Below are 144179 nucleotides of genomic sequence, written 5' to 3'. Positions count from 1 at the left end.
CTGCTAATTTTGCAATTTGAATTCTTTATTAAAGTGAGTAGAAAACCCTTGCCTACCATCCAGCACTAGCTGATGATGCTTCTCACATGTCAGAGATTGCTACTGACATTTCCATTTTGCTTTGTTTTTCCCCTTTCTTTGATAGTATTGTGGAGAACGTTTATATTTGAATAAAAAGCAAATAATGCATGTCGGAGCATGCATCAGGGACTGTCAAATTGTTGGGTTTTTTCCAATTACAACTCTATTTCAAATAGAGTGATGCAATTAAAGGATAACTACTAGAAGTGCAAAGCCAAGGTTACGATCAGAAATCATTACCCTTTCACTTCTAGGTCCTGTCTTACTAAATAAAACTTTTCTGTGAGGCAAATTACTCTGCGTATCTGCAGGTATCCAGAAGAAACCAAATGTCAGGCACTACTAGTAGAGTGGCTCTTTGCGTATAAACTCAATATTATGAAAAGACAAGTATAGGTGTGTTTCTCACTGAGTAATAATGGCACAAATTCACTGCAGGATAGGGTATTAACAATATATTAGCAGTGTTTTACAGGCAGTATCGTAACATGGTTTTATAGTTTGGGATCCCTTTTTCAGAGCTGCTTTCACCTTTATGGGGAGAAATACAGCGTTGCTGCATCCCGGCTCCTCAGGGTCTGTTTGATGCGAGACTGGCCATAGAAGTCAAGCTGTGCAAACTACGGGGACCTAAAAATGACTTTCTCATGACACGACCATACATCATTAACTAGCATGAAGCATCAATTAGCACTGCCCTTTGTCAGCCCCTGTGTCACTGCCTTGGGGAACGGGGCTTGTTTCTCTGTTGGGCTCAGAGGAGGCTGAAGGGAAATCTAAAATAACCGCTAAGGGAGGGGTGGTTCTAAAGGTGATGGTGCTTCATACTGTATTCACCTGAAATCACGGACTTGCACCCTTTACAAAGCTGAAGCTGGTGGAAAAACCTGCCCTTTTGTAGGAACCTGTCTCCAGGTATAAGGCTCGAGTGTCACAAAGCATTAATAAGGTTTTTTCCAATCTATTTTATTTAAATGCATGAAATAAACCAGCAATCTTTCATTATTAGCTGTTTTATTTGACTGGTAATAGTGCCTAAAAGGGTCCAGGACTCCAGTTTGCTCCACTTTCAACCACTATTTGCTGTGAGAGCACATATTCTAATTTTCCACAAGAGATTCAAGGGGACAGTCACTTGAGTTTTCATCTTATTTTCTCTGTCTTCAACTTTTTATGGAAGTGGCTGACAGGAGTGCAAAATAAATGTAAACTGCATAATAGGAGCAAAATGTATTTTGTTAAATGTTTAAAATTAGTGGCAACTCTTGGGTGAAAAACGTGGTGTTTGTAACTGAGCACACCAGCTTTCCTTTGCTGTACCCCACAAACTCATGGGGACTTCTGAGCAACCAGCTCCGGAGCCCTGGGGGCTGCACACCTGAGATTACCTTGAGGTGGTTTTTAACAACCACCAGCCTTTTTCTCACAGAGAATTACTTCAGAGGCTGCTTGTTCTCTGGGCAAGAAGAGAGAAACCCAGCAAGGTGGAAGCTGGAACTTCTCAAGTAGTTGAAGCGAGGGCTGGCGAAGGGCTGGGGAGGGCACAGCTGCTAATCCCCTTCTGCTCCTCTAGTGAGAAACCAGGTGAAGCTGAACGCATGGAGAATTTGTTTCATGATGTCGACATTTAAAACAAGCCTATAATCAGAACAATAATAATATTTATCACTATTTACATTTATTAAATGATAAATCAGTTTATTTCTAATGTCAACCGTACTTCCAGGATATTTATTCTGCCTGCATCCCACAGTACCTGAGGCAGACAAAAAGGTCCAACATGTACAAACTCGGTGAATGAGGTAGAATAGCACACAGGGAAACAACAATCTCCATGGAGCAAACAAACAGTGGAAGAGCAGCTGAGTTCAAGCGTTTCCCTTGTTCCCTGGAGATATATCCTTATCTCAATAACGGGAGGAATAATAAATAAATAAATAAAATGTCTTATTTAGCCATGGTGTTGTTGTTGGAGCCCTTTATCTGTAGCGTGGTCAGGAAAAACTTCTGGATTGATCCGGAGTGCACAGGCCTATTTTCTATTAAAGTGTATTAATGCCAGGTTCTGTGCAATTAGTGAAAAGTCAATTCCCATTACTAGTTAACACTATTGAGTATCTGCTTTCCTTAATAAAAAGCTATGTCCAGCGTAAAGGCTATAAATCAATAAGCAGCCGCTTTCTAAATCCATTCTGCCTCCTCCAAAACGGCGGCAGGAGGGCTGCGCTTCCATGGGCGGAACAGATTGAGCAGGGGAGATCCCTGCCCTCCCAGAGCCACACACCAGCTGCAGACCTTGCCATCGCACATCCTGGTTCCCGCTGCCGCTCCGCTTTGGAAAAACGCTTATTTCTAAGGGCTCTACATGCGCAAACTGGTGTTAAAACCGTTACATTCATTTAGCGGCATCAAAGACCCAGTTAGCTGAAATCCTCCATGGAATGACGTCTTCTCGCACGGTTGAATCGCATCTGTGCTTTGTGATCCAGCAGCTGCTGTTAAGTGCCCAGCTGAATGTGGGACAGACCTTGGAGGTATCTAACAGCTCTTGCTGGGGCAGCTGGTGGCCGCTGTGGACAAACCCTATTGATGGGGCAGCCAAGTACAGCTGCAGAATCCCATCTCGCTCTCACAAAGAGCAGCCCTTCACGCTTTAGCAACAGAAGATCCGCAGTTTGCATACAGCTGTCACCTGGCGTCGCATCTTTACTTCGTTAATTCCATAAGTGATGATTATTTTTTGGTAGAACTCCATCTCCCACTGCAGGTCTCTCAGTGCTTGTGCTGGGTATGTTTAATGTCACGGTGTCTAACAGAGCAGTCGGCAGGTTCCATATGCAACGTGACCACGTTCCGTGATCGCTGTGGCAGACAGCTGAAAATTATGCTATCATCAAAGAGAGGCAGCAGAGAGAAACCTCTCCTAAGTACGCTTTAGTAACGCTGCCTCCCAGGACAGATTTTCTTTGTCTTTGTATATTTATTTCTATTATTTCTATTCTCATTTGAAGGTAGAGATATTCAGGAGCCAGCGGGGTGGCTCATGTCACAGGAACCACGCAGCCAACAGGGCTTGATGAAAAACCTTGTGCTGTTCACACAAGAGGATTGTGTCTCGTCAAATTTGGTCTTCTGCTTGGATTTGCATGATGTGGTAAGGACCTGGGGCTGGTGAGATGCTGTCTTTCCAGCTGTAATGGAAATAAATCCTATCACAATACTGTGGATTTCTGAGAATGAGAGAACACCTGAATGCTTACCTGAAACTCAAACTGGGGGAAGTGGCAAAGGTCTGCCTGGTAACTTTTAAGCTTCTATGTTCAGGCTTCATGTCTCCTTAACCCCCAATAAACGAGGATAAGATTAGAAATTAACAATAAAAAATAACAAGAAAGGGATGGAAAACCTTGTCCTGGGTGAGAAAAATGAAAGCAAAATGTGAAGTGGGAAGGACAGTAAAAGACTTACTGTTCAGCTCCTGGTACACCAGGCTTAGTATTGGTCTCCACTTGTGGCCCATGGATCTGCAGAAACCCAAGGACCACTTCTAGGAAGTTAATAAAAATCAGCTAGAAACCAGTTAGTGTCAGTAGCCTTTTATTTGTAATGGGAAGGGGAAGAAATGAGTAGCAGGAATTAAAAATTGCTGAAGGAAAGAAAAGGCATTTTCCTTCTTTACAGAGAAGGAAATCAAGCTGCTTTGCCTGTTTTAATGATCATTCGCTAAACATCTGAGCAGCTGAGTTGTGAGAATGAATGTAGATAAAATTCAGGCACCATAGATAAGACCGTTGAAATTTGTTTTATATAGACACATGGACAGTACTTTTTCCCAGAAGTTTTACATTTTTATTTAGCTGAGGAACAAAAATTATGTGATGTAGTTACACGATTGTGACTAACACTTTGTCACTAATACTGAGTGGTGAGAATGGAAGAAAAATGCAAGCTATCTGCTAGGTAAACATCTTCTTTTAAATTGTTGACTGAATTGGAATAATGAATAAATAGGAGGAAATTGCAATCTGCTTGTGGAAGTTCCAGGAAAAAGAAGACAAGAAGAAAGAAAAGAAAAGAAAAAAAGAAAAGAAAGGAAAAAGAGAAGAGAAAGAAGAGAAAGAAGAGAAAGAAGAGAAAGAAGAGAAAGAAGAGAGGAGAAGAGAGGAGAAGAGAGGAGAAGAGAGGAGAAGAGAGGAGAAGAGAGGAGAGGAGAGGAGAGGAGAGGAGAGGAGAGGAGAGGAGAGGAGAGGAGAGGAGAGGAGAGGAGAGGAGAGGAGAGGAGAGGAGAGGAGAGGAGAGGAGAAGAGAAGAGAAGAGAAGAGAAGAGAAGAGAAGAGAAGAGAAGAGAAGAGAAGAGAAGAGAAGAGAAGAGAAGAGAAGAGAAGAGAAGAGAAGAGAAGAGAAGAGAAGAGAAGAGAAGAGAAGAGAAGAGAAGAAGGAAAGGAAAGGAAAGGAAAGGAAAGGAAAGGAAGGAAAGGAAAGGAAAGGAAAGGAAAGGAAAGGAAAGGAAAGGAAAGGAAAGGAAAGGAAAGGAAAGGAAAGGAAAGGAAAGGAAAGGAAAGGAAAGGAAAGGAAAGGAAAGGAAAGGAAAGGAAAGGAAAGGAAAGGAAAGGAAAGGAAAGGAAAGGAAAGGAAAGGAAAGGAAAGGAAAGGAAAGGAAAGGAAAGGGAAGGAAGGAAGGAAGGAAGGAAGGAAGGAAGGAAGGAAGGAAGGAAGGAAGGAAGGAAAAGAAAGAGCGAGCTAAGCTCATAAGGTAAATTATTAATGTTGGTATATTCGCTTTGCTCCAGTTATTTGTAACACAGGAAATGTGATTTGTGTGTATGTCATTTCAATACTAACTGAGTTGCCAGCTCAAATCTAAAATAATGAGACAGATCCAAGCCTCTCGTTTCCAGAGAGGAATTTTTAACACAAGTGAAATCAATATGGCAAAACATTCTGCCCAAAGAAAGGCTAAAAATTGAATTTTAACTGTAATGCCGCTCCATTTTCTTCACCCGAGGTGTGACAGATGCCCACACACGCACTCATGGAAGTTGCTCAGTAAAAAGATGAAGACGTGCTTTCATCTTCAAGTTCAAATGCATGCTGTGATATTATCTGCAGTGAGTTTGATGAGGAGCAACTACAACAGTATAAACAAGAGTGGAAAAGGAAACCTGTACTTAGACACAGCTGCGTACAGCTGACAGCCTGAGCCAGTCTACAGTTAGTAGGTAAGAGTTAAAATTCTTGATGGGACGTTGTAGGGGAAGCCTGTATTTCAGCAAGACTGTTGCACAACCTCTTTTCTTTCCATTTACAGCTCTTCATTTTTATTCAGAAACACAAATTTCCAGTCCATTTTTATACACTGTCTATAAATATCTCCGATTACAACAAGCGCGGGAATACAATTCTGTTAAAGAGAATTGTAAATTACAGCTATATTTTTAGATTTGAGCTTTCTGTTCATTTGGTTAAAGTGTTTCCCAGAAACACTGTGATTTTAGCATTTGCAGCTGGTGAGTGTGGAACAACTCTGGGCTTTGAGGCTCTCAGTTTGAGTTAATAACCCAGCATATACACAGACCCACTACCACTTTTCAGGCTTCGCCAATGGGCCTCAGCCCAAGAAGGATCATCTCTGGGGCCAAGAAGGTTGTCTGGAGCTTCACAGACCCATCCAAATCCAGGCAAAGGCAAAGCTGCTTTGCGTGTTGTTGAAGAATCACTGGCCAAGAAAAAGGGACAATTTAGCTCATTCACCGTCTGTGTTTTAATATCAGTGTGTGTAAGCAGATGTATGAGCAGTGCCCATAAAAGCAACCACCACAAGAGAGCAGGTGACCTCCCCCAACACCTTTGCCCACCGATTTAAAAGTGCTCAGAGCAAGGTCCTTCACCACAACCTCCACCAAGGTCCTATTCACATTACCAGTTGTTCAAGGGATGTGATTGTGACCCCGTGTGCTGACTCTTGGGATGCCACCAAAACACCATCCGAATTCTCTATAATGTTATTGAATGTGTTGAGGCCTCGGTTGGGCTTGAGGTTGTGCTGGTTCCATCACACAACCCGCGTGAAACCCCCAAGGGTCCTGACACCGACATGCAAGCCATTTAAGCCATTTAAATTTCCTAACAACGAGCTGTGAAATGCCAATGCTCTTGAAAAGTCCTAAAGGCCAGAGCAGTAAAGACAGGAAGAGGACACAGATTTTGTTTCAATAACTAAATTATGTTGTGTTTATAATTCCATGTAAACTATCATTGAAACTCTTGGTATCGAAGGGGAATGGCAGACAGGGGCTCATCTAGCTTTGAAGATGCTTAAAAGAAGGAAGCAGCTGTCTTACTTTAAAGGAAGGGCAAAACTTCATTTACAAGATGTTCACGGGAAACATGGGAAGATCTCCAAGAGATCAGAGATCATCTCAGGGCTCCCCATGATTTCTGGGACTGCTGCAACTCTCTCTCCCCCATCTTTGCATCTGTATCAGCAGGGGAAGCCTGGACCTGGGAGCATCTTAACCCCCTGAGCTCCCTGTACCCACATCAAACAGCATCTGTGTGAACAGGAAGGGTTGTTGTCCTTTCAGGCCTCTGTGCACAGCTTTTTGAAGGGGAACTTGAGCCTCAGAGAGGTCAAGCTCAGTTATGGCCTTTCCAGAGACCTCTGCAGCGCAGCCTTGCTCCAGGTGTGGAGGAATATAATGCACAAGGGAGGAAAATTTGGTCATAAGAAAAGTCTGGACCTATCCATATTCACTGCAGATACAACTGGGGCTTTTGATACATAGGAAATAAAAAGCATTGAGTAGAACCACGCACCTTGCTGCAGCTGATTATTTTAGATTTTGAACTGGTGGTCTGCAGCTCTTTCTAACATCATTTTAACATTAAATGCAAATGAACTGTAGTACTATGTGGTCTCTTTGTAACAAAGTCTGCAAAACCACATCTACCAAGTCTGCTGCTTCCGATAGGCAAGACAGAAAACAGTACAGCCTGCAGAACTGAGGTGTGAAGCTTCCTGCATTAGGTATTCCTACCAGCTGCAATGCAGTTGCTCCTCAACACCAGCCCCATGGCCGGTGGTCAGCATTTGCAGGGCTGAGCCACACAGTATTATCTGTACAATCTCGGGATGACTAATACCAGCATGAGAATGAAATATTACTCATCTGGTCCAAAATCTGCTTTCCCTGGGACATGTATGGCAGAAATTATAGTGGGGGTTGGCTCTTCTTTTTTGTGACTTGTTCGAAGCTCGTGCCAAGTCCCTTGGAAGGATCATCTACGGGCTTCAGTGTGCAAAAACAATAGCGTCAGACAAAACTCAAGACTTATTTTCATACTGCAAGATTATAGTGACTCTGGTGGGGATATATCCAGATAAAAATGCCTCTATATCCAATTCAAAGGGTGCGGAACCAGAGGTGAAATCACTGCAGAGTTTGGTCCAGCATCTTTTTCATTTATAAGACTGGCAGGGATATACAGTTCTAATTTTCTTGGGATGGATCCAGCTTTCAAACTGAGCTGATGTTGCTGAGTTGCCCAGCGCAGAGGCCAGGAGTATGCTGGTTTCTCAAAGGCTTAGAACTTTCCCCTCTTCTTATTTTCCACTGACGGATTCTGTATTCCCCAGAGGCTCCTTGTTAACAACACAAAAATTAAAAATAAGAAAAGGAGGGGGGGAAGGAGAGGAGGGATGGGAATAACAAGACATACCTGCAGCAGTCCTTGCCGTATATATTCCCTCTGTGTCCCACCGACGGTGTCACGCAGAAGGGAAATTGTTCTATCAGTGACTATGTGAGATTCATGACCCCACCACAACCTTGAATTGGCCTTTAGTTGTCGCTGATGGGAACTGAAGAACAGCTCCTGTCGACATGATTGCTGCTCTCCAATGAATCAGAACACGCAGGGCACAGAGCAGCACATTAAACTAGCAACAGAAATATATCACTGTACTTTTATATAGATGTATTGCTTTTGCCCAGGCATATAAATGATTGGGCTATCCACTTATTTTTTTTCCAAGGGCTATAAATTAAAAATAAGCTAAGGGTTTTGAAATTATGTTCTCTCTCTTTTCCCCCCTCCTCTTCACTCTTTTTTTCTTCTTTTTTTTTTTTTAAGAAAAAAAAAAAAGCTGGGTAGCTATTTTAGGTCTACAGTAAAACATTTTAAGGGTAATCTTACCATCCATGTCTACTTGACCATCTTTTCTTTTTTCTAAAAGGAATATACTCCTGCAGTTGTGGCTCAGGTAATTCAGCATTTCAGTGTGATCACGCTGTCTGTGTGTATCCCTGGGCTTCTTTTGCTGCTAATGAACATTTACAAGGCTGTATTTATTAGTTTAGTAAGATGAGTATCTGTAATGGCAAAACTCATGTATGTCACATGTTGGGTTTTTTTTCCCCTAACAGATATTTCATAAACTAAGATTATTTCAATGTACTTTAACCAAAGGTCACTTTGACTTGAAAGTTAGTTTGATGTACGGCTGCATAATTTAACGCAGTGCCTCAAAAATGGAAATTTTTAACCATTAAACTGCATTTAATTTTCGCAGCTTTCTCTGATCGCTGATTGAATCATCTTTTTAAATAATCCATTTAATTCAGAGGTGATATCACCACACCTGAAGAGATCGGGATATGTTTTGTCCATCGTACATCTCTAGCTCTTTGCAAACAATTTATCACTTCCCAGCCTTGCAGCCGGATGAAGAAAGAAGCAGCAAGCTGCTTCGCTTGCATTCTTCCCACATCTTGTTTTTCTGGGATGAAATGCAGAATAAGAACGCATGCAGGGATCCGTTTATTTACGGTATCACAGAGCTCGTTCCGGGGCAGCAGCCCTGCAGCTGAGCTCTGGAATCCCGCGCACACACGAGCAGCCCCCGGTTGTGTAAATGGAACAACTGACTTTCATGAGGCAAATTTTTCCTACAAGAATCTGTGGGACTGAGCCTGCCAGATCGCCTTCTGCTAGTTTTTTCAATGTGTTATAACAAGACCTTTACTTATCTCACTTTACTTTTCTTGGACTGAAGAAGTTTGTCATTAACCATGTGTCCGTGTGTTGGACAAAATTAATTTGCCATCCACCAACGTGTGACCAGGTTACAGAAAATAAATAAGCTGGTTACAGCTATTTCCCCTCAACAGAGTCACAAACACTGTAATAGCAGTTCCTGTATACCTTTTCACCAGGCTTTGGATGATTGAATCTTTACTGTATACCACTTACTATCAAAAACCTGGCTGCATTTTTATCTTTTTAAAAGATCAGTAATTTCCAGATCTAATGATAATATGGTCATTTGGCATTTTGAAGCTTTTAGCCAAGCACTATCCAGGAAACAATGCTTCACCGTGCCATGGTCTTGACCATATTTAAAAATTAAGTCCTTTTTGGTCTTCTGAGCAGCAAGAGTAATATCAAGAAACACAGTCTTAAAAGCTTCTTAGTGTGGAGAGGCTTGGAAAGTGCAAAAACCCCTACCCATCTAACTGCCATGGATGTAACGAGACCTCCATCCTCCTGCTCTCTTACAGAATCACAGAATGTCAGGGATTGGAAGGGACCTCAAAAGCTCATCCAGTCCAATCCCCCTGCCAGAGCAGGAACACCCAGATGAGGTTACACAGGAAGGTGTCCAGGCAGGTTTTGAATGTCTGCAGAGAAGGAGACTCCACAACCCCCCTGGGCAGCCTGTTCCAGTGTCTGTCACCCTCACTGAGAAGAAGTTTCTTCTCATATTTAAGTGGAACCTCTTGTGTTCCAGTTTGTACCCATTACCCCTTGTCCTACCATTGGTTGTCAGCGAGAAGAGCCTGGCTCCATCCTCCTGACACTCACTCTTTATATATCTGTAAACATTAATGAGGTCACCCCTCAGTCTCCTCTTCTCCAAGCTAAAGAGCCCCAGCTCCCTCAGCCTTACCACCGAGCCACTGTGCTTTAACCCCTTAGGTGTTTAGGTGTCTCCCAATAAACCTTTCTAAATGCTCTTGGCATAGCCAGAGTTTGCTGAAATCTTCACCACCCGGCTCATGCTGGAATCCATCAAGGCCCACAATTAACCCAGGGATTACTGGCTAATGGGTGGAAGGGAACAGCTCCCCTTCCTTATGTTTTCTCAAGGAAGGGAACCAGAGTTGTAAGAGAAAGGACTTCTAGTGACCCTCTACATGGAGACAAATGCTTCACTTGCTTTGAAGGAAAGTGTTGGGCTGGAGACTCAGACATCCTTTGCTGGCCAGTTCATGCAGCTCTGGGCAGCTCTCCGTTGAGCTGAGCTCTGTTGAGCTGAGCTCTGTTGAGCATGCTGTCTTCCAAAATACAGGACCAGAGAAGTTCTGAGCAGTTCCTGGAGAGGCCTCCTGTCAGGCTTGGACTCTGCTCTCATGGTGCCACCAGCCACACACACCAGTCTCCATGTGGATTTAGTCCCCTTCAGAGCTCAGCTGAAAGTCCATCCATGTCTGCGTTCCTATGGTAAGGGATGCCGATAACCCGCTCTCCAGATGATTATTATTATTTAAAAAGAAATAAAATCATTCTATTCAATGAAAAAAATATACATGCTTTGTGGCTGAAGGACTGTCCCAAAGCACCTGGTTCTCTCCCTGCTACACCTGCAATTTGCCACGTGGCCTTTGGAAAGCCAAGTAGCTGTTTGTTTGTTGAGATGGGGAATTAGGAAGTTTCAGGCTCTTTTTTTTTTTCTTCTTCCTTTTTTATTCCATTTTACAGAGCTGCTGTAAGTCTTGACTCTCTAATAGCTTCAACATATGCTAACTGTTTACCAATTAACTTTTGAGCGTGACTGCTGCTAAATTCTAGACCTAATGATGTCACATGTCCGAGGGTTCGCTTCAAAGCTGCTTTAGGCTGCGAGAATAAGTTTATTTTCATTGCTGTCCCATCAGGCTCAGAGAGGGACTGCAACTGCAAGAGCATCAGTGCCCATCGGTGGGATGCGGAGGACGCAAAGCCAAGGCTTGGTTTTTGCTTTTCCTCGAGAAAGGAATGATCCCTCATTGAACTGGGGACCAAAGTGTTTCCCTCTGGAGGAGGGAGCATGTAGTTTTCTTTGTTAAAATTCTGAGTAATTCTCTAATCTGGTCTTAAAAGGCAAGGGAAAAGCTCTCATGAGCAGCCATTGGAAAAGAAAGAAAGTGAGAAGCTATGAGGAGTGGTGTCAAAATGGGGCGGCAGTAGGCAGTGAGCAGCACGGCTCTCCAGCAAGGTGCTCCGTGCCCAGAGCTATTTACATCCAACTGTAACTCAAATCTTGCCCCTGATCTTGAGCGAAGTGAAGTTTAAGTCATCAGCTGTCTCGTAACCGCCAATGCCCAAACTCAGATAAACTTAAAATACTTCCACCCAATAACTGGCGCTTGAAGGACGCGTAGAAAGTCATTACTGAAAGGTGCTAACTTTTCTGATAAGAAATTAGTTTTCTGACTCCTCGAATGCTTTGTCAGCTCAGACAGGAGATTGTTTTATAGTGCAGGTCTGGCATGTGGTTTGCTTACTGATGTTATGAATGTCTGTGATTTTATTTAGGGTTTAGGCTGTCACTAGCTGTTGAGATTGTACAAGGGGAAATAAAAAAGTCTTGCAATGTCCTCACCTGATCTACTCAACTGTTCCTCAGCAGCTCATGTAAAGGGGAAGGTTGACAAATTTCTGATATCAAACCCAGCTGACAGAACAACACAGGGTAATAGCTGTCCTTGTCAAATGCACCAATTAATTCACCAGCGTGTCAATGTGGGTATAATTGATAGACTCCACAATCTGGCTGAGTAATGAAAGTCAAAAGCATTACTAAGACCATTTCACCTCCAAAGAGATCCTGTAATCTAACCTGAGCTGTCAGTGCCGCAGTGAGGGGCACTGAAACAAAAATAACCCAAACAACACTTTTCTGCAATAGTAAATAGAGGTTTCATATGAATCTTTGTTTTAAGAGTAGGAAAGGATGTGAAAAGAGACAATATGAAACAAAGGCATAATATTGTGGAGTGACAGTTTTATCCAAATACTCTTTAAAGTAGAATAGAAAATATAATTAGAGGAATTGTTTCTCTGAAAATCGGCATGTTCTGGAGGTCTTTCTTTTAATGATTGAGTTGCTTTCAGAAGAAAACGTGGCTGTTGTCTTAAAAGCTGCTGCTGTGGGCAGGCAGTGTCAACTCAGCAGGACCATTATTATAATCCTTTGTCTGATTCAGAAATGTTTCTTAAGAACTTCTAAAACAACATCCAAAAAATTGCTTTTGGAGTTCCCTGACTGCCGTGCTAACTCGTCCACTTCCACCGTAGACTTGGTTTTAATAAATGGTTTGAGGTCTTCTGACTTTAAAGGGTGGTTTTTATGTTAGCCACCCATTTTTATTAAAAGCCAACCAACCAACAAAAAAAAAACAGGAAAAAAAGGCTTTGTTTTTTATCACCACGGCACAGGAATAAGGTCGTGGAACCTACAACCAGACCTACTACGGCAGCATGTTCAAGCCAGAACACCTCTGTTAAATCAGCTCTGCCAGCAGATAAGTACTTGTAGCCATGGACTCAGCATCATAATAAAATACAGAATAAACTCTTTAGGGGTAAATCTAAAAGCTGTACACACTAGCACGATAACGGCATGAAACAAAAGGGACTGTCCTTCACCAAAAACCTGAGAGTAGAGCAGGTTTCTGGGATTTCAATGCATGCTGTGAGTCTGAAATAAGAGAATGGAGCTTCTGAGAGAATTTAAGATGGCATTTTATCGGGAGGGGCTGTAGTATTGGTTCTTTATGTAGTTCAGGAGACAATTGGAAGATGTTACAACCACAGGCAATGATGAGAAAATCAAGTGAAAAAGGACCGTCGATGCTGGGTAGCTTTGCTTTCCTGCTTCCTAGGATTTATGCGCTTATGGATGAATTTAATACTGGGTGATCAAAAGAGTTCAAATAGTGGTTGTATTAATGACTTCAGCATAACCTCTAAATCCCAGGATGGCAGTAGAAATCTTCAGCTTGGTCTTAATCTTCTGACACTTTTTATTAAGAGCTAAATTAAGTGCTGTTGCCTTATGATAAAGCCGCTTACAGGAGTGTGAACTGTGGTGTTGTCACTATAGTGTATCGACACTCTGTGCTCTGATCCCAGTTTCTAGTCAGAACAGCTAGATATTTTCCCCAAAGCGAATTATTGAAGTGAAAATCTCCTGTTTGATATTCTTTTGGCTTTTTTGTTGATATTTGGTTAATTGTCACCCAGTCTTTTTATCCATGGCTCTGAGTTTGCAGAGCAAGGCACATTATTGCCTGCATTTCTGTATTAACGTTGCAAATGTTTCAGAACAGAAGAAGAGCCTGAGTCCTCCCACCCATGCGGACTGTTTGGGCTCCCAGTTGCCACTCTTTTCCCCTTTTTTCCCAATAAAAGTTTGGTACCTGTTCAAGATCCCGGCAGGTCTCTCAGCTCACACAAGCATTACGCATCTTGCAACAAAGACCTACTTTATTTTGAAGTTTAAACCACCTATGATCTATGTTTTGTGGCCAAGGAAATATTAATATGCCTCTGAGAAATATGAGAATCATCTCACCATTACTCTTCTTCTCTTCCTCCCAGCTGTTCCCTAAAGTATATTGATCTTCGATGTGCTTGTTTTCTTGAGCCAATATGAAGATAGCGTGTCTGAATCAGGCATGGAAATAAGTGATATTTGAAGCTGTTCTCAAACCTCAAGACAGTTTCTTCTGGCTTTGCTATGTCAATCCCAAAGACAACTCGGTTTCTAAGTTAAGGGTAGTCTTATCTGCTAATTCAGGGTAATGTCATCCCCAAAGACCATAACTGTCAGCTGTAGTCTTCATTTTGGAGATATAAGGTATTATAAGATTGATATTGAGTGCCCTGAATGAAGGACGGGGACTTTGGGGTTGACACACTATTGTACTCCCCCCATTGCATTATCGGGGGGGCTGTTAAGGGTGCTCCTGTTGCAGAATTGGATGGTAATAGAGAAGCCACATCAAATCATTTTTGTAGTTCACAGTTTCTTCATCTTCCGTACATTGAGGCCCCAGAACCAGATGCAATATTACAGGTGGGGGTCTAAGAAGTGCCCAGGACAGGGGTCTCATCCCTTCAGCGGCTGGTTGTGCATTAACACAGCCCCGATGTTGCTGGTTCATCGCCAGCTCACTGCCCCCATGACCCAGCGCTTTCTTTTCAGCGTGGCTGCTCCCCAGCACTGTATCACAGGGTTAGTTCCTCCAAGTGCAGCACTTCCCATGTGTCCTTGCTGAATACTGTAGGGTTCCCATTCCTCCAGCCCGCTTCTGTCCCTCCAAAACACTCCAGGATCTTTGGATCAGAAGTGAAATGTTAACATTATTTTAGCATTCCCACATGCTGTGAGTAAGGCAGGATGTTATCCTGGTAAGACGCTATTTCTTAAAATGCATCTTGAATATGAGGGGGAGAGACAGTGACACACAATATCTCTCCTTGCCCCTCCACCCCAAAACCCAAGGTTAGTTGAGTCCATTTGTTATAAGATATGCGGCAATAATATCTCAATGTTGTGGCCTTCAGTGAATGCAAGGTTTAAAACTTGAGGGAAAGACATCCATAAATTCTCAGAGTGATGAATGGTTGGCAGTTTCACTTGAGTACTTTCTGCTACAGATGTTTAACATTCTTTTTCCAAGGGCATACGCCAGAGAACAGAATGAGGAGATATTCTCATCGGAACACTGGCATCTCCAGCACACAGCAGGCATGGCCATGGGGGGCCAGTTGCATGTGCAGCACCCAAGTCATGAAGAAGAAGAGCATGAACGCAACCAGGTTATGGTCTTGGCACAGGCCTGACAACAATGCGATGCGCTTTGCTGATCAAGGTGGAAGATGTGATGTTCCCAGCTGGCAACTGCTGGTAACTTAATACTCCCAGATGGAGTCTGAGGGTGATACAATATTCCCAGCTGGTAGCCAAGGTCTGCCTCAGCGCGTTCCCATTCACACATGTGGCTTCTCTATACAATGAGAAGGGGTGGGTGAAGTGCAATAAAGCAGCTGGTCTATTAGAAGATAAGCTTTGTGGAGAATAACACAAACATGCAGAATCCCCTTAATCTTAAACTTTATTACCCTAGATAATAGGCTTTGGTAGTGACAACATTCAGTTGAAATGCAGAATTGTCTTGGCTCCCGCGGCACCTGCCATGTCAGTCAGTCAAAAGCCATTTTCTGCCATGCAAAAAGGTGGCTGCTTGGGACGAGCAAGCTAAAAGTTTTTCTCATTCATTTTGAAAAGACAAGGAACACTGGGCACCATCCCTTCGCAGATTTAAGCGTGCACTCTGAACCTGCTGGAGGGGAAAGGCTGCAGTGATATGAAAGCCTGTTTTCTTTCTTTACCTCCCACGAGTAGGAAAAAGGCACCTTTGGTCCACTGAAGCCCACTTGAACGAGCAGGCCTTGTTATTCCTGCTCTGAATTAGGCCGAGTTTACCCAGATTCAACCAGCAATGAGGAAGGGAAATACCGTGAAATCTTTCTGTAGAATATTTCTCTATATCATTTGCAATATCTCTGACGCAAAATGAATTTAGTTATTGGAGGCGCAATTCAGAAGAAACTTCTCTCATTCTCTTTTTGGTAGAACACTCGGGTGTCTGAAGCACACGTGTGATCCCCACTCCTGTGAATGGGCAGGTACTGAGAGCTTTCCAATGAAAAGGCATTTTACTTTATAAATGGCCTTGGCTTAATTAATTTTTCTGGGGTTTTTTTTAGTTAATTTTTTCCCACAGTTCTGTGGTCAAAATACGAAGCAAAAAAACCCCTCTGCTTACCACAAGCTGTTCTTTTGTTTAGAAATGCTCCAATACAAACTTTGGTTAAAAGAATAACTACAAGGTAACAGAGGGTCATTTTTAATTCATGAGAGATAAAAGCCGTTCTAATGGAAAAATCTGTGCCAATTATTGCAAATCTTTAGTGCCCTCTAATAACAGTCATAACAGGGAATGTTACAGAGGCACACAGCGCAGGATATATATAGGGTAGGAAAAGGGGCTCGTGGCGAAGGGGTATTTGTACAGGTCCCAGCCATATAGTTAAATATGTCTAAATGTGATGAAAATTAAAGCTCAACCCTAGTGGGTTATATTTCAATTTTAGTTTTGCCCACAAATCCAGGATATTTCCCTTTTAATGTCTAGTATTTCACTATCTCCTCTGAAGAAAGTGATGAGTAGAGATTAAAAAACATAATAAATAAATAAACGGAACTGGACTTCGGAGCATCACATTGAGCAAGCTTTACCTCCATTGTGTCTCAGCAGATCCGAGACAAACTCTATCTTTCGATGGTTCCACTTCCTCTGGTAGACACGGCCAAGACACCTCGGCTTCCTTTGCCACGCTGTATTGATTTTTTTCAGCCTCTCTTTCCCTAAGGAATTGACTGCACTAGATCAAATTAAGGACAATCTATGCATTTAATGGGGCGCCTTCAATGCGATGAAGTTTGACTGCTTGAAGTTGAAGTTCATGATAATTATTTATGCTGACAGCGCCCTCACAGGCAGTAAAGACTGACCCTTTCCTGAAGGCCTCGGTCTCTCATCAGGAAATTATTTTGATCCTGCTGCGCTCACCTAGTACACACACTTCTCATTATTAAATATGAGAATCATGATCAGAGAACAAAATGTATTAATTTCCATCAAAAGCTGGGATCAGAATTCTGATGTTGTTTCTGTTACTCAATAAAACCCTTGTGCCTGGCTAGTATTAGCAGCACCAGAGCCTGCCTGCAGTTTTGAGACCTGCAGCAACACCTGTGACTCCACTGGGTGCAGGATCACCTGTACCTGCTCTTCTGCAGCACCATAGTACCTCACCAAATCCCTTTGTGATGAAAATTGTGGCATCTCTATATTATCTAAGAGGTTTGTCTTGAGGATCGCCTATAATCACAACTCTTTAAGCTCACAATGAGCAGGCATTTTGCATGAATGACAGAGAAGTTGAAAATAAATCTCTTTTACAACTTCTTGAGCCCTGGTATTAAAAATCCTCCTGGTTGAGTATAATGAAAACAGCCCTCAAATTGTGTGTGTGTATGTATCCCATAAAACCAGCTGCCTTAACACCTGTGGGTGCTTGTCACAGAATCACAGAATCAACTGGGTTGGAAAAGACCTCAGAGATCATCAAGTCCAACCCTTGGTCCAACTCCAGTCCATTGACTAGATCATGGCACTAAGTGCCATGTCCAATCTCAGTTTAAAAACCTCCTGGGCCGGCGAGTCCACCACCTCCCTGGGCAGCCATTCCAATGCCTGACCACTCTCTCTGCAAAGAATTTCTTTCTAATCTCCAGCCTAAATTTCCCCTGGCAGAGTTTAAGCCCATGCCCCCTTGTCCTACTGCTGACTGCCTGGGAGAAGAGACCAATCCCCACCTGGCTAGAACTGCCCTTCAGGTAGTTATAGAGAGTGATGAGGTCACCTCTAAGCCTCCTCTTCTCCAGACTAAACAAGCCCAGCTCCCTCAGCCTCTCCCCATAGGTCTTTGCGTTCAACGTACAATGCTTTGTCAATGTACAAAGCATCAATGTGCTTTCATTTTTGGTGTATATATATACACACAGACACATAAAAAGGTGAAAAAATACGATGTTGTATGTATACACTCATATAAAAATACATGCATATAAAAAACCACACATAGGTAAAGCAGCTCTCCACCTGCAGCTGCTATAAATGAAGCAGTTTAGCTCCCCAGCCCTGCGTTCAAATTCACAGCAGCTGATAATCTGCTTTTAAAAAGTGCATTAGTCAAAGAAACCAGTTTGATGATTTTGTTTTTGTTTATTTATGTATTTTTTTAATCTTTCCTCTCTCTCTAAAACAACAACTACATAACTACATCCATCCTACTTTTTTCTAGAGCATAACTGTCAAAATACAACACATTTTGGGACAGCTCTGGCCCCACGTGCATTCTGCTCTTTTATAGCAGGGAGAAAAGCAATGAATGTGGCTTTCACACAAGAAATGTAGTACTAACCTGGGTTGCTGAGTTCTCCTTCCGTGGTGGAGAGGATGTCCTGAGTGCTCTGACACAGCTTCATAAAATCCTTGTCCTTCCTTTGAGCAACCAGCCCAGGATCCCTGCAGTTCTCATCACACGCCTCCCCAGCACAGGCTCCATTCCCCATGCAAGTTCTTAGTCCTGGGGCTTTCAAATGCAGGAACAGCTGCCTCGCATTACTCTGTAATTCCCACCCAAGGGACTGAGCAGGAAAATTAGTCTCTTAACTTGTCTAAATGCAAAAATGATGTTATTTAAGAGAAGTGTTTGTGTTTCAGTTAGAAAATGTGAAAAATTGAAATGAAGCTGCAGACTTTCACTGGGACGGCACCCACTGCTTGTTTCATCCATTTTAGAGCTATTTCAAAACAGTGGGGTGCTCTGAAACCTGATGGTGGCTCGTCCAACAGCCCTGGGGGGCCAGGCAAAAGGAGGATGGAGCTGCCACCCTGGTACAGGTCAGGGTTTGCACCTGGGGAGGGACCTGGCTTCTTGGAGCAGGGAACCACGACCAGTTTTTCGGCTTGATGCAATTAAAGAAAAGGGTTCAAACCTGCTTCTTACTAAAAAAGAAGAAAAAAAAGGCAGAGGCGGGAAGGAAGCTGCTCTGTTTCTTTAAGCCACGGAGTCTGTGCAGGCTGCTCTGCCTAAGTTTTAATACTGAACTCCAGGTGACCCTCACAGGCAATAATTGCTTTAGCATAGGCTTGACAACAACAGCAAGAAACTCTCTAAAAATAAGCCCAAGCTTAAAATATATTTCAACCCTGGGGACCCGCTTATGTAAAGAATCCAGTACATCTCCCGTGCTCTCCCTGATTAGCATCACAGTTCTTGGCAGGTCGAAAAATGACAGTTTTCAAGGGATTTCCAATGCCTCCTGCTCCAGTTTGGAGCGTGGCAGGGAGCCAGCCAGGAAAGACAGCGGGTGGCCTTTAAAGGGACCTCACGACGCAGCTCTGGGCCAGCATCCCCACTCATTTACCCCAATATCTACCTTATTTTAAAGTGGGATATATAGTAAACCCAGTCTATTGCAGTGCCTGGGATAAACGTCTTTCCTTGTGTTGTGGCTGTAACATAGTTCATTTGAAGTGGGTACATCATAGCTTGTAATGCAGAGTATTCAAAGGCTGCCCACCAAACACACAATAAATTGCTCACTCTTGTGTTGGCAGAATGAAACAACTTTCTGCCCATCAGCAGGGAAAGGGGAAATCTGGGCTGCAAGTGCTGAAGGAATTACTTGTTCTTGAGGAGATGCCCACAGGACATACCCAGAGCACTTATAGAAAATCTCCTGTTACAACGAACCACCTGGAAATTAGCCCTTATCTGCCAGGTGTTAAGGCAGGACATTTACCTTGCTGCTACACTGAATCTGAGGGGCAGAAACCCCAAATGGTCACTAAATTTGATGGAAAATAACTCTTCTTTCAGCAGGGAAGAAAAAAGCATCTTGCTTGTTTGCTTTTCCTGGCCCATTTGCTGGTGGGGTCACAGGGGACTCCTACCAAAGGTTGAGGACCTGGAGCCAATGAAGGCAAAAGCTGTCAGCTGTGGGTTGTGGACAACAGGATGAATTCTGATTCAGTGGGTAATGGAGAACGGAACCAAATTATTATTCTCTGGCTCTTTTTAAGGACATTTTTCTCAGTTTGCCAGGCTGACTTCTTGCAGGCAGCTGTCTCACAATACAGAATCATAGAATCATTTTGGTTGGAACAGACCCTCAAGATCATCAAGTCCAACCATAACCTAACTCTGGCACTAAACCATGGCCCTAAGAACCTCATCTAAACATCTTTTAAAAACCTCCAGGCCTGGTGACTCCACCACTGCCCTGGGCAGCCTGTTCCAGTGCTATTGAACTATTGAAAGCTAGAACATACTTGTCCACCCTGCACACCCCCCTGTCATTGAGGATTTAGAGGATGAGAGGTTAAGAAAAGTGTTTCAGGACATTGGAGAAGAATAATACACACACACGCACAGAATTGCACATGGCAATGTGTGTTGTATCCTTCTACTCAGTCCTCTATGGTAAACCTATAGAAAATAAAATGTTCCAAGCTTTAAATAGCAGTGGGTTCCAGGATGAGATGTGTGAGGCAAGAGAAGATTCCTTTCCTTTCCTTTCCTTTCCTTTCCTTTCCTTTCCTTTCCTTTCCTTTCCTTTCCTTTCCTTTCCTTTCCTTTCCTTTCCTTTCCTTTCCTTTCCTTTCCTTTCCTTTCCTTTCCTTTCCTTTCCTTTCCTTTCCTTTCCTTTCCTTTCCTTTCCTTCCCTTCCCTTCCCTTCCCTTCCCTTCCCTTCCCTTCCCTTCCCTTCCCTTCCCTTCCCTTCCCTTCCCTTCCCTTCCCTTCCCTTCCCTTCCCTTCCCTTCCCTCTCCCCTTTCCCCTTTCCCCTTTCCTTCTTTCCTTTCCTTCTTTCCTTTCCTTCTTTCCTTTCCTTCTTCCCCTTCCCTCCTCTCACATAAGGCTTGAGTTAGATCCCAACTGTAAATGGAAATATTCACCTGACAGCAGATATTCAGATATTACAGGCAATCTGAATTCTGGGAAAAATACATACAAAGCAGCCTACATCCTTCTCTCATTTTCTGATTAAATACACTTTTGCTCTGCCATCACTGATGGGGTCAGTTTGGTCCAGCAACTTTTGATGAGACAAAGTGGTGGACTTTTTTCTTTGTTTATTTGGGTTTCTTTAAGTGCCTACATCTTAGAAAAAAATTGCTGTATCAGCTCGCTAAACAACAAAACGCATGAAACTCCTTATTTTAGTAATCAGTTGAACTAGTAGTAATTATGCCTGTAACAGTGAAATGAGGTTTTAATGCTGATTAATAAAACCGCTAAACTGTCAAGACTGCTAGTCACACTTATGGGTCTCTGGAGACTGTCCCCTAAAATAGTTGCCATCGTATGTGTAATATGGCTTTTTTTGTAGGACCAGATGTGAAGCATATGGTGACCTATTACAGTAGGGATGAGCCGTAAGTCCTGGCTGAATTACATTGGACAAACCACCCAAATGGAAAGATAACGTCCAGTGATTATTATAGGATCATAGCAGCTTTCTAGAGTGTAAGGGATTATGAGAAATTGCCTAGCTCAGTTAATCATTCCTGCTTGATAGAGTAATACTGACTTTTTTAATGCTTATTTAGAAGAATACCACACTGCCGTGCCATAGGATTGAAAGGTGACTGTACCACCCAAACCAAAGAAGCAGGCAGGAAGATAAGAACTAATTATGTGATGAAACTCACTCTGCTTTTATGCAGAGACACAATCACAGTGTAATCGGGCACATTTTGCTCCCTTATGGCCCTTTAGCTGTTGGGGCAGGGTCCTCGCTCGCAGGAAAACGCTCCGTTTCTGTGCTGAGCTCTGGAGGGCTGTGGTAAGAGCACAGGAGGAATGAGGGCAAGACTGCTCCGAATAACCATATTTCCCCACAGCCATTAACTCGATCGTTATCCAATACTGAGCTCAGTCTGGGGGTTGCTGGCAGGTACTTTGCAGAGCAGAAAATAACGGACTGCTCTTCAGTTTTGCTACTGCCACTTCGCATTACTCGTCGGTAGGATTCTGTCATTGTACGAACAGTTTAACCTATTTACTCATGTGTAAATGGACAATGGTTGGAGATTAGAGAGGCTTCATTTGCTGTGAAGAGCTACTATCCTGTCTCGAAGGAAAAAGAACCAGTTGACCTAGATGGCGTGTCACCTGCTTCTTGCCGCGGATGGATCGGGTCATCACCGCAGCGCCGGCCTGGGCGTACGGCAACAAATACACAATAGCACGGCTACACGCTGAGTTTTAGAGGCTACAAAAGTATAGACAGCCATTTCAGTACATAAATATATAAATATATCCATAGGATGATTCATAGGCACGTGTAACATGTTTCACGTTCATTTCTAAAATCAGTGCTGTGATTGCTGGTGGTCAAACTTACTTTGGACAAGATGTTCTTGTTCGAATGTATATTTGGAGGAGGGAGTAAATTTTGTGTTATCTCCTTCTAAACGCATTTCCAGTGTTTTTTTCCATTGTCATATTCTTGGTCTCTAAGGTTATTCCATCAGATAGAAGTGCTCTTCTTATAACCCGTCAGGCCTTGCTGTTTCGTCAGTGATTTCACAGCACCTCGTCCTTCATCCCTCACCTGCATAAGCAGCATCACCAGCCTCATTAAATCAGATCCACAGAAGTTCTGAAACTACTTAACGCAGTTTCTGTAATCATGCAAGGCTGATTTATTGCAGTAAAAGTCATCTTCAAATTGTCTGGCAACAGAAACTGAGGTATTTTCGCTATACAGCCAAGCTTTCTGTGACAAATAATGCTACCACAGCTTAATTGGCATTCATACAAATATTCGGGCCTGTAAACGATACTAATGAAAGCCACAGCTGGGCTTGCCTGCGTTTGGTTACTATGCTCCAGACAGATAATTCGCTCCTTGGAAAAGTCTGTTTTCCTCATAAGGTGGCTACAAAGCAGCCCCTCAAGCGCCACCGTGCCGGGGAAGCACATCCCAAACCAAAGGTAATGAGTGCTGACCCAGAGCAGCTTTCCTCTTGCTCCGTATCGAAACCGGCAAACTCTAAATCATCAGAGCAACCGTGGCGCTCACCTGCCCCCGCTGCTCAAGCGTGTCCTTGCAGCTGGGAGCTACATCTATCAAAACACAGTTTAAGGGAAAGATTTACTGCCCAGCATACGGAAGTCCAACAGGCTGGTCTGGAAACAAATTAAACTGGGCTTAAGATTTCAACTAAGGCCTACCCAAGGAGTAGTGCTTTGAGAATGGCTTGGCAAGAAAGGAAACAAACAAACAAACAACAAAAACCAACCAACAACAAAACCCAAACTAAACAAACGAACCAACAAACCAAAAACCAACCAACCAAAAAAAAACCCAAACCAAAAACCAAACCAAGCATTCCTCCCTGTCAAAAATCTGAGGTGAGATGGTCTTGAAATCCTCCCTGTCCTGGATACACCCCAGTGTTTATCAGAAGAAGAAAGATTTCAGTAAGTAACTAACAAAATAACATTCGTCTAACATTTCCAGTAGTTATAGCCAGTAGTTATAGTATATATACTATATATAGTAGTTATAGTTGTAACACATACAGTTATATATGTGTTTAAGCCTGAAAATCCAGTATATCTTTAGAATGCACTTTCTGGTATCCATCGGTTATCATTAGTTCGAATTATAGCTTTAATGTGAATGGTTTTGTGTGTTTTTGAATGATTTTGTTTCTCCGAGTTAAGCCTAGGAAGCTGGCTCATAATTGTGAGATCTTTCCAAATAAGAAGCTGTGGGAAGCAGAGCAGCAGCAAAAGCTGTTGGATCAGTAAATACGGGTTCAATCCCCAGTTTGGCCACAGGTCACTGGTGTGACTTCAGCTGGTTGCCTTTATTTTTGTCGTGTGGCTCCTCCAAAAGTAAGAATAACATAGTTGGTGGCTTTTTTGCTTTCCTTGATTCTTGCTTGACTTGGACTTCACTCTTACCATGGACTTGGACTCTCTTACAATGTGGGACATGTCAAGAAGTTCTCAGCTTTGACCGAAGTGCCGCTGTCACGCAAACCAGAGCTGCAGCATTTCCGAGCCCGTATTTGCATCACTGATTGTTTTTTATAGGGCATTATACCAAGAATAGTGAACTTTATTTGCAGCTACCCACTGTGCTTAAGTCTAATGGGTGACTGTAGTAGCTCCAAAGAAATCTTGGAGCAACAGGTTGAGATTTTTGCATAGGAAATGTCACAAAACTGGTATTTTTTTTTTTACATACTTCTAGACACTATAAGATGAAAGACTTATATGCCACCAAAGTGATGGGGTGCCCTATAGGATTTTTCAAATGTTCCTGGCAACATAAAGATATCTGAAAATCTGGCCTCAGTTTGATAATAGAAACCCAAATCAAAGACAAAAATAAACCACTTGAGTTTCATTTTAAGCTGATATAGCTATTGAATTTCAAAGTTTTATATCTAGTATAATTGATTATGAATAATAAGCCTTGGTATTTTGTGGTTTTAAGTCTACAGTAAATTCAATAGTACTTTGTACTAGAAGTTGTTCTGTTGATTAGGGGACTTTAATCAATACAATTTAGTTCCTCTTAGGAACTGCCACTCTCCCAGCCTGAGCTGGGCTTTAGCCAGATGCCTTGTAATGTCAATACAATGCTCAAATACGTTGTCTCCAAAATTCTCTAGATACCTCATAACACAAAACCAATAACAATGTGCTGTTACTGACAGAGCTGCAGTCTGTATCCTACAGCAATGTAAAGATTGTGTACCTGCTTCAGACCTTTTAAAGAATCTATGTCAGTGATCATCTTCAGAGAGTTTGAACTAAGCTAATTCATCACTTATTTGCCCACTGAAGAAAAAACATAAGATATACTTTAACACTTTGAGATGACTGATAGAAGTTTTGCTGTGTGTCTAATAGAGATTGCGTGTTCTGTCACCAAGAGCTTGGTTTTACCTTTTTTATCCTCCCTCTATTTGAGTTTGATTAAAAATGCAGGAATCTGCATTGATTTTTGTTTTCTGTCTAGCTGGAAGTGTCCCCTATCACAAGTCAGTCTGTGGTCCAGGTTTTTGGGATGATTTTCGTAAGAACAGCATTGTTCTTGGAGTAACAAAGGAACTGGTTTCTCCATCTATTTGCAAAGAAAAGTGTACAAAATCTAAAACTGTGATTAAAGACCTATAACACTGCTCAGGAGATGTGGATTCAGTTCTTAGGGCTGTGAGATCTGTGTGATCCTGAGCAAGCTGATCACTTTTCAATCTGTTAACCCAAGAGACTCCTTTTCTTCTGCCCTTTCAGCATCCTGCCCCTTCAGACTCAGCCGTACCCAGGAGATCCCTTGTTATGTGCATAACGAGCTCCCAAACCAACCAGATCCACGCTGACTTTGGGCAATACTAGATATACAGATAATTAACAAAAAGTTACACTCTCTCTCCAATTGCAGTGAACCTCTACAGCCACAGAACCACAGAATGTCAGGGATTGGAAGGGACCTCAAAAGCTCATCCAGTCCAATCCCCCTGCCGGAGCAGGAACACCCAGATGAGGTTACACAGGAAGGTGTCCAGGTGGGTTTGAATGTCTGCAGTGAAGGAGACTCCACAACCCCCCTGGGCAGCCTGTTCCAGTGTCTGTCACCCTCACTGAGAAGAAGTTTCTTCTCAAATTTAAGTGGAACCTTTTGTGTTCCACTTTGTACCCACTGCCTTTTGTCCATCACTGGTTGTCACCGAGAAGAGCCTGGCTCCATCCTCCTGACACTCACCCTTTATATATTTATAAACATTAATAAGGTCACCCCTCAGTCTCCTCTTCTCCAAGCTCAAGAGCCCCAGCTCCCTCAGCCTTTCCTCATAAGGGAGATGCTCCACTCCCTTCAGCATCTTTGTTGCCCTAAAATATAAATAAAATAAAAATATTTTGCTGAATTATTCACATGACAGTGAATGTTGAGAATGCTTGTGCACAGTACACAAAAAAGCATATTTGTTGTGTTGTTCCTTTTCTAACAGTCAATCACTGAAAGCCCTGGGCAACAGACTGACACGCTTGAGCCGCATTAATAGAAACAGTAGTACAAAAATACATTTTAATGGGGTTTGAGGAAGACTTTTAAGTGTCTTGCTTTATAAGTCTATATTTTCAAGTCAACTTTTGAACATTTTGTAGTTTAGAAGTCTGATCTAAACTAGGACTCTTGCGGTCCTTCCTCTTCAGTTCATGAAGATGACAGGTCCTGTTGTACCACTGAACATTCTACCTAGACAAATATTACCCACTGTTTGGGGAAGAAATTAATATATGTCATTCATTCATTTATCCTAAACTGAGACACGTGTTTTTGTCAGCCCCTCTCCCACGAATGTAAACCTTAGGCACAAAATAAGTGACTAAACTCTGTAATAAGAACTGTAGGGAAAAGGTGTCTAGAAGAAATGAAGGACTTCTCTTGATTCTATTCTACGACCAACAAAAAGCAAACGGAGCTTGATGAAAGCTTCCTCAGAAAAACTTAGTGGTAAAACAAAGCAAAATGTATCCTCACAGCCACATCTTAATTGAATCATTACAAAACTGGCTGGCTGAAGCCAGAGGTAGAGGTATGGAAAGCAATAACTAGATGGGGAAAAAATAAATCAATACAGGTGACTGAAAACTGATTTAGTGCACTAAAACTAAGACTTCTCCTTGCATTTTCTCTCGATTAGGCCGACAGGAACTGAAGTTGAAAATGTTAGAACCCAACTTCAGCCTTCCTTGGTGCTCTTAGGCTGCACTCATTTATTAGAGTCGTTTTCTTCGTCCTTCTGTAGGTCAGTCGGTGCTTTGATGGCCATGACCTTCTGCACAAGTGCACAGGGTGTCCTGCAAGGGCTGACAGTGACACAGCCATCAAGCCTGATCATAACAACATTTCATCTGAGTAGCGGGTGAATGTAAATTAGACACAATGATGGTGCATAAAAGACCGGTTACTGCAAAAGAGGACTGACTCTGTAAGGAAGTTGGGATCTATATGTCAAAATAGAGGAATGACAAAATACTCTGCTGTGATGCAGGCTTTGTTCCATGCAGTCTTATAATGCATTTCACTTTCCAGTAAGAAATTATCATGCTGGGCAGGGAACATCAGGATCCCCGATAGTCTATAACTGCTGGAAATGATAAAGTTAAGGAAAAAAATAAAAGGGGGTGGGTAAGGTGGGAGATGGGGGTGGTAAAAATTCCAGAAACGTAATTCAATCAGGTATGGTCAAAACTAAGGTCTCAAAGCAAACCCTTGGGTCAATTTAACACAAAAGGGAAGGGCTACAGGGTTTGGAAGTCTCCCTGCGACTTAAATTATAGATGGTTTCCAGGAGTTTCCTTAATAAAATTTATCCAGGGAGAAAATATTGGTGTCAGTGAGGGGAAAAAATCTGATTCACGGAAAATGGAAAAGAGAAAGGCAGCTTCAACCAGGAGTTACTCATCAATCTATTACTTAGACAGAGTCTTGGCAAAACCCATTCTCCTGGTAGAACTTGCCTGCAGTAGACCAGATTGATTTGACAGTCTCTTAGCCTAATAAATGCTTGACCCCAAGGTCTGCTGAATTCACTAAATTCACTATGCAGAGAGAATTGGGAACCAATCGCCTCTGGGGAACACCCTGTTCTGCAGCCCTCCCCTGATAAAGGCCTTGACTGCTTTCAGCCTCAGCGAGATGACGAGATGAAAGCTGCTCTCAGAAGAAGAAAGGTTAATCGACTACGCTGCTGTTAATCAATCACTTGGAAAGATTCAGCACTTAGACTAGGTGGGTGCCTCTTCCTGCCAAGAGGTTCTTGCATGTTAACCAGGGAGCATCTCCTCCAGTTGGAGGGATGAGTAATAGACAGAAACCCCATCCAGAGAGATGCCAGGTGTCTGATCCAAAGCCAGCTGAAGTCAATAGAAAGACTTCCAGTGAGTTCAATGGGCTTGGATCAGACCCCGGAGAAAGACTTATTATCCAAGGTTTATTCTGCATATAGATACTGAGCTACTTTTAGGAGTGAAGGATCCTTGAAAAGCAGCAGATTCATCACACTTTCGCCTCCCTGTGAAATCAAACGTCTTCAAACCAAACTGTGTCCCATTTACCCCGATTGTCAGATATGGCTGACATCCAGCAAGGGAAAAATTACCTGCCTGTGACAGCAAAGGCAGACACGTATACATTTCAAAGTCTCTAAAGACTACACAAAGAAAAAATGCCAAACTGCTTATGTTTTCCTGGGTTTTTTCTAACTGCCGCTAGCCGAAATGATAGCTTTCTCAGAAGAGAAAAAGCTACATCAGTTTCTGAAAGGACGAAGGAAAATTTAGGGAATGAAATTAAAAAGAGGGAATATAATCAAAAAGATCCTGCCACAGAGAAGAATAAGCTCAGTGCTGAACATGAAGGGGCATGGAAGTATGGACGGGGCAGCTGACAGAGGCAGAGAGAAAAAACACCCAAGTGAAAATGCACGTTTAGAAAGCGCCCCTGAAGATCAGGTATTTCTCTAAATTAACAGCTGTATTCAGCACCAACATCAGCTGGTGCTGAAGCAGTGACCATGCCTGATCCTGGCCTAAACGGAAGCTCAGAGTCCCAGCCTGTTGTTACAAATCCAGGCTCCTATGTCCCCGTGCAGAACCACCCCTGCTGCACCACACAGCCCAAAAGTCACACGGCAAACAGCTGAAAACAAAAGATACAGACCTTTAGGACATCTACAGCTACACGCACCAGTTTATAGTTTGTTGCGGAGTCTGGTACAGGTTTTCCTTCTCCAAGGTGTTGTTTCTGGTCTTGTCTCACTACCAGCTTTACCCAGGGCAGACTCCTGGCTGGACTCAGGCAAATCCTGGGCCAAAGCTGCTGGCTTAAAAGTTTTGCTTTAGGAATAACACATTTTTCACTAGAGGCAGATACCTAAAGTGGAGTCAGGTCCTTCAGAAGGCTGGAGAGCGATCCAGACAGAGCGGCTCTTCTCTGCTCGCCTGGAAGTTCATGGCACTACAAAGCATCCCAGATGATAGATATTTCCTCCTTATGCAGCGACAACAAGCAACATGTCAGTGAAAGAGGATGATCTAAGGTGCACTATATATACAATTTCCATGTGCTCCAAGAAAACACCATGTAGGGAAGTACAGGCATCTCAAACATAGCAAACATCTGTGGTTGCCAAAAACATGTCCCTAATCTTCCCATCACTGCTTGAAAACAACCCCACAAGACAGATCCTGCATCTACATCCAAAAGGAAGGACTAATGTTTGGTGACTTTTTCCCTTTGGCCCAATTGATAAAATAACCAGCACTGCAAGCAAAGCAGGACAGACACCATTGAAGAGTGGAGGTGTCTGTCTGTTCCATAAGGACACCTGACAAGAAATTCCACGTACAACACTGTTTATAGTTACAGAAACTTCTTTCCCAGAAAATAATTCGGTACTGAATTTGGATCTGAAAATGTCACGTTTCTGCAGGTGCAGATTCCTGAAAACAATGCCTTATCTTCTCACACTTGAAACGGGATTTTTTGCAGCCATAACTTCTATTTTTGAACAGATTCTGTCACTATACACTTAACTGTATTGCAGCGATACCAGCAGGTCCTGCCGTGTTTGCCATTCCACCGGCATACACCAAATCACAGCCCCTGCAGTTCTCCTGCCAGTGATGGATCCTGCTGGAGCCACAAAACAGAGAAGAGATCCAAATAAGAAGTGATTTATTTCACCTATGACTATTCATTTCTTAACCCACAGTGGATGAGCAGAAGGCACCTGAATAACGGCACTAATGACCAGTGAGAAGTACAAAGGTTACTGCCTCATCGATTTTTCCTCATGTTGTTGAGAATAGTCCCCTACAAGGCTTAACTGCACAAACTTGGTTGCACTGAATTATAACGTCCAAAGACAAAATCTCTTCTATCTAAAAGGAATGGAAAGATGGATGGCAGAGAAACGGAAGGAGAAGTCTGAGTGCTTTATTGACCCAACTGACATCCTATGAATGGTAAGCGATAAAAATTTATTCAGAATTATAGAAGTTCTTACCTACCCTTCTCACTGCGTCCCAAATGGTTAATGCCACAGAAAAATGCAAAATTCCCTTAAAAAGCGTATTTAAAAATCTTGCAATTTTATTTGCATATAAAGGCCGCTAGATGTAATATCACAATAAATTTAAAGAAACAACTGCTTTTCTAAATTCCATTAATAAGGTAACATAAAACAGAACAAAGCTCAATAGCATTTACAGTGGCAGAACAGAAATAACTATCTGCAACGATATTTTGTGCTAGCGAGATTGCATTTACACACAGTGCAAAATAAGAAAAAGGAAATAAAAAAGACAAGAACATTTAAATATAAAGGACAACTAAGCCTTATTTTAGTTAGGCTTGATTGTATCCATTTGAGTCTATACATGCCTGAACTACGACAAAGATTTAACTCGGGCTCTTGAAGGCCTTGAGCACTTGGAAAATGTGTCACATCCTTCATAATTTAGATGTGCTGTACAGCATAATTTTGCAGATGCTATACTGGCAATATTAAATCCTAGCTTAGTTATAATGCACAAAAAATACATATATATATAAATTCATATTTAAAAGGAGTCCGCATTTACATTTTTTTTTTTTTACTGCATGAAATACCTGCTTCTTTGCAGCTTTCACCCCCAGTCTTTTAAAGCTAAAATAATTTAAAAACAAACAATAAAAGGTAGATAACACATACAGGCCGTGGCCATATCAGTCTTTAACGTATAAAGGAGGGAGGGACAAACAACTGAGAAGTCTATTCCCCCCTTGCTGCATTCTACTGTAAATAGAAACAAGTTTCAGCACATGCGCATGTATCAAGAGGTAAATGGACCCCAAAATATTGTTTGTGCGACTAAAAACAATGGATATAAATGGAGATGAAAAGCTAACTTTTAGACTTAGGGAGAAAAAATAAAAGACACTTAAAAAAACCCCGACAATAACATAAGTTGTGCAAATTTGGGTGTTTTTAAATGCTGCCTACTTTTAGCTTATAATATAATATTAAAATAAGGTCTCTCACTTATTAAAAGAAAGCTTGGCTGTCCTTTTGAGAACACTATAACAATTTACAATGGCAAATTTATTGGAAAACGAAATTCATTTTACAATTTCACGATGGTTTATCAATTTCATATGAATGCTGCATTTCCAAAAAGCACAACCTCTAACTTTTCTTCTTGTTTGTTTTGTACCAGCAATTGAAACCAAAACAAACAAAAAACCCCCCAAACCCACCGTAAAACAAAAACTCCGTGGTTCCCCCAAATTCTCCCCAAACCCCACCCCCCCCAATTGAGAAACAAACATGTAACAGAATGTAAGATTTATAATTAGAAAATGGCAGTTTATAGACCTTCCCCAGTTCCAAATGTGCAGTAGTGCTTCATGATCCTTGAGGGGTTGGAAGGTCAAATATAATGGGAGGGTTGGTTGGTTGAAAGCTGACTGTACACGTCGAGGCGTTGATGTACGTGGTGTAACCGTCTGTCATGATGCCGTAACCTGCAGGGAGAACGTGTCACACTTACTGTAATGTAAAGAAACGATCCTGCCCGTGGGCAGCTGCACCGAAAGCTTGTTGTGGGATCAACGCTTTGGGAGTAAAATTAAATTAATCCCTTCAAAATGATACGAGCTTTTGAAAGCTGCCACAAAGGCTTGATTGAAAAAATACAATGTAGTGTATCGGAAATAAGAACTCACGCTTTTGTTTTATGTACAAACTTCTTCCCCCCCGGGGAAAATCCTCTGTTGCAATTGGATACAGCAGAAACCCACAAAGACCAACCAAACATTTTCCCCGGGGAAAATCCTCTGTTGCAATTGGATACAGCAGAAACCCACAAAACCAAACACGTACTTTTTCTAATTACTTAATTAGTGAGCTGCAATTTACATGCCTGTAAATTCTGTCATAAGAAAAAGACCAGATTTGACACGAGGAAGAAATGTGTTATGCTGAGGGTGGTGGGAGCCTGGCCCAGGTTGGCCAGAGAGGTGGTGGATGCCCCATCCCTGGAGACATCCCAGGCCAGGCTGGACGGGGCTCTGAGCAACCTGAGCTGGTGAAGATGTCCCTGCTCATGGCAGGGGTGGCACTGGGTGAGCTTTGAAGGTCCCTTCAACCCAAACCATTCAATCATTTAGAAGTAACTTTGGTCGCACCTACAAAAACCCCTCTCTGGGCAATGAACCCAGTGAGCTTCACTCATGCTGGCCCTTTTTGTCCAGTTCCTCATCGCTGGGCTGCCAAACTGGTGTTCACATGGGCTTGCGAAACCTCATTGGCATGCTAAAAATACACACACACACATATTTACTTTATATCTATATATATATACATGTGTTATCTACCAGTGAAAATCATGACTGAGGAAAGGAATCTCCTGCTATAAACACAACCAAGCACTGGAGGTCAATGGATGATCCTCAGCTTAACCAGAAAATGGAGGTGAAGGTGAAACATGTGACTGCTTTTCATTACGAAGGGATCTTAATAACTCGTTCCCAAATAAAAAGGCAAGAAACAGTGAATATTAATCACAGGGTTTTCAGCATGCCAAGGACTTGACTCCTCAACACTATGGCACCAGTTTCAGGATGCTGAAGACTGTCCTCTACCTTCTAAACATCTGGCCAGCAACGCAAATGAATAGGACATAACAGAGGGTTGTGCACTCCAGTGATTTTAGGGCAAGTGGAACAAACTATAGCAACCCATTAATAGAGTCACATCTGAGCCTTCATGCAGCAAACATGATGTGAGAAAAGGGATGACAAAAAAATTACAGAGATACCGAGAAGGCAGAAGTTCTGCTCTTGCAGAAATTCTCTCAATGATCAGGAGACAGGGGCTCCAGTTCCACCAGTGCAAAAGGTGAGAGAAAGCTTTGCCGTTGTTTCCAGCTGACATCCACAGAATGCTAACAAAGCAGCTAGAAAAAAATCTCGGAAGGACTTGGCACCAAATGTATTTAAAAAAAAAAATCAGAGCTTCATGGAGGAAGAGAACTTCCCATCGCTAACCCGCAGGGGAATGATGTTTTCCTTTTAAACCATTATGATATAGTACAGATCACTGCTGTCTGAAAGCTAAGATAAATACAGCTACCCACGGTGTCTATCAGAAAGAGTAATCACTTCAGAATTGCTGCACTGTCCGCCTGTATTACTTTATTTATTTAGACTGGCAATTTTGATTTAGATCATCTCATGGTGGGAAAAACCTTGTTGGCAGTTGTTCTTGCTTATCAACCAGGAAAAAAAACTGCATCACCAAAATGTGTGTAGAGCCGCCGTTTAATGGAATGCGGTGCGTGTTCACCTCAGCTGGAGCTGGATGAGAAATAATTGCAGAGTTGATCACGCTCCTAACGCTTGGTTATTTCTTTCTGTACTGAAACAAGCTGTTCTCATGTCTCCTGATTAAGTACTAAACAGGATTTAAACTTTTTTTGTTGGCATTCTTGTAAGAATATATTTGAACACTCACTTTGAATATGTGCAACCACCTTTCCTGTGAGATTTAGATGAGAGGTGCTGCATGTGGTTCCTCAGTGCTTTTCTCATCATAATGATCCTGTATAGTAAAATACCTTCCTCTCCCACTACTTAACACTATTACAACTAAAAGTTTCATCATCCAATGTGCCTACAAATGCTGTAGACTATTTACATGTTTTGCCATATTTGCTTAATATGCAAGGATTAATATTTATACAAAATATCCAATCTTTTCCTGTGTGCATAAAAAGACTGCTATTCATGCCACTATACTTAAGGTCATGTCAATATTTCCATTGTAAACTCTTCATTTACAGGGACCAGGCAAAAACCTCATTGCATGAAGTCACAAGGGCTTCAAAAAACCAACACCACTAGTTGAGAAAGCTGTCCTTTTATTATTTTTCTTTTATGAAGTCCTCCAAATCTTTAAGCCTATGGAGAACCTAATTAGAGTCAATGGAGAAACCTCCAGGGGAGACAATATAAAGCATTTAATGTGGAATTTTGAGTTCTAGGGTCACAAAGTCTTACACTCTCTCTCAGGCAGAACTCCCAGTGTTTGTCTCTTAGCCACATGAAAGCTACAAAATTGTATTAAATATTTAAGTATCTCCAAAACGGATTTAATCTCTCTGTCTCTTCTACCGCCACGAACTGAGCTTATTGTTTCCAAAGCTTCACACTCTGCCTGCTCTGGTACTGACAGTGGGGAAATATCTCTTCTAAAAGATGAGACCGCTGGAAGGTTACATACACAGTGTGCACTGTATATTACAGGATGCTTTTAGAAATGTATGCAAAATGAGTTCTGGCAGTCTCTCCACCTGATGTCTGACTCAAGATGCCCTCCTTTCTCATTTTATGGGAGGTAAGCTGAGACAGTAAGTTGTCTTAGATTTTTTTCTTTTCTAGCACTTTTCTTGGCTCCTGTGCTTGGAATAATGGGGATGATTTTCATTTTTGGCATGCAAGTGTGGGGAATCTCATCTGTTTCTCTACCCAAGTTTGTCAAAATTTGAATTGCTTTCAAATAACCTGTATAGAACGACCTTTGCACAGTGAAAGATGTAGGTGGATAATGTAGCACATGCTCCTGAAACAGTCTTTTTTAATTCTGGCATAAATTTACAAAGTGCTGTTGCGTGCAATTGCTCCCCTCAAATCTCTACCTACTTTAGTCCGACATGCTCTTATCCATCCTTTGCAACACACCATCGAAAGGCGCTTCTCTGAAACCAGCCTGAGCTGGAAGAGGGGAGCAGCTGCTCCTTACCTTCATGAATCCCACCAAACACATGGAGTTTGGGCCGTACTCGCCTCTGCACCGTGTTCAACAGTTCCACACAACCCACTCTCTGCAGCTCCTTTGGAACCCAGTCTCGAAAACCTGAAGGCAAAACGCAATCAATACGGTTAATTTTCGCTATTCAGGTAAGGTTTCACGTAGTCTTTCAGGAAGTCATAAATCACGGAAGGTTTATTACATTATCTCTAGTCGTAACCTCCCCATTAAAGCACACAACGGCTTTTAAGAAATGTTTCACTGTCACTTTGTCTTCCTTAAAATTTCCTTCCTCATCCGCATTAATATTTTTCTGGATGTGATTTGGTTTTTTAAACTATGGGTTTAAACTCATCTTCCACCTTGAAACCCTGGGACATTTATTCCCGGCACTGCTGCCGATTTTTCTTCCCTTTCCCCTTGCCCTTAAAGCAGCCGGCTTCCCACAATCACTCCAGAAACAAAACATCTCAGGAACACCAGCTTATATATGATTTGATACCTCTGTCAGCCCAAAGATTTAAAATACAGTCTCCCACAAACTGCCACGGTCTGCAAATGTCAGCTTACTTCTGAGTCTCTGGTCACCAACAAGCAATGTAGATAAATAGCTTTCAACAAGCTGGTGCTAATTGACTATGTTGCCAGTCAGTCCTACAGAAAATATGGGAAAATGCACAAAACTTGACATCAGTTATTAGAGGAGTCGGCTGCCTGGACTAGCACTGATAAGGATCAGCAGGCAAGATGAATGAGGAGGAGTAAATGGGAAATCAGGAGCCACATCCAACTGCAGCACCGTCCTACCGACTTTAAAGTAATTACACCCTGTGCCAAGTTTATCCCAGGTGGTAAAAACATATTGTGACATGAACTTGACCGAATTTTGGAGAAAACAAGAGAGTCCAGTTACGGTTCTACATCCGCTAATATTTACCTAATCTTAAAAGCAGTATTTTGTCAATATTACCATGCAGGCTGAGAGCTAGACCCCCTCCTTTTAGGCATAGTAGTATCACCTAATATGTGTCTGCAGTTAAAATACAGCGACAACCTTTTGAAACTGAACTTCATTCTCCCCATCAAAACCAAAATTTAAGTACGTTTATTCAATTAAAGCACTCATTAGTGTCTGCAGCGTCACAGTATTACTATATGAACCCAATTCAGAGCAGATGGATTAGCAGCCCATTTAGAACTGCACCCATGAAACATTATAACCACGCTCGTGGGGTTTTTTGCTTCTTTGGGAAAAAGAAGCAGATTAAAAGAATGCTGTTCAAAAGTGTTGTTTTTCAATATCTGGTGCACTTCGCTGTCAGGGGATGGTGCATCTCTGCTTTTTTAACACAGCATGCTGGTCGCTCTAGTAAGATTAAAGAGAATCTGCAGATCCTCATATAACATTCTCCAAGTAGTACGAAAAGAGTAACTAGGATATAAAAGGAGTGGTAAGTACATTGCTGGTCAAAAACTTTCTGTATTTCCCCTGCCCCGCTTAGATTGCTGGCTCTTAATTGTGATACGAAACATAAACATGCACGAATTCCTGGCTCCGCGGTCACAGAGAAGCTCTACGAGAGCACTGAGCCAGCCCGGCAGCACCTAAATGCTGGGTTATCATGGCACCTTGCAATTCTGAGACGTTTTTATTGATTTTATATTCACTAGTACCCCAAAAGTCGGTGATTTCATGTGATCATGTGTTGATGCGACCCTTTGGATTTCAAGAGCTTACCAAAATCCTGAAAATTCCCAGTCTACTAACAGTAATGAGGAGAAGATTGACACTTTCTTATCCCCATAAACCATATTTATAAAAGGTTGATGTTTAGTTGTTGCAAAACCAACTGAAATATTTAAAATATGGCCCTAGACTGTTTGCCACACTGTGCCTTAGTATCACATACAGTTTACTGCTTTTCTCTATCTTGTGGGGAACAGGGCAGGGAAAACATAGTAGGAATTTTCAAATGGTTTTAGTGTGGGCTTCAGTAACTTTAGATATGCCAAAACTGAGCGCTCCTGCCTCTGCTGAATGATCCTGGTAGTGTCTTTTTGAGACCATCAGAACTTAGTTTAGAACTTAAAGTTGAGAATTGAAATGGTAGCCAGTGAATTGCTCACATTTACGAAGCAAGCAAAATTTAACTAAATGAAAAACTGCAACTAATTAATGAACAAACAAGTTATGTGTTCATATACTTGTGCTCATCTGACATTAGTTCGAGTAAGGAATAACTAACTGAGAACAATTTTGACCCTTCACAAATTTGTTACAAGCCAATTAATATCCTTAAAAATACTGTTACATATGCTGTTTCCAAGAAAATTATCAAGGCGAATATGTGACCACACACCCCTGAGTGCACACTCTAAAACCTTAAGAAAACATGTCACTATAGCGGGAAAATGTTTTAAAAAGTTTTAGTCAATGTCTGAAAAAATCATATGAGATTGGAAACTGTTTGTCAGTTGAATACTGTGCTTAAATAAAATGCAGAACTCTAATGCCTATGGAATGAGATATTTGATCTTCCTTTGCTTGAGCTAAAGAAAAAAAATGTAACTTTTATTTAAAAATACCAGGAAGCTCAACATATCTGCTAATCCCAATCATCACTTTACGATTCTTCCGTAAGTTTGAGTTAGGCTGCAATTACAGTATAGATTATAGCATTATTAATTTTGCTTAGTTTAAAAGTAAAATTCTCATGCAAAAAATCACACGCAGCTTTTGTTTCACTTACCAAGGGGAGGTCCATGTGTCATTAGTATATCAATTCCCTCAGGAATAAGGTTCCACTTGTCTAGCAAAGACTGACCTCTGGGTAGGTTAAAGCCCCATCCATTAAACCACGGTGTCCTTTGGGGGAAAATAAGATTAACTGCATCAGTGTAAAAGAAAAATCCCTTCCCTTCTCCAATTTTTCTGAATTAAAATACTTTCCGTGCTTCAGAGATTACTTGCAGACAGCCTTGTTGAAGAGGATGCCTCTAAACCAAACTGGTTTGGATATACACATATATGTTTGAGTTTAGGTTAATAGTCTCTGCTCTTTCAAGAGTATTCAGCCCTGGGGTGTTTATCCAACAGAGAGAAAGGAAAAAGTCTAAGACTAAAACTTTTTTCCAAAGTTTGGGGATGTTCAGACATAAGAATTCCTGCCTCATGTTACCTACCAAAACAGACAAAATTCTCTTAAGTTTTTTGGAGGCAAGAGACAATTTCTGGCAGCACAAGGCAGCCGGTGGGCTACAGGCCAGCAGTAAAGCTGTACCATGCTGTTATACACAACTCAAACTTGCTCCTTCTTAGCACTTGTAATATCAGAACACTGTCACGTAACTTGGCTTTGAATCCCCAAGCCTCCTAGAGGTCACGATCAAACAATATTTAGTGTCGCAATGACTTTTTAAAGCGACCTTATACTTTAAAACCCATTTAGTATTTCTTAAGGAAAACTGAGATCCTCGGTCTCCTTCACCGTTGCATCTTGTTCTGAAACACCAGCTTATCCACCAACCCAAGCACATGGTGATGGACAGTGGACCTCCTAGGGGTAGTTTTTCAATGTATAACACCCAAACTGAATCATTATGATGCAGGTATATTATAATAAACCTTTCCTTAACAGGTAGGTCCACTGACCAATTGTTCTGAAGAGATAATATAATATTCACACCTTTTACTAACAACTTTTTATACAGCTGTTAGGACTGTACTGATTTTAAGAGTTTTAATCCGTGTGTGTGTTTCCCAGAGCTCAAGCAACAGATTTAAACTGGGTTGTTCCATTTTCCAGATAGGATAGTCCTATCCTAGCCCTCATCATTTTGTGCCACCTTCCTGAGAGTTCTGAAGATAAAAGATTAAAATTGGAGGAAGAAAAAACCAAAAACCACCAACAAACCAACCTTAAGGAAAAGCATACTTGTTAAAAGAGAGACATTAAGAGCCCTACATCATTTCACTATGCAATCTGCCTCCTGCACCCTCTAAATTATGCATTCTTTTAGCCTGAAACACACATTTAAGTGGAAATGTCCTGCTGAGATTGCATCTCTGAGTTTGATTTTTTTGTAATTAAATTATTTTGTTTTCTGGAGATAATACTTTGAAGAGTATACACCCAATTATAAGTATGGTCTGAATTCCTGACCATCGGCAGCATGAGAAAACAGCAGGCGCTGATAATACAAGAGCAGGAAGGTCACTGGTGCTTAGTAACAAATAATAGACATATCCCATGTAGTCCTACTGAGCTAGTACTTACACTACACATACACAAGAAATTGTTCAACCTAGCAGACTTGTCAGATGAACGCTAACAAAAGGCAGGAAAATTAAATGTTAGACGTTTTATGTGAGCTCTGGATTCTTCATATGTGTAGCAATGAAATTCCACCTCTCACTGCTGGCTTATTCTGCACCCACTGAAACACTTAAAGAAGTTAATACGTGGTAAAGTAAGGTCAGCGTACCTCACAGGTTTGTAGGCAACTGAATTAAAACTGAACCATGTGTCTCAGCTTTAGCTAAATCACATGTGTTTCTGCTTTTCTGTGATTGACCTTTCTGAAACACAGATCTAAATTTCCTTCCCTATAATGTTCCTAAGTTTTAACATATCAAGATAATCGTAACCTTCAGGGCTGCAGTTAAAAGTTAAAATAATGGTTCGGCTAAACATTTGGCTGCTTAAAAAACCAAACACACAGCACATTGGTTGAACTTTTCTCTGTCAATTAATGATTCTTTCCCCACTTGCATTTCTCCTGCAGATAATACTGTAGTTATTACACCATAGTTAAACCTGAAATGTGAAACCACATCTCTGATGTGTCTGGAGCTCTTCAGAGACTACAGCCACAGAAAAACTTGGATTTGTCTGCAGGTTTTTCTATTTTATTTTCTTCTGAAGCACTGGGGGAGGAGGAGAGGAACCTGATCTCCTATATATTCTTCATTCACCAGCCTCTGTAATTAGCTGTGACTAACAGGCACCACATGGGAATCCACTTGTAAGAAAACTTTGCAGAAACCTTCCATGTGACGCATGTGCACAGAAAATACGGTCAAGTACTTCTTTAATACACCAAATATTTTCATTCGAAATGAATAAACTGGGGAGAAGAGATGGCACAACTGGAAGAACGCCTGGATTACGGATTTAGGGTGCAGGCATTTAAAACATGAACCTGTTCTACATGTTTAATGAGAGCGCTGCGCCCCAAAAATGCAAACCGAGAGTCACCGGCCCCCTGAGGCAGCTCAGGCCTTGCCTGAACGCCAAGAGGAAAGAGATGTTCAGGACACCACTGAGAAGAGAAAAGCAGCTTTATGGCACAGATTCAGGTTTAGATGAGATCGCAGGGAAGGTCACCCCGTGTTTGCACTAAGCCGCGTTGCAGCGCAGATAAAACAGAGTTGATGTGCTGTGAATCCCATGAGGGGACAGGTGAGGAGCTGCTCACCCCCAGCAAACTTTAGATGCGTGTGGGAGAGACAAAGCCTGGGCAGGCAGCGTCCTGCCATGGGGATATCAGATAGGGACTTTTTACTCCTATTAGTGCCCTTTTTAAGAGTTAAATAGAGTCGTTCTCAACTTCTAAATAATTTAGAGGCAAAAAACTGTGCACGTAGTTACGTGCCTTCTGCAATACATTCTCGAGCTGGTTACTTACTGGGAGAAACCACAGTATAGGAAGAAACATAGGAAGAAACATCCATTAAGAACTTGGGCTGTATCCACCTGTGTAAGTTCCAATCAGGTGCAAATAATTAGTAAAGGCTACTTAGTCTTCAGTCCCCACATTTAAGATCTGACCTAGTTCTCCTTCCTATGAAGTTCTGAGCTTAAGATTTCCATTAACTCCTAAGCACATTAATAGTGTACTTCATTTTTAAGTAGCTGGCAAGAAAATAATGTTGAATAATGCCACATGGGAGGCATGCACATAAAACCCACAGGGATTAGTAATGAGGGATTACAAATGATTTTGTCATTTTACATTTGACGGACCAGAACGCTCCCTTGTATGCAGGTCCCGCTTGCCCGGCGTGTCAGCCTGTGTCCAGGAGAACCTAATTGAGCCTCCGCTCATCAGAACCGCACGACGCAGCATCCCTCACCTGCCACCAAACCATCACGCTGATTCCTGATCCCCGGCTCTCCTGACAGCAAAGCTAACTTATCATTTAGGGCTGGCAGCTACGCTGGCACCAGATGTGACACAGGGAATATCCTCCGGAAAGGCAGACACCTGGCCCATCGTTACCCCCGTCAGTTCTTCATTTCTCCGCAGGAATCCCCACAGATCCCCCTGCACCTGGCGTCTTGGAAGTTACATTTTCTGCGACTAAAAGAATGCTTGGGCAGTAGGCTGTGTTATTATCTTCACACACTGTGCTGCGAGAGACACAGACATCACTTGACATAATACCAAGGAGGAGGGGATCTTGAGCTTCCAACAACCCTCACTCCCCCCCTTTGCAGGGGCATTGGGAGAACCCCCTGACAAGATGCACAAATCCATCTGTGTGCAAAGGCAGAGCTGCCTCTTCAGCACATGATCTGATCTCTCTTCTCCAAAGCAACTTTGTATGGTTTTACCATTTTACTATTCATTAAAAAAAAAGTGCAGTGACGGAGCATTGTTTTGTGACACAAAACCACAACCGCACCTCAGAAGCAACACAGTCACATGTGGAAATAGGAGACAAAGTCATGGCCAAGTTCATCCAGGTGATACAGGCATTTAAACTCCTTCTGGAACTTTAACATTTTTTAAGGATGGTATCTCCTACTACTTCGTTCTCTTCTCTGGCTCATGGATTTAATTACCTGATCCTCAGAGTTCAACAATTCAAAAGGAAAATGTACAATGAGACCTTTTAGATTCAGGTTTTTCTTTTACTCTCACCAGTAAATCCATTTATTTCAATCGTTACTTCTAAACAGGATTAGAAAAAATAAATTACCTCACGGGTTTTTAATCTCATGTATTCATTCATTTTTAAGGCTACCAAGTCTTTATGGAAAGCTTCAATTTTATCTTTAATCCAATGAGTAAAGTGCACAGGAGGCAAAAATCTCTTTCCTTGCACAAGACAACAGCCGAGGGGGTGTCTAAAAGGCATCACAGCAGGGAGCGCTTCTACACAACTAGTAACAATAATGAAATGCTCTTTATTTTTGTCAGCATTCAAACTGAACACCCAGAGCTGGTTCACGCAGGAGACAGTTCCATTAACAGAACAAAAACAGTGGGACAGGACATGGATACATGCTCCTCAACTCGTTCAGTTACAGGACGTATCCCCAAAGTATCTATTACAGCCGCAGATGAAAGCTACAGCAAAGAACAAACCGCAAAGGGGGGAAAACAAAACGAAACAGCAAAACAGTGACCTTTGTGGACAGAAAATAAAGCCTTTCAGTCCTCCTCCCTCTGCCCCAAACAAACGTTTGCCGGGCAGAGCAGCCCACACGTGCCCGTCTCCATTCAGCCCCTGGGCAGAACGTGCCTTGTGGGGACACAAAGACAGTGGGGACACACAGACAGGGATCATGGGGACACAGAGACAGTGGCCATACACAGACAGGGACTGTGGGGACACACAGACAAGGACCGTGGGGATACGCAGACGGTGAGGATACAGAAACAGGGACCATGAGGATACATAGACAGTGGGGATACACAGACAGGGACCGTGGGGATACACAGACAGTGAGGATACACAGACAGGGACCACAGGGACACACAGACAGGGACCATGGGGATACACAGACACTGGGGATAAACAGACAGGGACCGTGGTGTGAGGCAGAGGAGAGCGTGTGTCATTACAGAAACAAAAGGCTGAGCAGAGCAAGTGCACAATGTATTAAGGAAGCACATTTTATAATACAAGAGCTCCTATAAAGGCTCTGAAACTTGTTTTCCATGCTACAAAAGCTTTTTGTTGTTGTTGTTAAGCTCAGCTCTTTATTATAGTGAATAGTCAAATACTTTTTTCATAATGTCGCAACAACCAGGAAATCTTAAAGGGTGAATAAATAATTTCCTAAATGTGCTCAAGAGATGTAATGTGCTATCAGTAAAAGGCACAGTCAGGTGCCTCAAGCTGCATTTCATTCCCACCAGCACTGACCTGCTGTGTCTCAGTGTTCCATTTAGGAAGTGGGGTCAACAATACGCAACGAAAAGATGCGCCACGGGGTCTGGTTCCTTGAGATTTTGTTTACCCTGCATCTTTGAAGCCCCAAAGTTCTCACAAAAGTGGGTTACCAGTACTTTGATTGTGTTAGCCGCGTTACTGTATATATCTCCTTATTACTGCCCTGCACAGGACTCAGGAAGTCTGGAAAACATAGTTCTTGCTATTTTTACAACGTTACAAAAACCTGAAGCCTCAACAGCGACTGCTTTTTTTTTTTTTTGCAGGTCTTATGTCTCTCTCAACTGACATACTACAACTGCATGCTAAACACTTGCTGGTTGTTTAAATGACAAAATATTTGAGAAACAAACCCCCCAGCCCCAGTGTGTTTGGAGGGAAAGAGTCCACAGGGTGCCTATTCTCCACTAAGCAGCCTCCTTCACAATGGAAAGTGGCATCAACCACCCTGTGACCACCAGCTAGTGAGACCTGGAACAGCCCTTGCACCGAGCTGTGCTCAGTTGCTACCTCAGATTGTACCAACTGGTCAACAGAGGTTTTAGCTTGGAATGTGCTTGGATCTCTGAGAGTGTAAAAGAACGAGCTGCTGCCATCCAGGATATTCCATGGATGGAACTCGATTATGACCTGAAATAGGGAAAGATACAGAAGTGCGGCTTTAGCCATCCATACAGACGGAAAACAGTATATGAAAAGCAATCCCTTATGCGTCTTGCAGTTCAACTGAGCTCTGGTCTCCAAATCTAATTAACAGGACCTCTGTGGATACCTTTCAGTGCTTGGTTTCTCTGATGGCCCATACCAACCACTGGCATCTTCTGTCTTGAATGGCTAGTGGTACGTTTTGGCGGAGGAATGTAAAACTTCTGCTCAGTTCACATATTTTGAGTTAACAACACCAGAGCACCACAATTTGTCTTCTGTGGAGAAGACTTTAAAAAACCAAAAAGAATAAAGAAGGAGGTTGCATAAAGACACATACAAAAACATGCCAGCGTTTCAGACTCTTGAGGCCAAAGGAGCAGACGTGCAGGAGGTTACAATGCCAGCAACGTCCTGGAAGATCACAAGACAGGGAGGACAGCAGGATGCAAAGCACAGGGGCCCCTGAGGACAGGGAAAGAATATACAGTGAAGCAGAGGAGGGGACAACACCAGGAAACCAGCACATACTAGAAAGGAGAAGAATGAAGTAGATGAATTTTTAAGGTTTATGACTCAGGCAACCTTTGCTCAAGGAGCTGAATTGCTCATCAAAGAGGAAATTTCCTCCAAATCTTGAGAGGTTATCCAATCCCCAGCTGTATTGCGATTATTTTATTTAGGGCTTTGCTTAATGAGATCTGGGAGATATTTTAATATCCCAAAAATATGAAAATAATTTAAACTTGACTCAAGGGCTAATTTCATTCTACTTTTAACAAGAACAGAACCACAAAGGCCTAGTAAGAGAAGTATCAGACCTCGCGTCTTTCTGTGCTGCGGATGGGTCAGGATGGCTTGAAGGACAGACTTGGTCTAAGGTACCACCAGCCTCAGCTGGGTCCATACAATATGTACATCACTGTGCATTTGGTGATGGGAACAGCTCAGGCCAATTAACCGATTCTGGACCAATTTCCAGAACTGCTTCTCATTCTAGAGCGGGCACATTCTCCCCTTCATTCCCACACTGCATCCACTAGTTGTATTACATCTTGAATTAATTTTATACATTGCTCTTTTATCCATGCAGGATATGTGAACTGATAAAGCTTCCAACACATTCAGATGTGGCAGAGGGTTTTACTAGTAGCTCTGTTTCTGCAACGACAACACGAAGTGAAGCAAAAGCAAAAAGGAAGGGAAGACCTCTCATCCAACACACACGTATGTGGGCATATTTTTGATCCACCAGCATATGCATGTGTTCAACATGTAAAAAAGCAAAATCTGTACAGGTGTAACTACATCCAGTATATTTCTGTTGAATATTTTATATATTTATAGAAGCAGCATTTGGAAAATACTAACTGAAAGACAGCTCCCTTTAAAACAAGCAAGCTACATTTCAATGCATTGTGAAAATAACGTTGCCAGGTGTGAATTAGCATAACAAATAAAACGCTTGAAAGAAGTTATGCCTCCCTGCCCTGTTGGTGAATTTGGTTCTTGCTCCTAAGAAACAGCCTCTAGAAACCGCATGTTTTCAAATGCTACTTAAAACAGAATTCTTTAGCATCACCAGAGAGTTTCTGTAGTTCCTCCAAAAGGCTTTGCTGGTCAGAGAACAGCATGATCCCTTATTCATTAATAAACGCCAACGCCACAAAACACAGGAATTACAGATACATATTTTTATGTAGCGTTTCAGCATCTTTACGTAACTCTGCATCTGCAACCTGTACTGCTCTTCATATGTGTAACTTAATGACATCAACATGAAAGGTGATTCTTCTCCCAGAGGATCAGTTTTGGCCACCGAGCCCTTGTAGCAGGCCAGGGCTGCCCAGAGGGACCACAGCCTCCCCAAATCACCTGTCATCAGCCCTTGGACCAGCTCCAGTGCTTGTAGGCCGTCTGCTCCAACCCTGACTAACAACTGAAGGGGAACAGCAGATGGTATCACTACTTGGATAGGCCAGAGCGCAAACCCCAACCACAGATGATGGAGGAAAAAGCAACAGCGGGGCTACCTGAAAGAAATACATTTTTCTCACTCTGTTGTTCTCTGAAAATAACCCCCTGAAAACAACAGACTTCTTCCCGCTTGATGCTTACAGGAATGCCGACTAGATGTCACATCTATGTTTTGAGCCACCTTGGGAATGAAACCCAACACCATTTCTTTTAATCACTATGGTTAGTACGCACCTAAAAAGGACTCAAAATTAAGGTGAATTATAAAGTCTCTCAAACAGCAGGTTTACATCAGAGCTAAACTTAGGTCTTGGGTTTGCACTGCTTTAGAGCTTTCCATGTAACCTCCATGCTCTAGCATGTAGCACCAAGATGAAAAGATTTTGGTCTCTGTGTCCTTATGTTCTGGATGTCGCGGTTCCCCTTGCTTTTCCCGGTCTAATTTCCAGAGTTAACAAAGCAGTTTGTTGTTTCTCAAAAGTAAAAAACAAGCAAAAAAACCCCCACTAAGTACAAACCTGCCTCACAATCACAGGAACTCAAAGGCTTTTGAAAAAATCCTTTCCAGTGCAAGTAGTAATTAATTGGCCTCAGAATGATCGAGATAGAGCACTGTTTATAGAGGGACTGCGGAGAACTAGGCTGACTACACCAAGAATAGATTTGCCAAAATATATGCCTAAGTGACTTGCTTAAAGTGAATGGAGTGGCAGACACAGAATGCTGCCATGATTTTCACTATTAGCCTTTAACAATACGCCAATTAATTCTATCTACTCCCATGATTTAAAATCAGACACTGAGATTGTTTATTGCCAGGTGGTGCTGTTTATTTATAAATACCACTGCTATTTTAAGTTATGTTTTGCTCAAAACACAGCTTAGCATTCTTCAAGACAAAACTGAAACTTTCCAGAATGCCTGGTAAGAAAACCAAATGAGGTTCACATGTATTTGCCTTCCATGCTCATGATGTTTAATTGTAGGAACTGGTAACGTAATCTTCTGAAAATTTACAGAAAAGAATGGAAACACTTTGTTATAATTAGGCCACAGGATGCTCCAGCGTTTCTTGTTTGTTTGAAGTCTGCGCTACCTTCCGTTACAGCTTATTCTTGGAGCTGCATGTCAGGTCACTTACCCTCGCTGACCAGATGAAAACAGCCAAAACAATCAAAGAGTTTCCAGAGTCATAATCGATGCTTATTTAGGTATGGTATAAAATATCATGGCTGGACTTTAAGCAATAATACTGGTTTACTGTTTAATTATAAGTTTTAAGAAATGTCATTTATTTAAAATATATGCAGATTTGGTTCAATTTCTTCATTTAGTTTGGAGAAGAGGAGACTGAGGGGTGACCTTATTAATGTTTATAAATATATAAAGGGTGAGTACCATGAGGATGGAGCCAGGCTCTTCTCAGTGGCAAACAATGATAGGACAAGGGGTAATGGGATCAGGCTGGAACACAAGAGGTTCCACTTACATTTGAGAAGAAACAACTTCTCAGTGAGGGTGACAGACACTGGAACAGGCTGCCCAGAGAGGTTGTGGAGTCTCCTTCTCTGGAGACATTCAAAACCCGCCTGGACATGTTCCTGTGCGACCTCACCCAGGCGTTCCTGCTCCAGCAGGGGGATTGGACTAGACGATCTTTTAAGGTCCCTTCCAATCCCAAACATACTGTGATACTGTGATTTATTAGAGACTTTGCTTTGTGCAGAAATTTAACATCTGGCCTACTCAAAATCTCACCTTTACTCAAAACTGTGATCCTACTTTGGGGTCTGCAGGAAGGGAAAGTTAGTAACTCCTGTCCAGTCTTCATCCAAAACCATTGCTACTTAATTTGTCAAATTCTGTAATTCTGTCAATGAAGAAACTAAAAAACAAAAGTAATCTGGGAAACGGGGGGGGTGTTTATGGGTATCAAACGCACATCACACCTTCTCACTCAGCTCAGGCGACCTCAGGAGACTCGTATGCAAACAAAGTTCACACATACAAAAATCCTATACCTGAGACTACATGCATACAACTTGTGCATGTGTATGTATATATATATATATATATGTATATGTCTAAAAATATATTTATCTCCTGTTGCTCTGTCAGGAGTCCAACCAATAACTTGAAGAAGCAGCATGATGCACTCACAAAACCAATGAAAACTCCAGCTGCTGTAGCTCTCAAACATGATCCCAGTAATATAAGCTAATATTTTCAGGTTATTACCTGGAGGAGCTGTCTTATGTACGAGCCAATTTAGCAAATCAATTAAAGTAATGCAGTTACTTGATCAACAGATGAGCACAAAGAAAAAAATGACAGAAGAGACTGAGAAAAAAAAAACAACAAATGAGGGTCATAAATGAAGTAGAAGCTGCTCAAAAGACTGCAGAGAGCATTTGGCTTCACAGAGGGAAAAGGAGCATTACTTTAATTGAAAAGGATCTGTTTAAGCATGGGTCACTTGCTTTTGTTAGCTTCAAGATCATTAAACAAGGCGCTCAGATTACATGCAGGTCAGTTTACACAACATTTAATTTTAGGCTCATCCACCTTCCTATTGTCCCTTCAAAGAGATTTGTGGGAGATGCAGACTGCCACAGACTGAATGAGAGCTAACTTGACTCTTTGGTGAAAAGAACTAACATGAAAAATTCAGTTAGAAACCAACATATTTTACCTCACTACCAGTGACTCCACCCCATCAACAAAATGCTGTTCATGCTCCTTAAAGTTCTCACCCAGATGGAGTGAGGATTTTGGCCCCCACATCTTTCCAAGGCAACATCCAACACTTAATGGCCCTCAAGGGAGTGTTAATAGAACATAATTAAGCACAAGCAAGCAGCAGCAAAAGAAAAGAGGTAGGGAAGATATTTTTTCTCATTGACCACCAGTCAAAACTCCTGGTTTTACGAAAAGCCTGAGCTGCCTCCTACTTGGGCACCAGCCCCAGGCAGAGGCACCGTCGGGTGGGCAACGTCCTGGCACGACCAGATGCTTCTGGTGCCATAAATGCCGTGCTACGTGTTCACAATTGCGTGTTCACGCCCTGGGATCGTATATACTCATATTTTTAAAAAACACACTTCCAAAGAAAAGACGTGAGCTCACATTCCAAGTTCTCACCTAAAGACCTAAAGTAAATTTTTTACTGAGTTACAAGCCTATGAACTGGTGGTTTATAACAGAAAGGCAGACTGACATTTAAATAGAGTGGCACTAGAATAATGGCTTACATTAGTGTTTTATGGGAGGCTGAATAACCACAGAGTTAACACACTGTATTTTCTGGCAATAAAAAAAATGTTGAAAACAAAAGGTCATTTTATTTGATAATGTAAATGAATTAGATTTGTATCGTATGGTCCAAAGAGTAAAGGCAAGATTAATTCTTAGAGAAGAAGTCAATATATCAGAACGGCTAGGATTGGTTTGGTTTTAATTCTTTAACCATGTTGTAAAGCCTGCGGTTCATAACCCACAGCCGTATATTGCTGTACACTGTAGGTTTTAATACAGGCCCCGGACTCCAGCCTGATCTGATAAAAACATGAAACTTGCAGTAGGCCATTATGTGGGCAAACTATTCATTTTATATTCACCTCCTTGTCGTGTCAGTGCAGAGGTCATCTAAAGAGGGGGCCTAATTAATCAAACTGTCAGAGCCAATGAGGAGGAGCATGTTAATAGGACTTTTATTTCACCCAGGAAAGCACTGGTCTGACAGGAACCAGAAAATATGGCCTTGATGTTGCTGTTTATTAGCAATGCTGAGATCAGTGGTAATAGGTGCCAAGCAGCCTATGTTTGATAAAGCGCTGAATGTCAAGAACCTGCACCAACTAGAAATAAGACTGACAAGAGGCAAGAATCTCAGCATATTGATAGGTACTGGAGAGCAGGTACGGCTTAAATGTGAGCACAAAACAGGAGCCTGCACAGCACACATTCTCATTCCTTCAAAACTACAGCAAAAAAAACCCCAACAAACCCCAAACCACCCCCTCCACCCCCAAATACCAAAACCCACCAGCTATTTTCCTGCACTTAAAGGTGAGGCTTTGAAATATTTAACTTCTATTTGGCATACATAGGCAAACACAGGTGGCACCAGCAAAAAAAAAAAAAACGCTCAATTGGGTACAACAATGCTGAATTTAAAGGATTACCTTGATGGGATCCCATGGTGGTATAAGGCCAGCGATGTGGCCCTACATCACTGTTATCCTTTCAGAGGCCTGGCAGGACTGCAAATGGTCTAAGACCAGTTTAAGAGCTGACTCTAAGTGATCTGGATCAACGCGGAGGCTGCACTAGACGCTCAGGTAGCAGTTGGGTCTATGTTAGATCAGGCACTCAACGAGTTAAACCCCAGCCCCACAAAACACAATGATAACGCTAAAATAAACGTGGTGAAGACCTTATTTCTTATGCAAAGTCTTTCCACAAAACTGATGTTCTTAACACGAAGAGCATGCCCATAGTAAAGAGGAAAACAAGCACATCTAAAAGGGAGTGAGTGGGAGAAAGAAGAGATTCTCACAGTTTTTGAAGGGCACTGGACTCATTTTAGCAGCAGCCATGGCATTTGCTGTGTGGGTGATATATGTAAAATTTTAAATTAATTATTTTAGTAATGCACCCCTACGTGATTTCTCAGTCTGCAATGTATTTTATACTTCGGGCCATGGTAGGCTTTATAATTAACTACTTTCTGAAGCCATTTTAATTAATTTTTTTTCCCCCAACACCATTATTTCCAAATGAATAGAGAGCTAACATTAAATAGCCTTCTAAATCGAGAGCTGCAGGAATCTACTCTCATAGGATAAAGCACTCAGAATCACGTCCCCAGCAATGCCCCCGGAAAGGTTTCAGCAGCAAATGTCGCAGCCGAAGGGAAATGAGCTGCCAAAGGGAGGGGAACCTGCGACACCAATGGGACATGCACATCCCTGGCCAGGTCAAAATCTTTCTTGGTGGAAGAAAAAAGCTGTTGTGTTGATGGCTGCTGCCATGGATGCAAATATCCTCATCCTGAATTATCTTTTTCTTCTTATTTTTTACCTTCAGAATCCTCCACTCTCTGGATCTTCCTCTTAAAGCTGGCAAGACCCGCTCCCGAGCCTTCCCTGCTCCTCTGTGCTCCTTTCTGGGGGTACTGGTGAGAATGAGATGGGATCATTGACATCACCCATGTCCAAAAAAACTGTATCTCCAAGTTGTTTGGTTTTACAGGATTCAAATCCCCAAGAGCACAAATAGGGGACTGAGAACGGTAGCGCTGGGATCAGAACTGGTCATGAAGGGCAGGACCTGCTTCTCTGATGGGAGAACTTGCTTAAAGCTGTATCATCAAAACTACAGCTTTACAGATAAAAATTCACCCCTCCTCTAAAAGAAACATAAGAAGAATAATTAAGAGACTCTTCCCTTCGTTATTTTCTGGCTGTTGACAATGTTCTTTCCAATGGCTGAAATTACATTTATTTCCTCCTACAGTTTCATACTTTCTAACTTAAACATAAGGCATGCCCCCCTATACTTCACAGGAAATATGTCAGATTGAAAATAAATACAGAAAGCTAAAACGTGGCCCAAATGTCTACCTTTTGGAGCTTTAAATGGCTCTTTCACAGCTACAAGACAAATAAATGTTGGTGGGTAAAATCTTAATAATGGTTAGGAGCCTTGTTTGCACATTTCTCAGTGTCAGCAGTGTTAAAAAACATGTATTAAAGCCAATCCAGCATATGAAGCAGCACACGAATTTGGAACTATGTTAAGTCAGTATCTTTTAAAAAAGTATTAAAGAAGGTTTTTCTGCCATTGACAAGGTATAACTTAGCCATTAATAACGTATTTTATTAGTGTTAGGATCTTATTACCTAGGTTGTACTATTAGTTTATTTGGGGGGGAGGTCTGAATTTTTTACAATGTCACACCTTCATTTGGTATCATTATGCAGCTGGAGTGTGACCAAGGAACTATTTCTTCCAAGGCTTTGTGGAAGTGTATTCTTTAAATCCCCTGCCTAACTTCATGGAGATAGTGCTCTTATTTTGAAACAAAAGAAAAATCTACATGTTAATCCCAATGACATTGCTATAGGAACCTTATTTACAGTATGGTAAAAAAAACAGGTCCTTTCTTACAGCCTCATTAAATCTAAGACTCATTTAACTGCCGGGACGTTTTTACAATGGGTTTACTGACACACTATGATAAATGTCCGTATAACATCCTTCAACAATAGCCCCGACTACAGCCACAACCACAATGTGTATAAACACTGCATCAGTTCTAACAATGTGCTGTCCTGAATAGTAGGAAGTGAAGTAACACTAAACACATTTTTACTAACCCCCACATCTCCAAATCTGCATTTTGCTTCAGTTTTTCTCATTGCTTTCTGTTTTGTTTTGGGGAGGCTGCTTTGTTTTGTCTTCACAGCGGGAAAAGAAACATTCCCCTTAAAATGATGAGAATTAAGATGCTAAACTTTTTAAATATTACAGGATAGCTTTGAAATTTTGACCTAGGCAGAAAGGTTTCCTGAAATTTGATTCTTTAGAGATAAAAGGGTTGGCAGCGGGATGAAAGCAGCCCTACCCTTTTTTCTGTGTCAGAGAAATGAATGGAACGGCTTATGAATACATGTAACTCACCCAATTCGGGAGCCGCGCTGGTGCCTATTTGTCCTGAAATACCAGTGTTAGGTTACAGTGCAAAGCAAAATAACTGGTAGCCAGTGTGAACTCGACCCACAAGAACAATGAAGGCCAGAGAAAGGTTTTTATAGACTTACACTTTTCAAACTTCAAGGTAATGTAAGGAATTAAAAGACATTTCTGTGGGAATCACGCTTTCAAAACACCTTTATAACTGTTTAGATATTGTAACTTTTGTAAGAAATGGAGATCAGGAGTACCAGAATTGTATGACAAACTAAAACAGAACAGGCTCAACTGCCCTCCTGCTCATGGCTGGCCTCTGATTTAATTTCACATCAAATGATATCGCAAAGCTGGACATGGTAAACCTACAGTATTTTCACTGGAGACTAGGGTCTGACATTCTGTCTAAATGAAATTTCCCAGTTGTCCCAAACACTTTTTATCTTATTTCCATGCTAGCAGTTTGAAATGTCACTATGTATTGCCACAATGACAGATGAGCAAAGGCACAAGGAAACAACAGAGCTGGTTTCTGCAACGAACCATGCCTGACAAATGTGAGCATTTACTTTTGCCCCCGGCTCCGGGTCCACTCCCAGGTATGAATGGAAACAGGGGTAAGCTCTGCTATGTGACTTCATGCAGGCTGAAATATAGAGCACGAGTTAAGAAAACTTTGTAGACGAGCATGTATGTGTATATACATACACACATTATTAAAAAACACCAATAAGGGCCAAATCTTGCAAGCAGTTTTTACTTTACTACCAGAGGTTATCTCACTGAGGGTAGTGAGAGACTGACAACAATAAAACCCCTGCAAGCCATGTGGCCATAATACAGATTTTATGGGGATTAATAGACTGAGGCTTGGATGGTATTGATAAAAAAAATCAAGCAAGCATTCTTCAGAAAACTTTTGCTTAAGAGATGATGGCTCCTGCTCACTGGGATTTCAGAATCCTTTCAGTGACAGTGGGGAGAAGACATTGATCATTACTCTTAGATCTCTATTAACTGCAATGAATTGTCCTAAGGACAACTTCAAGATCAAGCTCTGACCTTGGGTTTCTCTTTCCTAAATCTCTTTTTCTCGCTATAATGAAATAATAATCATCTGCCTTTAAAAGGCTACTTCTTTATATAGGCTTGCTCCTGTCATACAGCTGGTAACCACTAGTAGAAAAATAGATGGGTTTATACTATTAAATAACACCTAAATATTGCTTACTCTCTTTTATTCAGGCAACTGCTCACTCTGAATAACACTCCTATTTACCTTACCTTGATGAGACATGAAGACTTGCCACTCACTACAATAATTTTCCGAGCAACGCTAAAACGGAGCAGCGAGCATTTGTATGCAGCAACCTCCACCTAGAAACACCCAGCACCCGTATCAGCGTGCGAAATACCGGTCTCATTGAAGTCAATGTTCAAAATTTCACCCATGATTTATTTTCCAATAAGTCATCTCTCGTTGCTCTGCTCTTTGATATTGCTTTGCTTCTGAGAGCACAGAAGGCATGGAAAGGTGCATTTCTATTAGTAACATCCACTTCAAAACTTCACATTCTACCCTCGTTATAAGGCCCTGCTGCCATCCGTTCTCGGATACAAGCTGTTATTCAGCCTTCACCTGCCTTTATCCTCAGAAGAAATCATTTTGACTATCACAATATCCTCTCTGTAAAAAAAAAAAAACAACACAGAGGTCATCATCGTCTCTCTTATAAGGATTAGAAATGAACTTCTGAGTAGCAGACAGAGGGTAAAAATAGGGTTCTGCACCCCATTTTGACTAGATTCCCCTGAAGATGTAAGAAACAACTACTTTCTTTAACAGTACAGAACTGAGGCCCCAAATGCTCAGAACCTTCCACGACTGAGACGGTACGAGTGAGATATACCATGTTTTGGGGATATACTTTCAGAGCTCAATAGTGGGGATACATCTGAAAGCTCCTTCTTCCAGGGATCCAGGACATCACCTGCCCCAGGAGACCCACAAGCCCCAGCGCCTTCCGTCACTTATCGTCCCTTTGCTGCTGTGGGGGGAAAGATGGGGACGGGAAGCACAAGACTGGGTGATGACTTCAGTTTATTCAATACTCTAGTGGTTAAAAAAGCTCCCCAGAAACCCCTCTTCATCCAGGAGGCATGAATTAAATACTCTTTAAAAAACAAACAAAATACTAGAGGAATGGGCTCACCATCCCCTGCAGGCAAGGCCAGTAGGTCTATGCATGCATACACATATATGCATAATATATTCCATATACATATATATATATATATGAGAACAAGATATGCTATATTACGTGCTACATAATTATGATCAATTTTTTTAAAAGTGCATAGAAAATGAGGATTATTTGAAATGTTAGTTTGACATACATGCATATCAAAACATACGAGTCCTTATCAAACTCGGCTCATCAAATGTTACAGCAGTTCAACATCTGTTTGTAAAGATGAATTTTTAAAAGCGAGAGTAGCGTTTAATTTTCTGTTTCAATGACTAATTGCTTTACTGCAACTTGTATCCAGATAGATGAATTAGCAAAGTTTAGAGTACAAGCTATTGCCTGCTGTCATCAGGAATGAGTTTTCCACAATGCTTAACACGTTTCAGTGTCTAAATCACTGTCATGATATCCTCACTGAATCAAGTCTATCCCTTCACACAGTGCATCAGGAATAAACACGACCTGTTATTATTAGGTACAGTGAATCCAAGTTTATTAATACTAGAGGCCTTGTCAGCTAAATTTAGCCATTCAGAAGTCAAATGTTTGGTACAAGCTGGTTTGCTGGGCTCCTTTATGGGCAATGGAGAGAGAAAAGTGCTTGCAGAGGGTAATTCAACTTACACAATTCACAGGCTGATGTTTAAAGCACCTGAGATGGATTCCAGGGGCTGCTTCTATCCCTCTTAACTAAAAAGGGAGCTGAACTTAGCTTAGCTTGAACTTAGCTTAGATTGAACTTAGCTTAGCTTGAACTCTCAACTTCTAAATATTTTTTAAAAAGCATCTCAAACCTCCAACCCCTCGAAAGCAAACACAACCCCCCAACCAAACCAACCCACCAAAAAGCCCAAACCCAACGAACCAAACCCCACCAACCAATAAACCCCACGTTTATTACACCTTAAGGAACATCACGCATTATATAAAATACAGCTTCTGTAAAAAGGTGGTGAGAAAGGTGTTTGTTGACATGAGCATGCATGTGTATATATACAGCATATAAAATCTGACACCTAAAAAAATATATATACCAACTTCTGGCAATATTGAAAACCCTTCAGCATGTTTCTTCTTTGAAAGTGTGCAACGCTTATAAGGAGGCAACTGTGATACTGCTTTTAAGCTATTTTAGTAAAGGCCCTTGACAAGCTTCACATAAAATATTCAGCAATGATGCTTTCAAGTCCACACAATTTAACTTAAAAAGCTCTCCATCTTCAGCCCACACTAGAAAAAGGGTTATTCTAAAGGTGGTGTGCAGATTAGATGCTTTCCCCTTATCCTTCCCATCTGCCTTTCTGAAGTGTGACAGTATTGGACTGTATTGCAAACACAAACTGAAACCAATTTATTTTTAGAATTAAAATTATTTAGTGAAAGTTTTAATAACTTTTAAAGAAATTTGGAAGAATTTCACACACTGTTTCAAATAGTTATGTTGACATCTCCAACATGTACAGTAAAGCTAAACAGCAGCTGGAATTGTAAGGGTTCCCTATTTTAGTGTTCTAGTATGAAATTATATTGGCCATGCCTTTTATTGGGAAGGCTTTTGTCTTCTGAACTAACTTTTGAAATGAAATCTTGGCTTTATAGAACTGATTTCAGAGAGAGCTGGCTTTCATCCCCCATCTTTTATTTTTAACCGCATAATGAACCAATATCTGCTCAACGTAAGGAAGTCCTTAAAATAATAAAATGAAATAGTGGAAAACATCTACACTGTGGAAAGCACAGCATCCATTTAACTTTTCCAAATATAGCTGCAATGATGGTCTCCTTTGGGCACTTTGTCCTTGACAACAGATCTTCAGGATGAAACAGGCACTACTGACACTTGCAACTTCTACTTGTGTTATGCAAAGATATTTTAGCTCCTGTTGAACTCAAGCTGTAGGAAATGGTGATTCCAAACTGGACTTGATATATTAAACGGTCACTGAGATATTTCCTACAAATATTTTAGATGGCAATTCTATTCTTCTTAAAGAGAAAATAACTTAGTTATCGAGGCCTTTTGCTCACGCTGTTCATGGAAACGCATACAGTTTTTAAGCATATTTAAATATATTAAATTATGAAACCCAGTTCACATGGGGTAACTATCAGAGATAATTATTTGATAGTTAATTATGATGATGACAGTATATATAACAAGAGCCACATTTTATAACATGGTACCAAAATCAGATGCTACTTCATAGCCAAGTCAGTCTCCTTTGGCATTAGCACACTGAAAAATCACTGCAACCTGTTAGTCCAGTCTTGTTAAAATCCAGACACACTTCTCTCTGCTATATCAATACTGCACAGCCACCGCAATCCATTCCCTTGTCCAAAGTCACTCAGGTCCGTCTGCTTTCTTACAAGACCTACGTATGCACACAGGTAAACATGACCTGCCATTTTCTTTGTTTTATAATCTACCATTTAACCTTTAAACATATGGTTACTAAAGCACCTACAAGCAAAATGTCTAATTTTAGCTGGAGAATACCATGCACACAATGCAAGGTTTGTACAGTACCTTCTGCTTGACTGCAGAATATATCAAAACACAGCCCCAGTCCCTCTTGGGGGAACAATGTGCTCTGTCTGTCTTCTCATCTTAGATTTGACAGTCATTTACAGGGATGGAACTTCATTTCACATTGAAATGAGGAGGCCATTGATTTAAACTGTACCAAGATTTAACTCCAGATGACTATCACCAAGATGTTTTTCTGCGGAGTTATTGCGAAACACATTTCATTAATGATAATTATACTAAAAGGTTGGAAAAATCCACAAAGGTGTTATCAGAAGGGACCAAACCAAATGCTCACTGAAGTCAAAGGAAAGATCACAGAATCATAGAATCGTTTTGGTTGGAACAGACCCTCAGGATCACCGAGTCCAACCATAACCTAACTCTGGCACTAAACCATGTCCCTAAGAACCTCGTCTAAACACCCTTTAAACCCCTCCAGGGATGGTGACTCCACCACTGCCCTGGGCAGCCTGTTCCAATGCCTGACAACCCTTTCCATGAAGAATTTTTTCCTAGTATCCAAGATGAAGGGGGCTCTGGATCATTCCTTCCCTACAAAGCACCAACTTTAGAGCTAGCAAAACTTTACACAAAGGATTAGAGACACGTTACTGATTACTTATACAAAATCCCCACTGAACCAAATCTAAAAAAGTAGAGGTAAATGGCGAAAACACAGTGAGGAAGCAGGAAGGGAAGTAAGACCATGTTTCCACAGACACAATTACTGACACGTAATCAGAGGATCCACCCACAGAAAATGAAATTTCTCGCACTGGAATTTAGTGGGGTTCCTCATCGCATATTTGAGAAATCAAGCATAGAAACCACAGCCTGTGAACTTATTTGCTTCAAGTTTTAACGGCAGCTTTTCAACCCTGAAGAGCTGGGAGTGCAGCGGCACCAGCAGCACGGGAGGGATTTTCTGTTCAGAGCCTGGGGAGCTTCCCGTGCTGCTCGGCCACCCCCGGGCAGCTGTTGTAAAGAATCACCACGCTAATGACAAAAACTACTTTCTGCGACAGAATATTGAGAACAAGCATCTTCTACGCCTCTACCAAGTTTGCCCTTGCTTGTCAGCTTTTGCTGGAGTAAAACCAATTCACCAAAAATATGATCATTGGAGCAGGGTGAGAGGGAATAATTAGAATCACAAGGATTGCATGAAAACCATGATAGGAAAGTCACAACCCCCTCCGTGCCCACTATTTATTCCAGCTAGAATAACATCTTTTGCTCGCACCAATATTTACCTTGTTGTCATTTAAAGAGAAAAAAAATGCCAGCCCAACTTTTAAATGGATTGCGGTGGCTGTGCAATATTGATATAGCAGAGAGAAGTGTGTCTGGATTTTAACGAGACTGGACTAACAGGTTGCAGTGATTTTTCAGTGTGCTAATGCCAAAGAAGACTGACTTGGCTATGAAGTAGCATCTGATTTTGGTACCATGTTATAAAATGTGGCTCTTATTATATATACTGTAGTCATCATAATGAACTATCTAATAATTATCTCTGATAGTTACCATACCATGCCTCCAGAAAATGATTAATACTTCGTGAAAGGACAGTAAGAACAGCAATGAAAAAGTTATTCTAAGTGTGCAGGATTTTTTTCTTGAACCAAAGCTTGTTCCTCAAACAGTAAGATTTAATTGCTTATGTTGTACAGGCAGCTGTTACGAAATGATTATTTAAGATTTTTAATGCATGGTGTTTCTGTATGGAAGAAGGACAGGTAGGCTGAAAAACATGGGGAACTCCCATTACAGACACAAAAAAGGCAAACGAGACCTGCGAGAGATCCCTGGGGAAGACTTACCTGCAAGCCCTGAGGGATGGAACCCAGCACCATCCATCCCAGGAGCTTCTGCAGGCTTGGTGAGGAGCACCAAGGTCAACACATGCATCTCAACATGCGTTCCAGAAAGCACCACGCAACAGCACAAGTACAGAAATACTGAAATTTAGCTTAGCACCTGCACAGTTTTATTTTGCAATGAGTGGGATGGGTTCTTATTACTTGTTATTTTCACTGTTGGCGACGGAGGAACCCTAACACCTTCACTCTTGTTTGCAAAAGGCATTCAGTCTCCAAAACTATAGATTTCAGCAACTGGTTGCTTTCTTGTGCAATTTATATTAAATAAGCATTCATGGGAAGGGATATTTTAGAATACACAACTAAGATAATTAACAAATCAAATAAAAACATGGTGGAATGCCATTCCAAAATCTTCAGCACACTGTTAGCATAAACTTCTCATACGGTGTAACTAAAATAAAACTAAGTGTCATAAGCAGCTGCAACCCCTGGCACAATAGGGGGAAATAGTGTGGCTTTTCTGTTCTCTTCAGCAAGTTTGTCCCAGACTTGCAGCAGAAATTTCTAAGATTCATCGCTAATGGTGGTAGGGAGACAAACCTATATTTCTGATTTAATTAACATGGATTTTTGTCTGAGGTTTTTACATAATGAATGCTAGTTTATACAGATCACATTATTACTATTTTGGACAGCTAATTATTTTTAATATTTACCCTCAATCTGTAACTACCCACATGAAGGCTACACTTACAATAATATATTCAAATCATCAATGTTTAATTGCTCCTGAAGTTAAAAGTCAAGCCAATGAACTGGCAGAAGTCACCAAATAAGCTCTGAGAATCAGTTTGCTGAAAGAATTAAGTCTCTTGGAGAATATATATATATATTAGCTCATACAAGTAGTCTGTATTAGTGTTTAATTGAAATGAAAAAATAAATAAGACTTGGAATTGGAAAAGCAAAGGTGTCACCTGCAATTTTTGACTACAAACTAAGTACGAAAGACTAGGTCCATTATCTCTGCAATCTTGAAAGACCAGCTTGACCAGGAACAAAAGCCCAGTTTAAAAACTGAGACAAAGGTAATAGCTGGTCTTACAAGATAAAATTTGCTGTAATGAACTTTTTCTTTGTGTATTTAGAAGTTCTAAGGCAGTTTTATTCTGGTAAAAGAAGAAATTTTAAACCATTCTCTGTGTTCATTCATAAATTAATTCTAATAATATGTATCCAAAGGCAGCTTGAATTACTGACAAATAATAAGGTTTAAAAAGCATAGTTCATTACTTTGTAACCAGAAAAAAATTAAATGCATACACCAAAAATATAAAATGTAAAAATGTAAAATAAAAATGTAATGTTAGTCTGACGCATACCATCCAAAGTTAACAGCGCACCCTGAAAAGATATTAAACATTTTCTGTTGCAAATGGGCAACCTGACAAACAGTAACGTTTATTTTCCATCTGCTCCAGAGGTTTTTTGCCATAAAAACCCTGTCTGTCCAATCTTTCCGCGGCTCCTTTTCGGTGCCCCCAACGCTCCGCTCCCTACCGTGTGCCCTCACTCTGCACCTCAACCCTGTTTATCCACCTTATCAGCTCAGGAAGAAATTTCGGCAAAACTCTTCCTCCGGTCACCGATATCTCTGGGAACCGAAGCCATTAAGATATTTCTGACCCCTACTCATGCTATTTTAACTGTCTGTTGTACAGGAAGGAACTGATAAAAATAGGATTACAATGCCCTTACAGATGAACTCGCAGGAGGTTTGATTGTGATTGATGCCTGAATAAATATACAATAACAGACCCTACATTTCAACACTGCTTCTGATAGAAGGTAAGAAGTAGTGTCGGTTTTCACCGCCTGGACTTCAGGACTCTCTTCTCAAATACCCGGCAAGTCCCTTTGATTGAAGATTGGATCTTCTACTTTTAGTCTGGTTTTAAATAAAGACCAGGAGGTGGTTATTAGGAGGTAGGAATGAATATTAGGATTATTTTGCAAGGTACAAAGGTGCATTTCTTCCCACAGGTGCTTATGTGTCGCCCACCCCCAAGTTCAAATGAAGGCCTCAATTCCTTCCAAGTCTAATTACCTTCCCCACAGACACTCAGTGCCAAGGTGGGTCTATTGGAAAAATATGCAACATCCTAAGAGCTCTGTGGAAAACAAATGGGCTGGACTCGGAGTTCGGGGTGGGGAGAGGAGGGCTGGGAGGGCCACGTCTCACACAACTCATGGTGTCATTGGGAAGAAGTTCTCAACATGCATTCGGGTACAGCCTTGGTCTGGGAACGACTTCTACATTAATGGCACATTAGCCAGCGCGTTGCTGGGTTCGGAATGCAGCAAGAGAGCACAGCGCTTCCAGCAAAAAAATTCAGTTTATTATCCTTGACTCCGTTACACTGTGGTACAGATTGAAGCCTGTCTGCATTCTTTTAATCTTTCTTAATAAACTAATTATCAACGAGTGATGCATTTACCAAACAGAAATTTCAGGAAGTAAACTCAGTGCAGAGTTTTTATTATCCCTCCTCTTTTTGGACACTTCAAGTGTCCTGAAATCACACGTTATCAGCTCCTACCCCAAGTAACGCAGCCCTCTATTCCACTTCAACAGTATCTCAAATACACCCTTTCTTATCCTGCAAAAAATAGACACCTACTTAGCTTTCCAGTGCCATGATCCAGCCAAGTACTTCAGCAAGTACACAAATTTCAGGCAGGCAAACGGTCCCGCCGGCTCCTTTGAAATCATTCACAGAAGTTCAGTCTGCATCTGCTCAGTACCTTGTGCTGGATCATCCTGCTAAAAATAAACTAGCAGTCATACCTGGCACTTTCACAGCACTTCACGTGCTGAAACTACTGTCCAAATGGCAAGCAGTGAGGCAAGCTTATAAGTACTACAAGCCTCATTTTGTAGATGAAGAAACTAAGGGACAAAGACAAGTTACTTGATGCTCCTCGTACAGTGTCAGAGCTGGGGTTCCCCTTCCCCGCTCCCCACCAAACCCTCCATCTGACACCTCCGGGCTCTCTAACTGGAAGCACCACCCCGGCAGCCTGCAAACAAACCTCAAAGATTCAGTTCCACCAATTAGTACAGACTGCAGCAATTAATAGATAAGAATAGTCATATCATTCAACTGTGATGCACACAAGCACAGTATCATTCGAGAAGCAAAGGACCAGATCTTCTTGATGATACGTGTTGTTCTACTCATGTAGTAACTGTGCTAACTATTAATTTCAAAGCCATTTCTGATATGTATACATGACCAGCTTTCTCAAACCATGGACACCTTCTAGAGCACTCTCTGTCCTCCACAGCGAGAAGCCACAACCCAACAGTTCAGCTCCTGAAGAAACCAATGCATTTATCATATTGTCCCTCTTGCCCACTTATCCTTCTGAAATATGTATGAATTCAAATTATTTCACAGCAGTCACCTGTGTGAAATTACCTTTCACATACATGCAAAAGTGCAAATCATGCAGCTTTCTGATGGGAGGGCATAGTAACTTCTTAATGGATTTCTCCCCAAGGGTTCTACACACTTAAAAAAAAATACACCAGCTAATTAACATTGTTTAAATATATATGCTGGCCAATTTCCATTACCTGCTTTACACAGAAAGCACTTTATTTCAAACGGGACATCCTCACGTTTACAGAAGTAGAGACACATGCCAAACCTGACACTCCCGCCTCTCACTATTCATTATTAGCAGAAGCACTAATTGTCTTCTGAAGCCACTGTTCAACAAGACAGTAAATCCCATTTTAGCATACCTAGCACTAGGTCAAAACTCCATCAAACCCCCAAACTCCAAACCAAAGCACTGCGGCAACAAGATGCAAAACATTCTCCCAGTGTAAACTCAGATCTAAATCCAGAGCACAAATGCAGGAGCAACCGTGTCCCTCCCAGCACGCACTCTGTGTTCTCAGAAACCCAGCGACTCGGAGCAAATCTGTATTAATGGGTAATATGGCAGAGCTCAGACCTGGTATTATTGACTGTGGAACTGAGATTATGTTGCATCCCAGCCCTTCCCCAACTTCAGTGAGATTTAAATGCTTGCAGGGTGACACCAAAATCACTGTGTTTGAAGTCATTTAATACAGCACCTCGCTGCTTAGTGTCACTGGAGCACTTGTCCCCCTTCAGCAGGGGGAAAGCAAGAGATCCCGGTGCAGAGAGGTCGCTCCCCAGCCCACTCCAACCAAAAGGTAACAACGAGTGCTCTGGTTTTGTATTACCACAGCTCCGGATTAGCGGAGTCATAAATCAGGGCTGTGACCCATATTTTAATACCTTTTCTTTTCCCAGTTACGAGGGTTCAGCTGTGATTTGAACAGCATGCCATTCCAACCAAGCTGTGACAAATAAACTCTCCCCACAACTCTTTATAATGTAAAAAATCCATTTTTGCACAGAGCTTGTAAAATCAAGCTAAACATACATAAAAGAAACTGAAATTTCCCAAGATTGTTTTTATTCATCTGCTGACGACAGAACTTACTCAAGTTCATACCGATGCATACAATGTAAACGGAAAAAGTCATGAAGCAAATGATTTTTCTTTCTGCAATTTAAAATACCTTTGAATTTGAATGAAATATAAATTCAGTGGGCTGCTAACCAAATTATACAAACCCCAAAGCGGCACAAGAAGAAAGCGCTTAAGCCCATGTGGAAATTAAGCAAACACATAAATCTTACAAATTTCGCAAGGATGAAAGTGTGCACTTAAAATTAAGGCAAGAGTTTGCTGTTGCTTTCGCAAAAAGGTCAATGAAATTTCAAATAGACATATATATACGTATAAATCACAAAATAATAAAGCTCTGCCCATGATGATTGGTGACAAACAAGCAATAGACCATTCAAAGCTTAAAGTGTTAACAGAAGAATTCTATCTGGAGCACTTTTGTTTTTAAAATCAGACGCTGGAGAAGCAATGAGAAACGTGGTGCTGATCTGTACACTGCGAATTAAGGACTGACACTAAGAATTATCTCCTAGTAAAGTCTAAATTCAGCACAGAATAAAATGCACACTCTAATTGGGGTGGGGGTGGGTGGAGGAGGTGTAACTGTTATAAGAAAGGAGAATTATAGCTATTCAGCTGCTGAGATTTAAAAGTGCTCCAAAACCAAAGCTCTATTTCACGATAGTTAATTTCTGTAAATTTATTAAATTCAGTGAAGTCAGTAGATTGAAATAATATGGTAGATTGTATCCTCCCAGACTTTAGCAAAATGTGATACAATCGCTTCTCGAAATCCTGAAATTGCCTTGCCCGTGAGGACTATCACAGGGCTGAGCAGTGGCTAAAGGGCTATAAACAAACAGATTGCAGCAGCACAAGGGAGGTGCTAGTGGGTTGCCACAGGGATTGGTATTAAGATCAGTTTTATTTAACATCTTTATTAATGATCTGGAAGAATGGGCAAACAGTACATTAATTAAATTCACAGATTTCGATATAGTGAGAGGTGTTATAAACATGACAGTGGGGAAAGAAATTACGCAAAAGGAGGTTACAAGAGAGAGGAGAAAACGGGTTTCCTTCTGAAGAAAAATGCAGGCTAATACATCTGAGAAGAATTTAAAAATGTAAATAATCAGGGAGAGGAAGAAACCCAGAAACCATTAAACTAAAACAAAAGACCTAAGGGCAAATGATGTCTGAGCTTGCAACAGAAGCAGGAAAAAATATAAAGTTATCTGGGCTACACGCACGGAGACATCGGAAGACATCGAAAAGACACCGTGACACACATCTGGACTCTGCAGAGGCCATGAAACATACAGTCACCATACTACAGGAGTATTGCAACTAACCCAGTATCTCTACTCTTTTATTTTAATAGCCAACCAACATCCAGGAATATTAAAAAAGCTTCACCAGAAATAAGAAAGCAAAAGACAAGTATCTGGAAGGGTTACAAAGACTGACTTTATAAATGTAACTGACACATGGTCTGAAAGGTACAAGAATATAAACATCACTAAAGGTATAAGAAACCTTTAGGCTCATCAAGTATGGTACAACATGGATATTTTTTTTAATGAAATGAACATAGCAAGAGTGTAAGCAGAATATTAGTTCCCATTAGTAACACCTATTGCACTGAGGAAAAATCTCAAAAGAAATTAATCAAAAATCCTTTTCTTCATTCATGAAAACTGAGCAAAACATTCAAAAATACAGCGTAGGAGACAAACCTGTAATGGCAGAATGCCTTAATGGGTCTTTTCCATCTTTAACTCCAACGATTCCATAAGAGACAATAAGCAGAGACAACCCTCTGCAAAATCAAATCACTGAGAATCAACCAGAGAATGAAAATTAAATCACAGTAAAGTATTTTCTTCTTTGTGAGCTTTAGCATTAATCACATGCAAAAGTAAAATATTAGTTAATTTGATTCTCCGTGCCTTCCAGACTCTGGTTGAAATGAATCAATGCAAGAAGAGTGATTTCCCTGATAACTGGGAAAATGTAAGGAGGGAGGAAAAAGAAGAAAGAAAACCAGTAGAAATAGCTAGTGAAAATTAAATGACCAAAGCTGAACTAGAGAAAACCATGTTAGGTGGCATAACAACAACATATATAAAATTTCACTGTGGTGGCTTTGAAACAGCATTATCCAAAGTCAGCTAATATTGGAAAGAAAATCACCTTGGACATCGTAAACTATTACTAATTTAAGCGATGATTACTACCAGTCTACAAATCTCTGAAAAATGGCTTTAGTATAGGGCACCTTCAACAGGCCAGCACATGGGCTTGGTCACCCAGAATCCCAGCTCCAACTCTGCCAGCAATACCAAGAGTGGGCGTGATGAACCGGCAAGGCACAATACGCTCGGGAAGCCCTTCTGCTCAGTGGCTGTGGAACAGCTCACCTGGGTGCACGTGAGCTGCTCGCTCGGCTGCTCGTGTCAGGATAAGGCGCAACATCTGCACCACATCTGCACCACATCAGCTGAGGGACGGGGGTGTCACCTGGGCATTTACCTCTGCGCTTCAGGCCGCAAAAACTGGACAAAGCCCAGCACAATGACACTGTTTGTAGCTGGTGGTGATGCAGCACAAAGCCTTTCAAATTAGCGGTTCAGTGATGCCATGAAGAGGTGAGGGACCAGTAAGAGATGCCATGAAGAGGTGAGGGACCAGTAAGTGATGCCATGAAGAGGTGAGGGACCAGTAAGTGATGCAAAGAAGAGGTGAGGGACCAGTAAGTGCTGCCATGAAGAGGTGAGGGACCAGTAAGTGCTACCATGAAGAGGTGAGGGACCAGTAAGTGATGCAAAGAAGAGGTGAGGGACCAGTAAGTGATGCAAAGAAGAGGTGAGGGACCAGTAAGTGATGCAAAGAAGAGGTGAGGGACCAGTAAGTGATGCAAAGAAGAGGTGAGGGACCAGTAAGTGATGCAAAGAAGAGGTGAGGGACCAGTAAGTGCTGCCATGAAGAGGTGAGGGACCAGTAAGTGCTGCCATGAAGAGGTGAGGGACCAGTAAGTGATGCCATAAAGAGGTGAGGGACCAGCTCTCAGCACCAACAGCAAGAACTCAGGGGTGGACTTCACTGGAAGTCAAGAGTGGCCCAGTTTTGCAAAGGCCACTAATTTAAGCTTGTGCATGAGAAAATTGAGGCACACGGAGAAAAAAACAGGCACTGCAGCTGAGACAAACCCTGCGCCTCAGGGCCTGGGTTTTTTGCAGAGAGCAGCCCAAGTTCTTTAATTCAGCGACAGGCTTTATTGAGCTGGCAAAGAAATACGTAATCAACATAACAAAAACTTCTCAAAATAAAAATCAAAGGAACGGTTTAGAAAAAATAACTAGGGGTCTGGTTTCTTTCTTCTGATACATTTTAAAAATAGATAACTTTGCTCCTACGGGGAGGAAATACTGTATTTAATTAGAAGTATAAATCATTACACTTTTATAGTTAGTAATATCTACTATGGTGAAACTAGATTAGTTACTCATTACATATGCTGTTTATTGTCCAAATTTTAAAATAAGGTTTAATAATGGAAGTGTTATAGAACAGTTCACTTCAGGGTTTTTTTGGTTCATATTCCACCAACTCAGACTATTTTTTATATATATATACATCAGCAGAAATCTGTCTGGCTTTCTTCCTAGTGCAGAAAAACATGCACTATCTCAAATGCCCCTCCAAAAGTCATGGGGATAGATTTACCTTTAAAACTCCATCAGAGGTGAAAACGTGGCCCTCTATCTGTGATCAAAGCTTAAATTTCAATTCTTGCATTTAAAGATGGGGCAGGCTCTTCTGATTCAAAACACACCTAACGAGCGGTTCTGCTGTGACAGGATCCGTCCTGCAGCTGCTCTCTAGCATCGCGTAGCCACGAACGTCACTAACTTAAGCAATTTTCTATAGGACTGCAATTATTTTCCTCTTTCTATTTTCTCCATCCTACAGCAACACAATCAAGACATAAACACAAAGGAAGTGTAGCAGACACATCACTGATTTCATTGCCATTTAAGCCAACCCTGGCAGCTCTATACTGTGGACTGATGAGGAAAGCACATTAAGCACTTGCAACAGAACATCCAAGTGGACCTGTTTTGCAGCCTGATTAATAGAAACAACCGCTAAGGACTAATCACAAGTCGAGCCCTGTTTTGTAGATTAATAGAACAAAGGCACAAGAGAATAGGGGAGGTTACAGGACTGGAATATAAATAAGAAAAGGTGTACGCTCTAGGTAGCTCGACTGCTAGTAATTATCAGCTAAAGGCACATCCTTACGGGGAGATCTCGCTGCTCTGGGCTAAAGTGGCTCACTACCAGATGGACAATCAGCCTCTGCATCTCTAAATATTTTATCTGTATTTTAACTCCAAAGTTTATGAAACAACAACATTCTGTGAAACAAAGCATACTTTCCTCTCACGCTTTAAGTATGATTTAAATTGCTATTGAGATTAGGTGATGCTCAAATTTACAAGACCTATACTTCTCACTCCACGTAGCTCATGCATGACTTCTAATTGTTGTTGAACATTAGCAAAACTTCGAGGAATGAAAAAGTGTGTGTTACCTCGCATTTAGTTTCAAAGGGATCCATACCTCTGAGGAAAACTATTTCTCTACTTCTGAAAGCATTCAATTTGAGTGGCTATAACAAAACGTAGTGAAGGTAACGGCAACACAAAATGCTGCATCTGTCCCTCCATCAGTGCCCTGGAGTAGTGCGGGTACCACTGACAGCCAGTGGCACTGAACACAGGGGAACAGCTGCCCAAAATCCTGAATGAAACAAAAAAAGCCCTTCTGACTCCAGGGAGGATGGATTTCATCCTTTGTATTTCAGAATACATCCTTATCTACAGACAATATACTGAATTCTATCAAAGTGATTTATACCTGACATTGTTCTGTATTTTCTGAGCTTTCCCAAAAGCTCAGTCTCTTCCAGTGCTATACACACAAGAATACGAGCAATGCCGTTCTTGAACCTTATAAATCTAGTTTATGAAAAAGGATCTTCGGGTTAGGCAACGGAAGACATTCTTTCTTAAAACGGTATTTTCCAGGTTTCTCAACAGCTATAAAATCTGTGTTATATTCACAAACAGAAGAGGGAGACAAACTTACTAAGAACTGAAAAATCAAATTCAGGTACCCATAACCCCGGAGATTACAGTGTGCTGGGGCATCCCACATTAAAAATGGGAACACATTAGGACTAGAGCTTTCAGCCTAGCACTCAGTTTGCCTTTCCCTTCCATTTCCCTGCGATGCAAGACATGTCCCAAGCAGCCCAGATGGAACACCAAGAGGTGTTAAGGAGAACACCTTTCTTGCACTTCTTTTTATTACATTCCCAGTTTTGGAAACGAGATGCATTAAAATCTGTGCCAGGAAAAGGAGATGGGAAGGTTCATCCTTCTGCCTTATATAAAGCTTTCTTATATAAAGTTTGAGGTGATACACAATCCATAAGTATATTCGCAGGATATAAACTCGTAAAACTTACTCAAGAACGCAACACAGTTAGCAGCTGCAAATATCAGCTTTTGTTGGTAAGATACACTGATTCACATACACAGAGAAATAAAAGGGCTTTCTGACGAACCAGACCATACAACTTCCCTGTCAGTCCTACCCATCCATGCTGAAGCATCAAACGGCGAGAGCTCCCCAGAATCAGAAGACAGACAAGTTGTTAGATCTGCAGATACAATACTCAAATACTCACAACGTTAATTGCAAAAAAAATAAGATGACAAACGTGTCAAATGATTTCAAATCAACATGAGCTTATTTTCTAGGAAGCCTTATTTCTTTTGCCAAAGTAGCCATAGGCACAGGCATGACATGTCTGTCAGTATGTAATGCAAACAGCTAAGCACATATACCAAAGGATACCAAGTTGTTTACAGAGAAGGCTTTATACAAAACGCTAAAGAGGAGGAATACTGAATGGAGTTAATAGGTGGCAATGACTTTTTCCCAGGTACACCAGACATGCGGATCATAAACCAAAGTCCTTATTTGTACAAAATTATAGCAACTTATCCCTGTAACTATTTTCATTCCATGCCATCCAGAGGACAGGCAGACAACAAATGCAGGACAACCCTTATTTGGGATATAAGTTTTATATAATGCCACTGACTGTACATTAAAAGAAGACTATGTTCTAGAAAGACTGGTCAAATTATAGGTGTTCATGCACACACAGAGTTGATAGGCAGGTAGAGCTCACCTGTTGGGGCTACATCACATACACTGGGATAACCCAGATCACTCACTGAGGTGGTAGTAGGGAACCACAACCTGTGAGGCCTCTGTACTCACATGTGTGTGCAACGCAGCCACAGCTATGAGGGCACGACGATAAGCTGCTTGTAAACCACTGCTTAAGCCTTCTGTTGCACGTATACAAAGATCGCTCTCAGCCACACTAAAATTTTGATATTTAACTAGTAGAGTCAGAAATGTCAGCAATTCTCATACTTCAGATGCACACAAACCATAATACAGACTAGCACCGAAACACTTCAGAGATGGTTATGAACACCCAGCAGTGTCATTGATTTTCAACTGAATCCATGAGGGTTGACCACATCTCAAATAAGGTGCCAGATCTATTCTACTCAACGGACTCTCAGGAAAATCTGATGAATGCAGCTGTCACTCTTGACCTTTCTGTCTATGCTCAGATTCATGATCAGTGTTCTCTTATTTGAAGTGCTTGTGCAATTTCTGCTTTATTTCATAGTGTCTGTGAATTACTTTAAGCATTTTATACACATGTCATGGTGAAGTTAGCTTTCTGATCAATAAGTATTAGATAAATATAGAATCACAGAATCATCCAGGTTGAAAAAATAGACCCAAATCATCTTGAAGACAGTCATGAGAAAGCTTACCCTTACTGGGAGCTAACAAAATCTAGTCACCTGCTACTTGACTTACTTTTGTATTAAAACCAAGTACAGTTTTTCAAACACTATTTCTCTTCCATTTCTATTGCATCTTATCGCCATCACATCTTGTGAGCTTTATCACCAGCTCCACCTGAAGCAATGTAAATTCCTACAATTCTTTTCCTGTTTGTCCTGAGTAGATAACTATGAAGCAAACCACCCACAGACCACCTATTTCACAATCCTGACAGTGCACAGGACAAGACCTACCTTCTCCCACATCACCCCCCATCTCATTCATTTCACAGGTTTTGTAAATACACTTGAAGGTATCCCTATTTTTCCAATTACAGCTTAATTCAGCAAAGCTCTTACTATGTATATCGGTATTTAAGTGATAATTATATAATGAATTAAAGCTTATTACTGATCTCACTGTGCCAGTGAAACTACCCATGTCCCAAACTTGACACATTCAGGCACTTTGTTGAAGTGGGGGTTTTGGTTCCATTTTTCCAGTGTGGGCTGACACACTGTGAAGATATTGGCTCATGCTGTCTCTTTTCACTCAGGGTCACAACTCCTGACTTAGAAATTATTCATGTATCCAGTGCTTTGAAGCTGGTGTTGTCTGTATCGAAATATCCTGTTGGACACATACACACACATACACGCATTCATGCATGTTGGGCTGGATGGGTCTCACCCTTCCAGTTATATGGCCCTCATGTTTTCATAGAATCACAGAATGTCAGGGATTGGAAGGGACTTTGAAAGCTCATCCAGTCCAATCCCCTGCTGGAGCAGAAACACCCAGATGAGGTTACACAGGAAGGTGTCCAGGCGGGTTTTGAATGTCTCCAGAGTAGGAGACTCCACAACCCCCCTGGGCAGCCTGTTCCAGTGTCTGTCACCCTCACTGAGAAGAAGTTTCTTCTCAAATTTAAGTGGAACCCCTTGTGTTGCAGTTTGAACCCATTGCCCCTTGTCCTACCACTGGTTGTCACCGAAAAGAGCCTGGCTCCGTCCTCCTGACAGTTACCCTTTATATATCTGTAAACATTAATGAGGTCACCCCTCAGTCTCCTCTTCTCCAAGCTCAAGAGCCCCAGCTCCCTCAGCCTTTCCTCAGAAGGGAGATGCTCCACTCCATCATCTTTGTTGCCCTGCACTGGACTCTCTCCAGCAGTTCCCTGTCCTTCTGGAACTGAGGGGCCCAGAACTGGACACAATATTCCGGATTCCACCTACCTCTACAGCAAAGTCTTGATCTCCCACTTAGTTCCTCACTGGAGTCCTGGTTTCTCCAGGTCACCAGCTCCTCCAGACAGCCCTGAACCTGTTCCTGCTGTGTGCTCCAGCAGCCAAGCCCACACACCCTCCAACAGCCCCTTTGCCTGTCACTCAGAGCATCCAGCTGCTCCCTACTTTGTCCTGCTCTGGGTATATCACATGGGGACAACAAATGAAGAACATAACGAGGCTGGGAGACCATAATCCAACACAAAAATCTGTTCTGATGTCAGTTCAAAGCTCAAGCCCCTCTCTTACTTCTCCAGTCTCCTACTGTGAAGGTGGTTGTCCCCGAGTGAAATAATTTTACACTTAACCTTCACAGCACGGTATGTGCAGTTTTGTCTTTGCCTTCTGCACCAGCCCAGCACAGAGAGGTACGGCACACACAGGCAGAAGAAAATGGTAAAGCAGGAGCCCTGGAGTGCAAAAGCTGCATGGAACAATTTACTCAAGCAAGTATCACCACACAACGCAGTCCAACCCTCTAAGGAACTGCGTATCACTACACGCGTTAATTCTTTCCTTCCCTCCTCCTTCCCCAGCTCCCACTCTTTAAGGGGGTTCAGATCTCCTCCCAAGATGAAGTTTATAGCAGCTGAGTTGAAACTTTCAGGAGTTTCATAGTATTCTAGTTAATCCCTACTCTTCCTAACTCCTCTCTGGGTGCAAGTGCTTTCAGCCTGCTCAGCGCACACAAACGCCACATTCACCGCTGTGTTATTCCAGTGACCGGCACAAGGAAAGCAAACTTCTTGTTCCTGCACAGCTGGCAAGTGAAAAACCACCAAAACAAAGCCAAACTGCAAACACAAGCACAACTTGTGCGTTTTGCATGCACGACCTGTACAGCAAAATGACATTTCAAGCCACAGCCAGGAGACCACCATAAGGAATTAGCCCCCCAGCAGCACGGCTCATGCTCATTCTGGCTCTTTGCTTTTTCGCACAGCACCTACTGAACTCCAGGAAAATGGGGCAGGAATTAGACACAGAGCAGATTCCCACCATCATCTGTTTGGTATGGCTCTGAAGGAATTCAAACCCCTGCTTCCACGCTAGGACAGATTCAAAAGAGTTGGGAGAGCCACCAATTTATGTCTGTTTTAAATGTCTACATTTCCACCCATGGAAAGACACAGATTGCGTGTTACGCTGGTAATGAACACTGTAAAATTCTTATTCCTGCTGAAGTCAAGCCTGAAGGAAAGGTGAGGACTTCATACGATCTGTCCCACCACCAGAATACAGAGCTTTCCAAAGAATTAGCTAGGGCAGATTAGCATTATGGTATTAAAAATTACTTAGGAGATAATATGTTCAAAATTACAAACATCCCACTATTTATTAAAAAGAAAAAAAAAAAAAAAAAAGGTAAGTTTTTAAAGTAAACAGGACGATTTTTTACTTACAAATGAACCTGATATGGACACAGAAGAAAAATCAGCGACATTCCTAACAAGGCAAAAAATGTAAACAAACAGCGGCAATTCTAGACCGGGGGGAATACATTAGTCAATCCTAAAACGAGAGACTTGAAGGACCGATGCCAAGAAAAATGAAACAGAAGCCTGCACCTCTAAACACAGCCATGCCACAGTGGGGCTGTGTTTGTTTAACACGCAGACAGAGGACTCCAGTCTTTGCCAATACTTTCCTCAGTTGCTGACTGCGACTGTATAAATACGGAATTCCTGAAAAACTGGTACAACCAGCAGCCTTGTCCAGTCTCCCCCTGGTTTCCTCACTGCTAAATAGCAATGAAGAACTTTATTGCTGAGTAGTTGCCGTTTCTATTCCTCCCTTTTCCAGGCGCAAGCTAATTGCCAGCTAAGGCTATGAAAATAAAAGAAATGAGATCTACTGCAACCCATCAGTATATCTGAATGCGATCACGTGAGTTGCCAATTGGCTTTCCAGTCCTCACGCTCAATATCTGCTGTTAATTTGCTTGCTATTTCAAGAACTTGAAGATTGTCAGCAAAATCCGTGATGCATTACAAAACTTATAATTGAAAAGCAAAAATAAACCAAACAACTGATGCTTTTCTGACAGGATAAACACAAAGTCTGAAAAGACTGAGCAGGAGAAGGGAGATGTACTAACTCAGAGCTACTTGTATTAAAATACGATTGCAAACGAAGCTGCGAAAGAAATGAGAATGATAGAAATAAGTTCAAACTTAAGGAAAACCATTTGATGAAGCCCCTGAATTCTCCTCCGGGCTAAAAGAAAATCGTACAAAACATTATTTTTAAAGGAGATGATTGAACCTGTCTATGCTTTCTTAAGGCTGCATTACCTATGCCAATTAAAATTTTGCTTCTGAAAAGGAGTTAAGGCTCTTCCTCTGGAGTTACTAAAAAAAGCCCATGAAAGCCCTGGTGAGCGATAGCGCGACGTCTGTTCCTGACCTCGGGATCACCCTACAGATCAAATTCTTGGACATAGGAAAAACCCACTAGTATTCATTAAAAGCAACTGGGAGGCTGCTTTGTGCTTCTGTTCTTGAGACCTGAACCAGCCACGGCTCGACGAACGTGCAGGATACTGCGGAACAACGCTGCTGGTCCTGACCAAGGGGAAGAGCTTCATTCAGGATTCACTGATTTTCATCACAATGATGCAAATCGCAGATTTCAGTAATTATTTAAATAATCAATTTTAATCTTTTACGTTTGTGCTTTTCAGTTATTTTCATAAAGCTGATTCCATTAACCATTAAAATGCATTGATTTATATCGAGTTGGCTTTTATATTAAACATTTTCTGCCCTCAAAAAGATTTATCTATAGTTATCTAATCAAATATATATGTTGAAAGTCTTGGGTCTACAGTTTTACTTTTATTCTGCTAGATATGGGTGCAATTTGCCCATATATTTTAATAGCTAAAACTAATGCAAATGGTTGCTTTATTAGACTATTTCATACTTACGGCTTGTGACATTTTTTGTGGAATTTTTATGGCGAACAGAATTTAAAATCCATAAATAAGCCTATTGCCTCGTTATTCATGAAATTAACTGCCATAAATTTCTATGCACACAAAGTTTATCAGAATACCTTTTCATTTCAACTATTTTTGTATTTCAAACAAACTAAAAGAGCTACCTGTAGAGCTGAACAGCAGAACAAAATAAACGAGAGGAAATTCTCCCTGAACAACTGTTTCCATCAAAACGTAGTTTAGACAAATCCTGGTTCCAGTTTACTGCCGTTTGCTGGTGGTTTTAACGTTTTTAAAGCTTCATTAGAAATAGACATTGCTAGAATACTTGCAATCAAACCTCCATAACATTATAGTAAATTCAGTCCTTAGCATGGATGAACAATTCCAAATACCTCAAAGACCAGAGGTATTTTAAAATAACAACATTCAAATTTAAAGAAAACTTATATATATTCACTGACGTGTATTCAGCACCCAAAGCTGCAGTAAAACCAGACTGTCTCTCCTACGCTTTTACAGATACATCAAATATGAGTTGTACTCACATACAATTCACAAAGGGAGTTTTAAGATTTAAAAATTCATATGCCCATTACTGTTTATATATTTTTGTCCTGCTCAATAAGTAGCCTCGGTCTCAAATTTCCAAAGGAGAAAATGTTTCCATTGGAATCTTTAAGAGATTTGACTGCATAAAGTGCAAACTATCAATTATTTTCCCACCAAACAAGCCAGGTTAATGGGCCAAAATAAGACGGACGAGAAAGGAGGGAAATGTTTTTGTGGATTGTTATCTACACGCCAAATGGAAAACCTTCAGCCATTTCGCTCCTTCAAGGTACATCAAAGCATCTCCTATTTAAGGTGAGAAAATGTCACTTACATTCTCCACCTCTGCAAATGAGCGGAGCGTGATTCACGTCCCACCCTTGCTCTTTTCTCTTCTAGGGGCTGATACTCTGTTTTCAACTCCCCTCCAGCTAATGCCATTTAATACGCTTAGAACCATCAGGCTAAATTCAAATTTTCTGCTCCTTAGAGGCTGTTGATATGCACCACTGCACATTCCAATTGCAAATACACATGAATGCTCCCGTGTATTGTAAGTTATTTTCTACATACAAATTCTACTAAATTGTAAGTTAGGAGGCACTACTTGAATTCTCTCAGGTCTTTAGAAAGCTTTCAGATGTACCATGAGTAATAACATGTAATGAATATGGACTGATATTTCTTTCCTGTAGTTACACTGAGTTGGCAATTTACATTTTCTAAATAGATAGATGACTTATAGCCAGTTTTCCCAGTCTTCTGGCAATTACTTCTTAGAAACCCATGACAGGCTGAAACCCTCCAGAATCACAGCTGTTATTCTTGGTTTGATCCCTCTTTTTAAATTAAAACCAGTAGCTTTATCAGCAAATGAGAATTTTTTTCCCTCTGGAAATACTTACAAAAATGCACATAAATTGAACATGCCAACTTATCTCATTTTAGGGCTGGAGCATCTTCTGGGTTAATGACCAGTGTTCCACTTCTGTGACAGAACTAATTGGGGGAAGGAGCCCATAAATACACACAAACCCCCCACAAATTCTCTTCCTTTGGGGTAATCTGAAGATTTATAGTAGTTGAGCAAGATGTGATTGGAGGGGAAGGAGGAAAAATTTAAGCGCTAACAGGCTTGTCTGATCATTCTGTCTCAGTTTCCAGGCACAGAACAGATTTGGAACACATTTTCTTGTATCTGATGTGACTTTACCCTCTTCTCAAAGACCAACTGAAATGCAGGAAACCGGCTGAATTATCACATTTTCCAGGAACTGTCATTATATTTTAAAAAAAATAAAAGAGAGAGAGAGAAAGAAAAGATGATACCACATCTCTATGTTCCAAACACAAACCAGCTGACCTAAAAAGTTATATTCAAAATGATAGCCCTAAATCCACATCAACAGTTGTTCAAAACATGCTGAACAGAAATGAAACCTCATTCATGAAAGAAGTCTGCACTTGTTTGGAGCTCCATGTGCTTTTCTAGCAGTCTAGCTTTATTTCCCATTGAACCCTAATTGAAAAAATCCAGCTATCAGTGGATTATAGGGAGGAATAATGAAGATTTGTCTTCCATGACTAGGTCAGAATACATATCATACATGTGTTACAGTTAATACAACTCAGGCCCTTGAGGTGGCATCCCTTAATATTTCAGAACAAACATTTTAAACCCACCTGCAAAATGCAGCTGGAGACAAAAGGGCAACAGATTGTCATTACAGATTCAGATAGCAAAAGAGGGGCAAAAAAGATCACTATATTTTGCCAGTACATATAAACGTAAACGTAAAGGCATATGACACAACTCTCCATTTCAGAATACCAAGCTCTCTCTTCCCCTTCTCCAGATCTCCCCAATAGCTCTATAGTAAAGAGAGTCTGGGTAAACCTGCCCCAAATAAATCTGCAAAGATGCCTCCGCTTTGCAGTCATTGGACGCCTGCAGAATACAAGCCCTCTGAGTCTGAGACGTACGTATGGAAGAAGCTGAACACAATCTTAACCTTAGTAGCAAACCTTCCAGCTCACACAGCTGCTCACTTGCAGCAAGTCTCAAATCCACATTACGCCACCCAGGGCCTCGTGTGCCCTGTCTTCTGGGTGTCATATGCTGTTAGTACTAATTAAAAAAACAAACAAAAACCTTTGAAATGTCTTTAACAGGTGATTCCTAACTGGAATTAAGACTAGCTCCCCCAATTAGCTGATACTGCAGGATTTAGAGGTGTTTTGTGTTTTTTGTCTTTGGTTGGTTGGTTTTTTAGGTAAGCGACGTCAGGCTGATTTAAACTACTAGCTAAAGGCTATGACTTAAATTTAAAAAGCCCAGTAGCTTAAGTCAAGAATGTGAGATGCAGAGCTGGAACGCAGTTTTCTAAACAGCACTAATGTACACAATCTGACAAATAAAACTACTGTCAGAAGCATCACTTTTTGTGGTATTGTATTAATCACCAAGGCCTGCAGTTAATAGAGATGAGGAGGAAAATTTCTAATCTCCGTACAGCTTTGCCCCATTCTTTGGTTCAATCCCTGCTACTCCCTCTTCCTCTCCTACTTTCACCTTAAAGCAAGCTTGACATCAAAAATATGAGCTATTAGCTTATAATAAACCCTTCTTATAGGTATGCATAAATTAGCATCTGAGTACTTCAGCTGACAATTGAGAATGCCAAGTACTGTAATGATTATCACCATCACTGAAGTTCAGGTTTCTGGTAGAGCCTGAAAGGACTGTGGCTGTTGTTAGCATGAGAATTTAAAACCAGTGCTACCCAAGACTCCAGAGGTATCACCCATCACAATTAAACAACATACAGAAAAAAAAAGGAAGACTCTCCTTAGTACAAAACTCCACAGCAATTTTTCCTGCTCATACTTGGCACAGGGGGTGGAATGAGATCAAAACTGGCTTGACATTTCATTACAACTTTACAAGCAAAAGAAAACAATGCCTAAAACTGATCAGAAATAACACTTTAAGCACCTGCTGCCTTGAACCTTGTGCTGTGTGGGTGTTAAATGCTACCATGCTAATCTATTAGCACAGCGGACATAATTACCTAAACAACATACCATATAATGGAGCTTCTTTCCCTAATGCATACTAAGATGCCACTGCAGCTAACCCATGAGCACAGAGTGGATATTGACTCCTCTATTTTTTAAGTGCGTTCAGCAGCCAGAACAGAAATTATTACAGTTCTTTTTCTCCTGTTTCACACACATGGCCAAATATAACCTATTTATCCACAGAAAAACGTGGCAATTGTTTCAGAGTGGTTTACAGCTTAGTGTGATACTGTTCTGCAGGGCAATGCAACAAAGCAGCTTCATGCATTTGCAACAGGAATGATTCCTGTTGTGGTTCAAGTAATAAATAGCAAAGAAAGTTAAATGGAGACTTACCATGGGGCACCGTATATTCGGAATCCTTTAACTGTTACCTCTGAATCTTGTAAGTAAATACTATTTGTCAGGAGTGACTGAACATTGTCAAAGTCCTCTGGTTTCAATTTGGACACAGAGGGAAAGCGGTAGTAATCTTGTTTGACAAGGTCTGCCATGAATTCCTTATCAAATGTCAGTTCATGATTCCCAGCAATCACTATTTTATATTCATACGGTAGGTTTCCTGAAATAACAAAAAAGAGGACTTAATTAGCACATTTTCCTCCCACACCAGCATTGCCGGCACAATAAGTAGACAGCTAGCAATGACAGAATGAAACACCCGAGATCCGTGAGCAAAAGTTATTAATACTGCTTCTCTTCCATTGAGTGAAACTGTGTTAAAATGTAAAGCAGCGTCACGTGAAGCAATAATAAATAAAAAAATGAAAAGCGTTCACTGCAGAGTTAAACAAAACAAGCCGGCAGGCACCAAAGCAGATCCAAAGGTGGCATAAAACACCACCGCTCCCCTGCTTTCCGCTGACAACACTTTGATTTAGATCAGCAGAAGACGTCGGAGTCCTACCAGTTCATTGACAGGACTGGGTCACAGTCAGCAGCCCCAGTTCTAATCCACAAGAGGAACCTGCAGTGAGATACCTCGGGTGTCACACACCCCAGTACACAACTGTCATGAGGGTATCAGGCCTGGGTACTGAATTAGGCTGCTGGTGCTGTTGGTTATTTTTAAATTATGTCGTTATTTGGATTAATTTGCATTCAAGTGGCATTTATTCCAGATCTAGCCTATTCTCCAAAGCTCCAATTTACTCGCAATGGACTTTCACTTTATCATTATTATTCTGTTTATGGCAGTATCTCATTTCTGTAAGAAGTACACACGTAACTCAGGCAAATAAGACAGAAGGCAGGAAAAAGGCAGCGTGGTTAATTCATTTACCGTGAGGGTCAGAGACAAAGATCATAAGCTGGATCATCCCAGTTCAGAGCAACTACTCCCCTTGTTTGGAACAAGACATGGATCAGGCCCACGGAGCCAGATTTTTGCAGTTCAGGGACAGATTTTTCAAGCACTTGGTACAAACGAGTGCCAGATCTTCCAAATACACACTAAACATACTGGGTGCTGAGCTCCCTTAGAAAACATGGTTACATACCGTGTTGTCTTCACAGGAGTTAGGTTCTTTTATAAAATCTGGCCCACTGTGACTTGTCAAAAATCACACGTGATTGTGCATCAAAGCTGACTTCTACCATCTTCACCATAAGCCTGATTCTCTAGTCTTATACCAAATCATTCACTTTGGTGTTTATTCCTAATAATCACTTAGAAAAGGTTGGTTTTGCTGTGTGGGTGGTTTTGGTTGATTGGTTTTTGTGGTTGTTTTCCCCTGTTCCCCCAGAAAGGTGGCAAAATGTATGTGGAAATCTATAGGTCCATCTTCCACATCCGGTACCCCCGTCATCTGTCCCAAGGAACACAGAACCAGATGCTATATATTTCTTGTGAATACAGTTCCCCTAAATAGATGTGGCTTCACTAATTTAAAACTTGCCTTTCAACTTTCAAAACTGTTTGGGTTTGAGGGTTTGTTTTTTTTTTTAAAAGTTTCAAAGTAAAGCTCTAAGTATTTACAACAAGATTAACTTTTGCCTAAATAAGACTTACAGGGAACCAGTCAAAACCCTCTGCTTTTTAATATTTACAGCAAGGAAACAGGAATTACACAAGATACATATATGAACATCATCTTTGCAAAATTAGTTAATTCTGGATAGAAAAAACAAAAAGCTATAAATCCCCTGGAAAAAAAACAAGCAGACATCCCCATAGACACTTCACATCTGAACAAAGTGCAGATCATACATATTCATAACTCTCCACAGTGCTGCATTAGATTAAAAGCTGGGGGAATGCAATAAATGTTTCTCTACAGTTTATGCCTCACTCCTTTCCCCTCTTCCCTCCCCTTCTCCACCTCTGCTACATGCTGCTCTACAATTCATTTTTATTTAAAAACTCAATGTGGCAGGTACCTACAATTCCTGCTCTCTGTGACTCCTGGGCATAAGGTAAAATTGCTATTTTCTCCTCTCTCAGGAAACATAAAAGATAGCACTGGCATGAAATTTGATACACTTGTCATAACTATCAATCCCCCCAAACAAGCTAGATGTGATTAAATTCTCAGAGAAGTAGGATGGAGAAGTTAAATTCAGGTTTCTGCCAAGTTATCAACATTTGCCAGTCTTAGCAGAGAAAACTTCTCATCTTACTGGATAAATGTTCAGGTATTTTTACTTTCTCCCATGTATTTTGATAGATTTGCAAAATCAGTGTCACCCCATACGATGATGTCATCAACGTATTAAGGATGTTCTGCAGCTTTACCCTGTTCCAGCGGAGTCTGGACCAGCCTGTGGCAGACGGCAGGGTTGTGTTTCCACCCTGGGGCAGTCAGTTCCAGGTGTACTGGATGCCAAAGGGACTAAGAAAAATGGGATTAGTGATATCTATTGTGGCATACCGCTTGGCTGCCTTTGATTCCAGCTGGGATTGCAGTTCTAGCATGTCCGGCATGGCAGCACCTAATGGCAGCGTCACTTCATTCAGGCTGGTCTACCCTTAGTCTCCACTTGCCATCAGACTTCCACACCGGCCATACGGAATTGTCGAAGGGTGAGTGACTTTTACTCACCACTCCTTGGCTCTCCAGTTGAGGAATCAACTTGAAATACTAGAGAGAGTGCAGAGGAGGTGACAAAGCTGGTGAGGGGCTGGAGCACAAGTCTGATGAGGAGCGGCTGAGGGAACTGGGGCTGTTCAGCCCGGAGAAAGGAAGCTGAGGAGAGACCTTATCGCTGTCTGCAACTACCTGAAAGGAGGCTGGAGTGTGGAGGGTGTTGGTCTCTTCTCCCAGGCAGCAAGTGATAGGAAGAGAAGGCCTCAAATTGCACCAGGGGAGGTTTAGATCAGTTATTAGGAAAAAATTCTTCCCAGAAAGGGTTGTCAGGCATAGGAACAGGCTGCCCAGGGCAGTGGTGGAGTCACCATCCCTGGAAGGGTTTAAAAGGCATTTAGATGAGGTTCTTATGGACATGGGTTAATGCCAGAGTTAGGTTATGGTTGGACTCAATGATCCTGAGGGTCTCTTCCAACCGAAACGATTCTATGAACTTACGGGTGGGAATCAGAAAGTCTTGGTTGGTGCAATGTTGCCTCCGATGCACTGCTGTGTTGTTGCTGGCTGCAAACACTTACATCACGTTAAAGCATCAGCTGAACAACACTTTTAATACACCTATTACACAGGAAAAGGGGGGGAAGCTGGGAGAACTGTTGGGCTTTTTTTAACCTATATAAGTAGGTGTTTCAGTGCTTTTTTAAGTTCACCTTAAGTACTTGATCCAAGGAGTCCTTAATCTGTGGAACAACCGTTCCCGTTTTAATGGCATGCTTCATACGAGTACAATTTAGTCACACAACTCGAGTTCTGCAGAGCTGCCAGACATGAAAAGGAGCCTGAGACTGGCAATGAATGCTAACTGCTGAGTCCCTATAAAAACAGAAAATCACATTATTTTTTGACTACTGTTACCTACAAAGCTCACAGGGAAGTAGGGGAATAAGAAATAATGTGACACTATCTGTCTATATAGTGGTAGAAACCTGTATTTACAAACAAACGCTATGCAAGTGCTTTTAATGTGAAGCTCTGAATATGCATATGCATGCATTAACTATTCACATAAGACTTCCAGGAAATGTGAAGTGTTTTCATGCCCATTTCATAGCCTCATAGACCTTTTGGCCATATGTTGAGAAATGGGCTAAGAAACCTTGAAGTACAAATCATAGCCCCTTCAAAAAGACGGAAATCTGTAGAAGCAAGATGCCTGTGCAAGTGAATCATCTCCAATTTATGGTATATCATATACGCTTCAAATGTGCAAAACTGCTCATGGAGCATCCACCTATAACCAACCACGTACACGTCCAGAGATAAACACCGAAGGAGCAAATTTTGTGTAATTCCTGTGGACTTCCCGTCCCCGCAGCAGCACGAGTTGCTGTCAGTTGTCCATTGATGGGCAGCAAGTGAGCAGCACACCCTTGTCCTGGTGAGCAGCTCTGTACCAACACTCCATAGGGTTTCTCCTGGAAGGCCCACCACACCTCAGAGCCATGGTTACTCTCTCTTCCCAGCATTTATGGCACAATTGCAAAACACACAGGCTGCTTTTGGCTTTTTAAAAGAAAGCCAGAGTATCTCAAAGGCTCTGATCGTTCCTTCAGCAGCAACAAATGAGTTAGACTGTGTAAGTACAGCTATATAGACTCAAGCTTCAAATAATAAACTGGAGTTCTCTGCAGGTACTGACATCCAAAACTAGGAAGGAAAAACAAACATCTGTTCTAGGATGAGACTGTTCAACTGACTGTGAAAAGTATCCTGGCTGTTTTAATCAAACAGCCTTCACATTATGTCCTCAATGCAATACCTAAAATTAACATCAACCAACATACGAGCTGAAAACATAACCCATGAATTTCTATATATTTTACCTCTCTGTGAATCTACAGAAAAAAAGAATTAAAAACAAAAAAGTGGACAAATAAAAGACAGAACATGCACAAAACCAGAACATGCTTCTAAAGAAGTACAAAGAACTGAAGCACAATATCTCTCAAAATCTTCTTGATGAAAAGTATTCCACCAGCTTTTTGAACTATCGTCAGTTCCAAAGCCGCTTGCTTTTTTTTTTTTCCCCTCCAAAAGAAAATTTTGTAGGAGGAAAAACAGAAGCAAAACACACATGGGCAACACAGCAAGAGGAGTAGATGAATCAAAGTTTAACTGTTTTGCCTTTATGCAAAGAAAACATGAGACCACAGCACAGGGAGAAGCAAAGGCTGAGACCCTTGAATTCCTGTGATAAATCTAAAGCTTGTACATTAAAGCTCCTCTTTGTTGAAAACGCTGTTAGACACAACACAACAGCAATGTTAGGTAAGTGCAAGCTCTGCCTCTGACCTTTCACTCTGTAACCGTCAGGCTTCATTAATTTTCACAAGGCCTGACAGCTCTAGCGTTAATACTCACACTTGCGGATCGAGCCACACAGCAGGTTCAGACTGCTACCTTCTCCTCTGAAACTCATGCATTACGATTTCTTCCATGCTGGCAATGGAAAACCAAGTCTAAGAAACATTAAACACAAAAAACTACGTTACAATAATGCCAAGGGTGAGCCATAAACCCATGAAAGCAAGGAAGAATCGAGGGAATCTCGCCTCGGCAGCTGTCACCCAGCTGTGTGGTGACAAGGTATGGCAGCAGACACGGCCGTGCCAGTGACCACAGGTACGGGAGCTACTGAACCTCTGTGGGCACCCAGGAGCGTCTGATACTGCAGAGTCACCAAATATTGCCGCTCGTTCTCTCCCTCACAGGTAAATATAGTGAATTTGGCACAAAACTGGGCCGTAACATTGCCAAGCGCAGTACGAACCATGTATAGCAGAACCTAGTTAATTATGGGTCTGAATTAACGATGCTCTGACGCTGGTAACAATTCCTTGCTTTTATGTATTTACGTCTCAACCATAACATTATTCTAATGTAACTGTTTGTGATTAATATCCTTCTCCTCTCTGTCAACAGGAAAAAAATGTAGCACAACATGAACGACCATCTTTTGTTTCACTTCGGTGTTTCGTGTCTTCCTCAGCATTATTCTGGCATTACACATGTTGGGGTTTGATCTCAAAGGTGTTTTGAGTTTCACTGAGCTACTGTTAACATTTTGTTCTTGAAACATAAAGAGCTTCGCTAAAGTTTTGCAAATTAATACATAAGATTTATTTGTTTTGAAACAGATAGAATGCGAGGTTTTGTTTAGTCTAACCTCTAATCAAAAAAGCCTCCAGATTTTGCAGCTCACAGCTCTGCCAACTTTAGGTGGAAAAAGTCCCCCGCAAATTGACTTTAAAATGATGAAATGTGAAACAGAAGCAGCACAGTTTTCTCTGCTTGTTAGTGGCTGGAAAGGCTTTTTTTTCAGGCTTGTAATTACTTAACCTAAAAGATGGAGCTTTCAAGAAAAAAAAAAATCATCTAATTTTAAAAAGCTGTCAGCTATGGTTTCCCTTTAAATTTAGAAAATTTGGAAAACAACACCCTCCCTGCAAATCACAATAGCCTTATTTTTTTCCTCTTCATTTTTCAAAATGTTTCTTGCAGAAATGGTAGCTCCTTCCCCATAGCACAGCAATAGATGAAGAACCGACACAGCTGCACCAGTGCTACGTCCATGCTCTCAAAGAGACTCTTTAAATGAAATAGCACTCACTTGGGAAAACATATAAGGTTTTCAGGCATGAACACCTTTTGTCTGGCAGAGGTGAAGGGTGTTCCTCTATATAGAATTATCCTATATTTACACTTACAATGACATTTGCATCTAGGCTCCCATAGTTTAAGGTCTATTGTGCACGTCTACTGCAAACACATAGAAATATGCTGTATTTTGAATTTTACGTTTTCTCTTGTGATCAAGATCTTAATGTACCAGGGCTGACAAGTTTTAGATCGATTTCAGCTCGGTGTGGTTTCAAATGACTCGGATCTTGAATTCTGAATACCAGGGCTGAGAATCGGAACATAAACTCTGCCTTCCGAGTGCCAGTGGGGCTAAGTAGAAATGTTCTCCTGGAACTTGATTAAGACTAAATTGAAAAAGAACATTTTTGGTTACTATTACATTAGGCTAAAATATAGAAATGAACCCTAATACTATCTAAATCTAATAAGAAAAAACCATCTCTATTTCAAATTTTTCAAAGCATTCTCTATAAATGCATCACAGATCAATTTACATGGTACTTTCGCCAATAAGCAAAACGAAATCATAGGTTCCAATTGGCTTAACTCATATTGGAAAGTGCGAAAGCAAACGCTAGAAAATGCAATTACTGCAAACAAACTCCATTTTCTCCACTCAGGAGGGAATTTCAGGGAACATTTTATTGCCCTCAAATAATATTTCTAAAGGCATCAATACACAATTCTATTTTCTTTTCGGAGTCCCTCCACTATATAACCTAATCCTCTCAAAAGAAACTCACCAGATTTTGAAATAATATATTGGTTGTTGATATTACCTTGTGCACGCACATACTGTATCAATTTAAATGATTTTTCTCCATGAATCTTAAGAATATAAAAACCAACAGTCACGGTCTGACACAAACAGATCTGGACCTCCTTCCCATAACATACCCTTTGTCTCTGTAATTTACAATTCCAATTAAGTCTTTTTTTCTACAATAAACGAATAAAAGCCATCAAAAAGAAGGTCATCCTGAGAAACAATTACACAGAAAGTAATTAAGCTAATCATAATTATCAGAGACAATGTCTTGGTATTTTCACGTACATATATTTTCACTCTGCAAAAGGCCAGCGAATGCTAAGGACAAGATTTTCCAGACAAAGCAAATTCTTTATTTAAAAGAGAAACAAGTCTGGATATCAATTCTGCACCACTTACTGAGTGAAAACTTACTCAAGGAAATGAGAATTATGAACACGGGACCCAGAGATCTAGATTCTGCCCCAAATTTTTCTACCTTATTGCCATGGACCATTATGTGATAAACTCCTTTTCTGTCTGTCCACAGGACTGAAAAACACACCTCTGCCAGGATACTTCCAATATCTACCTACCTTAAGATAAATACATAAATCCACCAGGAAACACATTTAACCACCAAAAACATTCTCCTGTTTCCCTCCTCTCTGAACTTGTTCCCATTATTTGTTTTCTCATTTTTAAACGAAAGGCTTTGAGGCTTAGAAATGCAGAAAACAGGAGGCAGGTGCCTCCCTTTACCTCCTAGCCTGGTAAAGCCTCGTCACTATTTCCGAAAAGAAATCCCTCTAAATGCCTCATTTTTATTCTACCCCAGGAAAGTGATCAGAGTGTTTCTTATAAAATGAAAAGTCTTAAATACATAAACAAGAAGCTTCTGATAACTATTAATTTTCTTCCTATAATACAGTATATTTCACATAACTTCTCAATTTTCATACATGGAACTGAAATCCTTCCTTTCCAAACCATAATTTTTGCGTACATTGTTGGTAAGCTACAAAATATACCAGGGCTCAGACTTAACTGACTACCAGTACTAAGGTAACATGGATAAATTCCTATAATGATAAGGGAAAAAGTAATAAGTAGGGACAGTAAGAATAATCACAAAGAAAATAAAACCGAAAGGAAAAAGTAGAAATATTTTTTTTTTAAATATCCCAAAGATTTTAAAAGCATGGACTGCCATCTAAAAGCAGGACATCAGTTTTTTAGTAACTCTGAGAATGTAACACTCCTCAGTGTGCTAAAGCAATGAGCTGCCTTTGAAATTTTACCTTGTGATCACCTTTTGTGGTTTTACTTGTAAACATTTAAGTATAGGAAGCAACGTTGACATTCAAAGGTGTTTTTAAACATACTTTTGGATGCTGACGTTTGTTGGGAATTACTTCTTCCTTTTCAAAGTTGGAAGAGGAGAAATCTAAAACCTGAACTGAACTCCACTTCTAGATGCAGCCTGATATTCATTTGACAGCACTGTGTACTGTATTTCAGAACTACCTTCATGCTCCTGTCCTGAAATTTGTAGAGAGAATAAAAACCAAAGTACACAGAGAACATAAACAGAAATTACAGTCAGCTAAAAATGCTCAGGCAGGCCTTTCTGAACCTACGGTATTATTTTCTGAATCTCACGTTTAAATTTATTATTCTAAATAAACCCAAGCATTCCAATATAGTCTTTCAAGATGAACTTGGATACCAGGAATCTCCTGAGCCCTGTACAGAAATTCCCCCTAATAACCCAGCCCACAGAAAGGTTTCGTAGCTACTAAAGGAGACAACCAAATCACTCCGGCTCTATCATATTACAAGGAACTGAATTCCTCTTATGCAGGTTTTTTTTCCTTGTGATCTAGAATTACCTGAGCAGAATGGCCTCAGATACCTTGTAAGTTTAAGCATATATAGTAACCCCAAATACAATAAAAACAGAGAGAATGAACTTTAAGCCCAATAAAGGTCTAGAGTAGTAATGATGGAAATTGGTGGCAGTGATTTCTGAGTTCCAAATCTCACCCTGATACTATTTCTTGCCACCTCCTCTCTTCTGGCTTTGCAGACCTTCAATTACCAAATGATTTATGTTACAGCATCCCAGGACCTCAGTTCAGATTGAAGAGTTTTAAAAATCCAGGGCGCTGCTCTTTGAATTTCAGTGGGCAAACCTATGTGCTGAAATACCTCCTAACTGGCCTTCCAGAGCGGGAAGGACAGAACACACTATCTCTTATGTAAACTCCATTCTGCAATACAAAGAGTTTGAGTATTTGTGATGGAATTCAGGTGAAACTCTTTATCTTTCCAATCCTGGTTACTACAAGCACTGTGCTGCCGCCATCTCTGCTCCATAATATGGACAACAGTAAACACCTCACCTATTAAGGTACTGAAATGTTTTTAAATCAAATTAAATGGATATGTGAGATTTATGGTATTTGTATGTGTGCATTTGAATTTACAGTAAAGTTTTCACAAGGTGCTGCAAAATCTGTATGATGCGGCATCTGTAGTTCCCTTTTGTGTGCGAAGCACACCGAGGATTCTGGTACATGAATAAATATTTCTCTGTAATTAAACGCAATCATTAACTGTTGGGGCATGAAGCACTTGCAATTTTTCATCGGTGTGCTTTCTGCAGAGTAGGGTCTCTTGATTTACCCGTTTTAGCCATCATTTCCTGACTTTAAAAAAAAAAAAAGGAATGAAAAACCTGCCATAAAAAGGTATAATATGCAGACCTTAAGTTTTGTTGAATAAAGCAACAACTATAGTTAATCAGAGCTAGTCATTAAGACAAGGCACTAAGAGAACAGCTATTTCAGTCACTTACACAAAGGTAACAATTTATTTCTTATTTATACTCCTTTCTGCTAAGGTTTTGCCCTTTCACCCCAAAGGCAAGCACCATTGTTTTTACAGCTGGCTTCACAGAAGCATTTGTTTATGAATGGCTATATTGCTTCCACTATAACCACATGTACATCCTCTCCAGCAACTCACAGAAATGCAGGGACCCATTTTAACGCAGATTTCCAGAGCTGCCAGTCACCAGAGCCATGGATCTTCCTTCCCTCTGTCCCGGGGGACTGGGGACGATGGTGGCACCAGGGCGGCCCCTTGGCCGGGCATCCCCTCAGCCATCCAATCCATCCCTGCTTTCACGCTCCAGCTAATGGCACAGGATTATCATTTACAGCCAGAAGACTGGAAATGGTGAATGGCTTTCCTCACAGCGCTAGTCTGGGAATTATTTCACATGGGATTTTATGAGGGCATGTTAGTCCAGGACCTTTACTCTCAGAACCATGAGTATGACTCCAGGTAAGTTACTTTATTCCCAGCAACCACCGAAGCGTGCAGCAGGGACAGAGGAAAGCAGAAGGAACAAACATCTTCCCCACAAGGCTCAGGAGAAACCTCCTGCAAAATAACTGCAGGAAACCTTCACGGTTGCCTTGCAGCCGTTCTGCTCATCTCTCAGTAGGGAAGGCAAAGCCAAATGCTGCTTAGGGAGCAAGGAGCCTTAAGAGTAATGTCTGAGAGAGAGCGGCTCAGTAAGGAAGGAAATGTGGGTAATTTTTTGCCATTTGCAGCTGTTTTAAACTAAAACTCTCCATGTTTCTGTGGCTGGTCACATAAAAAAAAAAATTAATGGCAACATTCAGGAGAAAAGTAGCTATTGCGCTCTGATACCAGCCTGGTCTGTAATACTAAAGATCCTGGTTCGTTAGAAAAGATGTACATAATTCTGAGGTCTTTAAGGTTCACTTATCAACAGTTACAGGAAATTTCAAGTACAGAGTGCTCCTGAGCTCTCATTTCTTAATTTTATTAACTTGGGAAGAAACGAAGCTCTGGAAAAAGCAGGTGCATCTCCACTACTTTACATCCCTGTGGTCTCATTTGTCTCCCTCTTCTTTGTGGGCTCCATCCCTCCCCTAGTTTGATGTTATTTTGTTCTCTTCTGTGTTGGCTTTGCATCTTTTTTGCCTCGTTCCTTAGATTGCTGTCCCCTGTTGTGCTGCTTAGTTCCTTCTCTACTAAATGTACCATCAACAGTAAGTGAGGGTTTGGTAACCATCACCTCACAGCAGGGGGGCAGGATGAGAAAAGAGAGACCAGACCAGCTCAGGGAATCACAGAATCACAGAACGGTTGGGGTTGGAAGGGACCTCTGGAGATCATCCAGTCCAGCCCACCTGCTAAAGCAGGTTCACCAGAGCAGATCACACAGGAATGTGTCCAGGAGGGTTTGAATGTCTCCAGAGAAGGAGACTCCACAACCTCTCTGGGCAGCCTGTTCCAGGGCTCTGGCACCCTAAAGAGTAAAAAAAGTTTCTCCTCATATTCAGATGAAGCCTCCTATGTTTCAGTCTGTGCCTGTTGCCCCTCATTCTGTTGTTGGGCACCACTGAAAAGAGTCTGGTCCCATCCTCTTGACATCCACCCTTCAGATATTTATGAACGTTGATGAGATCCCCTCTCAACTTCTCCAGGCTGAACAGACCCCGCTCTCTCTGTTTCTCCTCATAAGAAAGCTGCTCTTAGGCCCCAAATCATCTTCACAGCCTGCCGCTGGACTCCCTCCAGAGTGAGGCACTGAAGTGACCTGACCTGAGCCTCCACTCAGAATCACAGAATGTCAGGGATTGGAAGGGACCTCAAAAGCTCATCCAAGTCCAATCCCCCTGCCGGAGCAGGAACACCCAGATGAGGTTACACAGGAAGGTGTCCAGGCGGGTTTTGAATGTCTCCAGAGCAGGAGACTCCACAAGCTCCCTGGGCAGCCTGTTCCAGTGTCTGTCACCCTCACTGAGAAGAAGTTTCTTCTCAAATTTAAGTAGAACCTCTTGCCTTCCAGTTTGAACGCATTACCCCTTGTCTTACCATTGGCTGTCACTGAGAAGAGCCTGGGTCCATCCTCCTGACACTCACCCTTTATATATTTGTAAACATCAATAAGGTCACCCCTCAGTCTCCTCCAAGCTCAAGAGCCCCAGCTCCCTCAGCCTTTCCTCATAAGCGAGATGCTCCACTCCCTTCATCATCTTTGTTGCCCTGCGCTGGACTCTCTCCAGCAGTTCCCTGTCCTTCTGGAACTTGTCTTGAACACAGGATCTCAAGTCCTCAGAAACTACGTTCCCAAAGCCATGGAAGGGCCCCCTTGAACCATCCCACACGAGAGCCAAACCTTGAGAGCGGCCTGGCACCATGGGGACCCAGCAGCAGAGTGAGTCTTCCCAGCCCTACACCGCGGCCACCAAGAGAAGACGCTGCCTGTGGGTCTTGCAACCACGCTATGGAGCAAGCACCGTTACTCACACTGAAAACACAAATTCCTTTAGCTCAGGGAAAAGGCCTTCTCTTCTTTTTTGCCCCACCAGCGATACCAAATTGCCCACGGATATAACACCCATCCTCTGAAATCAATATACTCCCCAAATACAGTCTATAAAGATTTCAGGTTCTTCTACCAGGCATGATGGAGGTGGATGGGAGAGGTGGAGTTGCACAAGTCTTTCTTTCACAGCCTTTTTGTGCCAAAACTCATCATTCTGATACATAAAACACACACGCTCAAATACTCGGCTTCAGCCCACTGCAGCAAGAGGGTTAATGAACAAGCCATGCAGGCTGGTTATAGCCAGCAAGAAACAACAATCTATTTTTCTTTAATAAAAAATTAAGTCAGTAATTCTCCGAACATTTATTAACCCCCTAGTATAGGCAATTACTGTAAGATAAAGGTCTGTGAGCCTCGCATTAACATAAATTGCTGCATGTTGCTTTTCTACAGCATAGCAACATCCGCAACAGGGTGAATAAATGCTAACGGTTGAGTTTTAAGCTTGATTCAACCCCCCCCCAGTCTAATGTTTTTAGCAATCTTCACTCTCAGTGGCTGTTTGGACATTAAAAACATTCGTTTTATACAATTAAAAAAAAAAAGGCAGGATGACACTTCACTGAGATACCGTTTTGTAGCTCAGTTTAAGGTAATCTCATACATTTTCTAACACGCAGAACTGAAAAGAGGAAGGGGGTGGGAAGCACAAAACCGAAGATAATTCCTGCTGTCTCTAGGTTCTGTAGTCGCATGCAGCATGAAAAAAACAGTGGTGATTAGAAAAAAAAAAAAGCTTTATAATAGACAGGACACTGCCAACCAGCTTTAAATTGAATTACACAGCCTGCTAATCTTTACGATGAAATAAAATTTCTTTGAACACTACACATTATACTAAAATCTGCAGCGCTTTCTCCCCCCAGCCCCAGCTCTCTCTGCTCAAAGCAACTCCTTCATCCCGAACCATTGTTCTTTCTAAGCAGGAATGCAATGCTCTAACAGAAAAACAACTTCTATCAATTAGATAGTGTTAATATGGTGTGCATGACGTGAAAACTTAGGAGAAAGGTATTTTTGCACTTTGTATTTTTGATACAATATTCAAATTGTAAGTGGCAAATAAATTGCAGGCACACAAAAAACACATACTTTGCTTTCCACTGAAATCATTCTCACATTAGGATAGCCGGCTGTAGCAGCAAAGCTAGAAGAAGAATTTGATGACAACGTCTATAAAACTTCCTATTTGGGTGGCATCACTTGTTTCATGCCTGGTCAATATACCAACCATAAATCTTCGTTCTGTTTTAAAGTGGATTTGCGGGAAAGAGGGAATTGAAAGGAAGAATTATTTTGGTTATTTTATAAATTTGTTTTGGTTATGGGATCATCCCCCCCATTTTAAGACAACTGCAGTCCAGGAAAGCAGATTCAAGAAATGACTGAGCAATTACTGTGATGGAAAGTCCTGCCTAAGAACTGAGCTATACTTTCCAGTGCTTGCTGGCTCCCCTCTTTCATTGAAAATTACCAAATGAATATGTTGGGTTGAAACATACAAAGAGCCACTCAATCCAGAATATTATTCTCTTCGAAAGCACATTTCACCTGAGCCAAGTTTTCTAAAGCTGCCAAATAACACCTTAATGTTTGGTTTGGTCATCACAGGTAGTACACAACCTCTACAGAGAATTTTACAGTGTATCTCTAATAAGTGACTACAGTTTAGGACAAAACCCTCAGTTTCTCTGTATGTCATTATCAGAGAGAAAAGATAGCTTCTTGTGACATTTCTTTATGAAAAGTTGCCAGGAATAACAAGAATAAAACAAGAGACAACAGATCAGGTATCATTAAACTTACACTGCTCCTCATGCACAAGTTCCACTTCGGCCAGTGGAAATTTAACACTCATTCTATATTCACAATCTTGACGCTCATTTCTATATGATCTTTTCTACTTTACAAGTTAGACTTCTAGGCTTCTTTTTTCAACAAAGCATCCAATATCTGCCTCAGACCAGAGAAAAAACATAAAGCAGCAGATATAAAAACCACAGCACAAAAGTAGAACTTTGCACTTTGTTTTCACATTTCACTGTAAATTGCTACACCAGGAAAATATGATTATGCAGCTTTTTGCCAAAAATCCACATGGCTCTACCTTCTCATTATTTTGTAAATGCAAAAAAAATGCAACATTCAAATTATTTTTGTATTCCTCTGAGAAGAAAAAAAAATAAAATTAGTATTAATGTAACTAAAAAGTTGTATGCAAATAAAAGCTGAGCACTGATGATTAATTTACTCAAGCCATATGGGAATTTAAAACTAAGTACAAATGAAAACTTAATAGCGACACTAAACACAGTTCTAGTTAGAACAAAAGGAAATACTCTTAACCAGTGATATTGCAATAAGATCTAAATAAACTTGAAAGAAGTTTATTAAAACTTCATTACCATAAAGATGGAGTGAGATACATATCCCAGGGAACTAAATAAGTAAAAACACCCCACACTAAACCAAAAAAAATTGAAGATGACTCAGATTTCATCATGCTAAATGTGGAGCTTTTTTCAATAAATTGCATCAACACGTTCCAAACTCATCATATTCATTCAGCGTCTATTAGCAACTAGTATTAATAAATAGACACAATAAAACTGTCTGTGCAAAGTTGTCAGTGCACCTGCATGTCTCCATCGCTCTCCAGTTCAGAGCATCTCTGAAGGACGCGGCCAACGTGCTCTGGATGCTGCAGATCACCCCAAACTCCTAAAGGTGTCACAGAGGGACAGCAGGACTCTGACACCACCAGAAGCCACCTCTCTCCACCTCACTCTTAGCGAAAATCAGCGTGTCCCATTGCAGGGTCTGAAGCCTAAAGCAGCTCCAGACAGAAGCCAGAGCTCTTTTCAAAATTAGACTAATGGGTTTTCCAGGGAGTTGCTTTTTTCTCACCCAGAACAGCTGTGCAAAACTCAGACACTACAGGATTAGAGCCACCTCAGCATTTTCTTTCACTTGCAATGAATTGTTTTTTTTTTTCAAGTGCTAAGAGTTTTGTTCATCAAAATGTTATTTTATGTTTAGTCAATTATTCATTCTGGCTGTAGCAAGTAAAGCAATATAGGGTTCAAAATACGCTCCAGATGGTAAAAGCACAAATCAGAACTACATCCATTTATAAAAAACAGGAAGAGATTTGTTTTTATTACCATAATTTTACTTTAAAATATGCATAAGCTTCCTCCTCATTCTAAATTAGTTCAGAATACTTTGAGCTAACGTCCCTCTGAATTTGAAGAAATTTAGAGTTTACTGGTTTGTTTTTATTAAAAAAGTGTCATGTCAGATGCTAAAATATTTCACATCAGAAACATTTTTAAGGAGCCCAAGTCCTCAAGAAATATTTATTTCATCACAATGAAGCTGTTCTCAGTGCACAGTAGCAAAAGGAGCACACTCACATAAAACCCTAAATGAAATATGAAATACGGCTGGAAAGGAGATGAAGCCCAGAGAAAATGAAGGAATAACTGAGCCAGACCAGAGAGACTGAGAAAGGACACAAGAGGAATGCGACCCTGAATTTTTAAACACTGATAAGAGCTTGATTTCGCTATTATACTATTTTGTCACAGCTCATTTTTTTTCCTTCAGACTAAATTATACTATCTTCAAGATCAAACACTATTTTGGCAGGTGACTGGCTTACAGTTTTGGATATAACTGCAAGTTTCTACAGTACAAATGCAGAAATCTCAGTGTAGACTGGAACCAAGCATCTGTCCGTACCTCCGAGGGCAACCCCACATTTCCAGCGCTCTTCCCATTCCGTTATACATTCCATGTCACAGCCAGAAATTCCAACCTGAAGCTGCTATTTTCAGTAACTAAACTTTCACACAAAAATGAACTTTAAAAGAACCGACAATACCACATCCATATATGCAGGGTGTAATGAGAAAACCTCCATGTCAGAACAGTAGAATTGTTCTTTTCACTTTAAGTAACTTGAAGGCAAGGATATATATATATTACAGGTAAACAAATACTTCTTCCAGTACAAACCCATGTGTTTGGCCACTAAACCATTTCCAAAGTTCAAGTCATTTTCCCACTGAAATGAAAAGAAACATGCATTCAAAATAAAAGCAAGGCATGAAAGAAAAAACATGAAACAGTCAAGTCACTAAATTCCAGAATAACTCAGGAAAAACCTAGCCAAATGCCACTCTCAGCTCCACAGACATTAACCAGCAGTAATTTCACCTCCTGGATTTATTTGTATCTATCACTACAGAATTTTGCCTAGCTCATCCAGTAATATGCCTTATATTAGAAATACTACACAGAAGAACAAAAAAATTAACACATTGAGAGATACCCACTAGACACAAAAGGAAAAAACTGGCTATTTGACAAAAACTACAAAACCAGATGCGAATTTTTCACACAAGTAAGAATATGAGCAATCAGACCCATACTAATTGAGTATAATAAACACATCGGCACTCATTAAAGATCTATCTGCCCCAATTTATCTTTGCTTTCTCTTCAGCTCTTATGAGTTATTCAATCACTTCCCATCATGCAGGAAAGGAAATATTGCACTATGAAGACAGACCTATAATTAGATATTGCTGTATTTCATTTCCCATATATGACTGAAGGAGAATGGATGAGAAAAATATGAACAGTGATAATAACAGTATGTTGAAACATTCAGTAGGAAATACATTGGGCTGGAATAACGTCTTAATTCTTCCTCAGCATAAAATGCTGTGTTTACTGCAAGGTCAGTTAAGTTGCTATAAGAGATTTTTAATGAAAACAATTATAAATTTAAAATAACTGTGTTTAAAGCATTTAACAGTCACTAGGGTCAAGTGATTACAGCAGTTACAAGACCCAAGGGACATGTTCACACCAAAACAAAGTGAATAAATTGCCTCAGCCAGTGTATGTAATCACTAAGTGACCACAGAGGTTATTCAATGTATGAGCCCAGACGACTTTCAGGCAAAACCAATAATGAAAATTTATCAGACAAAGGGAAAAAAAACATAGGAATCAGTAAAAGCTGCAAGAAGGGCTGAGAACCAGGAGGAGCAGGAATGGGGGTGTAGAAAGCATGTCCCGTGATGCGGCTACAGAGACAAGGAGGAAGGATAATTGTTAATGAAATGGATGGACTAAATGCTGAATGTTTTTCTCAGGTGAGGTACCCAAAGAGTTGCAAAGGGATGCGTGATCCATAAAATATGAAATTGTAGGGGTGACAGAAGTGCTTTCAGTCCCCTGTAACTATAACTCTGGCATATCTAACAAACAACGAAGGACAAGTGAGGCAGATGTTCAGAATGGTCATTTTTTAACTTTTCCCTTGGCTTTTTACTGCTAAGAAAATTACGGACAGTTATTGTATCTTAGTTATCCCACTATCTAATCGTAGTGAAGACGACGCCCTGTTTGTTTTTTTTTTACCACAGGGTAGGTAAAATAAACTGTAGAACAAAACCTGCCTTGATCTTACTTCTCTCCCTCAAGGTACAAATGATAGAGGTGCCTTATCTTCATTACTGCTTTCCAGCATGACTGCTGGTGGAGAAAACCATGCACACACAAGATATGAAACCCCTTTCATAAGGACAGTGTTGTATTGGATGGGAGGTCTCAGTGCACGGCTTTGGAATAAGGTTCCTACCAACTACAATGAAAAAAAGATGCCCCCACTATATGGCAGAAGAAAAAGGAATCCTGCTTGATCCTACCTGTCACTGGTACATATTTTTTAAACTATTACACGCCATCACCTCACAACCTTGAAGGTATTAATCTTCAGAATATACATAGTAAATAGTAAAGCATGATTACTCCCAATTGCAGATAGGAGCCTGAAATAAAGTGGCAAGAGGGATAACTTCACAGCGTTTTGATTCCAGATGAGGAGAGGACAGCACTAGAGTAAGTATTCACCAACACAACAAGATTCCTCTGGGGAATCAATCTGCTACTTCACCTTATGGCAGAAACCTAATAACGGGTATTGCCATATACATGAGAATGCAAGTGGTCTCTGTGCATGTAAAAATAAATAAAATGCAATAACAAAAAGTCATTTTCTTTGTACCTGAAATGTAAAAGCCTGAGGCCAATGCCAGTAGGTCTTTACAGTCAAAGCTTCCAGTTTCAATGACACTGACTGCCAAAGAACACAAAACCTGCTTTCTGAAAAAAATACCACACTGACTCCTACAAGAGTTATCTACATGCTAAGAAAGCCCCATGGTACATTATTGAGGCTGGAACAAAACCTGTTCCAAGGGTTATAATTCTTCTGTTGAGAATATTAAACCAAGGATCTATGTGATAAAAGATCATCATGAAACACCTGTTAAATACAAGGAATGGCAAGTGGCTGCCAATACTGTAAGGTTCCTTGTGAAAGGGTGAAAATCCAATAGCAGTTTATTTGCTTTGGCTATCAGCAGCACAGAGTTAGCGTTTTCAAATGCCAAGCACTGAGCATGAGCTCTGGCTGTATCAAAACAATACTTGTGGGATGACCCAAGGTCCAAAGAGGAAATTTGGCAACCAGACCCCGCTTTTAGCAGTGTATTCAGGGTAGGCTTGGGATGTTGACGCTCTCCAGAAAGCAACTCCTTTCCTGGAGCTGCCTGGCACTGCTAAGAACTGAACCTGGTTGAAGAGCAGGACTGAGGTAGGTAGGACCACGCCACCCGCTCCCAGTGAAGCTGTGCAGCCTCACGCTGCCCTTGTTGATTGCTCCTCCTCCTCCACAACAACATCTACAGGTTATCACAAAGAACACACAAAAGCTAAGGAAGATGAATCCTACAGTGTCTCTTCCCTCAACCTATCTACATGCCCATCTACTTCTCATACCACGTCTTACTTCTCACTCCTGCAATTATATTCCTAGGGAAAGGTTAGTTTTGAGCCAAAAATCTAGTACAGCTTTCTAGAAGTAAGAACAATAAAACTAAATTACAGTAATATGGCAGTATGCGGAAGCCCAAATCCCACATGCGCAGCAATAAAAAGGAAAAACAATCTTTAGAACAGGGCTATGGAAATCAGAGGGGGTCAGACGGAAGATAAAACAACAGTATGGAGAAAATGCAAAGAAAGGTGAAAAGACACAGAATTTGGAAGTTCTTCTATTTAAAAAATCCTTTTGTAAATTCAAATGTTCTTCACTTATCTCTTGAAGAGTCAGCCAAGGAACTCCAATGGAATAAAATGATGCTATTAAAGGCATGTAAAGATGTGGCCATCATACACAGCAGGCAGGAGAGAGCAGTGCTTGCTTTTAAAGCCTTTTAAATAATGCTGTAAATTCATTCTAACGTTTCTTGAAGATCACCTGCACGAGTCGCCCTCATCTCTGAACATTTCTAGTGCAAGTGGTGACCTGGCAGTACACAGCCAGCCTACCAGTGGCATTTAGATCAGGAGCATCCTACACAAGTTCCCCTCCTTCAGTTTGGTTTTCCGCTGTTGCAATTTCATTGCCCTCAACTGTAGCAACACGCTATCAAGGCACTGCTATCAAATACAGCAGAATACAGAAGGTGTTCTACCAAAGAGGCGTTGAGTGCCTGCACTCGAAGTTAAACTGCCAGTACTCTAATTCAAATCACGTGAATACCACCCCCAAAAAATTATCCTCTTCCAAAAAGTATTGATTTTGCCATCCTGTACTGCAGGAAGAAGGACCTTCATCATTTCCAAACATGTTGTAGCTTTCAGCTCTGCTTTCAATTATGGTAAACGCAAAATATTTGAGTGATACTTTTGGCTGTGGACATAAAAGCCCTCAGCACCAACAAACAGGAGACCGTGTGTGTTCATATGAGGTGCCACCACCCCCCAGTGCACACAGAAGGCTACACAGTCCATGCTGTGAAATGACGGGGTCTATTCACCCAAGATAACGCAGAAATACAGCAAAGTCTCTACATTTGTCTTAATTAACAGAATCATACTGAGGCTAGAAACAGCGCATCACATGAGGACAAGTGAAGCAAGGGTAGGGGGGTGGATTTTCAAGTGCTCTAATTGAATTAGGAGGCAGTGACTGACACTTGGACAGGAGAGGTTAATTGGGGTCACCAAAACGCAGTAATTCCTTACCTAACCAGTCATTAAACTTCTTAACCTCTGAGGGCAGTCCCAGTTCGGTGAAATCGCCCGTGTGGAGAAGGATGTCCCCATAAGGCATCTGGATGCCATCTGTTCTGGAGTGTGTGTCTGAGACGCAGACAAATCGCGTGTGGCCCGCTGGTTTTGGAGTGTCATATGGGATAGGGTCGACCCTAAAGCAGACACATAAAGATCTCGTAACAGTTACAAGGTTAAAACCCTCACGTCTATTATTTCAGATATCAACACAGATCCATCTCTACGTACGCATGCACACACACACACACACATTTGCACACACCATGCTGAAAGAAACGACTCTAATGCAACACTGCCAAAAATCCAGAAGGGACCACAGTGCTTCTTAAATACTTACCTGGTAAGGAAGGAAGAGTAAAAAAAAAATACACAAGATATGGCCAGTTTATTATATCAAAATTAACTTAAACATCAGAAAAAACAGAATTGAGAGACTTTGAATTCAGATGTATTTTTTTCCATCATCTGCTTTTACATGAACAGGTACAAGGGCCATTAATAACAGGTCTCGCAGGTGAGCCAGCAACACGCTCTCACTAGAGCTGAGCAGCTTAGCATCTATTTTATTCAAGGGCACAGACACACCTACAGATCCCAGCAGGAATATTTGTTTACACACAATCAGGTGCATTCAAGAGCACTTTGATGAAGCCTGGAATTTGCAAAACTGAGCCTAACGACAACTTCTTCCTCTCGTACAAAATCCTGAGCTCATCTTCCCAAAAATCTATCAAGTCAGGAATTGATGTGGTAGAGCAACTACAGATAAAACATTTTTTTCTATAGCCAATTATGTTAAAAATGTAGTTCAACTGGTTGCTTGCAAGCTACATTTGTTAGTTTGATCGTATCAACTACACACAGTTTGGTTTTGAGGTGTTCTGATTTTTATTTAAGCAGAACAAAGAAAAGCGCTTTATGCATACTCAGTGGTTAGGACGTCTAATTTGTCACAGAATAACTTAAAACACGGAAGGCAATCAATTGCCTACTTTGCAACAGGAATTATTTCTCTGCAGAGTTACCATGATTTGATTTGCTCAGCATTTTAATAGCACAGCATCTGGATTAACACCACAGAAAATCCCATCCCAGCTCCACAAAACTTCAGCCCATTCCACTGAGGTGCCACTTTGATCACAGTTAGATCTTCGCTTCAGCTAGAAAACTTCAGGTGTGTAGGAGTTATGTCAGAATAATGGTCCCCTCACATCTCAAATCAGAGCAGTGAAACCAAGCTCTAAGTATTTTAAAGCACCCAAAATTATGCTGTTCTAAGACTTAATGGGAAAAACTTGCACAACAGTAGACATTCACAAATCAGTGCCTGAAAGTAAGAAGAAAATTAAACAGGTTTTATTAGTTTTACCCTCCATACTGAATTAAAAGAAAACCAAGTAACTAGCACAAATCACTATTAACCTGTTTTTCATATATCTCCTTACAACTATGAGGATTTAAGAGCAGTAATATAAAATAAAGCAAAAATCCTAAGAAAATACACTTTTAAAGTCCTTCATTTACTGAACTGTATTTACTATTTTTAGTAAACTAAATTAGTATTTACTATACACTGAACTGTGCGTAAACTTCTAACAGTGTCTTAAATCCAGCTGCCTACACAGGTAAGAAAGATGAAAAGCATCCTTCAGAGCGCAATTCAGCTCCCTACACTGGGGAATTTATAGTGGTTCCAGAAATCACACTCTATATGGATATGTACTGGTCTGCAAATGGAAATATATCCACATGAACACACTTAGAGCAAGATTTTACTGAGTCTTTTAGATTGGGTAGAATATTTACTAACAGCTAAAGTTTGAGCACAGGGGCAAGGGGGAGATATATTATTTGTTAGACAACATTTTCCTCGGTACCATAACGAAGTATTTCCAATCAAACTGTATTTACCATAGATGTACCACATCTGTTTGCCATGGTCCACTGAATCAATTTGCAAAATTCAGGCCCTACAAGATGATGTTTACTTCAATATGGTCTTTACTTTAAAACCAGATTTTACTGCAGACTGGACAGGATGGGAATGGAATGGACATTTTGGCAGATAACATTTTTGGGTTTGGTATTGCACCTCCTATTCTACCAAAAGCACCAGGTACTATTAGTTGAGCCATAAAACTGGTTACTACTACCACTGCAAAAACCTGCACGCCAGCAGGATCAATGGATTTTCCTTCTCTGCAAGGGTAAGAAAGTAATAAGGCTATTATTACAGAGGAAAACTCCCTTAACCATTCAAATCACACTGGCACAATGGGCAGAACCGTAATGTTAGGCCACAGTGCTTCTGTATTTTGCGTCTTCCTCCCAGTTACGGAAGATAAATTGAAACTTCTTAGGAATATGTCACACAGGAAACGCTGGGGTTTCCAAATTAACGTTTCCTCTCTAGACAACACAAAAAATGAACACCAGCTTACACTGGTACCACATCCCTTGTTCAGATTGTCTCTGCATGACCTGTGCCCAGCACTACCTGCCTCTGGGGAGTCCAATTTTCACACACAGCAGCTACACTTTGGATATTCTCTGCAGTTTGTCTCCAAACAAACCCTGTTTTGCTTTGGGCAACCCCTATCAAAAGTGTGACACCAAAATCTGCTTTAGGATTTTTCTATTCACGCAATAACTTACTTACAGAAAAGTCTATAATAAAAATTCATTAAGTTCCTGACCCTCCTTTCTCCTCTTTACAAACACTATGATGTTGCCAAGTAACCTTTTTCCTACATCTTAGCTTAATTTCTTCACTTATTCAGTAGCGCTCGCCTACTAAGTATTTGAAAGTGAGATACTGAAGGTTATTGTGTTCAGCCCATCAATTTATCTTACTCAAAATAGGCCTTCGACAGAAACTTAATAAAAGTGCTGTTATCGCCAGTCCTAAAGGCTCAAGTTTTCTTTTCATCCACAGCTACAGTATGGCAAACAGCAATTCAAGCTCTTTCCTTTTCACTACATCACAAGAGGATTGGCCTCTGACCCTGCGAGATCAGCTGCCGCGGGAGGTGAAGCGCGACCCTTTTGCAGGTTTTGGTGACATTATTCCAACCCTGCCCACCACCGGTGTCTGCTGAATCAGAGCCCAGACCTAAGAAATTCAATGTATTCTGCACCATGTGCTCTGAACACTTTGACACTCCCCATCAACACCAATATGCTATTCTTGAGCTGGCAGACTGAAACACTTCACGGATTATTTGATGCATTTGGAAAAGCATACTCATGCAAAGATGCAATAACTGTTATTCCAGAGTAATTTAAACGTTCATACATTAGGATTAATATAGTAATCAGGAAATGGAAAACAATCTAACAAAATAGCCAAGTGTTCAAGACAGTTTAGTTAATAAATGATTTTGGGCATCTAACTTCCTTTCCAGAGAGCTGTTAGCAGGTACTTATCTCTCCTAAGATATCTTGCACCTTAGAAAATAAGGCACTGAGGTGTTTTTTCAAAAGTTTATGTAAGATCCAGAATGAAATCCTGTCAGGCAGCTGAGTGATGACTGCTTTCCAACACCATGACAATAATGTAAGATCTGTCACATTTAATGCAGTTATGACAAGGGTTTAGGAATCAGAAGGGACAAAGTTATCTCGATACACTTCTATAAGGACCTTGTTTATGAGATTATTACTTGGCTTTACTAAACTGCCCTTACCACCAGTTGTTCTCATTTAGAGTCCCTCAAGTACAAATCTCACATTCACAGTTCCTCACATGTTGCTGCAGCCGAATCAAACAACAACATAAACCAGGCTCTGATTTGCCTTGCTCAGCTCTCACTAATCAGACCACGAATTTCATCATGGCTTTACGTTTTAAAAGCTGAGATTAAATAAACAACAATCGGCAATGCAGAAGTTATTGAAGGGATTCTGACAGTGAGGTAGGAGGGCTGAATTCAGCAACCCGCAGAGGAGGAAAATGTGGGGCCTTTCGGGTGCATGGAGGCCTTGATTTTGGATATCACACCATGAACAGAGAGGTTAGCTGTGTATTTTGGCCCAAACTTATGCTAGTTACTTATAGTGATGTCTTATAAATCAGTAGTGTTCTCAAGTACCTCCGAGACAGAAAGGGCAGCGCAGTCCTCCAAGAGACTCTGCTGCAGGCAGAATTACACCGGGATTTTGTTTTCAAAGAAAATTTAGAAAAGACGCAAGTGCCATTTTTCTGAAAGAAAACAAGTTTTGATTCCAAAGGATAATTCTGCACGGGTGAGTGCAAATGCTGAAAATTCAGGGCTCTGGCTGGGTCAGCCGGTCCCCAGGAAGGCCTGTGCTTCCAGAGCTGGACACACAGCCTCTGCACTTCCCTGCTCTCCTGGGTTTTGAGATATGCAGACCCCAAATCCCCCCTTATAGGACAATTCCCAAGAAACCAATTCATCCATGAAGACGGAATAAAAATCTTAAGCATTGAGCCAGGAAGAATTTCCAGTTCCTAAAGTCGAATAAATCACTCGGACGAATGCAGCACCTATGCCTGACAAAACATTTACAGATGCTAAAAATCCCTCCAACCCCCTCCAAACCCTACAGCTCCAACCAGCACTGTTACTACTTACAGTCCACTCCTTTATAAGCTGGTTCTGTTGGCTCTGCTACAGGTGAACTTGAACAGACCCATGGCATATGGGCCCATGTCCTTCCCAGCTTTCTGTCACGTCGTATGCTGTCCTTTCATCTGCTAATAATTTCCCTATTGGGTTGTATCTGTGACTGAATTTGTGGGTTTCCTTTTTATGACATCTAAATTAGCATTCACGACAGACTGACTTAAGCACAGACTTCAAGTCTCTGTACCACATAAAATCTGTATGTGTTGTTGCACTTACTCTACTGTTTTGCAAGTCATTTGGAGACATGCTATCTAGTAACTATTCTAAATTAAAAACATATCTATATTATTAGCTTTTACAAAAACACCTACTCACACTTGCTATGAATAGTCATAGTTGTATTTATTTACAGTCTAGCTTCCTCTTGCAAAATCTTCACTCTTCCTGCTACTCCTTTTTTCAAAATTTGTAAACCAAATTCTTTTTAAAAGAGCCAGTTAGCTTGGTGTATTTATTTTAGGATTAATAGACAAACTTTTTCTTCAATAACACTTTTAAAGGCTTATTTCTGAGTGCTCTTAGTTCCCTCTACTCAGCTAAGACAACAAAAGACAATTTTGTTGAAACCGGAAAACAAAAGCAATGTATTTTCTATATTTTTTTTCCCTCTCATAGAATTCATACCTCTACACATGTTCCCTCAGGCATGGGTAGTTCAAGAGAAGAGAATAATGGGAATTTCTGTGAAAACTCCTTGCTATGGTACTTCAAGTATTTGTTACTATAGCCAAATCTCGCAGCTTTGTTATATTGTGATACTTTTTAATCCACTTAGAGCCAGTCCCAAGTCCTGGAATTGGGTGATCATGTGAGACCTGTGGCTTGATTATTTTTGTCAAAATATATCAACGGCGTGCTCAGTTGAAGATAAACGCATGAAATGCATCTGTATGCCCTGCAGATATTGAAGAAACTGAACGAAAATAAAAGATGTGTAGTTGTTCTTATTTAAAAAAAAATAAATCTCAGGAATATTGGGCCAAATTCATAATTTTAGAATCAATGCCACAGACCAGAGGGACTATATCAAAATCAAACTGTGTGTCCGCATTTTGAAACAAAAATTTAACATCTGAATTTAAAATGTTCACCTCGTAACGTCAACATGAGTTTTAAAATGTAGAGTCATTTAGTTTAGTTGAGCAGGCTGATGTGAGACGATACTAAAGACTTCACACACTATCAGAATAAAAATAAAACTCCAGTATCAAGTGCAGAGCGAACACAGTGCTCCTGTTCTTCATTAGAACTTACTCTAAATATTTTGAGCTGCCTTGTTCTTCCAGAGCTACCAGGGCCCAAGTTTCCGTGCTTGTGTTGCTCTGCAACTGCACCTCCCACAGCGGCTCTGGATGCAGTTCTCCAAATTTGTAAGGCGTCTTGGAAGATCCAGGCACTTTCTTTCTTCCTCTACCAAAGCACTTTTATTTCTTCCAGTTATGACTGTGACAGCACCCATCTCCACACCCAACATCTCCCCTTGCCCAGGTGTCCCAGCTGCAGGATGCAGGTGTGGGGACAGCTTTCCCACAGATGCAGCCCAGCTGTGACAGAGCAAGTGTCCTTGTTCACCACAACAAAACACCCCTAAAGGGCCATCATACACCACACCCAACAGCGCACAGTCAAGACCAAGGCTCTTGCATGACAAGAATCCAGAAAAAAAAGGCGAATTACACTATGGGAGGCTATAAGACTGTTGGGATGGTGACCAAGACCTTGGCTTTTCTCCAAGGACTCGCCAGGTCCCATGTGCTTTGCCCAGCGCTCTCTCCTTTGCCGCAGGCTCAGCCACCCACACTGGGATCAACGTGGCCCCAGCAGGGACGGCTGTGTCTCCCCAGTGCTCCTACCAGCTGGCTTTCCTCCCTGAGTACAACAGGCCCCGCATCCTCATCTCTAGTAACCTCACCATGGTTGTCCTTCAACACAGGGTAGATGCCGGTTTCCCAAGCACAGCTGTAGCTCCCAATCCTAAATGACTCTACGTGAGTGCCCAGTGATAGAAACTGATTAAAATTAAAAAGTGTGTGTCTGGAAAAGGGTGGAGGAAGTGAAGGAGAATATCACACCCAGCTGCCAATCACCTTTTTCATTTTCTTGTGTGAAATGCTAGTACCCGTGGGTAAAGCTAGACACCAGAGCTCACCATGACTTTCCTCAGCCAACATGGCAGCAATGAAACTGGGGAAAAAGACAAAGGGGTGGTAGGACTGGAAGGAAAGCCAGCAGAGCAAATGCTCCAGCAACAGCACATCATGGTGGTGGCAATGGCTGCTGCAGCCCAACACCTGTCATCGGGGAGGAGAGGAAGACCCAGCCATGACCACAGGGCAACAATGTCCACAGGGCCACCTCAGTACCTCTGACAGCCCTTCCAGGAGCTCCTTTGGCACACCTGCCTCATATCTGGAATATTCCACATCTGGAATATTGTGTCCAGTTCTGGGCCCCTCAGTTCCAGAAGGACAGGGAACTGCTGGAGAGGGTCCAGCGCAGGGCAACAAAGATCATGGAATGGAGCATCTCCCTTATGAGGAAAGGCTGAGGGAGCTGGGGCTCTTTAGCTTGGAGAAGAGGAGACTGAGGGGTGACCTCATTAATGTTTACAGATATATAAAGGGTGAGTGTCAGGAGGATGGAGCCAGGCTCTTCTCGGTGACAACCAATGATAGGACAAGGGGGTAATGAGTTCAAACTGCAACACAAGGGGTTCCACTTAAATTTGAGAAGAAACTTCTTCTCAGTGAGGGTGCCAGACACTGGAACAGGCTGCCCAGGGAGGTTGTGGAGTCTCCTGTTCTGGAGACATTCAAACCTGCCTGGACACCTTCCTGTGTAACCTCATCTGGGTGTTCCTGCTCTGGCGGGGGGATTGCACTGGATGATCCTTCGAGGTCCCTTCCAATCCCTGACGTTCTGTGATTCTGTATCAGAGACCTCACGGTGGCCCCTCTAGGTGGAACTATTATCACTTCATAACTTGAATTTTAAAATTCCAAACAGAACAGGCCTTTTATAAATATTTTTGAAGCTGTAGTGACTATTTTGTAAAATGGTTTGGCAAATAGATAACTTCTCTTAGTCATAACTGATCGCCTGATTTTGAAAGGGAAACTACAAAAACTTGGATGAAGGGGACAGATATATTATCTGATCATGTTGTACCCTCCAATGAAAGGTGGACTGTCTGCACCTTCTTACAGCATAAATTCAGTGCAATGTGTAGAGACAAAGACGTCTCCAGCCAGAAAAACGTATACACATGCGAAGCTGATTCTGTGATACAACACATGCCAAATGACAGAAAGCCAAATACTCATTTCCGCCCGATAAACACAATGAATGTCAAAATATAGCATTGCTTTAGTTGGCCGCAGCCAGCCATTAATTGTTTAAATCATACATATTAGCGCTTTTGTTAACTTGACTCCATCTTCCAGTATGGTCAAACACCAAGAACACATCTGGTTTCTTCTCTGACTAGAAGGGATGCAAATCGCTTTCAACACTCCCACTGGTACATCTTATTTATGCGAGCACACGTATCTACGAACAGAGTACCCCAAATTAGCTAGAAAGCCACACCTCTTCTGGGATGCTCTATGTACATGTGTCACCCATCACAACCTTGGAGGGAGTTCTGGAAACTGTAATACAGAGGTCTGATATTTACTTCAGAAATTGCATTAATTGTGTCTTGGTGCAATATGAAAACAAAAAATCACATTTACAAACCCACAGGAGGATTCAATGCACCATTCAGCAGCTTACTGCTAACATTTCCAACAATTATAGCTGCAGGGAAATGATGGATCTTTTTATTACAGGTTTTGGAGCTGTTTTACTTCCAGTGAGATTTATGAGATTAAACAGAAAAGACCTACATTATCCACTGTCATCATCTGAGCAAACTTAAGGAAAACCCTCCTTTATAAAGAATTTATAATAATACATCCTCTCAGCCCAATATAAACCTCAACTAATTAAGAGTCCAAACTTTCTTAATCCCAGATTCTGGTCAGTAATAAAACCAGAAGGAGGTAAAATCCACATTTTCGATGGTGTTCTTAGGGGGCAAGTAGTCACTTGGTCTTTTTTTCTGCAGTACCCAACCTCCTTTGATATTAATGGGAATTCAGAAACTGAATTGCTTGGGCACTTTCAAAAAATCCTATTAATTATGCTTTTGGAGATGAAACTTCTTAGTCAACGAAATACCTTCTGAAATTCAGGTGTAAGTGGTTTTTCAAAGGTTAGCGAAGCAAAACAGAACTGAAAACAGTATTGAACACCAGTATCAGCATCACTCTAAGGTCCAGGCACAAGTTTCTGCTTTAAACAAAACAGCAAATCACCATTTTTCGTGCTGGTATGGTTTCAATTAAAAGTCATTAAGAAGCACTTTTCCCACATTCTTTCCTTGGGGGACTGATATAAATTTTACTTTCCTTCCATCCCAAATGAAGTCATTTGCTGAAGAAACTGCACCTACTAGGAAGGTACGTCAATAGGCTCTCCACACCAAAGGCACGTTTGCATTTCCCTACTATAAGCTCTACAAACACCTACTCACTCAATATACTCAAAATATGATCTGGCATCCAAAACCCCAAAGAGAAGAGAATTTAGATCCAACTTTAATATAAGAAAATGAGATTTGAAAAATTCACATTTTTAGATTTCAGCAGGAGTGAGGCTAAATTAATGTGTAGTATCCCTCCAATTATTTCAATTTCACGAGTCAGAAAACAGGGGGGGTACTGATTTCTAGGGTGGAAACCACAGAGAAAGCTTCAGCTCTTACTTCAATAGTAAAACCGTTTTTCAAATGCTAATGCAAAAAAAATGAACACATAAACCAAAAAACACACCACATCACACAACACTCCCCCCCAACCACACAAAAAAAAAAACCCAACCAAAAACACATCAAAAAACCCCAAACAAATCAACCACCAAGAACCCAAACCAAATAGACTCAGATCTCCAGGACAGATTAAATGTAATTATTTTTACTCTAACCTGACACATCAAAAATGGCATCTTTCTCAGGAAACAGGACACTTCTGATCAGAGGGACAGATGTAGCAAACTAATGAGAGGATTTATAATCACAGGGTTCCGTCAAAAAAATAATTTTATAATATAATTACTCCACTTCTTATGCACATTTGTATTAAGAATGAAATTTGGAGTGTCCTAAAACGTACAGAATTCATAAGCATAACTCAATACTTTTTCTTGGAGGTGATAAGTTCAGCAATAAACAACTGATACGTAATACAGCAACTGGACTTGAAGTCGTACAAAATTTTGAAGATAACTGCTTATCTTGCAGAATTTGCAATGAAATCTAAAATCTATCTTCATGTTTCAGAAACAAACAGTGTTCAACCACCTACAGGATTGAGCCTGGAGTGTTTGCTGAGAAACACCTGAGGTTGGTTCTGATTGTTTTTCTTCCCCTCAACATATACTTGGTCCAAAGTATAGTAATTACTTGAAATTTCACTGACTTGCAGCTCAGGAAATAGAAGTGTTGTTCTTTAATCCACAAGTTAACTATACAGTGCAAGTAAGAAACTCTGCACTTTGCCTTCTCAATCATTCTGCTTTCTGACCTGAATGCACCACGCTCTCCAGGGATGAAGGCGATTCAATCTCCATGCAAGCAAAGCGTCAGCCCTCTCCTAACCAGAGTGCTCATCCTATACCTCTGCCGCTCTGCCTTATGGTTTGACTTCCACAGGGGTGATGGAATTGAGTCCAAAAAACCTGTTCAAAGGAAGGACGATTCATGCTGGGCAAACACCACCAGTTCCCATTTTTAAGTTCCTAAGGGCACCGAGTGCCATCAACACGCCTATGAAATTGTCACTAGTGTTAGAAGACTGGTGAACAAACAGAGCGGAACATAGAACTCAAACAAAAAGAAATTTCCTAGCATTAATGCAGCATCGGATACTGTTTTTAAGGAAGTAAATGGGCAGACACGGTATGTTACCTACAAAATCCATTTGTGGATCTGAACCAGTACCAAACCCCATCTTTGTTAGGATGTATATTCTCTACTGCATCTAAGCTCTAACAAACTTTTTGAAGATATTAGTAGTAAAATCATTTCCATCGGAATTCGGACACTTAACACTATTTTCCTACTAAATAAAAATCTTCATAATAGCTATGCTGTCTTAAAAGACAATTTGCCGCTAGGTCTCATGTATATTAATTATATCAGCCCTTGTCAAAGGCTTCAGCCTTTAGCCCGTCTTAAGGTTTAGGAAACTTTCTGCAGGAAGATAATAAAATGTAGAGAGCAATTTAGCTCTCCTTTTAAAGTTAAGTCTTTGTTTTTAACAGAAGTAGGCTGAGAGGCAATCTTATCAACGTTCATAAATATCTCACGGGTGGGTGTCAAGAGGAGGGACCAGGCTCCTTTCAGTGGTGCCCAACGACAGGATATGGGGCAACGGGCACAGACTGAAGCACAGGAGGTTCCATCTGAATATGAGGAGAAACTTCTTTACTTTGAGATGCCAGAGCCCTGGAACAGGCTGCCCAGAGAGGCTGTGGAGTCTCCTTCTCTGGAGACATTCAAACCCACCTGGACACATTTTGTGTGATCTGCTCTGGTGAACCTGCTTTAGCAGGTGGGTTGAACTGGATGATCTCCAGAGGTCCCTTCCAACCCCAACCACTCCGTGATTCTGTGAGATTATTAAGTAGCTTCTACCAACACCAAAATACAGGTTCCTACCAGCACTCAGGTTACTGAAAAGCTCTGTACATTAAAATGGTTGACTGAAATGATGTAAGCTTTCATGTCACATAGTCACACAGCTGGCCTAATATTCTATACTCTAGTAATTCCATTGCCACAAATTTTGACACCAGTCATCTTAAACTCAACTTGAGTCCTAGATTCAGACTGGTGAGAGATCTGAATCAGTCTCTGGATATATATAAAAATATGTATTTGCATATTTTACTTTGAAGTAGGGGAAAAAAATTACCAGAATCAAGTTCCGCTCTTAGATACACTCTCAACCCTTCGCAGGAACTTTGCTGGAGACACAGAAACATTAAAGATGACTCTGGGCATCTACTGGACAAAATTTTGCACTTTAATCTTTCTATCTTTTATCCTTCCAGTGCAATTGTCTTAATTACAGCCAACATTGTCTCCCTGACACACGTCTAACACAAAACCCAGCTGCAGACAGAACCGGATTCAATGGACAACCTGCTGCGATTGCTTGGTGACCGCGTTGGAGTGGGCCATGGAGTGCTGTACCGTAGACACTGAAAGCAGGTGCTTTTATTTGTAAAAGATGGTGCCAAATACATTCCCAGCTAAAAAGATTATACCAGATGATAGCCTTCTCCCTCTTTTCTCTCTCTCTCCAGTATTAAACAACTTATGACGAGGAAACCGCAGGTCAAATTGTATACATTCCACAATATTTCAAGATACAAACACCAGTTTGAGGGAGAAAGCTTGGTAGATGAAGCTATAGCAGGGAGGGGAATAAAATCTCACATCTGCACTAGCAGAACACTGGATTAATGTAGCTTCAGCTGGAGACACTCTTTAGAAATGCACAATTCATTCTGACTTGTTTTCTTTCCCCCTTTATTTTCTTCTTCAAGTTTTGCTCATGATTTGGTGCTCCCATACACTTTCTCCTAAGCAATGAGTATTTACATGATAGAGACTGCTGAACTCAGCACCAATGCCCTCTTATAGAAAATAAGAATAAAAATCTGACGGATAAAAACCAGCACTGAATACTTTTATTGCACCATCACTATAACTTGTCTATGGCAGTTGACACACATCACATTCAGAAAATATTATAAGAAACACTGCTGCATATACAACCAAGAGGTTTTATCAATAATGTAGTTAATAGGCAGAGGGTTTGTGGGCAACCACAGTGTTATAGGTTATCTAAGAACATTTTTGGTTTGTTTATACTTCTATCATAAAAATTAATGACTTAAAAGTCCTCAGTGGGAATATCTGGGACATTCATATTTATGAGAATTGTTACTGACTTCTGCAGTTAGCAATTACTCTTACTGTGTTAAACCATTTATTTCCAAATACGTATCCTCAAAAATCAAATAAATCCAAAAATGAATTATAGTCAAGATAGAAATCTACCTCAGGGATACTTTTAGAAAATTCAATTTAAAAATGCATTTACTTTCGCTTCTATGCCAGTAACAAAGGCAGGAGAAAAGAGGGAAGAACAACAGAATCATTTTGATTTCAGTACTATCTACAAGTCAATTGCAAAGCCAAATAAGCTGAAACCCCTCAAGATGCAGTTTCTACACGTGAACAGCCGTAAGGTATTATCACATACGACTCAGAGGCTGTTGCTAATTGTACAAACCTACTTAGTAATCACTTAATATGCAACAGAACACAAGACCTCGAGAGCTTTGAAAACTAGCTGCTTTCCAAAGCCGTATGTTGCACACCATCAAAATTTGGTTCACGTGGCAGATGTAGAAGGGCACTGCAGAAAGTAATGGCGAAGCCAAGTACCAAAAAGCAAATGTTTTATAGCTTTGAAATTTAGAGAAAGAATATCACCCTGAAAAGCTCCGGGAAGGGGGAAAATAAGCTGCAGCGCATAACATTTTACGATACAAAATGAGATGCGGGCAATGTAATTTCACTTACGTGATTCAGTTACAAGCGATGCAAATGCAATCTCGCTGATTACACTTCAAAATGAAAGACAGAATTTCATTACTTCAACCAATGCATTAGACATGTAAAAATTATGAAACATCTATCTGCAGCAGAACAAACAGAAACCATCATTTTACATTTAGACGGGAATAACCAAGGTGGGTGAAATTCACCCTGTTGTGGTGGGTGCTGGTAAGGCACAAACTGAATAACGCAGTATTTGAAGTCAGCGGTACACAAGGTGTCATGCACAGAGATTAATTCCACAAAACTTGTCATTAATAAGTTAATCATACCGCAGTTCCCCTGAACTATAAATTAAAATTAAAAAAAACCACACGCAAAACCTAAACAACTAAAAACAAGCAAAAAACAAACAACACTTTAAAAACCCCACAACTCCACATCTTTTTTAAATGCAAAATAATATTTTGGGTTTTTTTAAATTTATCTTCTGTTTTCTTCAAGCCTGAGAATACGAGGAGGTTCCTCTGAAGTAAGCCAGGCTGCGTGAACTAAAAGTACCATAGCTTTTCCTATGACTCCCCCAGGAGTCTGTTTATTAGACACAGTCCTGTTTTCTGATTTAGCTTAAGCACTTTTCCTCGGGATACGAGTCTCCACACCAGGAGGAATTGCAGAGCACCAGCTGCACAACAGCCTTTTCTACAGCAACTAACTGAATCGCTTTCCCTATATGGAAACACTTGGTTTTCATCTTCATATTCCTCTTAGTACATAAAAGGAAAAGAAACTTTAAAGCTTTTAATATGTATTCCAATAATAAAAACTTAAGGAAAGCTTCAGCTACTTGAAAATTCACAGTAAAACCGACCAACTGGCAAAACCAAAATATATGGAATATCAGGGTGCACTCATCCTCAGCTATACTAACTTGGGTGGGTTGTGGGGTTTTATTTAAACAATCAAAACCATTTTTGCTTTGACTAAGAATATGTGCAAAATCGCACCCACCTACCTATCCACTGTAATTTTTCTCAGCATGCAAATGAAATGCCAGTTCTTTTCCCTGTCATTACGGAATATGAAAAGACACCTTCCAGGTACAGAGTACGACAGAATTCCACAACAGCTCAGCAACGCTATGGGGAACCGCAAATTCCTTCATGTCTGGATCCGTTTGTTTTTAGGTTTTCTCTCCATTTCTGCGTTCTGGCATTGCCACTGAAATCTCCAGGATTTCGCATCCAGGAATGTGAGCTGAGTGAAACTAGTTTGTTCACCCCGATTCTTTAACAGTGTCCTGGTTTTGTTAAAAAGCAAGTTTCTCTTTTAGTGAATTTGCCTGTCAGCTAAAGCTTCATATTAGCTGCATTTTCCTGGAGAACCAGATACATGTTTTGGTAAACACAGCAATGGAATGTGAGGTTATTGATAAGCATGGATGGACATCTCGCGAGAGGGGCAACAAGAAACAGGTGACCAAGAAACTGACCAACTATGTATAACATTCCATTCATGTGAATACTTCATATAAAAGTGGGAGATCATGAGGATCTCGTCCCTTTTTTCCCTTTTTTGCTATGGCCGACATTAGGAGAGGACCTTGCTAGTCGTCCCTGCGAACTGAGGCCTAGTGAGAGACTGAATCCAGCTCCGGTTGGCTGCAGAGTCCAGTCCAGGACTTTGGGTGCCGGCTCTGCAGTTGCTGAGACTTTCAAGATTGGTTTTGTATATTTTGTATTATTTTCTCTATTCTTATTAGTAGCATTAGTAAAACATGTCTAATTTTTCCACCTCTCTTCTCTCTGTCCTTCATTCCCTCCCGATCGCCTGGCCTGAGTGGGAAGTGGGGAGAGGGAGAGGATGTTAACAATACATCTGCCAGGGTTTTATTGTCACCCCGCAATCTAAACCCTCGACAAACAGTCATCTACATTAAACAAAATTAGCAGTTAAGATTCTCAGCTCTTTGGCTAAAGTGACTAATTTCCTGCAACCTTTCCCCTCCTTCCTCCCTCTAAACTTTTTGGCAATCAAGAACAGGCTTACAGACTGTTTCATAACTAATACTGCCCTGAAGGGCAAAACTGGCAAGATCCTTCAGTCTGTTCCAGAAATCCCTTCTGCAATTGATTATTCCATCTAGTTCTACTCTGCTGGTTTACTTGGGCCTAGAAAACCTGGAGCTCCTTTATCTTCTGCAGACTGGGAAGACTTGAGACTACACCCCTTTAAAGGGCAGAAGTGGCTTTTTCTAGAATTAAGGGGCTCTGGTCAATCTGCCTTCTGGGAAATCAACTGCTCTAAACTTGTCCTCAGGAATGGCTTTGTCTGCAGGCGGCTGTAGAAACCAAATGGCAACACACTCAGAGGCTTCCCAGTAGCACCTACTTTTGCATAAGAAATCTCTAGAACTTGCTTTTTTTCCACTGGTATTACCTATAGTAACAAGGATCACATCTATTTCTCTCCTTGTCAAGTAATATGTTAGATTTTTTTAAATAATGATGATCTTTAACTCATGAAGAGAAAATCATGCAGTTCCAAAGAGCTATGCTTACCTCGCCCACACAAATGACATTTTGTCTGAAACGTCACAATCTCCCCAAAGACCATTTCGCACCTTGCTGTTGCTATGATTTGATACCTGCACCCCCTTTAGTGTGTCACCAAGACAGCAGCCCATAAAATGTAGCTGAACAAGCACAGGTGTATATTTTTTGTAAAACAGCTAATTAAAGCGGTTGACAATCGCTTTTCCACGTAGATAAATGACATTCACCGTGTCACGATACCCTTCCTTACAAGCTGCTCTCCCTCTGTGCGCACACACACCCCAAACACGATCCAGTAAGTCGCTCTGCCCTTGACCTTTGCTCAACAACCATGTCCAGAGAATAGTCTGAATTATAGACTTGCCATTGAACTATTTCTCGGTCCGAGGCGACCTGCCAGGTGTTGGTACGGCAGCCCCAGGCCTGGCTGTGCTTGCTGGGGACAAGCCGGCTGTCCGAAGGGAATCTAACCTTCCAGGAATTTAACAAGGTCTCTGACTCGACGGCAAAAATGCAATTCCAGTCCAAGCGTGTTCTACGTGGAGGGACAACTGCGGCACGGTAACAAGGGAATTCAGCCCTGGGACATGAAGTATGGCCTGCCCGCAGTTTAACGAGATGTCAAAGCTGCACCCTGAGGATAATTCAATGTACAGAAGCTTTTCTGTTTTGAACTCAGTGCAGGGAAATGCTGCTGACTGCATAAAGTATACTGTGATTTTCCATACCACTAAGCAAACAGGGGAAACTTAACCATGACGACCTGTTGCCTCCTGCATTTTCCGTGATGGTTCCCAGCCTGCGAATCTCTCTTTCATGAGTGTGGCACCAAGCTCTGACCCACTGGAGATCACACCTCGTATCAGGAAGACTATGAAGACTATGAAGCCTTTACCATCCATCCCATTCACAGATCTGGTAAAGGCCACTGTTGTAGGCTAAGAGTGTAAAATACACCAACACAAACACAGCCCTCCTTAAAAGTCAGACCGTAAAACGTGAACAATGAGCCATTTAACGGGTACTCATCAGGAAAAAGGAATAAAAGGAGAAAAGGCCTTCTTCCTCCCCACTAACCCAGAACCTCTACTGGGAGCCTACAAGCACTTGGCTGGTCACAGCCACTCCCAACCACTCCTCGTTTCCAGGTGTATTTTCAGTCAAACCCCTTCCCAATCCCATTCACAGCCCAACTGCGCTAACAACCATCTTGAGCCACTAATACAAGTCCAGACACCTAATTCAGGCATCACAACCTAGAAGGGAATATTCACAGGACAGCCGTGCACACCTAGACCCAGACCTAGACCTAGACCTAGACCCAGCTGCTCTCCTGTGCCCACCTTGCCACTCGTTGCAGTGCCGCTGCTGATCTGGACTAGTCCTGCCAGTCGTGCAGCCCCTCCACAGGCAGATTCAGCTCACCAGTGCAAGTGAAGAATGAGAAACTCCTTGGTCTAATGAGTTTTCTCTATTTCCAGACACAGTTTGATCTTGCATCATATGTTTTGACTTCTAGAGGACTGCTTTTGTTAGAGATAGTATTAGGCTTGGCTGGGAAACAGACTTCCTAAACATACAAATTAAAAGCAAACAAACAAAACTAATAAAGAAAAATGGAAAAGCAATTAACTTAATATATTAAGATCACAAGAGCCCTGACTGGAGCTTCTTTATGGTGCTAAGGGACTATATTCCACAACCTTCCTCAGACCTTTCTTTCCCTGCATCTCAGTCCCAACCAGACACGCTTTTTTGTTACTCCATTTTTATATACAAAACTGTAGCCTTCCACGGCCTCACGCCTTCACTTGAACTTTAAAAGCAGCAAGTGACCACGCAGTATATGAAAAACAGAGTTATGCTCTGCTCAGTTTTACAGATTTTGCTTCTTCTATTTTTTTGTTTTCCTACAACCACTTCGTTTCTTCCCGAGGGACACACGCTGACACGAATGCCACGTTAACTGCCAACTCCGCGAGAAGAACATTTCAATCACCCGTTACAACTGCGAATCAGACCCCTCAAGCCCAATGGCCAGACGCTGTTCCATGCCCTCCCAGTAACCCTGCAGCACGGCTATCGCTGCCACTTCTTATCGCCATTTCAAACATCCTCCGCTGTGGTCAGACAAAGAGCCAGACCTAAACAATGATGTCAAACGAAGGCTTCCTCCCAACGCAGCCTTGAACTACTAAATGCAACTGATCACTCCTTAGCGAGAAAACAGACCGTGTCGGGGTTTTAAAGGCTTTGAAATCGAAGTCAAAAGAATTTCAAAAGCTTCCAGGGAATGGCAAAGATATTACTGCATGTAAACATCCCCTCTGGGCAACAGGTAAGCACCAACTCTATACGTATGTATATACATACACACATGTAGAAACAAATATATGCCATGCAGATTTTTTGATTCCTTCATTTTTTAAACACAGCAAAAAAAAATTAAAGGAGGCTTTTTGGCTCATTAGATTTAAAAAGGCAGCTGAAGTAGCTGGGAGTTTTCCAGAGTAAAAAACTTAACATTTTTAAATTTCATTAAAATTCAGACAACTCTGCACCAGAAAGTGATGTCAGTTAGAGAAAATTAGTTTTGCCATGTTTTTATAACAGTAATAGACCTGGTATGTACGAAACAAAACAAAAAAGCCAAACCCAGGAAGGAGCAAGACTTTATCTTCCATAGTTGTTCTCCATCTGGCTGCATGCTGTCAAAGAGTATAAGCTTTTTTACCAGCATAATCTGTGTCCTCATTAGGTGGATCTGTTAACATGATTAACATTAAAACTACACTAGCAAACTTCACTAAAATAGACTTGGCCTGTGTTCAGCCTAACTGCCCTTTCTTCCAGGGGAGCCACAGGTAGGAGCTCTAAATGAGGATTAAGGGGTTTCAAGGGCAGAACATCTTGTCCAAGGCTCCACGTGGCAAAGAGCATCCTTTATCCATCCCGGCCCGTGAGCGCAGATGGAGTGGGACCACACGGGCTGTCTGTGGCTCCCAGGGGCCTCAGGACCAGGTGTCGTGGTTTAACCCGAGCTGGCAATACAACCACAATAGCCACTCGCTCACCCCCTCCCCACCCCTCAAATAGGGGACAGAATCAAAAGGGAAGGGAGACATTTGGACTGGGATAAACACAGTTTAATAAAATAACAGATTACTAATACACTACTAGTAAGTATACATATATATAAATATATATATATATATATATATATAATATATAAATAGACTATGCACAAACTCCGTCCACACTGAGCAGCCAGTCCCAGGAAGCAGCACCTGGTCCTGAACAGCTGATCCCAGAGAGAGAAAAAAGGATTAAAAAAGGCAGAAAGGCCCAGAGGCCTCTGCAAGATGGCAAAAAGCTGAACTAAACGTCCCGAACAGAACTCCTCCAACTCCGACAAAAAGAGCGACTCTCCTTAAATATGAAGCATGACACTAATGGGATGTAACACTCTTATTGATCAGTTTGGATGTCAGTCAAGCTCTGCCCCATCCCTGACCCCCTTCCTTGATGCCTCACACCTGTGGGCAGAGCTCAGAATATCCTTGGCTCTCAGACCAGAGCAATTAAAAACATTAACTGTGCTGGGGTGTTGCCTCTTGTTCTCAAACTAAGTCCAAATAATGACCATGCTAACTATGAAAAAGAAAGGTTTCTAACTGCATGAAGAAAATTAACTCATTTTCAGCCAAACCAGCACACCAGGGAAGGTCCAGAGATCAGGACAGTCGGTGGCTCAGCACCCTCCAGCATCTAAAGCATTACTCTGGCCCTGCAGAAAGTCAAACCCCCACTGATGGCCACAGATGCACTCAGGCCCTTTGGGATGTAGAAATTCTCTCAGATTATTCTTGCAGCTTTGAACGAGGTGGGAAATTGTTTAAGTCTTGTTTGTTTGGGTTTAAGTCTTGTTAAGTCCCATGTGGGTTCATTCTACCTTTGCAGTTCACCTGAACACTGAACTCTAAACCATTCAACACCACGAGACACATAAACCAACAATTTCATATCTGTGCTGTGAAGTACTTCTCCAAACAAACTTCAGAGTCAGCCATACATTAGACACAAGGCCACTACTAATCAGTGCAGGTACACAGCTTGATAACCTCACCTTCAGCACCAGCGCCAACCTCTGCTCCCGGTCCCTCTCGCCGCTGGTTCCCGTCTCCCCAGTTGTGTCAGTACAACTGTCTGCAGGGACAGATGGTCAGAAAGCCTGGAGAACTGAACTGGGCTACGGTTTCTCTTCCTCTCACTCCAAGGGTTTATTCTGAATTCCCAATATGTCACAAACACAACACAGATACATGTGGGAGAGCAGAACAGCAGAGCAAAGGAGTGAGGCCTATTTGAACTGGCAGTACACCACCCCTCCACAAAAAAAATAAACCAAAAAAAACCCAGAGCATAAAAGCCCTCATAAAACCACAGCTTCACACACTCATTGTCATGATGAACTTAACAAGCAGTGGCTTAAACCAGTTCTCAAACCACAGTGGATGTTTGAAGGGATGTTAGTTTGAGCAGCTTAAAGCAGCCCCAGGTTGCAGCTCTTTGTGAAACCACAGTGCAAACCAGATTGCTGACCCGTTCTGGAGTTTAACATCACTCCTGAAGGCTGTGGTCAACCTTGACTAGGTGGATAAGCCAATGTTTTCTTCTCTTGGCTACATCAGTGATTAAGCCAAATTTTTTTTTTAAAAAAAAGGCAGAAATACCACTAGGGAAAAAAAAATTAAAAAGATAATTTGCCCTTTTTAGCAATATAGGTCAGCTTTAGAAAATACTCCACAGCATCTTACCCCTTCTGCAAGGATAATGAAGAGACACTCAAAAATCCTGATGCCACTGAAACTTGTGACGAAACTTCCGCGCACTTGGCTATTTCAAAACATTTCCCCAGTCACAATTGCAAACAGGCCTTACATATATATGTATGTGATGGGGTAAGTAGCTCACGGAAAGCACAAGTTCTACCCTCTTAGCATTTTCATAAACATTTAGGTCAAGTGCAGCAGAGCAGCATCACAGAAAGCTCCTTCAAGATTCACTCCAGGAGAGTCAGAATCAGACACCTTCTTATTAAGTGCAGGGAGCAAAAGAATGAGAAAGCAAGTAAAGCTGTCACTGCAGGGAGCTGTCTATATGCTGTTCCTCTGTAAAAACACAAGCACAGTAGAACCTCAGAAGTCCTTTTTGGACCTTGTGTCACTACGAACAACTAGTAGGAAATTTTAAGTCAAACAGTATATTAACCAAAACACCACCAATAAATAGCAAAGTTGCCAGGTTTCGCATAAAAATGAAACACACTAACGTAGCACAGTTTGTTCATACCACGTGCAGTCTGGAATCATGCATAATGTAACAGTGCAACTGCTAACAGCAGGCTCACAGAAGATAATTTACACTTGTTTTTATGGACTTGGGGAACTGATCTTTGAAGTTGTCCCTAATGAGATTCTGCTTGGCCCTAACAGCATCCTGAGAGAATGTGCTGGTTTTCTCCCTTGCATCCAGTGCATACTTATAATGCAGAATCCAGACCTATTTAAATTGCACATGTGGGCTGGTGTCCGCCCATGCCATTGCAAAGTCAGCTTCTCACAGTGGAGGAAAAAACCTACTAAAATGTCTCAATTTACCTTCAAGTGGTTTTTTTGTAATTACCCATACCACCTTTACTAATTACCAAAAGATACACGGGTGTTAATGAATAAGGTTTCTCTTTAATTTGTACAGTTGAACTCGTAACTTGATTAAGCTGCCAGGTCACTGGCAGCTGTATCGCACATTGCAGAAGACACGTCTGAGGCTCCTCAGAGGAAAAAGAAGTGTAGCTGTGTAACAGATCAGAAGACTTTATTTCAAAAACACAGGCAGGAGCATCAGTAACCCCATCAGAATGTTTTTTCCTACGCCCTACATAGTCACTGCTTTAATACCATACCCACTTGTTTTTAAAAGCTGTTTCAGTTATGAGATCCACAAGAACCACTGAACCAACATCACTGAAATCTCATGTTGCAGCTAATGCAGTCGCCACAACGCCTGCTACAGCTTGGAGATCCTGTCGTACGACTGCTGCAAATGGACAATGGGTGAAACAGATGACGTCCACAGAGAACAGACCTCAGCTCCGTCATGCTCAAAGAACACAGGTGGATCCATCTGTAGTCACACGTACAGTAACACAAGCCTTCCAGAGTACTGGACCAAAAATGACCACAAAAGTTAGATAAACATTTAGAATCATAGAATTATCTTGGTTGGAAGAGACCCTCAAGATCATCAGGTCCAACCATAACCTAACTCTGGCACTAAACCATGTCCCTGAGAACCTCATCTAAACATCTTTTAAACCCCTCTAGGGATGATGACTCCACCACTTCCCTGGGCAGCCTGTTAACCCTTTCTGGGAAGAAATACTTCTCCCCATATATAGCAACCTACATAATATGGTTCTTGACTATCACCTGTTTCAAGTCAAAGTATTCAAGTAAACTGGAGCCGATTTTCATTTAGATTAATACACCGATGTGCAAATTACAGCAGTTCAGGAACGTTTTCAAGCACCATTCAACTGCCTCTCTGCAGGACAACAGCCTTCAGGAGGGTGCGAAAACAACAGCGTTGGGGATGGCAACCCCAGCAGCCATATGCTGTAGCTGATATATCATATATACTTAAATTACACCACTAGTGAGTCAACATTTTAACTTAGCTCTCTGCCTTTTTCTGCTTGGAAAATAGAGATGAAAAAGATCCATAAATTCTTTGAAAATACTTGCCACCACTGTTCATGCCCTATGAACACACAGTATATTGTTTAAGATTAGATGACTCCGGGCAGATAGCAGGACACCCGATATTTCATTTAGAGCTCACTGTCTAATCTGTCCCTAAACAAACAGAAATTCTACCCCTTGACAGCTGTTTAGTGCCTTAAAAAAACCACAAAGGACTCCGCTTTAGTTGCTATAAAGACATTAATGCAACAAAGACCACTACGGCAACTGGTGTTCTCTGAAGAAACTCCGGTTTGAATGGTGGCAGAGACTAATCGACCCTCCCGCTTCCACGTGAAGTCCCCACAGGTAAGAGACGAGAGTCATTTGTGGGAACTTATGAGGGAAGCTCTGGCAGTAACTACAATAGCTCTGCGTGCACACGTGGAGAAAGAGAATTTGTTCCCAGCGCACTGTCTGACACTGCTCGCAAGCACACTAAGCCCAAAAGAAGAAAAAATTGTAAAGAATGGAAAAAAAAAAAAGGGAAAAAAAGTGCCTTTTAAGCGCTGGGTTCTGGGCACAGCACTGAAAGGTTCAGATGACCTTCCCTCAGTACGTTAACGTGCAGCCTCTTGGTCAGCACTGCCCGATTCCCTGGTGAACAACTACAAGGCACAAGCCTGCAAGCTCAAAATCTAACCCAGCTTTTGTTAGGGAAATAATAAAACACATACAAACCCGAAAGACAGACTCCGATACTACTGCTGCAGCAATGATGTGCCGTGTTCCTGCTACGCTGCATGCCAGAGCGAGATTGCCTTTAAACACACATGCAGATGGTAGGATCTTAACAAGTGAAATACAGCTGCAGGTGCAAGGTGTGTTACAAACTATACTTCAGGCCAACACCTTATCTCTGGTTATTTCTGGGCACGTGAGATCATTTATCCCTTTTTCATCTTCCATTTATTCTGTATTAGTCACCTCAAATACATTCCTCTTACATTTATTGGACAAGTGTCTAGACCCTAAAGAAATTGTATTGCCTCTTTATAACTAGATAGCCGGAAAATTGCCACTTCTTGTATCAAATATTTTATAGGCCCCCATTTAATTTGAACTAACTAATTAAAGAAAAAACATCTACCAACTTCCTGACTCTACGTGTTTCACTTTACAACTTCTAACTCTATAGCACTGAATAAAATGATTCATAAAAGGTCTTTCCCATTCTGTAGAATGCAGTTTTAAAACCTTCCCAGAGAAATACTGACTGAAAACAGTGACTCTTGCACATCACAGTATTAAATGATGGAACGAACAGACTATTGATGAAGACAGGAGACCCAAAGTTAATTTTCATCTTAAATTAATATTCCTCTTGACAATCTTGACTGAATGCAAAGACTCTTTTCAGGAAAATATGCTCTGTATTAATAACATCTAAAATGAATGAGCCTGAAAACAAAACAAAAACCCCCAAACACAGACCATTTAAATTCCTTGAAACCAATGCCAGGATTTCCTTTCTCCTCCAGCTCAGAGAACAGTAAGGCTCTACTCTACTTACATACATTTAAAAAATGACTTGTTTTCTTGAAGGCATAAAATTTATGGTAATGGACAACTAACAACAAATGATGAAAACTCCAAGAGTTAAAGGTCTTCATTCTGTTGCCAAGATGACGTATCAGGTTCTGAGAGGAACAGTATGTGTGATCCTTCCATTAACACAGCAGCACTCTCAAAGCAGCACATATTACAGTATTAGATCTGTGCAGCCTCATTATACAGTCAATGTTTCTAGCAGAAAAATTAAGAATTTTGTGCAAAAAGTTAAAATAACCTCCAAAAGATCTAAGAAGTTGCAGCGACTCATAAGTTCCCTCAGTAGCCCAAAGGCAGCGTGCAAAGTGGAAATTTTCAAGGTACAGTATAATAATGACAGAATAAAACTTGTTCTTCTTATAAACATGCCTTCCTTTCAAAGTGGCAAAGATCGTTGTTTAAAAACAAAAGATGATGGAAAAAATCAAACTAATGTCAAAACAAATATAATCAAAATGAAAACAATTTATTTAAAAGTAATTTAAATTATTTATATAAATTTCAAGAAATTTAAATTATTACATCCAAGTTCTATATATATTTCAATGTATAATTATGTATTTATATAGTTTTAATATATTTTCTCCTTTCTACCAGCAAGGAAAAGTTAACGTCTGGCTGACATGAAATGTGCAAAATAAATAAGCCATAAAGATGAAATTTCCCTCTTCTTTAATATCTGTTAATTGTCATAATCTTGTACATACATTGTTAACAACCAGAGAAAGGGAGTCTCTAAAAGAATCATAGTTGATAAAACTGAGGAAGCCACTTAATCTGGCATCTCTAAGTGACTGGTCCTGTCCCAGTGGAATCAATAAGAGTGTCACTAATCACTGAGTTTAACAAGTACAGGACAAGGCTCCTATTTATTAAATATGCTGGATCACATGAAATTTTAATTCTAAACACTGATTTTTCCCCAAAACTACAGTCCCACTGTTAATGGGAAAGAAAACAACCCTTGGGTAATTCCCACTGCTGGCCAAAAGTGAACGCGCTTTAAGAAACAAAGAAGCCTAGAGTAATTAAAAAGTAATGACTTTTTTCTTTGTGCTCCCTGTATGAAAGGAGCACGAGGGAAGATACACTGGCCTAGCGCCTTTTCCTTCCCATAAACTGATAAAATAGCTAAACATTTAGGAGTAATGTGCTGACCCTGATGCTCCCAGTCACTACATTCAATTCCTTACACGAGAGAAATTGTAAACGTGGTAAATAGCGAGTTTCCTGGCTCACAAATACATCAGATAAAGTCCCTCTATCACACTCCTTTCTCCTGCCCTCCCCCATTCTCCCTCCATCTGCTGCCCTCCTGGGAAGGGAGCGCTACACTTAATGGCTTTGTGCTTTTAAGTCTAATGTGCTGGACATAAGTTAATGCCCAGTACAGTAAGTGGGGACTCTGCTGCGAGGAAGCCTGCGGTATTGTTTTTTCCTTGTCAACGTCCAGTGGAATCTCAGCATCACTAAAACCAAGCAGCATGCAGGGAAGAGAGGGTCTGGAAATACAAAATACAACCTGGAACAAAAACAAATCTTGCAAGACACCACACAGCATAACCATTAAAAAAAACATTCTGGTAAAAAGTTGGGATTTTCCTATTTGTCTCTCCCCTCAATGTGATGATTTAAATTTAGACAACGCGCCCATTATAAAATAGGATGTATAAAAATAGGGGCAAGCGTTTCGCTGGCAGTGGAGCGTACACAGGCAAAGTCTTGTTGACAGCATTCTGATCTACAAGACAAGGGAAAAAATAACATCGGCTTGATCCATCGGAGTGATGAAGAGGACGACTGTATTTGGGCATTACATGTTGACTTGATCTCTAACCATCTCCTCTGCTCCCACCCCAAAAGCTCCAGCTGGGAGATGCAACACTGATCCACCAGCACCTTGTTCCAGGCAACCTTCACACAGCAGATCCTGCAGGACACAAACAGCACTGCGAGAAATCTCCAGGTGTATGGAGGTTAAGGTCAAGCTTTATGGTCAACTCTTCATGAAATAAATAAAGTGACTGCAATACCAGGTACCTAAAATTTATTGTTTGGAATCCGGACTTGTAATTTTCTGCTCTAACCACTTGGTACTGTTACCACTATAAGATTATAATACACTGTCTTCTTGTTTGAAAAAGGCATCAAAATAATAATTCAATGAAGTCTAGTCACATTTACTACAGGATAGAATTGGTTTGATTTCAGCGTTTTAAACACACACGCTTTGGCCACACCCTCCTCATTTTATAATTAAAATCAATCACACACAATATCACCAAACTCACCCTCTGCAATGTAAGACCTAAAAATTGCAATCTTAATGGCCCACATCAAAACCAAAAGTAAGTGGGCAAGACCTGAATTTCCAAATACCAGCAAAGAACAAGCTCTTTATATCCCCTGAAATATCTTCTATGACATATTTGCAAGCACGGTTACCTCCTTCCTCTATTTTTTCCACTTATCTGCATGCAAACATTATAGAAAAAAAAAAATCAGAAGGCCAGTATGAGGCCGCCTGCAAGCAGAAACAACCATGATGAAGTCCATGAAACTACAACACATATGCCAGGTATGATTCAAACCACTGGAAACAATAAGACAACGCTTCAAGGACAAAAACTCACAACGTGCTGGAATCCTTTATAAGGACTGGGAAAAATCTGGCATGAACTAAAAGGTGAATGATTTTATCATGCACGACTGAGAAGACTTCCCAATCCACTGCCTCACTGTATTTCTGTTATACCTAAGCACATTTGTTTTCTCAAGTTATGCCAGGACATCTTAAGAATTGAAAGCCAAAACCTATCAGATGCTCTTCTGGGAAGGAGACATGCTGGATCTCCATTTCTACATTTTTCCATGGATACCCATGCTAGACAACTGACTAGGAAATTAAGCCACCTCTGGTAGCTAAAGATTGGAAATGTAAACTAAATAACTGCAACATTCAGTACAAAATCAATGTCCACCACCAGCACTTCTGAAATAGTTCTACATCAAACGTAAGTAAGCTGCATATAGTAATTTAACATATAACATAGACCCCTAAGACCTGCATTGTTTACAAGGCTTTCCTTTTGCTTATTTGTCCTATAAGATATTCTAACAAAGATTTGTAAATTAAAATGAGAAAATGTGTGGTGGGTAGGTGTAGGACTTTGCTTGGGCTTGGAATAGCCATCCGTCACAAGGAGGAACAGCCTCATTCTGCTACTGGGAGAAAACCACAAGCCAAAAACTCTACGATGACATTCCCAGTGTGGGGCCTGCAAATTTTGTAGAGTTAACTCCACGTTTGGATATCTATGCTCTAGAAGTTGTTCCACAGGATAGATTGCACTCTCATCCTTCAAGCATTACACAAAAGCAAGAATCTGCTGCTTCCACAAGAATGTCTCTACTACTCTGATATCAAAAAAAAAGACAATCTTTCAGTGACAGTGCAACATCCTGATTGTAAGGTATATCCACCTTTTTTGCCACACTACTGCTGCAGAAAACATTCCTGGTCAGATCCCAACACACACCTCCCAGAAGATACGAACACACCGTATATTGTACATAGACACGAAACCCTAAGCCAAGTGTCCCTCGGGATGACTGACCACTAAAGGAACTACACAGGTAATACTATAACACAGAATCAGATCATGTAATGAAAATTTCCATTTACAGAGCTCAGCTACTGAAACAGGCCTTTACAACTGAAGTCGTCTTTATATGATTAATACAGCATAAAAGAACATTAACATACACACGCATAAAAAACAGCCTGTTTTCTTTCTTTCTCCCTGTCAGGATTTACCACGGGGGCCAGACTGACTCTCCACGGTGTTGCTTTAACAGCATGATTTCATCCACGAAGAAGGTAAAGAAATGTCCATCTCCTCCTACCGTTGGCCATTGGCTGGTCCATAAGCTCACCCCTGTCACCCACCACTGGTGAGGCTACAACAAAGAGGTCACCAAAAGTAGCTCATTGGGGAAAAAAAACACCACTAAATGGACATAAAACTCAGACCACGTCAGTGATATGATCAATACAGCAGCCTCACAGCCTCTGCCAACGCTACCGAGGGGGTGGCAAAGCGTGTGGCAGAGGAACAAGGAGCTGGGGAGCAGTGCGTTCGGTGCTGAAGTCTGTCTGTCCATCCAGAACTTCCCCCCTCCCTCGCAGCCCTGCGAATAACCTACAGGCACCGCTTTCCATACAGACAGCCCCTGGTAATCACACGAGGCCGGTAACTCACACTGAGGTTGATTGACAGATTGATTTTGATAGGAACGGAGACTGCTCTGGCAGCCTGTTCCCAACAGCACTAGAGGCAAAGGGGTTTATCACCAATTTAAACCAGACCTGCCTTACACCTTAGGACAGGGCAATCTGGGTGTGTAGCTAATAGGGTGACCGTGACAAAAAATTATTTTAAGCCTGCCCTACATTTATAATAATAACAATAATATTAGCAGTTTTACAGCACCAGCCTTCCACAGATATCACTACATTTTTTTAAAGGTAGGCTGACGTTATTCCTTTTTCCAATAACAAAAAGAGAGGTCAGAACCTTAATAATTTTTCCCAAAGAGTTTAGCATATTATGACTACAGTGCATACACACAATACAAGGGGCCTAAATTTGAGTTTTAATTACAAAATTGCAAACCCCAAGCCTTATATTACCACCGTACTAACACTTCACTTTCACCATACTCCAATCCAGCATCTCAAAAGGCTTTAAATCTAAATGTATCCTTGTGGAAAAGTCTTTATTCTCATTTTATGTGTAAAAATTAAGTTTAGAACTTATGCTTAGATATTTGCAAAATAAGTAACTTTTAACATAAAATCATTAAGATTGGTAGAGCTCTTAACTCACACAGCCACATGAAAACAAGGAGTTTTCTTAAGGAAGACTAAAATCAGCACCTTTGCAGCTCAGCTTCCATTGTTCTGTAATAGAAGGATGAGCGAACGCAATCAGTTAATGGCCCCGTGTTTAATTTGGGACAGCTGTAAGGATTCTCACCTCCAGCTGTCTTCTCCGCTCCTTGCTGCTGGAATCCCCAGGATGCTGCAGGGAGAGCTCAGCTGCTCCAGGGCAGCTGCTCTGGAGCTTCAGAAAAACTGGTTTGTTGTCCTTCAGCGCCGGTTTGTGAAGTGCTGTGTTTCCGTAGCCACCCGTGTCACTGAGGGACAGGAGACCAAACCTGCACGAGCTCTGTGAGCTGACCCACCGTGAGCCCTGACCCCAGTAAAAGTCCCCGTGTCCGAAGGCAGGACTCGAGTTTTAATGTTCAATGTACTCACATTTTCACTACTAGAGCTTAAATGTGACCTGATTGTTTAAAGGAGTGTTGTTTTTTTCAATTCATTTAGAAAAATAAATAAGGAACTTAGGTGCTCATGAGCTATGTACGCTTTTATAAGCGTTATTAATGGACAGAGCAACAATTTCCACCAAAACTATGGGCGCCTGTCACATCAGTATCAAGTGAAACAACCTGCCAAGCCACACCAGGTACAGCCGACTAGCTTAAGACCGAATCTCTCTATTCTCTCAACCAATATTATTACATATACAAGCCCCACCATTCTGTAAACGTCAAATGAGTTCGTATTCTACTAATGCCAACTCCTTTCCCCTCCTCTTAAGTATTTATCACACACCTTCTATGAAACAAAGTTTTTACAAAACAAATGCTTTATTTCCAACTCATCTCAGTGGGATTTCATAAAACCTATTAAATGTAGGATGGTTTCTCCAAGAAAAAAAAAGTAAGATTCTGTTTCTCAAGGTCAGTAGTCTAATAAGATCTCTAGGTTTTAACAATTTAAGGTTTCATCACAGTTTAAAGGTTTTTCTTCTATGATTATACAGCTATATTCTTATATTACTATGATTATATACACACATTTACACATAGTCATACATTTAAATACTTTAGCCAACTATACATATATAGTTCTACTAATATAAAACACTGTTTATACTCTGTTTTAAAATAAGAATATTCACATGGGGAATTCCTCCAGTACAGGAAAGGCAGTAAAATTATACAGTTACAGATTGTTCAATGTATCTCCAGGTATGCATAAACTCATTTAGAAGACTTTTGCTCTGGCACAGAAACCTGTATCTTTCTTACTCCCCTACTATGGAATTTAAACCATACCAAAGTTTTAACGTGTACTCCAAGTATCCTTAAAAGAAATAAATCCACCAAGTCATTCTGGTGAGACCAGAGGAGAGTAATGAACTCTAAGAGGCTCAGCCTGCAGCCGCTCAGGATACAGGTAGTTTTACCTCCACAAAACTCCCCCACCAGCTGGGCCGGTCCAAACCGGCATTTTCCACAACAAATACACAAAGTTTATTTCACTCTCCCCTTTTTTTAACCCTGTGAAAGTGAATGGCGTGTTGTACCCAAACATAAGTAAATCATGTTCCATTTGGATTTGCCCCATTTTCTTTTCGGTTCCTTTCCATTAGACTGAGGAAAGAGAATGCATGAGATGGGAAGGCTCCCCAAAACAGAGCCTTAGTAATTCCTGTTAAATTAAAATGGTTTAAAGGCTGGTTTAAGAATGGTTTAAGCACTGTGGTAGCTGCTATAAAGCTGAAGAGTTAAATATATATATATACATATATATATAAGCCTTATAAAAAAAGGGAGAACACCCTAATCAAATGATTAATTCAATTATCTTCAGCAATTTATACTTTTTTCCTACTGTTTGCTTGCAATAGGAGAAATCTTTTTCACCCTCTCTATTTGGAGGCTGCAGTTTCACAGGATGAAGCCCCTGGAGCTCCTCCTGCCTGTCCCCATCCCGTGTCCTGCTGCTGCTGCCATTGCTGTCCTGGGCACCACTGACCACAGCCTCAAACAACAAACATCTCAAGGGTCTAAACAGCCTTACAAGTGTCTTTTTCTCAAAAAAGGCAGGCACATTATAATTATTATTTTGCAGCTGCCCTTTGAAGCAGGGAACTAAGGTGATGCAGTTAATTAAAACTAAGTGAAAGTAAACGTGGCTTAGCACCCAAATACAAACATTTTATAACATCTCCAGAAAATAAGTGAAAGCCGTGAGGGGAGCACGGCTCCAAGATGACTCATTTAATATGATATCCCTCTATCCAGAATAACCGTGCAGTAAAAATTGTCTTTAGAACACCTGTTCAGACATTAATTAGTAGAGAAATAAAACACGAAGACTGGACAAACTGACTCAAAATTCATACTACACCTAAGTAACACACAAAACTGCTATCACAGCCAGCCCAAGCAAAGAGAGCTTTAATACAAGGTTATTTACCTGAGAGTACATGTAAATTGATTCACTCAAAAATGCTGGGTAAAAATGCATATAAAGACGATGAAACAGAACTGTACCCCTGCTGATTGAACTATATGACGCTGTCACGTGAAAGGCACAAAATTAAAGTGAGCGAAAAAGCGCAGGACACGTGTCCCACGAAAGGCACCAACACCAGTGGTGCCTTAACCAGGTGTACACTGAGGATGTTCCACTGACTGCCTGTTTACTCTGAGAGTCGAGCCCAAAGGACACTAGAACCAGAAATGTCTCAGTACACACCAAGAATCCAGCTCTCCTCTTTGCACATGAAAACGCACATCCACAAAGAAAGCACTTTAGAAAAATTTCCTTTAGGAAAGAACATTGTCCTTAAGCTGCACCCAGCCGCTGATTTATGGCACGCAGCAGGACCCTGTAGCAATATATCGCCCTGCTATTCACATACGTGTCATAATGCTCAGTTCCTGTGTTGCTTTACTCATTTTTCATCATCCCACTATTTTTTTAAATACATTTTTCACATGAGAATAAAACCTCCTCAAGCTGCCTTTCAATAAAAAAAAACATGCATTAAGATAGCAAAAAAGAAAAGCAGACTGCAATATCAAATCAAACGATCCTGGCAGCTGCAGCAACATGGCACTAGCAAAGATACAACAGGGTAAAAAAAGATGACAGTTTCTTAGTTAATACTGCTTTTACCAATTTTCTGCTCAGGTTTCTTGCTTGATGACATCGTCTTTCAGAAATTCCTTCCATTACAAGTAAGGAGCCCCTCAGAAGCTACTACATGCTCTAGTCTCTCCTGCTCAGAAATAACTCTATGGTGCTTCCCATCACACAAACCCAGAGCCGTTGTCCATCTTCAGTTCTTTGCTTTCCTCTATTCACAATTCCAGATACCTGGTAGGATCCTGTCATTTTTTTCCTCAACCGGTTTTCTAAACACATCATTCGCTATCCAGACCTACACCTAAACTCACCTCCCGCACTGCGACATTGCTTTCTTTGCTTCCATCCTAAATCTGAGACTAAACCCCTTCCATTTCTTCTAAATGTTGATCTCCCCTTCAGTACACCACAACCTTCCTTAGAACCAAATTAAGAAAGCTGTAGTATTTCCATTAAAAATTCTTTAAAATACTATCCCTATATTGTACTTTATAGTTTCAGTATTTATTTCAATTCTACAATTTCTCTAAACAATACCTTCTGAGATATCTGTCATGTCAATATCTTTTTAAGAGATACACAAATTATTAGGGATGTAGCTGTATAAAATGTTTACAAAATAAAGCATGAGTAATTTTTACAATGTAGAACGCCACACCTAGATGGTCCTAAAATCAGTCCTCACTGACATCGATGTCAATACAGAAGGGGTTCTTTAAAACCGTTTTCTAAATGTCTTTGTTTGTTCTGAATCAGTCTCTGCACAGAACCTGTGCTAAAAAGTGCAGCCTGGAGTGCAAAACATGCAACGGAAATTTGCTGATAAAAGCCTGAAAAGTAACTCAAGAAATGGAAATATTTCCAAGAGAAGAGTTACGTGATCGTTGTAATAACAAATCAAATGTAATTAATGAAAACTTTTTCCACCTTGACAAATCACATGCACGACAGACACTCTCCAGCATCCTTCCTAAAGTTGCTTTTAGGAAGATTGTAACCACATGAAATCCTATTAGAAGGTGCTGAACTCCTACATTGTGACTCTTCCGGCAGGCTTCTACATAACAAAAATGCAATGAAGCACCATACAACTTCTCCCCCCTTATTATGCAAAATCCTTATCAAATTCAATAGTGTGGCATCGTTCAAAATCCTGACTAACAATGGCAGGCAGGAGGTCAAGAGATGTCGTCTTTGTTTTAGTTTCACGTGCTTTTTAGTCTAGTAATGTTAAAAGAAAAAAAAAAGAACCTTTACAGAAATAAGAGATAAAGATCAAACCTAACTAAACAATGGGAAGGAAGTTCAGAGTTAAAACTGGTACTTAGCTCTTAACACAAACCATTGTGCCTCGGTACTGGGCAGCAGAATGATCCTGCGGGTCACAGGATCCCCAGGAATAACAAGGTGAGGTGAGAAGCCTTAAGCTCCACGCTGCCCAAGCTTTGCTTGGTTTAAGTTCAGCCCAGGGACCTGGTTTTATGGCAGAATTTGTATTACTTGGGAGGAGGTGATGGGCAGCCCCTTTGTGCAGTGGAGTGCAGCGTGCAGCACACACCGGGACAAAGGAGTCGGTGATCAGGGGGCACAATTAGTCCCAATTAGGCCTATTTCGCAGCCGAATTGTTAAGGGCTGGGGGAAGGGAGCTTAAATTTTCAAGCAATGGGTCCCTCAAGCAACACAAGTTTCAGAAAATGTACCTATTAGTCATGGCTGGGGCAAGTTTCCCAAAGCCCAGTGAGTCTTGGGAAGGAGTTACCTCCAGGAGATGATGGAGCAGGGTTTCTCAAACACCTAAGAAACGTGATAACCATTTTGCCTAGTAGCTAATGCGACTAACCAATTTTTCCAGCTTTCAACCCACTCCTTCCACAGCAGTTCTCAGTTCCAGGCAGACACACACAAAGGCAACGCCGGGAATACTCACATGTGCACATGCGGAGGCTGGAACCTGCTCTGATTGATGTTGTAGTGTGTGAACGCCTGTGTGGGGTTGGAGCTGTATTCGTCCACCGTGATGGTAACTTTGCCTTGTGAAGGAATTCCATGAGCCATCCTTCCTCCTTATGGACATGAGCAGCTCACAGCTTCCCAAGGCCAGGAGCGCGGTTGGGCATCGTGTTCCCGGCAGCTCCCGACGCCAAGCAGCTCCTCATCAACTCCACGGGCCTCTGCCAGGACAGAAAGACAGCACACCCGGCTGTGAACTCAAAGGAGATGGAAACATATACAGACATATTACTTTATCCTCTCCTCATTTCCATTCAATTATATTTTTCTATATTTTTTGATGAACCCATCACCTAACTCTCTAAGCACTGCTATTCACAATTTTTTTAATTACCTCATCGTTTAACACCAACATCAATAGATACATCCAAGGCATGAATGCTTAATGTAAGGTTTTCTCTTTGGGAAAAAAAGCGTTGAAAGCTCCGGTTAAATACTCCACATTTACCAGTCTTTATTTCACATAACATCTCGTGCTAATTGCAACCATGAAAATTAAGAAGTGGACCCAGTTTCCTGAAGGACAAATGGCTTTCCACAAATACACACGCTTGTTTTCGAGGCCTTGTTTTAGCTTCACAAAGTAAGTTACATCAGAGAAACTTAGGAAAAGCTGATGCAAAGTAGGGAGATTTACAATTGCATAGCAAAAGGTACGGCCAAATACCTTTGAACCCAAGTTTTTATCTGTCCAGAGAAAGGCTAGAATAGAATCTAGACAATGTTAACAAAATATCCACGTTACAGTGCACTAGCAATGAAACTGGTTTGGATTCATTACCAGACAGTAATGATTTATCTGACAGGTTCAAGTGCGATTTTACACATAAATATTTCTGCGTAAGATGAAAGAAATATGCTCTTCCCTCTCTACATCCCTATCTTTCACTTCTTTAAAGTGCTCTTAAACATATTTTGTATTAAGACCAGAAGCATTCTAGATGAGCATAACCCCAATAGCCAGAAACTTCCCAAACCTGATCTCTGCTGAGCTCCCTGCACAGAATCTGAGCTTCAATTCCTTCAATCAATACACTGAGGATACTTCAGCTGCCTTCCTTTCAGAGGGACTTTGTGAAAATTGATCAGCTGATGCTCCAAGAATACTTTCAAGATGAGCAACTCTCTACAAGCACTATTTATGAGGTAGATCCTCGGCTGGGCACGCCATCCCAGCTGCAAGGACTTACACGAAATCACGACACTTTGCATCAGTTGATCCTCCCCTTTAGCTGTCACTCGCAATAGTGGATTTGTCATATCTGGTGTGTACTTTACAAAAGTAAATCAGCGCTTACTGGGAAGACAAAGAGATAGGAAAGAGAATGACTTCAGCCCCAAGCATCAAACTAGCAATATTTTCCCAGTGTGATATTCCTGGACTTTTCTTAGCTCCCAGATAGAAATGTGTTTGCCATGTGTAACGTTAAACATTTGGAATCTTTGATTTGTATTCAAAATATATTTTTAATACAAAGACTAATTTCCAGTTTGGCATGAAGCACGATAAAAATGCCCTGCAAATGGCAGATGGCCTGCTATAGGCCATTTATTTTACTATTTTACAACCTCAGGCCTATGTAGGCTTCCATATGTTAGTTGGGTTAAGACATTCTGCAACCTTCATTCCAGTAATTGTGTTCTATCCTTCATCTTCTTTATTATTGGAAGGGAAAAAAAAGAATGAAGATGAAACTAACCCCTTAAATTCCCATTTAGAAACTGACTCACTAGTGAGACAGTACACCTCCATAACTAAGGTTACACCCTGGTCTTTGCATTAATCCCCTATTGTAAGAAAAAGCACAAGTTTCAGGAGTAAAAAATCAGCAAGGTGAGCTTGATTAAACCAATTCTTTGCTGCGTTAGAAGTGATGTAAGACGTGTGCAACAACTCCTCACGAATCGTAATGTAGTGGTTACCAGACCAAGTTTGCAGCTGTTTCCTTCATTTCCCTTACAATTATATTTTAGGGTTATTTTGCATAACAGTAAAACACAACACCTGCTTCAAATTGCAGTCCTGTTCCAAGTACTGTAATTCTTTTGAGATGGGAGCTGCGAGAAAGAGCGTGCAACACAGAGCAGCATAATTGCCCTGCACTGAAAAGTAAATACAAATTAAAACATCTTCCTGTTAGAGAAATGACTGTCATTAACAGGAATGCTACCCATCACAGCTCCCAGGGAAAAAAACTAAGTTCTTCTTTTACACAGCAAGAACTTTAGCGTCTGCATAAATTAAACAGTGTGAAAATTATATGTCTAATGTTATTTTTTCGTAATTAAAAGCTACAATATAAAACAACACGTTAAACCAACAACAAAAATACATTCGGGCTTTCCAAAAAGCTAAATCACGCTATTTTCAGTAAGGAAGGTCAGAACATTAAATTTCATATTATAGTTCACTCATGGAAAAAAATCTAATTTGTTTATAAGAGTGAATTATACATAAAGATAATAAGCATTTTTTACAAGGTTTATAACAATCCATGTTACAGAAAGAAATTACAACTAACTAACATAAAACAAATTATAAGAGGATACTTGAATAGCTGTATTAAATACATAAAAGTTGACTTTCAGTAAGATTATAAGTATATAAGCTGCAATTGCTTCCCATTGTTCCAATCTTTAATCTTAAGAATAAATCTCTACGCTTAAATTAAGAGAAAGCCGAACAAAGCATCCTTTTAAAATGAAATTCAACAACAAATGCTGGACTGGAAAAACATTACATTTGAAGCTGGCGTATTCTCTTATTTCCATTTAGTGCTCTATAGACTATGACAGCTCACCTACCAGACGTAGCTAATTATTACCTGCTTTACTGCGAACTTCTCTGAAGAAAATATCAAAAAGGAGCTGAACACTTCAAAACTTTAAAAACATTTATTTTAGGCCCAAGATTAAAAAAAAAAAAAGGCTACTCTGAATCACTACAATTCTTTCTCCAACTACAATCACTCTTTGAAGATCACACACAGGAGGTGAGTCCAGAAGAATAAAAGTTGCGTGATTTCTCACATCTGTCAGGTAAAACAATGCGCAATATCTTCCACGTCTTATGTGGCATTTTTAAGTAAGAATGACTATATTAAAAACCTAAATGAAGATTTTCTTTCTTTTAGCATCTCAAAAACAGCCGTTATCCTGGGAGCAACAATCCTTTTCCCGCGTGGATACGCACCGACAGCGAGACAGATGTGCTACTGTACACATCTGCTCGATTTTACAGGTACAAACCGGCACTTTTTGCTCAAAGGGCTGACACAAACTTAGGGGCAGCTCATTTTAAATCAGCACGCTACTACCGTGTCAAAAAAAAACTGCCACGAAATAAGCGCGGATAAGTCATTTGAAAACGCAGCGTTACAGTTCACGGAGAGCTCCACATGCACACACAGGCACGCGAAAAACCCATTTCCCCCAAATAAAATATTTACGCCTTCCTCATCTGAATTTCAGAGCTCTGCCTGCTGGCTGCTCTCGCGGTGTCAAAGAGAATAGTGAACGGCGGGAGAGGGAAAGGGTTAATTCCGTGTCAACACCTTCTGTCGGTACATCCAGTATCCCGACACTGCTACAGCAACAAAACACGTTACACCCACCCCGGGCGCGGGCACCGGCCGCTGCAACAGCCCCGCGTTAGCCGGGCCCCCCCCCCCGCACCCCCAGTTTGTCACAGGTCACCACCCCGCGCCGCGGGGATCATTTAACAGCTGCCCCCGCGATGCTGCGCCGCAGTTTGCAGACAAGTCCGGGCTCCAGCCTGCCCACCGAGCCCCCGGCGGAGGCACCGGGGAGCCGGACCCCGACTCCTCCCGCCGCCGGGCCCCCCATACCTGGGCTCCCCGCCGCTCCCCACCTCCGCCCGCCGCCGGCTCCCGGGCCGCCCCGGCCGCGGCCCCGCGGGGCGCCGGGCTCGCCCCGCCGGTGATTGATGGCTCCGGGTGGCCAATGGCTCCGGCGCGGCCCCGTCCCGGCGTGTGCCGCAGCCCCCGCCCCGCACCCCCTGCCCTGCCCCCCCGGCTTCCCACCCAGGGGGGCATTTCTGTAATTTCTGTGCGGTACGTGCCACGGCGCACAAAGTTCACATCACCCCACCGCACGCACAACTGCCACAGAACCGAAATGATTTTTCCTGGGGGGAGGGAGGATGCTCGGGGGAGGGATGCAATAAACTCCACAGCGAGCCGCGGGGGGGGATGCCCGCCGCTTTTTATTCCGGCAGTGCCAACCGCGCCGTCCCCCGCATCTCGCCCCCACCCCCGGAAGGTTTCCAAGTGCTTGAGGCCTCCAGGATCAGGGTTTCAAAGCGGGTTCTCCCGCCGGTGAAACGGAGAAGGGAAACTCCACCGGGGAAAAGCAAAGCAAAGCAAAGCGCTTTACCCTCCTTACTTTTGCGGTGTCCCCCCCTCCACCCCAACCACGGGTCCCTTCGCTCCGGGAGCTCCGTCCCCCGCCGGCCGCTCGGCACTGCGCCCGCCGGGGCTGCCGCTGGCCCCAGCCAGCACAATGCTCCCCGGCCTACCCTCCCGGCCCCGCCGCGGCGCCCCCCGCCCCGACCCCGAGCCGCCCCCCGGCCACTTCCAGCGCTGCAAACCCCCCCTCGCCTCCACCCCGGCCGGGGAGCAGGGCGGCGGAGGGCAGCGGGGGCACGGCCTGGGGGAGGAGGGCAGGGCGGGCTGGCTCAGCGCCGCCGAAAAAGCCGCCTCGGCTGCGGGGAAGCGCCGCCGCAGCGACCCGACCCGACCCAGCGGGCTCGGGGCGGTCGCGCCGGGGGAGGCAGGGAGAGCAGGCGGCCAGTTTTATCCTCATTATTGTTCGCAGGAGGCTGGCCCCGGCACCGCCGCCGGAGCTCCTGCCCGCACCCCCCCCCCCGCTCCGCTCTCGTCCATGACACGGCACCTCTAACCCGCCGCTTTGTGCGCCGCTGCCCCCCGCCGCGCCCCTCCCCCGGCACACAGACACCGACCCGCGGCCGCTCACCTTCCCCCCGCCGGCTGCCGCTGCGGGCGGGTCGGGGATGCGTTCAGCGCGGGCAGCGGGGCTGCTCCATGGGGCTGCGGGGGCGCGGCCGGGGCAGAGCCTGCGCCCGACCCCGCGGCGGTGCCCGGCGGCCTGGGTGCGGGTCCGGGTCCGGGGCTGGGGCGGCGGCAAGGGCGGGCGCGGTGCAATGAGCGGGACTGCCACTGGGGTCAGGGAGCAGGCACCAGGAAACACGGCGGCCACGGAGCGCTGTTCGCGCACACACACACACACACACACACACGCACAGCTCCTCCCGCTGCCTCGCACTTCACCCCCCCGGGCAGGGAGGGAGGGAGCGATCGCTGCTGCATTTCCCAAGTGCGGCACAGCCTCCCCCCGCCGAGCTGGTAGGAAAGGCCGGCAGGAGCAGCGGCTCTGCCGCCCAGGCGGGGTCAGGGGTGGGGTACCGGCTGCCACGGCCCCGAGGCATCGGGAACCCGCCGGGACCCCCCCCGCCGCCGCGGGGCAGCGCCCGGGTCGCAGCGCTTACACACAGCCCGGCACCGCGCATCGCTCCTCGGCTCTTCCTCTGCCTAGATAAATAATAAATAAATAACAACAACATTACAAAAAAAAAAAAAAAATCCTCGAAACAGGTTTTCCCATCTCCCGCACCTTTCATCATTAGGTATTAATGCGGTGCTCTGCTCCTGTAGATAAGCTAACCGCAGCAACCAGAAGAGAACATAAAGAAGCACTACTGTAGGGTCAGCCTTTGAGGCTGAACACCATCTTAGGGTAATTGGGGCTTTCCTATGGAGAGGTGGAATCAGGGAGGTTGCTGTTTGTCTTTTTTTACTGTGTTGTTTGTTTTTTTTCTTCTTTTCTTTTTCCAAAATCCACAGCAATTGTGTCAACAGCCAGAACAGTAACAAAGTAAAGATTAGAGGTGTTTGTTCTTTTACTTTCAAGACTGCAAACGGAAGGGGGGACTTCCACAGTCATACACTTACAACGGGTAGGAAAAAAAGAAAAAAAGGAAAAAATTCTAAATAATTTGCAGTAACCGAGCTGACAGAAAATAAAAGCTTCTAACAGGCCTCTAAGAGTAAGTAGTCTCCTACATATTTTAAATAAGTAATTTTGACTGTGGCCAACCTTCAGATATGCGTGGCAACTAGGCAGGTTTCTCTTTGTTGTTGAAAACAATGAGAAGGGTCCACGGTATTGCCAGAGAGAAATCCACCAGGAGAAATCCACTAGGATGGATTGTCCCATTTAGAGGCTTGGCAAATAATAAATAAATTAAACAAACAAACAAACAAACTGAAAAAAAGACTAAACGGCGTAAGTTTTTTCCAAATTTGATATTAGACCTTTCAGTCTGATTTTTTTACTATTGTAATTTTCCCTTTTAATAGAAGTAAGCGCTGTGAACTACCAACAGAAAATTCCTGTTTCAGACAGAATGGCCCACAGATGAGTCGTCCTCCACACTAAATCAAAGCAACATTTCCGGGGAATCTTTGCCTGGAATAGAGTCTGAGGCCATAGTTGCACAAATATTTTTAGCTGACTGACGCTGCTGTAAAATAAGCAATCCGGCATTCAGCCCACTTACCCCGCTTCTGTCCCTGCATAGTCCTGGTGTGAGAACAGGGAACCCCACCCGGGAAACCGATCGCGTTTGCAGCAGGGAAAAGCAGTTTGTTCTGGTGTGGGTCGGTCTCCCCATCCGATCCGCTCCATAACTCCACAAAGGCTCCTGCTGGAACGAGACGGGGAGCGGGATGAGCAACTGGGGACACAAAGAGGGGACACAAGAGGAGAGCTTCATTGGTACCGCTGCCAGCTTAAATATAAACACATGGGGGGTGAGGAGAGGGTTTTATCCTGAACCTGCTGCATCCATTCTCTGCAGCTGCAGCAGAAGGATTTTTCCTGTATTTGTGTCCTCATACCATATCTGGAGCGCCCAGCACTGCCAAAATGAGCTTCTAGTACATGGGGAGAGACAGGGTAGGAGCCTGGGTGGGTGACTGGACTGGGAATTAGAAAATTCAAAGACCCTCTCTCTGATTCCTTGTATCGTGACAGACAAATCAGACATGACCCCAGCATCTCAATGTCCTAGTGCCAAAATAAGCATTTACCTAATTCGCCATTCCTCATAAAAAGCAAGTCATGTGGCCTGAAAGCTGGCGGTAGGTGGGTTTTGCTCATATGAACCCAGAGTGGGACCTGATTCTAAGGCCACATCTTTTTCACGATGTGTGTTCAGCAGCAACACAAAGCTGTAATACAGTCGTTGGGGGCCTTGTTTTTAATGTATTACTTGAAAACTCTGAAGCATTTTCTGTCAAGAGCACATAACAAACCTCTTCCTTTTAACAAACTACTTGTTTTCTGTTTCCCTGAGAACGATATGCTTTCCAAAGATGTACTTCTAGAAACTGGAACTCTAGATGTACTTCTAGAAACATGCTGGCCCTGAGGTTCCTAAAAAAAGGAAAAAAAACATTTTTCTGAAATTGATTAAAGGGTTTTCTGAGGAAAAGAGTTTCATTTTCTTGCCTTTCTTCTCTAATTCACAAGAGCAGCATCAAAATGCAAGCCTGTAAGTACAGAAAACTTCTTTATTTTGGCTGGAACATGTATTCACTAATACACACTTGACAAGAGGATCTCAGAGAAAAATTTGAAAACTTACAAAGCAAACCAACTGTTTACTGTGTTGCAGGGCTGCTTTTGCTAGTTGGATGAAATACAAACCAGTGAATAAGCAGCTTTTGTTTACTTTAGTATTTCCTATTAATAATGTTAAAAGTGTATGTTATGCATGAAACCTTAGTCATGTTCAGAGTTTGTTCTGGATTACCCAAAGTGAGTATCATCTAACGTACAGATGCAGCAGATGAGTGTCAGAAATTATAAAACACTACAGAATCACGAAAAGCATACAGATTCTTCAAAATCTATTATGTCATCTCTAATACACTTCATAGGTATCACCGTCTCCAGTTTTTGCCAAGCACACGAAAGAGCTCACAACTTTTCAGACACATGTAGGGTAGTCCAGAGTGAACCATGGACACCCATCTTACTTTGCTCTTTGCTTTGGGAAACATCTTCCCTAAGTATCTGTGGAGCAATGCAAGAAAGGTATAATTTAAAATCCACCTCTGAGGACTCGTTCCTTAATAATAAGATTTTTTGGAGTGAGCTTTTACATAGAAAGGAATAAAAATAATAATAATAATAAAGAAGAAAATAAAACGCAATGTTCAAACTGTCTATCATGACATTGGTCTGTGGTTACTGTCCTGACACAGGTCCAACCTGGTCAGGAGGTACTGTTAACGTTTTAAGAAAGAGTTTGATCCAGTGGGTATCCACTGCTAGCAATCCACTCTGAAAGTCACCAGACTCTCCAGATTTCAATAGAGACCACTGTGATTCTGCTGAAAACTCTATCTTAACAGGCTTGTTGCCCTCATTAAAGTATAAATTCTGCAGTAACTGTGGAACAGAAGGCAACCGGAGAAAACTCTTCGTTTAGGCTTCATGCCCCACTGAGCAGATACTGCATTCCAAATTTGCAGAATATAGTTGAATAGATTAAAACGATCCCATAAGTCACAGAGCCTTTGGTGTGCATGCTGGCCAACAACATGAAAAAAGCAGAAAAACATAGTAATAGATATAAAAACAAACCAAGAAAAAAAACAGGATTCAAATTTTGAAGACACTAACTGGTTTTTTTTAGCTCTTAAAGCTTCCTTCTCTTAAGAAAATCACAGACTGGAACTAGCAGCTAATTAAGTCCTAAAAACTGACTTTTTAAAAAAATGCCTCTTGGCTTTTGTTTTCTGTAAGCTCTACCATTACGAATTTTTATCTTTTATCTCATAAATATGAGCCCATGAACTAACCTGGTTCAACATTCCAGCAAACCCTACATCTTCACAAAGAATCCATGGCCTCTCCATAGAAGCTTCTCAAAAGCAAGTGAAACTCCAGCCTTCTGTCAGAATCTGTGGGCAGAGGAGAACGTCATTATAATGCTGGTGGAGCATCAGACTACCAAAGAAAATATCACTAGTTGTCCTCTGGGCCTTCTTTTTATATTTGTTGGACCAGAACATTGTCACAGGATAGTGATTGTCTGCCCTGCCCCTATTAAATGGAATTAAATATTTGATTGGAACTTTCCCACTTGCTCTCTGTAGAAATAAAAAGAGATGCAAAAAGCTGTAGTTATATTATTTGTCCTTCTAAAAACTCACAGTGTAACTGCTCATCAAGGTACCTAGAGAAAAAAACATTCCTATTAATTTTATTTTGGTTTTGAACATCCCACCAATTATTTTTCAAAGTTGAGAATGATGTATGGGAGATTTATTCCTTCATATTAGAGCAGGCAGTGACTTCAGTTTTGTATGTACATAATGATGCAAGGTTTGTTTGATGCACAGCAGTTATTGCAAATGCATTAGTGTAGGAACCCCCAGATACTGAAGGCCCAGGGCACAAAAGGTTTTTGGCGGTCACCGTGCAGTCAATGAGCTGTTGCAGGGAATACAGAACTGTGGAAGTAATGCGAGGTGCTCGAACATCCTATCTATTGCGTATCAATTTACCTGTTTAGGAGAAGTTGGATGCCTTTTTCCTCAAGTGATCATTTTATCGCGTAAGTGGTCTACAATGCACTGAATCAAAGCCAAAGCATGAGAAAACCCTCAGTTTAATTCAGCTGCAGCTCTGATGCTCAAAGCTCGTTGTACCAAATAATCCCAAAACTTCAAGTTCTGTCAGGAAACAGGCATTTAATACTACAGTAGAGAGTATTACAAACCTCTCTTCTCCTTGACCTTTAACTTATCCAACAACTCCCTTCCCTCTTCATCGTATAGATTATCTCATCCTGTGGCAGACTCTGTCCACGCCACATTTCTGTTCCTGGACGTAAGATGAACTGTGTCCCCATGAGTTTTGAGAAGTCACAGTGATATCAGACAGTTTCCCATCTATGCTCTCCCTCTGCCCATGTCCTTCTGACCCTGGCGAGAAGATTCTGTGAAGTGGGTTTATACGGCATTGAGTGCATCCTGCAAATGGCAGATTCCACAAACAGGAATTTCTGCACAGGGAGAAAAATTCTTCTCTCTATTCTTGAGACAAGGTCTCTATTGCACTGAAAGTTATGTATGAGATACTCAACATCAGCCAAAATTCCACATGAAAAGCAAATTGCAAAACTGAAACAGACCTTAGCTCACAGTGCAAGTAAAGCAATTTACATGGCGGTGCAGAAGAGAGAATATTCCTCCTGTGCTAGCTGTGACTATATTTTTGAAGGCTACAGATTTAACAGCAAATTCATCTGATGATGATGACTGTTGTCAACAGTTACTCAGAGTTAACCTCTTTACATCTAAACAAATAGGCACCAGAGCTTCACTTCATGCCTTGCATAATTAACTTTACACTTTTGACAGACGTAAGAACCATGGTCTCCGGCTTATCTACGCCCAGTCCCAAATTACCTTTGGGTCAGGAGTGTGGTCCCTTTATAGAAAATTGTAGGGAATTGTAAGGTGAACATAATGAAAAGCCTTTAAAAGGGTCAGGCATTCCAACATGGCGATCTTTCCAATTTGAGCATGAAGTTAAGAACAAGACTTCCTAAAGAAAGGAAAAGGCTTTCACAGTCATTCTCAGGAATCTTGTCACTTTGAATGTTCCCAGTGACACTGCTGATCTGAACGTACATGTAAACCTAGAGCAGCCTGAAGCC

General features: G+C 41.5%; 1 protein-coding gene across 3 annotated transcripts; it reads right to left on the bottom strand.

Annotated features, from left to right (window-relative positions):
- Positions 1-31158: 31158 nt before the first annotated feature.
- On the bottom strand, positions 31159-138611 carry MPPED2 (metallophosphoesterase domain containing 2). 3 transcript variants are annotated; one of them, XM_082057894.1, is made up of 7 exons: positions 138401-138611; positions 133323-133566; positions 99107-99288; positions 78424-78649; positions 37404-37519; positions 34645-34758; positions 31159-31367 (listed from the first exon to the last, which is right to left on the bottom strand). In XM_082057894.1, exons 2-7 carry the CDS (start codon positions 133448-133450, stop codon positions 31249-31251), a joined length of 885 nt encoding a protein of 294 aa, XP_081914020.1. In that variant the 5' UTR covers positions 133451-133566; positions 138401-138611; the 3' UTR covers positions 31159-31248. The 3 variants fall into 3 exon arrangements, with proteins under 3 accessions (XP_081914020.1, XP_081914022.1, XP_081914021.1); XM_082057896.1 differs by lacking the exon at positions 138401-138611 and adding an exon at positions 138320-138344; XM_082057895.1 differs by lacking the exon at positions 138401-138611 and adding an exon at positions 134596-134632.
- Positions 138612-144179: the final 5568 nt, after the last annotated feature.

Source organism: Streptopelia decaocto (genome assembly GCF_964273445.1).
Source record: "Streptopelia decaocto genome assembly, chromosome: 7".
NCBI lineage: Eukaryota > Metazoa > Chordata > Aves > Columbiformes > Columbidae > Streptopelia > Streptopelia decaocto.
This window is presented reverse-complemented; position numbering and strand designations above follow the sequence as displayed.

What these genes read in the sequence shown, in the direction of transcription:
- MPPED2 (XM_082057894.1), bottom strand. Translation starts at nt 133,450, where the DNA reads ATGGCTCATGGAATTCCTTCACAAGGCAAAGTTACCATCACGGTGGAC. An exon ending in CGAATATACGGTGCCCCATG is followed by an intron (nt 37,520 to 78,423) that starts GTAAGTCTCCAT and finishes TTTCCCCCAAAG; the next exon opens with GACACCGTGGTTTAATGGAT. An exon ending in GTTTGGTGGGATTCATGAAG is followed by an intron (nt 31,368 to 34,644) that starts GTAAGGAGCAGC and finishes TTCTCCCTGCAG; the next exon opens with GTTACGGCATCATGACAGAC.